Source organism: Lampris incognitus, chromosome 5, assembly GCF_029633865.1.
Source record: "Lampris incognitus isolate fLamInc1 chromosome 5, fLamInc1.hap2, whole genome shotgun sequence".
In the NCBI taxonomy this organism is placed as follows: domain Eukaryota; kingdom Metazoa; phylum Chordata; class Actinopteri; order Lampriformes; family Lampridae; genus Lampris; species Lampris incognitus.
The window spans coordinates 16,743,728-16,884,072 of record NC_079215.1 but is presented as its reverse complement, the minus strand read 5'-3'; the positions used below and the strand labels follow the sequence as shown (position 1 = coordinate 16,884,072).

Sequence of the window (140,345 nt, the reverse complement as noted above, 5' to 3'; positions counted from 1 at the left end):
AACAGTATTAGAAGTTGTTAAAATGTTAATTTTGGTGTCAGTTTCATAACAGACATACCAACATATGTAATGCATTAATATCTCAATTGGGTATTTACCTTGACAGATTAAAGAGTTTAAAAACTGTGGCAGTCAAAATGACCGCCTACGGTCATTCTAGTAGTTTAAGTTCCGGTCATTGTTTGGAACTGTTTTAATATTTATTGTCAGTTCTTTTTTTTACAGTTCACGTTTTATAGGCCTTGTTACGTTTGTTAGATTAGCAATATGTGTTTTCCATTTTGTTTTTCAGGTAATATTTTCACTTTTTCATTTTTGCCATTCAAGTTTTACCATGTCTCTCTGAAGTTTAAATTGTTTAAAAATAGTATTATAGTTGTTAAAATGTTAATTTTGGTGTCAGTTAGTTTCATAACAGACATACTAACAACATATGTAATGCATTAATATCTCAATTGGGTATTTATCTTGACAGACTATAGAGTTTTAAAACCATGGGTGGCCATTTTGACCGCCCATGGTCGTTTTAGGTAGGAGTGAAATCCCGGTCGTTCTAGTGTTAATAAATAATTGCAGTCCTTATCTGCATATGAGTATTTACTCAACTGTATTGTTTGTAATACCGTGTTTGTATCACTGTTACAGGCCACAGCCTATATTAAAGCAGCATAACTGGGAAAGTCCGTTTCTGTGTTCTTTAATCGGGACACATCTGTACCTTGAGCCAACTCTAACCACCAGATTCCCTGGAGACTCCATCTCCTTTTTAAAGGCACATATACTATAGCAATCAAGAAACACCATAACATCATAAGACTACATACAGTGCATCCGGAAAGTATTCACATCCCTTGACTTTCCCAACATTTTGTTATGTTACAGCCTTATTCCAAAATGGATTAAATTCCTTTTTTTCTCATCAATCTACACACAATACCCCATAATGACAAAGTGAAAAAGGTTTTGTAGAAATTTTTTCAAATTTATTAAAAATAAAAAACTGAAATATTGCACATGCATAAGTATTCACACCCTTTGCTATGACACTCAAAATTGAGCTCAGGTCAATCCTGTTTCCACTGATCATCCTTGAGATGTTTCTACATCTTGATTTGAGTCCACCTGTAGTAAATTCAATTGATCGGACATGATTTGGAAAGGCAAACACCTGTCCATATAAGGTCCCACTGTTGACAGTGCATGTCAGAGCAGAAACCAAGCCATGAAGTCAAAGGATTGTCTATGGACCTCCGAGACAAGATTGTATTGAGGCACAGATCTGGGGAAGGGTACAAAAAAAAAATCTGCAGCTTTGAACGTCCCGAACAGTACAGTGGTCTCCATCATTCGTAAATGGAAGAAGTTTGGATCCACCAGGATTCTTCCTAGAGCTGGCCGCCCAGCCAAACTGGGCAATTGGGGGAGAAGGGCCTTGGTCAGGGGGGTGACCAAGAACCCGATGGTCACTCTGACAGAGCTCCAGTGTTCCTCTGTGGAGATGGGAGAACCTTCTAGAAGGACAACCATCTCTGCAGCACTCCACCAATCAGGCCTTTATGGTAGAGTGGCCAGACTAAAGCCTCTGCTCAGTAATAGACACATGACAGCCCACTTGGAGTTTGCCAGAAAGCACCTAAAGGACTCTCAGACCATGAGAAACAAGATTCTCTGGTCTGATGAAACCAAGATTGAACTCTTTGGCCTGAATGCCAAACGTCACGTCTGGATGAAACCAGGCACCTCTCATCACCTTGCTAATACCATCCCTTTAGTGAAGCATGGTGGTGGCAGCATCATGCTGTGGGGATGTTTTTCAGCGGCAGGAACTGGGAGACTAGTCAGGATCGAGGGAAAGATGAATGTAGCAAAGTACAGAGAGATCCTTGATGAAAACCTGCTCCACAGCGCTCAGGACCTCAGACTGGGGTGAAGGTTTACCTTTCAACACGACAACGACCCTAAGCACACAGCCAAGACAACGAAGGAGTGGCTTCGGGACAAGTCTGTGAATGTCCTTGAGTGGCCCAACCAGAGCCCAGACTTGAACCCCATTGAACATCTCTGGAAAGACCTGAAAATAGCTGTGCAGCGACGCTCCCCATCTAACATTACAGAGCTCGAGAGGATCTGCAGAGAAGAATGGGAGAAATACCCCAAATATAGGTGTGTCAAGCTTGTAGCTTCATACCCAAGAAGACTTGAGGCTGTAATCGCTGCCAAGGGTGCCTCAACCAACTACTGAATAAAGGGTGTGAATACTTATGTACATGCAATATTTCAGTTTTTTATTTTTAATACATTTGCAGAAATTTCTACAAAACCTTTTTCACTTTGATATTATGGGGTACTGTATGTAGATTGATGATAAAAAAAAGGAATTTAATCCATTTTGGAATAAGGCTGTAACATAACAAAATGTGGGGAAAGTGAAGGGGTGTGAATACTTTCCGGATGCACTGTACTTGTACATGGACACACCATATGAACTGTAATTACACTGCTTTACAAGCAGGCAAACATTTTTTCAACATCACAAACCTGATGGTCCAGTGCTTGTGGATGCACATGTATCCTCTTTCTGTGTCTCACACTCTGCTTGTGTGTCACCCTCACTCTTGGGATCTTCATTTGTCTCTCCTTCCTGCTCTGTGCCCCCACTTTGAAAACCAGTCTCTCCAACTAACAAGTCCTGTGGCTTTCTCTTTGTGGCACTCTCCACTTCCTGCTGTTTCTCTTCAGCTCTCTCAACACCTGGATCATCTGGCTCCATCTCAATGTCTGCCTCATCGTTGTGGTTTTTATTTTTGAGGGCAGCGAAATAGGACATGTCCATTTTTCTTTTCGTTTTGATAACTGTAGAGGAAAAACAATGGAGACGAATGCACAACACTTCAGCAACCCAGAATATTAATATACTGTTGCTACCTTGCCTTAATTAATTTGTGTTGTGGTAGCCTTTGCGCTTAGATTTCACAACTATATAGCAAAACCGATGGAGATGAACGTATAGCATGCCATCAATTCAGGCTAACCATTCATTGAGAGACATTTCCTTCCAAACACTAATCCCAAAGTTTACAATAAATACTTACCCTTTCGCGTGTAACTTATTTATTATGCAATGTAGCGCGTGTTACGCTACATTGTTATGTTTTCATTAGCGTTATTAATCCATCCATTATCTGACCGCTTATCCTGCGCTCAGGGTCGCGGGGATGCTGGAGCCTATTCCAGCAGTCTTTGGGCGACAGGGAGGGAAACACCCTAGACATGACGCCAGTTAGCATTTGTTACATTTTTTTAATGTTATATCGCTGCTTCCTCAAAGCTAAAATTAGGTAGATTTTTTTAATCGCACCGTTTTTAGCATACGTACTAAACGGCTAATCACACCGGTGTGACCGTACGCGCGGAGAGGTTAACGCAAGCAAACTTAGCTATTTACGCTGGCTGCTATTAAGTTAACTATTCGATAACAACATGTAGCGAAGTCGGGGGGCAGTCCGAGATACCGTCGCCACAACCGGGACGCGAAACCGCATCTCCTGCACCGCAAGCGACAACGTTAACCAGTCAACTAAAGGGTCCGACCCGTTAATCAAGGACCAACGTGTCTACATATCCATGCACGTTACAAACATTTCCTGACAACAAGTCTTACCTTGAAACAATTGCACCATTAAAATCGTTTGCTCACCTTAGATTATTAGTGATAGTCTCGCTATTTTTACCTCTGAGTCTTGCTTTTGGTCAGCGCTAACAAGTGGCACGTAGTTGGTAATTCGTATTTCCCAGCCGCCTTGTTTTTTTCCGACCCGCATTCCGGGAACTCTGCCTCTGATTGGCTAGTACTAGTTGCCTCCGTTGATTAGGTTGGTTAAGGTTAGGGTGGGGTTAGGGATAGGGTTAGCCAATCAGAGATAGAGTAGGGGCGGGTCTTCCCGGAATCCAGGTGGGGAAAAATAATAACGCTTCCCAGCCAGTGGCGGTGTACCGCTCTGAGGGATCCGACTAGAATGTTGAGCCACATTTGTTCCGCTTTTCGCGTCAGCACCATATCGTTGCAAGAAATCGATCATTTTATTATGAATATTGAAGACTCTTCGTGCGGAAGGGGGGGGGGGCTCAGTGTTACAGGGGCACTGGCCCCTGTTGGCCGCTCCCCAAAACCGCCTATGCATAACAGTCATAGACTTCAATTAGAAGAAGGACCGATAAAGTGGAAAAGCTCTTACTGTAGCATCCCCGGCGGATTGATGGTCGTAGTGTTAAATTGATGGTTTTAAAGATTCGCCTTATTGATATATAGTCTTCTCAAACACACCATACACCAAGAAAATACAGCAGAAGGCTACCGAACTGACTATATTGTAACGTGCATGGATAAGTAGACACGCTGGCCGCTGGCTGGCGGGTCTGAGCCTTTAGTCTAGCGTTTAGCCATGTCTCCTGCGGTGCGGGCGATACGGGTTCGCTTCCCGGCCGCGGCAGTTCCTGTGGTTGCGTTGTCCCCCGAATTTGCAGCAATATTTTTGAAGAAATAAAGAATATACTGAAGACGTTACACAATGAGTTCGCTAAATTGTTTAGAGCAGTAATTCAAATTAAACTACACTGCTGTTTTTTAACAGGACCTGAAAAGCTGAACACAGAAAACAATTGATCGGTATCGTAGTTCAAAGTACGAAACACTTCATTCAAAACAGCCAAAATCAAACACAAATCCACTAACCTTGTGCCCCTATCAGCCAGGTGCTAAACAATAGAGAATACAATCGAATGTAGTACCTTCGAAAGACCTCCAACACTTTTGACAGTGATTATTTTCGTCCGCCGGTATTTTGCAAACCTTTTCCCCAGCGTAGGAGCCAATTAGCGCTCGATTGTATAAATAGGAACCATCTTTGTCTGATCAGGATTTCCGCCCGGAAGGTTAACAGTTTTTGACCGCACGCCCAGAAACACGTGCTGAGGCAGCTTGCTGCTGCAGTCGTTACTCGTGTTCTGGATATTGCTGTTTGTTTGGCATGGAAACACGTTCGAGTTTAATGGAGACTAACAACGAATGGACGGAGTGTTCAACTGGCAAGTTTGTCTCGGTGATTCATCAGACACGGTGGTACGTGCTCCAATTACGCTATCTGGCGCTGTCTCGGTGGCTTAAAGCCTCTACAACACAAGTCAAAAACTGTGCTTTGTTGGGGAGTTTTTGGAGACGAGTTTCTGCATGTTTCATGATTACGGCGGCGACGAGAGAGCCAGACGGGCGGCTGGGTGTTTGGAGCGCTTCAGCAGCCGCATCTCGTCTGCTCATCTGCTGCCCAGCACACGGTGAGCGGAGCAACGCTGTGGAGGACGCCGTGGAGCTTCTCGCCGCTTGAATCACGGAACAACGTTCATCTTAAGGAGGTATGTGTAGTGCTACCAGAGTTAAGATGGCCATCTAAGTTTGTGTGCACACATAAGGGCGTAATTCCAAATGCATTTGTTGCTGAAGAGAATGAACAATAAGCTTTGTATCGATTGATTTGTTGCAGTCCGTTGACTGTCAGACTGTTAAATACGGAAGAGTCCGTTGTGGACATGGACATACCATCAGGTGCGAGTGTGCCTACACTTGTGTTCCACTACTGCTAGCCAGCAGTAGTGGAACACAAACGAGCAAGCTGGTGGTCAAACTTTCTGCTAAAGCACTTGCTGATAGGCTGGACAGACTGCAAAGTGTTAGAAAAGCTACGCTAAGTAAGGCTAGCAATTTAAGAAAAATTATACTGTGGGAGTGCAGGAATGAGGAGACGGAGGGGTCGAGTCAATTCCGTTTACTCACCACACAATACGACACCGACACAGCACAATCTCTCGTGGCAACCAGCTAACCGCTAGGCTGCTGCAAACGTGGCTCACCCCGGAAACCCTAAGCAGTGCCTACGTCAGCACTCTGAATGTCTGCCTTAAAGGAGCAGCAGCCCCTGGTGAATCTGCCCTCAAATGTGTATCGCCACAATCCAAGGTTTAATGCAAAATCGTAAAAATCCAGCGGTACAAGATGCTGTTGATGGTTACGTTGAATTGTGTGATGAAATAAGGTGTATGCATGATTCCATAATGGGTTTATTGTCACATGAGGAAAAACAAAGACATGAAACATGGTTTAAAGCAAAAATGATGTTCAATGATGAATTTATTGCAAATACACGAGTGAGTGTTAAGCAATGAAAAGCATGTGTCTGAAAATGAAGGCACTGGTGATTTTAATATTGATGGTGGTAATTATGATATTAATCCCAATGGCAGTGTTTCCAATGTGGGTAAACATTCAAACAAAAGTGACACCAGTAATAAGTCAAGTACCACTTCTTCCACACAAGTTAAAGCAGCGGTAGAATGAGCTGCACTTGTTGCTCGTATGGCAGCTTTAAAAGAACGGTATACATTGGAGGAACAGTAACAACAAATGAGGAGAAAAGAACAGCTTGACTTGGAAACTGAGCTAGCTGCATCTACTGCTAAGTTGGTGTACTGCTGCCATTCTTGGCCAGGTCTCTCTTGTAAAATAGATTTTAATATCAATGGGCCTAACCTGGTTAAATAAAGGTGAATGAAATGAAAATGTTGGCAGTTTTGCAGGCTTCGGATGGACAATGTTCCTCTCATGCAGTGACAAATGACATGAACTCTTGTTTTGAAAACGAAAAGAGGAGACTGGCACAATTCAACACTCTTAACCCTATGGCAAAAGAATATGAGCCTGCATCGTGAAAAACACAGCAAAGGGAGTGGTCATTGCCACAGAGCAAACGGCAATGGACGTCAAAGCAAACTGAAAGGCAGGTTTCAAGTGCATCAAAGCAAGAGGTTGATACACATGATCAACAGCATTGGGGAAACATCACAAATTCTGCAACCTGGTGCAACGACTGCTTGGGCAAATCAAAGTAATAGGCAACATATAAATCATGAACAAAATGATCAAATTCCGTCTGGAGACGTTGTCACTATCATGCACAAGCAAAATGAGATAACAGCTGCCCTTGTTCACCAGCAGTGCTTACTGTCTTTGCCAACACAAGACATTCCTATATTTGAAAGAGATCAGTTTCAATATAAAGCTTTCATTAAAGCATTTGAACAACGAGTGGAGGACAAAGCTAGCAGAGCTGGCTGCTTGTACTACTTGGAACAGTTCACCAGAGGACAGCCAAAGGAATTGGCTCATAGCTGCCAGCACATGGCTCCTGAATGTGGCTATGTTGTGGCAAAAGGTCTTCTACAAGAACATTTTGGAAACGAGTACGAGATTGCTACTGCATACATAGAAAAGGCATTAGCTTGGCCAACAATGAAGTCTGAGGATGTCAAAGCCTTACAAGCCTATGCTTCATTCTTGCATGGATGTTGTAATGCAATGGAAGAGCTTCATTACATGCAGGAGTTGGATGTACCAACCAATATGAGAATGGTTGTTTCTACATTGCCATTAAAACTCAGGGAACGATGGAGGGCTAAAGCTCATGACATTATGGAAGCCTCCAACGACAGGGTTCATTTCATTGACGTGGTTGTATTTCTTGAGAAGCATGTGAGAATCCTTTTGACTCGATCTTTAGAAATATTGAGGAGAGTTCCATGGATTGCAGTACAGATGACAGAGAGCAGGTGGAGGCCCTGCAGAGAGACCCCCGTCCTGAAGGCGCAGGACTTTCAAACTACTGCCATGGAGAAAACAAAGCCTCTGGTGGAATGCCTCACTGATGATGCCGAGCTTTGGGCACAGAGCACAGAAAAGATGGCTGCTGCCCTCCTCCAGACTGAGGAGGGCTTAAAAAGACACCTCCAGCGGTGGCAGGAGGAGAAAGAGCGTCTCCTTATTTGTCAAGAGAATCTCCTCTGTCAGAATGAGATCCTACAGTGCGAGTGGATCCTCAAATCTGAAGAGGTGCAGGCTGCTCTTTCTGCCAAGCAGGCCATGGAACGAGGAAAGGAGTCGATCCAATTAGACCAAGTCGTGCTCCTGCAGCAGGTGCAGGCCCTGCAGAGAGATGTTGCCCTGAAAGATGAGGCGTTACTTTGAACTGCTAACATGGTGATTGGTGACAGCTTGGACCTGGTGCAATGCCTTTCTGAGGAGCTTTACCGAGGGGACCCGAGAAAGGAAAAGATAGCAGCTGCCCTCCCTGCAGGCAGAGGAGGCGTTACATCTCCAGCAGTGCCATGGGGAGAAGTTGTCTCCTCCTGAAGAATGAGGAAAGCCCCATGGATAGCAGAGCAGATGACGGAGACAGGTATGATCACTGTGTATCTAGTGGTAGATGGAAGAGACGATGCACATTATAGACAAATATACTACTTTGCCATTGCGTCTCAGTGAAATTGGTCAAATATGTTTGCAGTAATGTCAGAAAATCAGTGTACAGCAATAGGATGTATTAAAGTGTATTAGTTTTGTACTTTACAGAGCTTCATCTAAGGGGGAAACATCCTCACCTGATGAATAGGAGGTGGAGGCCAGGGCAGGGGCACCCTTCCCTGTTTTAAAGGAGGAGGGAAAGAATCTAACAATCCAGACCCAATGGAAGAATACTGTTTAAGAAGTTTATGCCCCACTGAAACATCCTTGCGTGATGAAAATGAGACGGAGGCCAAGGGAGAACATAAGGTCAAGTTCAAGAATGGCCGTTTCTGGTGCTTCTTTGGGAGGCCGAGGAGGGTTTTTTTTTGTTTTTGTTTTTTTGCCGCTGTTGTTCCTCCATTGACAAAGATCTGTCATGAGGGAGCCCTTCTCTCTTCAACCCTGCTGCCCAATGGCCAACAATTGCCTTAAAATAAAATAACCTCTCTCATTCATTTTTTGTTATGTCATTTATGATACTTAAAACGGAGGATAGACTGACATTACGGGGGAATTAGCATATCAAGTGTATCTTGTATAACTTGTATGAATTCTGTGTGTACAGTCATATATACTTTGATTAAATATGTAGTATACGTTTAAAATGTTACTGATGGAAATACTCAACAAATACAGTCGATGCGAGTATCTTCAGGATTATAGCTTCGATTTTAATTTATGGCATTAGTCAGCTACTATCTTCACTGCTAAATGCCTTCCAGAGCATTTTAAAATGCTGAAATCAAGTAAATGATGAGATATTCTTGGCTTGGTGGTCCTGTATTTCTAAGGACACCCTTTTTAAACAGTGCGAGTATTCACCCTTCGCTAAGCCACACCCCGAAACGCAGACTGGCCAGTCACAGCGCAGCATAGGACAGGCTGTCCGACACTTTCATGGCGGCGCTCCGTTGACTCCGATGCAAAAGGTTCAGATTTTCTTCATTTTCGAGCTGGTTTTGTGGACTTGTAGCTAGTTATGGTTAAATGTTGTGCCTGGGGCACTTGTAACAGTGACACTCGTTATCCGGAGAGGTTGGAAGGAGATGTAAATTTTTTTCCCTTTCCAAAACCAAAATCAAACCCTGAAAAGTTTAGGCTGTGGATAAAGCTATGTGGACGTCCTCAAATCCAGTTGAACCCCCCCAAAGATCAACAAGCACAGCTTTGTCTGCTCCAAGGTAAGTAATTACTTTTATTAACCGTAAAATAATGTTAAAGCTTGACGGACTTGTTAACGGTAACTAAGGGGGGGCGGGCCTTAGCGAAGGGTGATTGTGCCCCTTGCAAGGCTCTACAGAGGGTGGTGAAAGCAGCAAAACACATCATCAGGACTGAGCTACCAGCCATACTGGACCTCTACACCCAGAAGTGCAGAAGAAACCCCAGGGGATAATTGGGGATCACAGCCACCCCAGCCACAAACTGTTCACTCTGTTGCCATTTGGAAAACGGTACCGGAGCGTCCGGGCCCGAAACTACAGGCTTAAGGGCAGCTTTTACCCACAAGCCGTAAGGCTCGTGTCCAAAATCTCTCACTACTCACTTGTAGTGCTGTCTGAATGTACAGGGAGAATCGTTGTAGCCTAGTCACATAAGCATTAGAGAAATATCAATTGTAAATTTATTTTAATCTCTTCAGGGGCCGACAATGATGTGGCAAATTTTTTCCCTCTGAGAAGAGAGAGACCACCTCTCTGCAGCTGGATGGGAGTGAATTATGTCAAATTCTTGTGAAGAAGTATCTCATTTTGATGTGTAGTCATAAAATTAAACTATTTTATGACTAAATTGCCGTCTATCATTGTTAATGATATTGATAGATTCGTTTGTTTTTCAATATACTTATCCCGTTTTGTAGAGCTGTGTTGAAAGAGAAGAACCTTGCTAAGAAGTGGGAGAACTTCAATATAAGATTTGGATTTACTGTATTTAACTAGAGCCCTAAATAATGAAAGTGTAACCTACTCAAACACATAGCTTGTTCATAACAGATGAATTCTATGCATACCTCCATGAGGGGATATCAACAATATATCTGCAATCAACAAGAAACAAAGATCTATACAGGCTAAAAAGATGACTGCCCCCAAGTTTCTTATCAAACATATAGCTGAAGGTTTTCATACACACCCAATTGCATATTGTGGTGGCCAGTGATACAGAGAAATCGCAAAAAAAAGTCAATGAGATGAGGATCCTTCAAAATAAGACTTTTATTGACGTATCAACAAAGTCTGAGTCAGGTCTGCAGAGTGACTGAAAATCAGACAAAAGCCTCCCTGTCTTTATACCATTTACAAATCTAGTGAACAATCTACTGGCATCAGTCAATGTTCTGCCTTTAATCCGGGACCTTGTTGATCAGGACACGTTGGCAGAGCAGGAGCCTCTCTGTCAACACGGATGACGTTAGGATGTCTTCAGTCCTCTCCCTTTGACAGTCTAATGGTTGTCTTGATATGCTGCTGCGACTGTTTTCTGCATAATAGTGGTTACACTTACATGATGGAATGTCACTTGTCCTACTTTTGGGCATAAACAAGTTTATCTTCTACTAACGTTCTGTCCTAGTTATATGGCCTTGTGCTACTTGCCACAATTGCTTGTCACTCTAATCACTTGAAATGACAGATACCCATATTTGCCCTTACGTAATACCATAATATAAATATCACAATTAATTGGATGTAGGGGTAGGCCTGCTGTTCTGTTGCAGCTCAAAAGCAAGCTTTAGTAAAGTAATTTTTATGAGAAAAATCGAGGTCCCGTCTCTATCCATTTCTGCTAACTGGCGATGATGACAGTGATTTGATTGGTGAGAAGCCAGGTTCAACCTAGACACTTTTTTTTTTTAAACAATGAAAAGACCATTCAATGTTGAGCTCGGTCAAGCCTGGCCTCAATCTGATTGGCTGGATTTTTTTTACTTCCTCTAAGGGAAGCTGTGGTATAATCTGGTAAAATATAAATTGGCTTTTAGTTTCAGCAAAACATTTAAAGGTCAGTCTTTTCTGCACGCTGCATGGGCCGGTGCTCAGTGGTACCATCTTTCTTCTCTTTGACTTTGTCTGTCACTGGAGACTTCTTTCTCTGTGTCTCTCTTTTCCTTGTTGTGTGTTCGCTGCATTGTCATATGAGTTACTGTGTCCGTGTCAGTCCAGGACCCAACTGCACTGCAGAATATAGAGAGCAGGTTGTTAGTTTGACACGCCTAAGGCAGACCATTAATTAGCTTCGATATGTCTGCTACTCCGTACCCCACGTCCCCCCTCTCTCCACTTTCAACCGAGGTTAAACCACGCCCCACTACCGCACAGCCGAAAAGACAAATGAATTTATATTTGGGAATATAAATACATAAATTTTGCCTCCGTGTGCCCCTCTTGCGCTGGTCATTTGGCATCTTAATGATTTGAAATGTCAACATTGGGCGAGTTGAATTTTAACTTTTGGGAACAGAGGTCATAACATTGTACAGCCAAAGTGATCCCATTCACAACAACATCCGTTCTATAACCCAGACCCAGCCTGAATTGATGCAAATCCTTCCTGCAGTGTAACATCTAGATCTTCTCCGGCTATGTCACAGACATTCAAATGTCTCCTGGCAGCGTCCAGCAGCATCTTCATTCTTTCGGACTTCCCCTTTATTTCGGAGGAGCAATTTATGACCAATGCAATGAACGCCAAAAATCTTTTCTTGTTCATGCAGATATTCTGATCAGCTCCATTCCTTTTCTTCTCTGCTTCTTTTTGCACTGCCACCATCTAGTCATTTCTCGCCATTCTCTTAGTAGCTTTGTCATACGTCTTCCATTTCTGCTCCCACCTTATTCACTCTTTTCCTTAATTCTTTTTGGACAGTGCGTTCAAAGTTCCCTTGCAGTGCATGGAGGTATGCACTGCAAGGGAAATCACGTATTATGATTTCCCTTGCGGTGAAGGAATGGGCATCAGCAGGTCGGTGTGGGTGGGTGGTCGGCCAGGGAGTGGCCAAGAGGTCCCCTTGCCCAGGTGGATTGCTCTGTCTATGGTGCTGGTTGGTGTCCTTACTGCTGTGTTCCAGCAGGGTTGCAGTGAGTGCTGTGCTTTCCGGGGCCCCTGGGTGGCAGCTTGTCGTTGTGTGTGGGGCGCAGCTGTCGGATTTGTTGACCTTTCTGTGATGGGCACCGTGAGACCGCATGTCTGGTTATCTGTGGGCACTGGTGGAATCCACTAAATATGTCCATTTTGTTAACCTGAGTTTGTTTTAGGAATAATTTGTCATTTGTGTAAACTTGGGGCTTTCAGGGGCGGCACGGTGGTGCAGTGGTTAGCACGGCCACCTCACAGCAAGAAGGTCTTGGGTTCAAGCCCCGGGGTAGTCCAACCTTGGGGGTCATCCCAGGCCATTCTCTGTGTGGAGTTTGCATGTTTTCCCCATGTTTGCATAGGTTTCCTCCGGGTGCTCCGGTTTCCTCCCACAGTCCAAAGACATGTAGATCAGGTGAATCGGCCGTACTAAATTGTCCCTAGGTGTGAATGTGTGTGCATGTATGATGGCTTGGCGGCCTGTCCAGGATGTCTCCCCGCCTGCCACCCAATGACTGCTGGGATAGGCTCCAGCATCCCCGCAACCCTGAGAGCAGGATAAGCGGTTTGGATGATGGATGGAACTTTCAGAGCACAAGGGGTTGAATACTTATGCAAGCGCTATATTTTAGTTTTGAATTCAGCAAAACTTATTTTGGCTTTGGATTCACCAAAATGATATTGTTCAGGAACAGATGCCTGAGTATCTTTTATAGTCCAGAAATTAGTGATGACTGTCAAGGGGGTTGAATACTTTTGCAAGGCACTGTAAATGTATAACGAAAACGCTGTGCTCTTGTCATCACACAGATCATCAAAAGGATGGCGTTATTGTAAGAGGTTCTTGATAATTAATAAAGATTGCCTTTGCAGGTGGAGAATCTGAACTCCACTTGCAGATTGGCATACAAATTCCCTGTTGTATGCCGAGCCTGCCGACGGCACCAGTTAGAAAAAACAATATGATGACACAGATCATCGACTTACCCTCCAAAGGTCAACGAGAGCCAAATCTTTGTCAAATGCTGCCATGAAAACAGGGGATTAGGTCTAACATGAATAACAGGACTCTGTCAATAGAAAACATTAGCCATATTCCCATATCAAAAAAACGGCAACAATATCACAGATTTGCCACATCAAAAATGTGTGATTACCCACCAAGTTAGCCCACATGGAAATGTGTTTGAGGAAAACGGACAGAAAGCAAATCGGTTTACACAACTTTGATGTATAGATTTGGGGTAGGCGAGAGCAGGGGTGTTTTCAGGATTTGAGGACATTTGGGGCTTAGCCTGGACTTCTGTAGGGGGGTCCGGGGGGGATCCTCCCCCAGAATTATTTTTTTTTTGATAAACGAGCTCTATTTTGATGCTTTTTTTTATGCACTCTGGCACCTTATTTACGTTCAAAGAACATGTCGTAACCCTGCTGGTGTCTACGGGTCAAAATAAGCCGTAACAGCAGAGAAAAGACTCTACGTGATCTTTTTTTCAACCTGAAATTTGATGAGTGACCCCAACATCAGAAAAAGTGAGACGTTGTTTTTGTTCACATTTCCATGAAAGCTGCACACCACTAGGGTACTGAGATTGTCTTAGGGTCAAATATGACCCTAAGACAAAAACTTTCTGCACATTTCTGCTACTTTCTTGGGCTATACAAGTGCTATCTCTTGCTGAAAAGTTAATTTTTACACCTATGCAGTACCTTAAGCAATAATAACAATAATAACAATAATGATAATAATGATGATCATCATCATCATCATGATAATGATAATAATAATGAGGATGATGGTAATAATGATAATAATAATGATGATGATGGTAATAATGATGATGATGATAATAATGATAAACTTCTACTTTAGTAAAGAAACAGATATGACAGGTGTGTTGTAATAAAAATGAGGGTTGTCCACCAGTTAAATGCAGTCTTTCTGCACAGTGGAGAGGGAAAACCCAGATAGTCACACAGTGTGTGATGAATGACAGGTTGTTTCTTTGTGCAAAATAGATTTGGGGTTGAAAATTAAATGAATTTCTTTTAATTTAGGGGTTTAATGAAGGTGGGTCATAAATAATCCTTAAGATGAGGGCAGTATACACAATGTGTGGACAACACGAGGTTAATCATTGAAAAATTGAAATGTGTACCTCAAAAACTGTTGTTTACGCCTACTCTGGTAGGAATTTTCATGTAACTTGTGATACACATTACAATGAAGTCACCACAAAAGAGTTATATTTTTATATATTTTTCAGGAAGTCAAAATAATGTGATCGTGTGTGTGTGTGTGTGTGTGTGTGTGTGTGTATATATATATATATATATATATATATGTAGGGAAAAAGTTTTAATACAGAGCAACATTTATTTATTTATTTTTACTTTTTTGATATAAAATGTCAAAGTGGTGTATGGCATGATAAAATAAGCCAAAATGAAAACATTTGTTATTTCAGTGTAACTTTAAAAGGTACACCATGACATTGAACTGTCTATACTGACATTTGCAATTGACAAAATTCATTTCAATGTACAGGCATGAGTAGCATTAGCATTTTAGTTCATTTTAGTTAATCAAAATTGCTTCACTCTTTGACTCTGATACACAAACACACCAAAGTAACACCAAATTGTTGCCAGTTTCCACGCCTGATTCTGACTCAGCTGCTGCTGCTGCTCTTCAGTCTGGAGCTCGTCTTTGCCACCCTCTGCAAAACCATGAAATCAACTTAAATTAAACTCATAATTGGATTCATAATTGGATTCTAATTACATGATCTAACTGTAGTAGTGTCTAAACAATATCCCAAAACATAATCGCATAAAGTTAATTGTTTATTTACTTGAAGTTCATTTAGATTTAAATCAATATGATGATTAACTTTTGTTTCTGCCTGTAGTAAAATGAATGAGTCGTTACCGTTTTAGTTCGTTTTATGGAAATTTGATTTATTTATGAGAAAACCCCTGCTAAAGGACAATAAAAGCATGCTGTGGGATCAGACCAGTACGGCCCGCTAGCTAAACGGCACCTACAATCATGATGAAGAGTAATTCTCTTCATCATGATTGCAGGTGCTGAATCCAGTTCATAGCATAAATCAACAAGCAATTTCAACCATTATTGAAAAGTTACTCCATAGGCTAAATTCTTACCCTTCCTTCTCTTTTGGAAAAAGCCAAAAGTGAGTTGTTGTTTTTTTTCCTGCATCGAGATTTTGTTCTCCCCCCCACCCCGCACACTCTGCCATTTCTCCTCTACTAGTCTCTCTGGGCGTTAACTTGTGTCGTCACGTCACTCAGCGCTGACCATCAGACCCTCCCACACATGTGCGGTGTGCACACATGGAGTTAGTTTAGAGACCTGCATTTATTTTGACAGGCTGTTATGTTACTAAGACTATCGGACATTCACACACGTTACGTTTTTTGTCGGGCTTCACATAGGCTTAGATTTAAAATTATATCTGGGGCTACACCCAACACGTTCAGGGCTTTAAGCTCCGGCAAAATGACCTGGCGACGCCGATGGACGACAGAAGAATCATGTCGACCTGTTCAGTATAAGCAACAAAGACTGTAGTAGTGGGATATGTCATTAAAAACCCATGTTTTGACAATATGTTTTTGCTCCAGAAGAGGTTTAGCCCACCCCAGAATTTTAAAGTGGCCACAAAAACAAAATGATCAGGGCGTTCGGGTGGCGTGGCGGTGTACTCCATTGCCCACCGACACAGGGATCACCAGTTTGAATCCCCGCGTTACCTCCGGCTTGATCGGGCGTCCCTACAGACACAGCCGTGTCTGTGGGTGGGGAGCCGGATGTGGGTATGTGTCCTGGTCACTGCACTATCGCCTCCTCTGGTCGGTCAGAACACCTGTTCAGGGGGGAGGGGGAGCTGGGGAGAATAGCTTGATCCTCCCACGCACTGTGTCCCCCTGGTGAAACTCCTCACTGTCAGGTGAAAAGAAGCGGCTGGCGACTCCACATGTATTGGAGGAGGCATGTGGTAGTCTGCAGCCCTCCCCGGATCGGCAGAGGGGGTGGAGCAGCGACCGGGACAGCTCAGAAGAGTGGGGTAATTGGCCCAAGAAAAAAAAAGGGGGGGGGGGTCCAAATGAGCAGCGCAAACATACGTAAACTTTCACTGCCAGCTTAATGAGAAAGCCGCATTTTAGACTTTGTCTGACGTATGGAAGGAACTTGCAACACATGAAGGGCTGAATGAGCATAAGGACTAATTATCATTCAGTAAAATTAACAAGGACCAAATCCTGTTTATCCTGTTCATGAGATGTTGGATACCATTGTGTCAAGAGTCAAATCTACGCACAGGTATTTGATTAGGAAGCAACAAACACAAAATAGTGGATGGTGGCAGGTTTGTTTGTAATGAGGCCTCCAGACTGCAAGAGGGCAGGTCTTCAAGGGTTGTTTGTGGCACTGTCAGTAAGGGCCTGGCTGTTTTACAGAAGGGAAAAATCAATAAATCAAAAACTCACTGGACCCACTGCAGGCTATGTGGACTAGACTTGCGTTTTGATTGATTATTGCGTAAAACGGCAGCATATAGCCTAGGCCAGGGGTTCCCACTCCTTTTCATGCCGTGACCCATCTGCGGAGATACTTTTTGGCCCAGGACCAACCAAATATTTCTTTGCAGTAGGGTTGGCAATAAATTCTCATTACCTGTCAAATAGCAAACTAAATAATCTTCTCTATATTGTTCTTCTGTAGAGTATTCCCCTTTTTAGTGGTCAATTATAGTCTACGAATGATCAACTGAAATAGACGAGGCGTCTCAACATTAAACATTAGTGATATTTTGGAGTACAGTTAAATCGTTGCTAACAAACATGAAAATAAATATTTTTTCCTTCTTTTTTAGAAAAACAGTGCACCCTTTTTTGTCTGCCTCTAAACAGAATGTCTTTATTATTGTGAGCATCCTGTGACCCACTTGGCCCGCTGCTGCACCTACTTGTGGGTCCCGAACCATAATTGGAAAACCAATGGCTTTGGCTGTGTTTAAGTCTATGCTGCTATAAATGAAAACCATGTTAAACAAAAAAAAGAGACACTCGCACTGCTGAAATGCGTGCCAAAGGATTACACATTTTGAAGGACTGCGGTAGATTCATCTAACCATTTTTCACTCCACTATTCTTCATTCTGAGGATACAGTTTGTCATCCAGTAGAGTCAGAGGATTTCAAACTTTTGAGTCACACCGTTCTTTTTCCTGAGTGTGAACTCTTCCCGTTTCATATGCCTTTTAAGGCAAGGCAGCTTTATTGATGGAGCGCATTTCATACACGTGAACTTCAATGTGCTTTACATAAAAATGGGATACAATAACAAGATTAAAAGAGCAAAGAATTAAATAAGGCAAAAAAAATTAGCAGAAAACAAAAGTAACTGAATAAAAGCAATAAGAGATGAGACTAAAGTTGCACAGATGACGAAAAGAACATAAAAACATTGGTACTACAACTCGCAGTTGAGACAGGTACGCCTTTGTTGGGCTACTCTACATGCAGCAAGTCCGTGTTCATAAGCCCAACAAAACATGAAACTTTTGAGCCTGGATGTAAAAGTTGCCACGTTTGGGGCGTATCGAAATGTTTCTGGGAGTTTGTTCCAGGTGTGAGAAGCTTAATCTGAGCGATGCTTCACCGTGTTTTGTCTTGGGTCTATGAACAGGGGCTATTGTGTGCGTTAACCTTGTTTTTAAGGGAGACTCGGAGGAAGGCTGAGTGAAGATATGTCCCCCTGTAGAAAGCCAAGAGATTAATCGGCATCCAGTCAGTCTGACACACCGGTGCTCTGCTGGCTCCCGTCCAAAGACAGATACGCACCATATTTCATGGCCTGTGCCTCTGAATAGAATAGCCTGCTGTGCTGGAGAAAAACACTGCCTTCAGAAACACTGGATCCATGGCTGTGGAGTCAGTGAGGCAGCTACCTGGTTTTTGCATTAGAAAGGTTCTGGGGGTAAACGGTTTTCTTTCCCCACTAGACATTGTTCCTTCTTTGAAATGTGATCTGGGACAGGCTGGTAAGAAGGGCCTCAGTGCTTTTAGGCCCAGTGGATCATACAGCTATGTCAGATGCTGTTCTCTAATCTCGCCAATCAATCACTGTCTGCTTAGATGTGCCAGAGAGCCTTCAGGGTACGAACAGCAGCATGTTCCCTGATCCACAAGCCGATGTAATCAAACTCTAACTCAGGATTCACGAAGCAAGAACTGGAAACACGTGCCCCTGTGCACCGGCTAGCATTTTAATGTGAGGCAAGAATATATCTCTAACTACTGACTAACGGCCTAGCTCAATCCAACCATTTATTCAACCATCCATCTGTCCTTAATCCATGTCAGTGTCACAAAGACTGGAGCTTATCACAGCAGATACTGGACGAAAGGCAGGGAGAGGCCCTGGACAAGTCGACAGGCCATTGTAGGGCCCAGTGGTGTTTTTTTTTAAAGGGGCATTCCAATAGTTTGCATAAATGCTTTAACTCTGAACAAGAAAAGTTGCATAAGATTGATTTATTTAATCAGAATCAGAAATTCTTTTAATGCCATGAGCATGATGCGCACTAGGCATTTAGCTTGTTGTTTATATATATCCATCCATTATCCAAACCGCTTATCCTGCGCTCAGGGTCGCAGGGATGCTGGAGCCTATCTCAGTAGTCACTGGGCAGCAGGCGGGGAGACACCCTGGACAGGCCGCCATCACAGGGTGCACGCGCGCGCGCGCGCGCACACACACACACACACACACACACACACACACACACACATCAGTCCTGTGATGGCCTGGTGGCCTGTCCAGGGTGTCTCCCCACCTGCTGCCCAGTGACTGCTGAGATAGGCTCCAGCATCCCCACGACCCTGAGAGCAGTATAAGCAGTTTGGTTAATGGATGTGTGCGTGCGTGTGTGTGTGTGTGTGTGTGTGTGTGTATATATATATATATATATATATATATGGGAAAGGGAGCCTGTTGATTAGTCCGACTGCAGTTGTAGTTCTTCACCATCACTGTCTGTGGCAAGATGAATTTCTTCAGCTGCCGCAGGATGAGGGAACTGATGTTTAGCTCCCACCCAAGGTCCTGAGTGATGGTGATGCCCAGGAAATATAACGACTCCACAGTAGTAACTGGGGGGTCCAGAGGGTGGGGAGGGAGGTCACAGGACTGGGCTTCTCCTGAAGTCCACCACCATCTCCACTGTCTTCAGGGGGTTTAGATCCAGGTTGTTTTGGCTGCACCAGGAAACCAGGCGGTCAACAGCCAATCTGTGAGCAGACTCGTATTGCCCCTCTAGCTTCTTTCACAAAATACGGGGCACATGGACTTACACTTACAATCTGCAGTCCTTCACTTTTCACACCTCCAAGTGCCAGCATGTACGAAAAGACATTTGCAAATTCAACAAAAAAATCCCAGGATCAGCTTTAGCTTTTTGTAACTTTGCACATCCTTTTGGACAAAAGTGGCAATGTTTCGCAGAAGATCGGCTTTATTCTTAAGCATTGCCTCTCGTTGCAAAGGTCTCCATTCAGTCCAACTGGAGACAAGCATTTGGAATCATATAGAAAAATCTAATCTTTCCCCTGTTGGTCTCATTATGTCGATAACCGAGGCATCAAAATTGAATTGAGAATGATAAAGACTGATAATAAAAGTTGAACTTGCCCAACCAGACTTGAGGTGGCGATGATAGACTTGACCATCTCAAGTCTAATAGTGAACTATAGGCTCGCCGCTTACAGATTTTGCAAGATATGATTGCCTCATGAACCATTTTGTCCTATGAACGCTATTTAAAATATGTTACTTCTACGTGCATGGTTTCCCTTGTAAAATGAAGTTTAAAAGTCCCACACAGTGCCAATTCAGTGACTGTTTCCCAAAATCCCACAACTACACACGTGTTGGCTTGGTTGAGGTCCTGAGAACAGAAGTTAAAGGGGTGGCCAAAAGCAAGGCCTGGCTGAAAATAGATGAGCTACATACACTTCAAATGAAGGCATACAAAAACGATACAAGTATTTACTAGCTTACCTGTGTGTATTATTAAATGTATCCTCATAATAAAACGTATGTTTCATGTTAAGTCAATTTTATTTGTATAGCCAGTATCACAAATTTGCTTCAGTGGGCTATATGGCAAGACAACATCCTGTCCTTAGACCCTTGCATCAGATACGAAACAATTCCCTAAAAAATAAAAAAAAACTTTAACAGGGAAAATAAATGGGGAGAAACTTCAGGGGGCACAACAGAGGAGGGATCTCTCTCCGAAGATGGACAGACGTGCAATGGATGATGTGTGTACACAATTTACAGAATAAACATTGAAAGTGGATAACAGAATTATAAGATATATGAAGAATTTGATCAGGAGGATGCAAAGCAGTGTCCATATGCCACCAGAACAGGCTACGACCTGAGCCATGCAACCACTATCACCATGTAGAGTTGACAGGAGGACAGACTACACATGCACACAGGGGAGACTCGCATCACACCATTCACATACACGAGAGAAGAGACAGGATAAAACGGTCACACAGAGGAAGAGAAGAATATAACATTTAAACAGGATAAAATTATGGCTTTATAAGACATATATAATGTGATGAGGAGGATGCCAAGCAGCATCCAAGTGGTGTCCACCATCACCATGGAGACCTGGGAGGAGGACGGACTACAGGTGCATACAGGAGAGACTCGCATGACACCATTCACATAGATGGGAGAAGAGACAGTTGTGATCTTGTTGGCTGAACAGTGCTTCATAAATTCATTGAGACAAAAACCGACCCACAATGTAGTACAGGTCATAAAGTACTCAATTTAAAGGCAACTAATTGTAGGTTAAGGCAAAAAGATGATTTTTACGTTCAGATTTAAAGTACTAAACAGACTGATTGTCTGACGGGAGCAGACAGGTTATTCCATAAAAACGGGGCACCATAGGAACAGGTCCTGCCACCAGCTGGCTTTTTTTTAACTTTGGGTAACCACAGCAGCCCTGTATTTTGAGAGCTGAGAGCTTATGATGGACTATATCATGGGGCAAGCCCATTTAGTATAAGTCAGCAGAGGCACCTTGAAGTCTGATCTAACATGCATAGGAAGCCAATGAAGGGAGGCAAGAATTGATGAAATATGGTCAAATTTTCTAGTTTTAGTTAGGATTCTAGCTGCAGTATTTTGAACCATTTGAAGACTTTTAGTATGAGCACATGGCAGACCTGAAAACAGAAGATTGCAGTAATCAAGTCTGGATGAAACAAATGCATGCATTAGAGTTTCTGCATCAGTCTTGGTAATTAATGTGCTTATCAAAAAATGGCTGGGATCAAATGATGCCACACTTTGTGAAATCACAGAGTTGTTGAGCATTACCGTTACTTGATCAAATTGATATCTGTGGGTAACAGGGCCAACAGGAGCCCTGTAGGTGCTGTTGGCCTGCAGGGCCAATGACTAGCATCTTAGTTTTATTTGAATTTAAAAGCAGGGAATTTAGTGACATCCGATTTTTCACAGCAGCCAAGCAGGCCTCTAAATTAGTCCTTTGAGTACAATCATTAGCCCTTATAGGCACATAAAGCTGAGTATCATCTGCACAGCAATTGAAATTTATTCACGACTACGTATAATTTGGCCTAGAGGGGAAATATAAAGAGAAATGTAGAGGTCCAAGAACCAAGCCCTGAGATACACCATATTTATCAGAGAATTTCAAAGTAATATCATAAGACACAGTGTTCTTCCAGATAAGTGGGACTCAAGCCAAGAGAGCTAAACCAGAGACATCAAAATTACAATTTGTTCTATCTAATAGTATACAGTGATCAATGGTGTCAAAGGCTACAGTGAAGTCCAGTAATTGAAGCACAGAGGTAGAATCGGAGTCCATAGCAAGTAGAACGAGTGGCTAACCATGTGCCATGGAGAGCCATGTGTATGAAGGTTTTCATTCCAGCTGGACTCCACACCAGGTGATTTCACTGATTAGCAACCCTTCAACCAAAAAGGAAGAATGTATCGGTGAAATCACCTGGTGTGGAGTCGGGTTGGAATGAAAACTTGCATACACATGGCACTCCATGGCACATGGTTAGCCACCGCTGAAGTAGAAGATCATTTACCACTCTGGTTAGAACAGTTTCAGTGGAGTGACAGGCCCTGAAATCCGATTTAAAAGGTTCATATAGCTAGTTCTCTTCTATATAGGTTGGAAGTTGTTGATACATAACTCTCTCTAATACTTTAAAAAAAGAATAGAAGATTAGAGACGGGCTGATGGTTATCGAGAGACCCTGGATCAAGGTGCAGTTTCTTAAGTAGACGTTTGACCACAGCTGTCTTAAAACTGTTAGGAACAATGCCAGTAGTATTTAATAAATTAACAATATCCAGCATTGTAGGTCCCAGAAAAGGCCAGAGGTCTTTAAGAAAAAATTGCTGGTAAAGGGTCAAGTAGGCAGGTAGTTGGTTTAGAAGCTGACCCCAGCTTCGTCAAAGTATCAAGAGAGACAGTCTCAAAAGTTGTAATAACAGACTATCAGTGACTCATTGTATAGATATGAATTTGGTTAGACAGGATCTGCAGGAGTAGCTGGAGTTGAACAAATTTTGTTTATGATCTCGACCTTATTGCAGAAAAAGTCTAGAAACTTGTTGGCCATGAATGGGGACCCTCCAATAGACAGCTGCTTTTTAGTAAATTTAGCTACAATGCAAAGAAATCTAGGATTATGATTATTGATAATGATTAAGTGAGAGAGATATGCTGCTTACGTGGCAGATAAAGCATGCTTGTATTTCAATAAACACTCATGCCAAGAAAGGTAAAAAAAAAAAAAAACCTTCCAATTTTGATTTTCCCCATTTACGTTCCAGTCTCCTGCAGGCCCGCTGAAGAGCATGTATCTCATTGTTAAACCCGGGTGTAGGCCTCTTTAGAATTGAGGAGAAGAGAAAGGGCCACATTTAATTCACTTGTGAGATTTTCAACAGAATCTGTCTCTACAATGAAAGGAGCCAAGACTTCAGGCAGCTTTGGGCAAATGCAGTTACAGTGGACGGACCAATGTAGCAAGTACATCTGTGCCGACATAAACGGGACAGGCCAATGATACTTCAAATTTAATAAGATAACCTGACAGCAAATGTGGTTGGCAAGACAGATCAGAAACAATTATCCCTCTAGATAAAAGCAAATCAATGGTGTTACCATTGCAATGAGTCAACTCTTCAACAAACTGAGCAAACCTAAAAAGCGCCAGAAAGGCTTTACTTAGAGGATCACCAGCCTTATTCAGATTTATATTGAAATCACCAAGAATTCATTAGAATATCATCAGAACGAGTAACAAGACCTGAGATAAAAGTCTCCAATTCTTCAAAAATAGTAAGTCAGGGCTAGGAGGTCGATGGAGTATCGCAATGTGGACTGAGCAGAGTATGTTTGTGGCTGAGGTAGAGGAACTTAAAATAAGAGCCTCGAAAGATTTGAATTTAGTTTCAAGTTTATAACAAGTTAAATTGAAAATGGAGTTAAATATTAGGGCAACACCCCCACCTTGTTTATTTGCCTGAGCTGCATGGGCATAAGTATAATCAGGTGGGGAAGCTTCATTTATGGGAAGGGAAACATTTGGTTTCAGCCATGTTTCACATAACCCAATCATATCAAAACCATGTTCAAGAATCAGATCATTTATTAATAAGCTTTTGGTAGACAGTGATCTGATATTTATGAAACCAAGTTTTAAGCATCTTGTTGCAGTGATCAGTAGTAGGCAGAACTTTAGAACTATGACTAGATGAAATATTAATTAGAATTAGACACCTTGTATTATTAGTTGACAACATTGCCACAAATTTGACAGTTATGCTTTGGATGATGTGTGGTCACATGACCGATAACATCAGATGTTTGGTTCTGTAGATTATCAGATGCTTCATAGCACATTTCACTACCACCAGTGGTAGGAATGATTATAAGACTATTGTGATTCACACATTTAGGAGAGGAGAGGTTGGGAGCAATACAGCAGAGAAGGGAGACGATCTCAATGTTATTGACTAAGCTGTAAGTCTGAGAAATTCCCTGACTAAACATATTGTCGTGCTTGGACCTTCATGTGGCTGTGCGTGGGTGGAAATCACATAACCCCAACAAGGAATATCCCATTTATGAACTTTGGCAGGTGAACACAGAGCATACAGCCGTTTATGTTAGTGATGCCAGTTATGCTGGGTTGTGGACTCTAGCTCAGGCACAGAACAGCAAGCTAGCACTGTCCATGCAATAAGCTATGAGCACTGTTCAACCATAACTAACTACTATTACCATGGAATCTTATTATGCTCCCCATGCATGATCATGCCATGCTCACTTACCAATGAACATGCTACATTTGGCAACAAGCAACACTTTTTTTTGGGGGGGGGGGGGGCAAACTTCTCTATTGTGAACTGCCTTACCATATTAACTAAACCACATCTGCACTAGGTTTATAAACCTAGCAGGCTCTCCAATCACCTATGACCTGCTGAATGATAAGTCCCTTGTGTCAAACTAAACAGAGACAGCTATACATCTTGCTAGAAAAAAAAGAGCGGTGAGGGCGCCTTCCCTAGTAGGGTGAATGCCATCCGCTTTTAGCAAGTAAGGGCGGCCCCAGATAAAAGACATTTAACAAAACCGAATCCCTCCTCATTACAATAACAAGCCCGCCAGAGGTTCATTGAGGTTAAGCCTACTGTACATCTCATCATTATTCCTCATGGGTAAGTGACCAGAAACAACTAATTGATACCGACATCTATCTGGTCAACTCAAGCATCGTGACTAGGCTAGCTTTTGTGATCTCTGATGGCTTGATCCTTGCATTATTGGTGCTGACATGAAAATGCTGCTGAAAGTAGTGGTGCCACGTGCCTGGGTTCCCCGTTTCTCCCTCCGTGATGCCAGCACCCTAAGATTATCTTCTATATCAGAGACTCTGGCCCCAGGTAAACAGTGAACTAAGGCTGGTGAAGCTAATCTAATCTTGCAGGTTATGGAGACTCCTATCACAAGAAAGTGTTACCTTACTTGAGAGAGGCATGCTTGCCGGTAGGACTACCAACAGGGCTGGTGAGGGGCGAAAACTAGTTTGCAGTCAGGAGCGGTGACTGCAGACCAGGCCACATGACCGGTGGCTTGCTCTTGCAAGCTTTCCTACGCTAGCAAACAGCGACAAACTCTGTCACATCTGCTGGTGAGGCTGAGCTAGTGCTAACAATAGCAGCTCTGCTGTCAGGCCCAGGACTATCTGGAGTGCCCGTCATGTCTGAAGTAATCCTAGCCAAAAGTAGCCACTCACTGTCTCCCTAACCACTTCATCAAACCTTGGCCAATTCGAGCCTCATAACAGGAGCCATGACAGGCCAGAACTAACCACAGCCTGGATTTTTGGCACATCTTGACTTGGCAATATTTCCCCACTCTTGCTTGCAAAAACATTCTAGATCTATCAAATTGCAAGGGCATCTCCTGTGCACAGCCCTCTTCAGGTAACCCTACAGATTTTCAGTTGGATCCAGGCCTGGGCTCTGGCTGGGTCATTCTAAAACTTTGATCTTTTGGTGAAGCCATTCCTTTGTTGATTTGGATGAATGCGTTGGGTTGTTGTCATGCTGGAAGGTGAAATTTCTCTTCATATTTCTAGCAGACACCTGAAGGTTTTGCATCAAAATCAATTTGTGTTTGGAGCTATTCATTATTCCCTCCACCTTTACTAAAAGCAGCCCCAAAGCACAATGCTGCCACCACTATGCTTCACTGTTTATGTGGCTTTCTTTTGGTGATGTTCTGTGTTGTTTTTGCACCAAACACCTTTTGGAATAATGGCCAAAAATTTCAACCTTTGTCTCCAACCATAACACAACATTTTCTGCATGGTTTTGGGAGACTGGATATAGTAACTTTTTGCAAAATTTAGCCAGACTTGGAGGTTTTCTTCTGTGTGAAAAGGCATCCATTTTGCTACCCTAGTCAAGTCAAGTTATTTGTATAGCCCAAAATCACAAGGTAGTCCTGAAGTGTTTTACAATCAGTACAATACCCCATAGCCCAGACATATATGAAGAATACAGGAGATTGTTGTCCCATGAAGGGAACAACCAGTACTTGCCAGAAATTCCTGCAGCTCCTTGAATGTTGCCGTAGGCCTCTTAGCAGCCTCCCTGACCAGTTTTCTCCTTGTCTTCTCATCAATTTTGGAGGAACACCCTGTTCTTGGTGATGTCACTGTTGTGCCATATTTTCTCCACTTATTGATGATTATCTTCATTGTGTTCCATGGTATATCCTTGGAAATTCTTTTGTACCCCTCTCCTGATCGATACCTTTCAACAATGAGATCCCGTTCATACTTTGTAAGCTCTTCGTGGACCATAGCTTTTGCAGTTGGATGCAACCTAGAAGATGTCAGGACAATCTTACAGGAACAGCTGAACTTTATTTGAGGTTAATCCCAGTCACTTTAATTGTTGGCAGGTGTATGATAACTTCTATTTGACATGAGTTTGAATGTGATTGGTTAATTCTGAACACAGCCACTTACCCAGTTATAAAACAGTGTGCACACTTATGCAACCAGGTTATTCTAAGTTTTGTATTTTTATTTTTTTCCCTAAAATATTTCTGATGGTTTTTCACTTTATTTTTATTGGTTGCAACTTCACATTAAAGTTGGAAAAAGTTCTGACATGATTTATCTTGGTTTCATGTTTTTACATAACAAAAACCTGCCCTTTTAACAGGGGTGTGTAAACGTTTTATATCCACTGTATGTAACATGAGTCCATGCTCCAGATGAATAAAATAACAATTTATTAATGGAGATAAACTGTGGATTTAAGGTTTAACATACACTGTGAGACATGTTGGAGATGACGTTTTCTCTCCCATCCTCATAGCCATCATGCTCCTCACCGTTCCTTCAGGTCTGTTGACAGAAGCCTCCTCAACCCCTCAGCATCAGAGTTGAACCATGAACCTGAGAGAGTCACTTTTTATTGTGGCCCTGTTACTGTAAAACTCGATATTTAGACATAGTAAAGACTTGGATTCACTCACCAAATCTAAATCACTAAAGCATGTCTTTTCAGTCTTTCAATCTATTCAACCTTTTGGCAAAGAAGACCGTCTGTCAGTTTGTTCCCTGCTTCTGTTTCTTTGTGTTACACATTTTTTTTCATACCTCGTTCTTCGGATGTCTTTATTTTTCTTTTATTATCCTGAAGCGTCTTTGAATATCTCGAAAAATGCTAGATAACACGAAGGCGTTATTATTAACGTTTGACTTGTCTTTTTGTCTTCTTATTATCATTAATATGATTTATTCTAAATGGCTGCATACAGTTTATTGTTATATTCTCTTGAATGTTTTTTTTCTTTCCAACCCAAGCCCTCAAAAACTCAGATGACCACAAAAATTGTGGTAATTTATAAAAATAAAAAAAAATTGTGGTCATTTGTGTGAGGAAGAATGGGAAGGAAAAAAAAAACATTAGAAAAAAATAAAAAAACACAAAAAACTTAGAGTAAACAATAATGATGATAGTGTCATTATATCAGTATACACTATACTGATAATGATAATATAGCTGTATAGTATCAGATAACAATAGTAACGCCTTTGTTTTATATAAAATTTTTCAAGATAATTAAACAGGTGCGTGGATTAAAAACTCTGCAGTTTTGGGGCGTCCGGGTAGCATAGCAGTCTATTCCGTTGCCTTCCAACATGGGGATCGCTGGTTCAAATTCCCATCTTACCTCCTGCTTGGTCGGACGTCCCTACGGACACAATTGGCTGTGTCTGCGGGTGGAAGCCAGATGTGGGCATGTGTCCTGGTCGCACTGCACTAGCGCTTCCTCTGGTCAGTCAGGGGGCCTATTCCGGGGGGGGGGGGGTAGCATGATCCTCCCACGCGCTACGTCCCCCTGGTGAAACTCCTCACTGTCAGGTGAAAAGAAGCGGCTGGCGACTCCACATGTATCGGAGGAGGCACGTGGTAGTCTGCAGCCCTCCCCAGATTGACAGAGGGGATGGAGCAGCGACCGGGACAGCTCGGAAAATAGGGTAATTGGCCAAGTACAATTCGGGAGAAAAAGAGGGGGGGGGGAGCCGCAACAACAACAAAATTTTTTTTTTTTAAATCTGCAGTTTTTGTGGCTTCTAAATTTGAGTCCATTGGAATTTCTCAAAAACAGGAAAATATCTGCTTTGTGACATTTATATGGAAACATTTTTCCTTAACTGGTGTCAACCAGGAAAAGAAACTGGGGCTCACATTGACAGAGCACCAAGTTATCTAATTGGAAACAGAGGAGACACTACTTGGCGACTAAAAGGGGAGTTTTGGGGTCATTATTTTTCATTGGAGTGTGAAACGGTTTTCATAGAGCGTAAAACGTAAGTGGATGGAACGTTGTTTTGAGAAGAGGCCACATGGAGAAAACAGACTAGTATGCAGGAATGATGTCATGCGTCTTCCTTCCGACTATCAATCACTCCTAACAGAGAGACAGACAAAACAAATCTGACCTACTATCAAACCCTCTCTTCCAGACTCGCAAACATCTCACGCTGATGTGTCCGTTAAGTCTTCCTAAGCTGTGTGGAGTGTGGACTGTACACAGTTTACAGTACGGCACACTTCAATTCAAATGTTCCTCCAATTCGCCCTTCTGATTTCCACTTCTTCACCCACTCCATTGCACCCAAACCACTCCGATTACCGTTTCATCATCAGCTTCTCATAAATTCTACGAAAAGTGGCTCCGCCGCGTCAAATCCTTCCCAAAGCCGTCCAACAAGTCCCACGCGAAGTGCCCACTTAACACCGCCTCAGTGCACGACACGCATGCATGTGTTTGGGTTGATTCTGCATTCACGGGCCCTGACTGGCCCTGCTGTAATGTGTGTATGTCAGCTGGCTTTCAAGCATCTTCCTAAACACGAGAAGGACTAAAGATGGGGAGCACTTGGCTGGGTCAAAACAAGTGAAAATTGTGTCGTGGTAAAGAAATCGGCGGCTTTTCAAAATCGATGACCGTCCTGTTTACTGAGAGGGAAGTCTGTCTGGAAAGGATCTGAGTCACTCTGATTACATTTTCAAAATCCTTTATTAAACCAGGGACAGGTGACCAACGCATTTTGACTCTGGAAGGGTCTTCGTCAGGGTACACCACAGTCTTAATCGCTTGGTTTGCCTTGACGAAGACTCTCTCAAGACCTCGAAACACATTGGTCACCTGTCCATAATCTTAAAAGGGATTTTTCTTTCTTTCTGTCTTTCTTTGTCTTTCTTTCTTTCGTTCTTTTTTACCCCTGCTTTCCCCCCCAATTGTACCTGGCCAATTACCCAACTCTCTGAGCTGCCCCAGTCGCTGCTGCACCCCCTCTGTCGATCCGGGGAGGGCTACAGACTACCACATGCCTCCTCTGATATATGTGGAGTCACCAGCCGCTTCTTTTCACCTGACACTGAGGCGTTTCACCAGGGGGACGTAGTGCATGGGAGGATCGCGCTATTCCCCCCAGTTCCCCCTCCCCCCTAAGTGCAGCGACCAGGACACATACCCACATCCGGCTTCCCACCCGCAGACAAGGCCAATTGTGTCTGTAGAGATGCCCGACCAAACCGGGGGTAACACGGGGATTCGAGCCGGCATTCCCCGTGTTGGTAGACAATAGAATAGACCGCTATGCCGGACGCCCCATCTTATAAGGGATTTCCACACGTAGTCTGAGGGCCTCGGATCCCTTCCAGACTGCCTATTACCACGGAGCAAGCTGGGCTGTCATCTGTGTTTTTTATTCCCCTCTTCTAAACATCTTGTTCTGTGTAGTTAGTAGGCTTAACATAGCGGAGACCTTCACATCTGAAGTGCAACCAAACCCTAAAAACCATTTTGAAACAAGGCTTAGGGCAACTTTGCATGCTCAGGAATTCCATTATTGTGGTGAGCTATCGAGTTTCAAATGAACCAGCCCATAACATCTTAATGCCTCCCCAAAGACTGGGAGACTGAACACTAGAGAAGATACATGATATCATGAAACGTTAAGGAACAGAGAAACATTTCAGTGAGAATTCTCCAGCTCCCAAAAGTTCCTTTTGTATTTTTCCTAGAAGAACAAAGGAGTATGATTGCATACAGTTCAACACGGGCGTAATGTCTTTTAATTCTGTGGCTGCTTGTCTTCATGAGCGCGTTCTCCTTTCGGTTATGAATGGTGCAGTCTTGGCCTCCTTTACATCAAAGGTGTATCCAACAGAATTTGAACATATCTGAGCTCATAAAAGAATTCAGCAGCCCAAATGGTTAACTTTTCATAAAACTTGCCTCCCAGGGTGGCCAATACTATTTGGCTTGTGTCAGTTGAGTCTTTTCTGAGCAGATGTTGGCCAAAACTTTTCTTCGGAGATTGCGAGAAGCATTGTGTCTGTTTAATGACACTGTTTTCTTCCAAGTCTAATTTCCCTTCTTGTTCCCTCGATGCGTCTCATATAGTCGGGACGAGTTTAGCCGCTCTTCCAACGGCTGCTCCCAACGCTCTTTGGATTTATAGAGAGGCTTAACTGGGCTGTTGGGAGAGCCGCGTGCAGTCGCCGCACTGCAGTGAAATCTTGAAATTGCTCTTCTTTGGCTAGGACCGGCTTTATTGTGCCTGAGATTGTACGTAATGACTCAAGATATTAAAAAACAGGTTGGGGAAATTTTTTTCTTTTTTCTTTTCTTTTTTTTTTACTCCTCACATGTCAAAGATGCTGGTACCTTTTGTCTCCATGAAGTTTTAATGGCCTGACTTACTCAGAGCCTTTATAAGAGGTGGGGATAAAGAGTGTGACCGCAGAGAGATGTAAAACGTTAATGGAAGTGAACTTCATGCAGACGCTGGACAGACACAGGACGGTGTTCATTCAACAGGTGTAGGCTCCTTCCACATCAGCTTTTTAGATCGGCTTCGCTGTCGTGAATATCGAGGGGGCTTGTTTGGGGTGTGTTCGCTGGTACACAGCCGAGGTGGAAAAGTAATAAATTACAGGTCTTGTTACAGGGTTTGAGTAAAATGTTCCCCTGTAACTTTACTTTTTTGAGTATAATAAAATCACAGTACTTTCATTTTAAGTTGATTTGTATCAGAGCTCTTTCATTTCAGTAACCATTGCAGTGTAATAAGGTGACTTGAACCCTACTAATAGAGGGAGGAATTTGTCTGATGAAGTCTTAAGTGGTACAGATTCTGGGTGTTTTTGGAGCTTTACATTGCCAAAGTGAATGTGGTTTGTGCATACGGTGGTTTACCCAGGTTGCGTCCTACTGTACTGGCTGTCAAACAAAGAATATTTCCATATTCACAGAAAGGTGAAGCAGTTCATCCCGACTCCACGTTTATTGACAGATGTATGTTTCATCACTCATCTAAGTGACCTCTTCAGTCTCAGTCTCAACTGACTGCAGTATCCCCACCCTTATAAGCAATACAGTGGCATAATGATTCAACTTTCTGTGATTGCCTTACCTGATTATTGACCATGCATAAAGACAAATAAGTCAATATTGTGTGAGCCAAAGCTGTATTTGTCTGAAGAAATGGAAAAAAACAAAAACAAAAGTAACTCACATAGTAATTACTCAAGAGGTTTTTCAGTAAGAAACTCATTTACGGGGTGTCCGGATGGCGTGGTGGGGCGGTCTATTCCGTTGCCTACCAACACGGGGATTGCTAGTTCGAATCCCCGTGTTACCTCCAGCTTGGCCGGCATCCCTACAGACACAACTGGTCGTGTCTGCGGGTGGGAAGCCGGATGTGGGTATGTGTCCTGGTCGCTGAGCTGCTTCCTGGGATCGGTCGGGGTGTCTGTTTAGGGGAGGGGGAACTGGAGGGAATAGCGTGATCCTCCCACACGCTACGTCCCCCTGGCGAAACGTCTCACTGTCAGGTGAAATGAAGTGGCTGTTGACTCCTCATGTATGGGAGGAGGCATGTGGTAGTCTGCAGCCCTCCCCGGATCAGCAGAGGGGGTGGAGCAGTCACCGGGGCGGCTCGGAAGAGTGGGGTAATTGGCCGGATACAATTTGGGAGGGGGGGGGTCACAAAAAAGAAAGAAACTCGTTTATTCTTACTTGAGTAATTTAATTTTCTCAATCAATACTTTGGGTACAACTACTCAAGTAAATCACTAAAGTAGTAGTGCTTTTACTTAAATAGTTTTCAGTACTCTTTACGCTTCTGGTACTCGGGATTGGATTCAGCCTAAATTACAAGATCTTGCTGTTGACCTTTGAGGCTCTAAATGGTTTGTCTCCATCGCACATTGCTGATCTATTGCACATGGACAGCACAACCTGGCCTGCTGTCTTCGCTCCTCCCAGACCCGTCCTATTCTTACCATCCAAAGAAACGACAACCGCTCAGTGATGCTCATGCGGTGCCACCCCTAGACTGTCCAGAACCTCACCGTTTTTAAATTACTACTAAAAGCCATTTTAATCTGCCTTTCTCCTATTGTTTCGTCATCTATTTTGTGTTGCAACGTTATTCCAGATGTTTTTGAAGTAACTGGGTTAAATTGGACTTGTTGAAACATGTCTGATGCTCGTGTTCCCTTGCCCCGCAAGACGCCTTTGTAAACTGTGTCCGGCAGTGGTCCCCTATTCAAAATCGCTCAAATGAAGCCGGTGAGTAAAACGATATTATAGTAGGTGATATACACAATGGCAAAAACTATGAAAATGGGACCCAGGTTGTAAAAAAACCCAAAACAAAACAGATTATCCTTTCAGAGTGAACTCGCCTCCTCCAGACTGGACTATCAGTGACTTTTTATGTGTGCTCCCTGACTGACCTGGCTCATGTGTCTCCACACGCTCCCTCCATGATGGACGACCACGAGGAGGCAGCCGATAGGAAACATGCTTGATTTACAGAAGTGTGTGTGTGTGTGTGTGTGTGTGTGTGTGTGTGTGTGTGTGTGTGTGTGTGTGTGAGCTCTGTCAACCGCCCCCTTATCCTTACACATGGAGACGTCATCCAGCGAGGTCAGGGGTTTAACTCAGTCTAATGCATGCACACACACACACACACAGTGACACGTATACTTCATACTTCACATCAACACATTTCTTTTACGTTCACGTCCACTAATGTCTGATCACTCAAACCCCTTCTCATGTAATTAACTTGTGTTTGTTTTTATTTGAAGCATTTTCACTACACAGTCTGTGTGTCTGGCACCAGGAGCCCTCAAACTTGTTTTTTTTTTTTCCTTCTCAAGACTATATACATGTGTGCCTGTTTCCTAGGACGTGTGTGACAGCCGCTTGGTCTGTTTAAGGGCATGAAATAGTAGCTATTTGCTCTAAACCCCTTCCTTCAAGATAAAAAATGGATAAATTCAAATCCAGACAAGCAGGCTGTGAATCAAACATATTTATGCAGCACCTTGAAATGCAGCGTAATGCAATTCGCATTACACAGGCGTGTGAAAACGACAAATCAAAATAGATCTTAATGCGTATCTCTTTAACCCGAGCCATAGTACCGACAGATCTCTGTGTGATTACGTGTGTTTGTTTAACGGGGACTTTTTTTTTGTTTTTTCAGCTATTTTAACAAACAGCTGGAATTTTAAGCTCCGCCCACCACTAAGCGCGCTGAGCTCATTTCGATGGTAAACTAGCTCCCGAAGGTAAATTAGCTGCCCTCGGGCTAATGCTCTCGCTCTCATTAACCTGATTGATTAAAACCTCCCCCCCGTGCTACTTCCCCACAAGCTACAGATTACTTGTCATTCTGTGTCGTTAAGCGTTCTGCAAAACAGGAAAAATGAACACGGCCTCGTACAGGTTAGGAAAACAAATGAGAAATCGTTAGCAGAATCGGATGCCGATGGCCTCGTCGAGCTACTCGGCGCGGGTACGAATCCGGTCAAACTGCTGTTAGGGTGAAAACGCCGTGGATGTCAGTGTTTGTTCAACATTTCGATCTCCCTTCGTGGTTGTTATTTCATAATGGAGGACTGCCAATAACAAGGCTAACGCTCTCAACGCAAGGCTTTAAGAGTGCCCTGCTGAAATAACGGGGTCTTTTAATATACACCTTAATACATACTTTTTAAACTTTTTAAAATGTTTTACAGACCACTTTGGCCCATTTTATTAGCCTTGTTTATACTTAAGATGCCCCCTTTTTAGTTCCTGTCTTTAAAATTGTTTTCCTTACCCATCGTTTTCATTATCTCTAATGTTATCGTTGTTAGCATAACCGCTGAACTCTTCGGAGACCAGCCCCTGGTTGCTGAACATACGACTGCTAAACAGACGGGGATTGTTCCGTTAAACCGTGCTGACTTCCTGTGCAGCGGCTCGATGTCTCCTGTTGGGGTAAACTGACCCCTCTGGATCCTCTGTCCGACACCAAATACCTTCCCTCTCCGCGCTGCTCAAGGAGAAACACATTTAATCTGTCTTGGAACAAGCATTTAATTAAAGCCAATAAATTATCCAACTTTCATTTGAGGTTCGTCTGGAATTGGAGGTTCGTCTGGATCCCATGGCCGTGACACCCCATCCACCCCCCCACCCCAGACGAGTCAGATGCCGGAGCGAAGGGAGTTTTGGATGGATTTCAGGGGGAGGTTGGTGAGCTCATCGCTGATGATGTTTTTAAGCAAGACAATTGATGGACTGGGTCATGGGCCCAAGACCTGGAGGAGGACTGATGGGGATGGGGGGAGAAACCCAGGTTGGGCAGATTAATGCCTCCTGGAATTCAGGCCCAGCACTGACTAACGTTCATTACGCAAGTCCAAATTAGGAGCTGCTTTGTTTAGTTAAACCTTTTACCTCTCTGGGCTCCCTGCCTGAAGCCGGAGAGAGTGGTTCCCTGGACGCCGGCTCCCATCGCTTCTACGGCGGATTTATCACCATCTGTATCGGTCGCATTCCTTCCTGCTGAGCAAATACCGAGAGCGCCGCATCACAACGGCGGGATGCGTTCCAGTACACACCCCAAAATGCTGAAAATCGAGGTCCCGTAAGGATGTATTCAATAGAAATTTCCCACAAAAGCACAGACGAGCTGAGACTGTCCCAGTGCTGGGCGATATGGAAAATATTATTATCATGATGACCAGAGGGAATTTTATGCTACATTGATATATCACAATATCTGCTTACATATGCAAAAATACCGTGTCATATTCAAGAATCCGACTGAGGTTCTTCGCGTTGTTATGTGAAGTGTAATATCAAACCGAAGTTAGGGTTCAGATGATACTCGCTAACATATTTCAGACCTCATTTCATGAGAAATTCTAGGTACTGGATTCTCTTGATCATTAATTTAGACAACAAAATTCTCAATCCAAACAATATCCAAATTTCTCCCTGATACAGTGTCATTTAATGATGGTAAACAATGATATTTAATTATTGCCCACCCCTACCTGAGACACACACTCACAGTCTAAAAGTTCTTTTTTCAATTGATAACACTGTGTGAACACACACACACACACACACACACACATGCAGAAGGAAACAACCTCCCTTTAGGAAGTCACTGTCAGGGAGAATGAACAAGGAGAAGATCAGACACAGAGATCTCTAGGATCCATCTCGGCTTCTTTAACCACCCCTGTCCAGACCAAACACCTTCAACACATAGGCTTCAACCTTGAACTTCCCACCAAAACAACAACAAAAAAAGTCTCTAAAGCTACAATCCAGAAGATTTTCATGCAAACGGATGTAGTTTCTGACATAGTTAAAACAACAGTTAAGCCACAAATATCCAGATCTTGAACATGTTTGTTGTAGTTGATTTCAATCGTTACTGCCTGGTGGGACTTCCCCAGGAAGAGTGGTAGGATGGATGCACAGTGTTTTGTGTCTTCAGCAGCCGAGTGAGGAAGGAGGCAGGTAGAGGTGAGCTTGAACAAGAAGCAAAGTCGTTGTGGCTTAACAATCAGATATGGCCGAGCAAGCTGGTACCTACATATGGTACAATGTTGTCAAGATTCAGTTTTGTTTGGCAATGGGGAAGGAGCTGACACGACAGCACCGCTGTCTGCTTCATCTTGAATGGATCTCTGGGATTTTGAACGCTCGAACAAGTCACTTTACTAGCATCTACACAGGAGTCATTAATACCAGATAAAAATGACAATCTCCAAGACTGAGACTTTAAAAGGTCCTTCAGTGCCTTTAAACTGATTCGTTTATCTGCCCACAGAGTAAATCCCCGGGACCACGAGCACATGACCAATACGCACAAATCACAAATAAACATCCCGTCTTACAACAGAGACATTAATCAGTTCACTAGTAAACACACACTCACACACAGGGACACGCTACACAGACATAAATTGCGTGGCGGCTGCAATTTCCACTACACCACTACACTTCACAAGCTTCTCACTTCAACATTGGCAGCACGGTTTGTATTATATCAGCTGATGCTGACGAGAAACAGAACGTAAATTTTCCTCCTGCCTCCCCCAACCGAAAGCAAAGTGTCCCTGAAATCAGGACACTTTGCTTTTTAGATGCATCCTGTCAATATGAAGTATCTTCTTACTCCTTGACCCTTAAGCCTATCTGAAAATCAACCAGAGACTCAGCAGTGGAGACATAGCCGCCTGTCGCCGTCGCTGCCCACATCTCCACCGCTCCAGCTCAAAGGGCCCGTCAAGGAGGAACCGGGAATATTTGTAAATTATTTTGACTTTGGTGCCATGACGATTAATGGACATGAAGAGGAGTCATGTGTTGTGTATGGCAGGTCTGAGCGGTGAACTGGCTCTTCGTGTCAGTTCCAGTGGTGAAGACATTCCTTCCAACGCTTCGTTTAACAGACCGATCGAAAAAAGAAGCCGACACCTGATTTTTCAAAAATACCCAAACAAAATGTATAAAAAATTTGGATTTTTTTTTTACTTAACATTTTTTGCCAGACGAAAAGGTAACACTTATTCTCTTTTTTAGACTAGATGTTTTAGAAACTTTGAAAGATAATCTTCATAAGATAATATCCCCCCCAAATCGTATGCGGCCAATTACCCCACTCCTCCGAGCCGTCCTGGTCGCTGCTCCACCCCCTCTGCCGATCCAGGGAGGGCTGCAGACTATCACATGCCTCCTCCGATACATGTGGACTCGCCAGCTGCTTCTTTTCACCTGACAGTGAGGAGTTTCACCAGGGGGACATAGCACACGGGAGGATCACGCTTCCCCCCCCAAACAGGCGCCCCGACCTACCAGAGGAGGCGCTAGTGCAGTGACCAGGACACATACCCACATCCGGCTTCCCTCCCGCAGACAAAGCCACTTGTGTCTATAGGGACGCCCGACCAAGCCAGATGTATCGCGGGGATTCGAACCGGTGATCCACGTGTTGGTAGGCAACGGAATAGGCCACCACGCCACCCCATCTTCCTTTTCTTTTAAAATTGATAATGGAAAGTTCGAGCCAAACAGAGAATGAAGCAGAACAGCAAAATGTCTGTCAGACAAACTGCTGCAGCTGCTTTACTGTGTTCTTGCTTGTGACTTGGTAAGCCACCGTGAGGCTGGGTATGATGGCTTGTTCATGGTTTTGTTTTTGTGCAGATTTGAAAGTGAAAACTTTATCAGATTTTTTTTACAGAGGAGCTCAAAGCTGCAGGCAGACTGAGTTTCCTCAAGAAAACCAAGACTTGTACCTCTGGTTTGCCGACAGTAGTCTGTGTTGTGTAAGAATATGCAAATGAGATGTGAGCGAAAGCTTTTATTATAGTACAAGTCAGTTTGTTGGTAAACCAGGAAGTAACTTTTCACATTGACAGATTGAGCACCAGCGACGTCACCAGCAGACATCATTTCAGAGACACATAGGAGACTGCTAATGGGGCGTTTCCTCTACTATATATATAGATATGTATATGTAAAGATGGTGTTTTTCGGGGAAAACCCCCAAAGTTATGCAGTCGGAGCTTAGTTACAGCCTATGAACATTACAGCAGCAATAGGTCAACACTTGGTTCATGGGAACCTACTGCTGATGTGGAGACTCACAAGTCCGATACTGTGATGATGTAAAAGAAACAGGAAGCAATCTGGGATGTGTCCGCTGCAAACGCGGGACATGTGAACATAGTTGAGGAAAATCAATGGTTTGACATACGCGATCTTTTTTCTTTCTAATAACTGCCTGCATATGCTGTCGCAAGATGGCGGATGACAAGAAAGTGTCATTTTTATCCGCACTAAAGTTTTTTTTGGTCAGCTATTTCATGTCCTAGAAATGTACGTGTAATGCACTTTAATAGAGCTCTTGCTCAATTTAAGCGCTTGTCCGGTGTTGGTCCCTGAGTAGAATACTTCTCAACTCTCGTTGGTCCGAATCGGTTCTGGGGAGGGACGACGACCTTTGACCCCAGTCGAAACACACTGATGGATTCAGCAATCTGAGTTCCTGGCAGATAAATGAACCCGTTGTCTCCCACAAATAATCATTTATCTCAACTTGGTTACCTTTGTTCACTGGATTTGTGTGTGTGTGTGTGTGTGTGTGTGTGTGTGTGTGTGTGTGTGTGTGTGTACGAACTGACTTTCAAAGTAACACGGATAAAATTTCCAGCAATAAGTGAAATACAAATCCAAATAATTTCTAAAGTATCTCTATTGTTAATTGCTTTTAAATGCTGTTTAGGAGGGGTTTTTTGCTCTCGCAGCTCTGATCTCCTCGCCCTCTCTGGCGGTCTGGCATTATGGGAGATGACAGCAGTTGGAGATAGTTTGAACTAGCCGGCAGATTCCCTGCTTCAGTTTATGACCCCGCAGCTGCTTTGGGCAGCTTCTCCCCTCTCACATACAAACCTCTGCAGGGCTGTTTTGGTTTTTTCCCCCCATTTTTTTTCCCTCTTCTTTTTTTTGAACCACGACAGTTTATTATCAGTTGAAATGCGAGGTAAACTTGACTTCAAATAATATACTCAGTGTGACTTTTTAAATTGAGCAACATTGTGTTTTACTCTTTCCAAGCCCGCCGCGAGTTGAGGAACGAGTGGGTTTTCTCAGCGCTGCCTTGATTAAGGTCAAATTAAAACGAATTTCACTGAAATCAAAGGAGGTGCGATAAATTCACTCCAAACTAACAGATAATGCTGTGTAATTCCCCCCATCGCTTTCATTTACGGGACCAGTGTTCCCTGTGTGTGTGTGTGGTGTGGTCACAGACCTCTTCAGGCTGCCTGGTTTGCTGACCCTCCCGGGGGGGGGATCATCCATCATTGTGTGTGTCGGCCCCCGAGGGCCCCGTGGGGTCAAAACACACTGATTCCACACATTGTTTCGCGATGACCACTTCTCCACCAACCGCACAATATGAAGTTACAAAACAAATCTGTTTACGCGTGTCGAAATGTCACCGCTGGAAGGTTGTGGGAGCGAAATGGTTTTTCTAGAATAGCGGCAGAGGAACGGCATCGGCTATGTCCTTTTGAGATTTTTTTTTGGCCGTGTTTCTCATTTTGAGGGCAAGTGAGCGGAGGACCTCTCCCCCAGTCTCCGCGTGTTGTCAGAGAGCGAGGCGTCCCATCACCCCGCGGAAGTTTCTCGTCTTCAGTATTTTGACGGCACGTCCCCTTTATGCATTTTTAAGCGCGTTCTCCATCCCCCTCGATGGGGGACACGCCGGCTTCTGAATAGTAATCACATGTAGTGGTGGTGGTGGTGGGGGAAACGGAGATGAAGGCAGTTTTTCAGAATCCCCTAAAGGGGGCAGTCAAAGCCGGACGCTGACGCTCGGCTCTGTGAATGCGGCCCGCCGGGAGCAGGAGCAGGCAGGAACTGAAGAGCCGAGGCCCATGGATATGTAAAGACATGTCATGTTTTTCTGACTAATAAATAAGCAAATCGATAAAAAGAAAGTAAAAAAAAAAAAATTCCGGGGGGGGGGGGTCACGTGTCCTACATCCTCCGCTTCACACTTAAACTCAACAACCAGCCAATTTCATGTGTGTGCGTGTGTATACACAATCTCCCCATCCTCCATTGCACCAAATTACTAATTGATTTTAAGAGGAAGATGACTAATCTCTTTTGTGGCTGCTGGCTTTGAAATGAGGTGTATCTAGGAAACTCCCAGCGGATTGGGAGAGCGGAGCCATTGAGGAGGCCAACTGGAGCGTGAGGGGGAACTAATCTCTCCATTTAGGTTTTTTTTTTTTTTTTGGGGGGGGGGGGGAGATTTCCCCAAATCACTTTTTTTTTTCTTCCTCCTCCCAGATTCCAGACTTCAGGCAAAGCTGCATTTGTGTCTGTTACTCTGGTCTCTGACGCCAGCTCTCTGTACACCATCCACCCACTGAGTCCCGTCTTATCACCTCGAACTGACTCCTTGCTTTTCTTGGACGATAATGAGAGTCTGAATTATGTTGTTTTATTTTTTTCTTCTTCAAATACACACACACAACTAAAACTGTCCTCAAACAGATTTGGAGGAAAGAAGGGGATTCGTATTAAATTAGCTTCTACTGAACGGACTTGCTGTGTGTACACAGAAGGGGTTTTGAGAGGGAGCGTCTCAGACACAGCAGATGTGAGGAGGTGGTCTCAGAAGGTCAACATATCCTCACCGCTACGCTCAGCATTAGCGCACACACATCAAGCTCGAGTGGATTTCAAAATGCTTCACGATGAGTTCTTATCAGTAATGACGCAGGATTTCAGATTCATTCTACATTTAAGCTGTCGAGACTTTTTTTTAAAACAAAAAAACCTAATAGAGCACATCGTTATCTATATTTATTACACATACGCATATCTATGATCAAAAATACCTTGATTAAAAACACCTCGCCTTACTCGTGTTTCCAACTGTACATTTTACGCCTCCTTATCATTTATTTGGACCCGCCGTGTCCCAACAAGTCCAAATTTAGGCCTCATTTAACGATATTCTGTTTGGTTTACAACCCCTTCTGAAGTGTCCGGCAGTGTAATTTGCCGAGGCAACGTGAAAAACCTTCTGGTCCCAAAACTCATTTGCACCTTCGGATAACAGCTGACCGACCAAGACATCACAGCTCCTCAGTCACAGCCTTGGAATTCAACTTATCTGGGGACATGTGGTCAAAGAAGTCGCATTGTTTGTCATTTCAGTTATCTGAAGGCCGTTGAAGTTTGAACATATTTCACTGTGTGTGGTTTTGTGTTACCGTTTTAGAAATCGGCATAGCAATTTGGAAATAAATCTTTTTTGGCAAGCAAAAAAAAAAAATATATATATATATAATAGCTGGTCTGTCAAACACAGTTTCTCTACCTAAAGAACATTAGCATAACATTATATAACTGCTGGTAGATATAAACACTGAGTAGTTTGAATTCCAGTCCAACTGTGAGACCTTTATCCACCCAGTGCTCAAATGAATGAGGCGATCTCTAGCTAACCCGCTAACAGGGGCTAGCTAATAGCGACTAGCATGTGAAACGCCAAGTTAATCCACTTTGTCTTGTTTTCCACCGCTGTCCTGGCCTGATAAATGTTCCTCTGATGTGCCTCTTTGTACATTCCCGCCTCTGGGTAGCTTTACAGCACGCTGTAAAATAATTACACAGACTCTAAGAAAAGGTCAACAGACTGAGGAGCCAAAAATATTCCCTTCCAGTGTTCAAACAAGGAGCACAGACAAAATAGTTTCACTTTTAATTCTTTCTTCTTTTTTTTAACATTTTGAACACAAAGAGATCCAATAAGGGTTAAGCGAAGATAAACGTCTTTGAAAAAGAGAAAAACACACACAGTGTGAAAAGTGTAACAAGACCAGTCCTTTTCTTTTTACAAAACAGTTATAGTATGCAAAAGGCAATACCAGAGCACTTGTAGTAAATAGTATCTCCTATGTCTTGTCCTTCCTGGTCACACAGTAAATAGTACTGCACGACCTTCCCTCAAGTTTCAAATCTCAGAGCTATTATCAATGTCACTCTCTTATAACAACAGTCCCTCGTTTCAAAACACAGACGCCAGCTTCTTGTCACCGCAGGTACACCGCCTTTTGAATTTCACCTCCTATGTTGTCCTCTGCATAACCATTCAAACTGAATGCAGCTCAAGAGAGAAGACGGAGAGGACACAAGCTATTAAACTTTAATAAAACCTTTAAACTGTCCACTGCAGGCTCAGGTAATTGTAGTCCATAAAAAAGGACAAAAAAGGGAAGTCTGTAGTAAATCCATCCTCACAAATCCGTTGTGTGGTGTGCAGAGGCCTGCAACATCGTCCTCTGTGGAAGTCTGTCTTACTGACAATCATTGAAGGTAAAAGAGAGTGAAGGAGCTGGTTCGGGTACCAATGTCTCCACTGACAGGGCCCAGTCCATACAGGACACATGGTGTTGAATGAAAAAGCACCACCAGCCGGTCAGGTGTATGCTCGCCAGATGGTCTGGGAGCTCAGAGAATTTGAGCCCGAAAGCGTAGGTTTGGGGTCTTTCTCCAAGCTGGACCCGGATCTCAAGGCTGTACACGGTCCTGCAGAGTAAGCATAAATCAAGGTTTTGATTAAACAGGAAGTAACTTGGTGAACTAAGACTTGAATAACATGACGTGTAGGTCAGTGGATCTGAAGGGTGTGCTATTAATGTCCTAAACTGAACATGCAGGTCCTTGTCCGTTGTCAGATGAGTCAAAAGTGAGGGGAAAACAAGACTAGGTCAAAACCTAGTATATGGCTGGGGGGAATAGCATGAGCCTCCCATGTGCTACACCCCCCTGGTGAAACTCCTCACTGTCAGGTGAAAAGAAGCGGCTGGCGACTCCACATGTATCGGAGGAGATGTGGTAGTCTGCAGCCCTCCCCGGAATGGCAGAGTGGGTGGAGCAGCGACCAGGACGGCTCGGAAGACTGTGGTAATTGGCAGGATACAATTGGGGAGGAAAGGGGGGGGGCAGACTTAGTATATGGCTGAACCATGTATGGTCAAGGTTCGGAATTGTGGCCAGTTTGTTGCAGGGATAGTCAGTGGTAGTGTCTATAATGTGAATTCCTGGGTATTAAATTGTTCATCTGCAATTTTCTGCAGTGGTCCCTGTAATATTTGTTAAAATGTACTGAAGTAGCATATCACATGACATGGTTATGCCATGTTCGAGTAATAAGAAAAAAAAAGTTTATATATGCAGTTGTAAGAACAATACTTTCCACTCAAATCTTGGGATGTTTGATTTGAAAGAGAACTAAATTTAATTGTAAGTATAACTATTCTAATTATCTGTTAACCCCCCCGCTCTTCCATCTGTTTCTATCTGCGGATGTCTCTCGTTTTTCCAGGACTCACGCTGTGTTGACGGACGAATTCACAAAGAATGGACTGCGGCCTCTGATAGAATCATGAATTGCTCATCACTTGCAACCACTATCTGCCCCGTCTCAAGGTTCGATTCACAAAAGACATTGCGCTAATGACATTACCGCGCAAACACAACCATAAAGTTTTGCAGCTGAGTGCAATTTGCCCTTGTTTTGCGTCTGATTGCAATTACCCATGTGGCAAAGTATAAATGGTGGCTTTGCGCCAAGAACACAGTAGACAGGCTCAATGTCATCCTTGATGTCATCAAGTATAGCAAGAACTGTTTGACCTGGCAACCTGTATCTGCGAATGATTTCGGTCTCAGTTAAATCAAAAAGTGATAAGTCTCCTTTGAAATATCCACTCATGAGCACGCCTGGCATGTTGACGCCTTCACCTGGCTACAATCACTGCTGCCATGATCCCTTGGAAAGTCTGGGCGTCAGTTACCACCAACTCTCTGAAGACGCTAATGATTTTCACTCTCACTGCATGTGGCTATTAGCACTGGTGTTTGTGAATTGGACTTTTTTTTTTTTTGCAATCAGGCTTATTTGCATAGAAAAGGGCCAGTTTTGCACCAAAAGTATGCATCTTACCTAATTTAAATAAGTGTTAATGGCACCAAAGCACACAATTTGCTTGGCAGCGCAGTTAGGAGTGCATTTCACCCTTCATGGGGTTTTTGAGAATTACACGGTTTCATTTCATCTTATTTGCGCAGATTTAGTGGCTGCGAAAAACCACGCAATCCTTTTGTGAATTCGCCAGTGAGGGTTTTGTGAGAGTGATTGTTATTCGAGGTGCTTTAACTGTGCGCTCTCCCTCATGCCTCTCCGCACTCAGCCGACCAATCGTGTAACTGCAGTGACGTTGTTGGTCACCTGACCCAGTGGCCCAATGGTGTCAAACAGGATCACTCAGTCAGTCACTCCAAACATGCTCACTCAGTCACGCTAACCACTCAGACGGTCATGCTAACATGGCCACTCAGTCAGTTAGGAACATGTGGGTCTGTAGGGCTGACCTGCCGGCTGGTCCAACCAACTAACATCTACTGAAACAGATAAAGTGTGATGTACATATGTATGTATATGCAGTCTTGGGAGGGTTACTTTTAAAATGTATTCTGCTACAGATTACAGAATACATGTCATGAAATGTAATTTGTAACATATTCCGTTAGATTACTCAATGTGAGTAATGTATTCTAAATACTTTGGATTACTTTAATATTTTCTTACATTTTGTGTAACAGTATATGTAGCATTCACACAATACTACTTACTTGAGTAGACTATTCTGTTTCTTCTATTGTATCAACTGGCTGAATGCACCTTAAATATATATATTAACAAAGGCTAGAAGAGTATGTAAACACAAAAGATTTATGATTTTTTTTATCTGGTAAAAAAGGAAAAAGAAAGAAGAGAACTTTCCATGTCCTTTTCTTTATTTCCATAGCTGTTAGAATGAAAAACCTTAGACAAAGATGAAAATATAGCGAGCTGTTTTACTGAATTTACTGTTGAACTAACATTTAGGTATCACTTTGACTGCATTTTGTGTCGCAATCCTCTTAAAATAAGAATGGCACCAAAGAAAAAAAATTAAGTAATCCATTAAATTCTGAATACCATAAATTTAAACTGTAACTGCATTTGAATACAGTTACATGTATTCCGTTACTCCCCAACACTGTGTATATGTGTGTATGTGGTATGATGGGCGGTTTTGGTTCAGGACACGATGTTGATTCAGGTTGAGGGACCGGGGATTGGGGTTGACCCCGCTTAGATAGGAGCTAGGGTGAACAGGTGTCTCACTTTACATTGTACTACGCAACATTTTTGACCCACATTCTATGTACTGAGATGATGCCCTGCATTTTGAAGCAAAATAACAAAATTACACATTTCTCCATTTAAACAAACAATCACCAGCACAGTTTGCTTGGCTGTGCACTTCAGCAGATAATCCAGTAGAATTGTGTTTTATGGAGAATGAAGACTGATCAGTGATGTCATGTGACATGGTAATATTGAACAACGTATCAATTAACCCTAATTTAACTCTGGATAATGTTTAGCTTCGTAATTTAATACCCATTGCTTTCTTTTGTGGCGGACTCGATCCATTTCCTGTGCAGGCACCATCACATTTGAACACTTGATGGGTGCCGATGGACCCACTGGCACCAATGAAAAACTGCATATAAAGAAGCAATTACAAAACGGGAATACACTGACTGGCTGTTGCTATGAAACTGTCAGTGGGAAAAGCTATCTAATATGGCATTTGCAATACAAGAAAAATAATGGATTTAATCTTTAAGTGAAAATAAAAATTGTCCTTTTTTTCTACCTGAGTCATTTCATAAAAACAGATGTCAATTTTTTTTTTTTAATTCTGGATCTTATATTTTTTGGAAACCAGACTTCACCTCTGGGATCCCATGGCCCCATCGTCTGTCCAAGGCCTGTGGGTGGTGGGGGGTTGTTTGGGCCGACTCGTCCTATTTTAAAGACACTGAGGGACCCAATCAACAGGCAGTATTTCCCAGAACGGAGATAAGCCCCTTCCCTCCCACTCCCTTTACAAGTCCCCTCGTCTCAGAAGATGGCAGCGCTGACCCAGCCCTGGAAAGAGGTTAGCAAACCACGGACCAATTATTGGTGGAGAGGCTCCTTTCAACAAAGATCCCCTGTGGTGTTAGGGCAACACACAGGGGTCACCGAGGAAGTTCACCGCCAAGCACACCCCGGGGGCTTCTGGGTAAAAAGGAAAATGAAGCAAATGGAGGAAAAGAGGGGAGAGGAAAAAGGCTGGACAAAAGAGGAAAAATAACCTGTAAAATTCTTTATTAATCAGCTGGAATCTGTTGTCTGGCGTGGGGGAAATAAATGGTTCTGACCATAATTCATTTTCCAGAAGACACAGGAAAGAAATGGGGGATGGAGTGTTTCTATGGGACAATCATTTCCTCACAATGAACGGGTCCAGTTTCTGTTCTGTGTGTGTGTGTGTGTTTAGGGAGAAGTTTACGCATCCACGGCTGGCTTGCCTATCACCACTGACAGGTGTTTTGTTTCCCACAAGCCATAAGCGCAATAATTACAGTGGGGGTGAGATGTCCTTAGGTGGGGTGGGGGTGCTTTGGTTCTCTGTGATGTTGCCCGAGTGATATAGGAAAAATCCTTGGCAGTACACTTTGTATGCCCCCCCACCCCAAACTCTTTTCGGCTATTAAAGTCTGCTTAATCTCTCTTACCACACTTTAATGAAAATCGCTTATGAATTAACTGGCCCTCGATCGTAATCAAATGAGCGAGAGAGAAATGCTCTATGTCCCTCCCTAATGACTGCTTCATCCAGCAGGACATTAAAGACTATGGAGCACATCTCTCTCAGTATTAATTGACCTGTGGATTGGTGTAAATTAGGGCTTAATAAGCAAGGCTGTGCCTTAATGTGCCATGTGCTGGTGAGGGATGGCATCGCCTGCACCAGAGAGCTATATTTCCAGAAGGGAGCTGTTAGCGCTTTGCTAAACCTTTGTCTTTCACGATATGTCATTTTTAATTTTCTCTCATTATTTAAAGCAGCACCAGGTAAGTTTTTTTGCTTTAACATATCACTGAATTAATTTTGGTGGCACAGTATGATGACTATGGGAAAATGACACTATCGCCATTCAGAACCGTTCCCTAAAAGCGTTGTTTTTGCTATGCTTTTTGTCCGCCACCAGGCACCAAACCTGCAAAATATAGAGACTGCTTTATGGCACACGTTCATCTATCTTTTTTGTTTCTCTCTCTTATCCTCATTCAATGGCACACTTTGCGTGTGACCTGAGGGAATATACAGTCACAAGTCTCTATTTCTGTCCATGGGAGTTCACCAGTAAATCAATTGGTCATACCACTTGCGTGGGAATATTTAATTTGGACAAAGTCAATGAGCTCTCGCCTGGCCGACTGGCCAGCCAGCCAGCATTTGGGAAGTCTGCAACGTTACCTCCACAGTCACAAGATAGAGAGAGAAGACAGCTCCGGGGATGAATGAAAGTCACTGTGGTTTATTTGTATGGAACAACTTCTGTGTACATCAATAGGAGTATTATGGCTTCTATTCCCTGTGTCTGTAAGTTGGTTTGTATGAGAGCATCCAAAAAGTGTCAGATGTTACACAGGATCTCTATTAGGATCTACACAAGTCAAAGTACAAATCAGCAACTGATGAGCAGTTGAGATCAAATCAACAAGCTACCTGATTAAAAACTATCTACCTGAATGGACAGCTTGCTTTTGGCTAAAGAACTTGTGGGGATATTATTTTGCTTTGCTCATCCAGATGGGTGCATGTTTTCCTCTCTCTAAATCTCTGAAAGTCCCCAACGAATGAAGTTGAGCAATAAACATTTGAAAGCAATGTTGCTTAGTTATGATAAAATACAAACATAGTACATGCAATAAAAAGTCACATTTCATACATTTTATTTTGGTAGAAAACATTAATTTTCCTGATTCTGAGTGAAACAGCAAGTGATGTATCTATTTGATCACCAGATACGACTACCTAAATACATAAAGGCACAGTCCATAATGACAGGCGACGCCATGGCTATATGGAGTACTGCGACAACACCGTCACTCTGATAACCAAGATATAGGACATATCTTGCCATTGTGTCCGCTTTGTGAATTTGTTTGAGGAAATGGAGACAACTGAAAGCCTAAAAAGGAACTGCAAGTGATGTGGCATCGGCAAGTAGTAAAACAAACATTTACAAAGTCTGACCAAAACAACGGCAGAAGTGGGTTGGACAGCCACCGACCGCATCAAGTGCGAACCATGCCTTTAAACCGCTTCCTAACCTTAACCCTAAACTTGGTGGTTGCCATTACATATGCTTGCATATGCTTTGTACAGCATTTTAAGGTCACGTTATTTGTATGCCACTTGCTGAGAATATGAATTGGCTGTCCTCGCCAGTCACAGGGTTTCTGAGACGTAAAATCTTTTTTTTTTTAATTGGTGTTTTCAGGTTACAAAGAAAAAAGAGAAAAGGACAAGGGTTGGTATGGGCCATACATTAGTCCAGAACATGGTTTTTCAATTACACAGACGGAGGCTTTTTTAGGGCATTGTTCCTTATCCGATGAGAGGGTCTAAGGACAGGATGTTGTGTTGCTGTAAAGCCCCCTGAGGCAAAATTGTAATTTGTGATATTGGGCTATACAAATAAATTTGATTGACTTGACAGTAGGTTACGTTCCATAGAGTTCTTTTTTCTTCTTTCAGCTTTTTCCCTGTTTTTCAGGGGTCGCCACAGCAGATTTTACAGTTTCCATCAGGACCCTGTGAGGGCACAGCACCAATGCTGACCGTTGTTCGATCCGGTATGGGCTTGTCAATCTGCATATTGATTTGGCAAAATTTTACGTCGGATGCCCTTCCTGACACAACCACTAACCCTATGGACGGGGGCACAGGTAAAGCGCTGGATGCCATTCCAGTATTCATGGACTTGCGCCCATGCCTGTCGCCATATTACGTTCCATAGAGTATGTACTCAAAAATTCCCACTATTGTTTATATTGTTCAGATTGTAGTCTCAAGGAAAACGTCCCTTTCTCCATACAGTTTATTTCGTTGACAATTGCGATCCAGTCATCCTTTGATGGCCTGCAGCAACTTCCGTGTGATGGCTTCCTTACTCGAAACCAAAAGTACTTTATAGAGATATTCATCCTGGGTCATGAGTTTGTCTGGGATTTTGCCCAGGTATAATGTGACAAAAGAGCAATCAACTTTTATTTCAAAAATTTTCCTTATTTCTTTAACAATCTCTTGCCAATATAAATGAATTAGAGGGCAGTCCCAAAATATATGACAATGGTCTGCCACTGATTTACCACACTGCCTCCGACATTCATGTTTTCCCTGAAAACCCTGCTGTATCAATTTAAATCTTGGGGGTCAGAAAATATCGTATTGTGTTCTTTCAGCAGAATTCTGTCCAGAATCCTGAGTTGGTAGTCCTAGCCTGACCTTTCCAAATATCATTCCAATCTTCTTCAGATATCTCCAGGCCCGATTCCCTTTCCCATTTCTGTTTGACCTGGACAGTAGAATAATTTTTGGAGCTTTGTAATCTATTATATACTCATGATACAATATGTTTGTTGTCTTTAGTCTTATACGCATCAGTGAATATATCGATCAAATTAAGTTCACTATCCTCCGTTTGTTTGATTTCTTTACTAAAATAGTCTGACCTGGAGATATCTGAAGACATCTTTTTTCCAAGGTTGTATGCATTTGAAAGGTAGCTAAAAAAAAACTCCAGGCCATTACCACTAGCTATAGCACAGTAAGCTGTTTCACCATTATGTACCCACTGCTTAACTCGCGTGTCTAGAGCAGATGGTTTAAACTCTGAATCGTATCATCCATTTTGGTATTCTTGCATGCTTCTCAAGGTGAAACCTTTTTTGCAGGTCTTAAACCATACCCTTAATGCTACCTTGGTCCATTGGATTGGTTTATCCAGATAAGAATCCTGGTGGTAGTTATTACCTTAATATAGACTGTGCCAGTAATTCAAATTGCTTTAATTCCAAATCTTTCCATTTGGCTGAGTAGCCTGGATTGCACCAGCATACCAGTAGTCTTAGCTGAACAGAGGTGAAATAGTCCTCAATGCATGGAAAGGAGAGTCCGCCCTTATCTTTAGCTAATTGTAGGGTCCTGTATTTAATCTGGGACCTCTTACTGTTCCACACAAATCTTGAAATCATCATATCCCTTTCACTGAAATCTTTAGGGGGAACTGCAACAGGCAGTGACTGGAAGTACAGAAACTGGGGAAGTATATCCATTTTTATCGTTTCAATCCAGTTTGACATGTCTGGTGGCAATACAGACCATCTGCCCAAGTCTGCTTTAATTGTCTTAGTAACAGGAACATAGTTACTTTAATATATTTTGGAGATTTTTTTGGGGATCCAAACTTCCAGATATTTAATAGCAGGGGAGTGGAAGTCAAATTTGCTTCGCAAATCAGCATGTGGTATAAAGTTATAGGAATTTTTGGGACTTATGTGTGTTCAATTTATATCTTGAGTATGAGCCAAACAGTTTTGGGAGAGACATCAATCTGGGTACACTTCCCTCTGGGTTTCTCAGAGTGAGCAAAATGTCATCCACAAATAAGTTTATCAGTATCCCCAATTAAAATCCCATTAATCTCTGGATCCTCCCTTATTACCTGAGCTAAGGGTTTTATAAATAATGTGAAAAGGGTGGGGCAACCTTGGCGACACTAGCTTGATGGGTTGGGATAGGTGCCCATTAATTCTTATCCTAGCTGTGAGGGATGAATAGGTTGATCTAATGTATTGTACTGATCTCTCATTGAAGCCAAATCACTCTAGTACTTGTAAAGATAACCCCACCCAACCGAATCAAACACCTTCTCTGCATCTAGACTGATTAGCATTGCACTGATATTTTCCTTAGTCACATAGGCCTTGTTCAGACTGTCAGCTCAAATCCATTTTTTGGCATATCCAGATTGTATCGAGATTGATTTTAGAAAGTCTGGATAGCCAAAAACCAAATGAAATGCGATTTTTGCAAATTGGTTCTAAACCAAATTTGGAGGTGGTTTTAAATCCGATTCCAATCGGATTTCTACAGATGCGTCTCAGTCTAGATGCTCTGGCCGCCCAGAGCAGATTTCAAACTGTCTTTTGTGTCACGCACAACGTGACACACAATGATGATGTCAAATTGAGTGAAGCTCGTCATGACTCCAGCACAGAACATCGCAATGTATACCAGCCTCCTCCGTTGCCGAGTCTGTCTGGTGCGAAGGAGGAGATCTGCACCATGATTTGACAGTGCATTTGTTTGGAGGGCAAGATGGATCTCCATTTCTCATGCTTCTGTGTCGGTTAACCATGTCCCCAGCGTACGTAGTTACTCACGCCTACATTGTTACCACAGCAACCCATGCAGATAGGCTGGTGATGTCTGGATACACAAATGCGATCTGATCACTTGCAAATAACAGTGCAGACAGTCTGTCTTAGAGATCTGATTTGAGAAACCAACCTGATTTGCCTGCAGTCTGAACAAGGCCATGGTCCATCACATGCAGTGTTAGCCTATATTATCCTGCGCTTGTCTTTCTGGGACAAACCCCATTTGGTCTGGGTCTTATTAGTTCACAGACAATATGTTTTGGAGATAATTGATGCAAATATTTTGTAGTCTGTATTCAAAATAGATACTGGCCTATATGAACTAATTCTCCCTTATCCTTGTCCTCTTCAGGGATTTTTGATATTACTGCCTCACTCCATGATTGGGGCATCTGTCTCTCTTTAAGGGTGTAGTTAAAGCAACTGAGGAGCATTGGCATCAACTCAGACTTGAAGGTTTTATATCATTCACAGATGAAACCATCAGATCCAAGTGTTTTGTTTGCCTTCAGTCGGGAGACAGCATTGTCCAGTTCGGTGATGGTTATCTCTGCAGTCAGTGCACTATTCTGGCAGTCTCCTATTGAGGGAAGATCTAGAGATTTCAAGAATTGATCAATTACTGAGATATCAGATTTATCAGGTTGGGTGTATAAGTCCTTATAGTAGGCCTCAAAGGATTGCTGAATTTCTTCTAGTTTGTGACACATTTTATCATTTCTTGGATTTCTTATTTGCAAATAGTCCTCTGTTTTTTTTTTATACATAGTCTCCATGACAGAAGCTTCATGGTATTTTTGTTTGGTGGACCTCTTTTTTTTCTCATTTGCTTCATCCTAGATCTTATTTATTTCTTGTTGGATATATTTTAGTTGGGCCAATATTTGTGGATCTCTAAGTAGAGTGTTGAGTTTTTAGGTTCTTCATTTTTGACTGCAGTTCTAATAAGTGTCTTTGTCATTCCTTTTTTTTCTTCTATGAACAGTGAAAGCTATGTTTACTTCTTAGTGCTGCCTTCCAGTGATCCACAGGACATTTGGTGATACTGTTCCATTATCATTATTTTGCAAATACTCTTTCAGTTCTTTCTTGACATATTCTATCCTTCTTTTATTATCTAGGTGCAGTGCAAGATACACTCCTGAGTGGTCTGAGACATCTCTAACACCTATCTTGCATTTGCTTATTCTGTGATCAAGATTTAAAAAAAAGAAATAACCCAATCTAGAGTATTCTGTCTGAAGAGGATAGTAGTAAGTAAATTGCTTTTCTGTGGGGTGTAGGTCCCTCCATAGATCTGTCATGGCAGATTCCTTCAACATGATCAATGAATTTTGGTTTCATTTGAATATTCCAATCTCCCCCACAGATTAAAATTCCTGATGACTCTTTGGGTTAATAAATTGAATTGTTTGTTGCTGTTTGTTTTGTGCTGCGGTAGTACAGTATAGATAGGGTGTTATGTGCACCATGCTTGTTGATATATTCTGTTCTTATTTCATCTTTTATTTCTATTTGTTTGTTTTCTTGTTATCTTGTATCTTCTTAGTTTTTTCTTACTAGAGCTTGAGTGTCTGTAATAGAACCCAATTTCCCCTCAGGGATGAATAAAGTATTCTGATTCTGAATATTTTTTTGATAATCTATCATGACCTGGTGGCATAGTATATACGTTTAATAAAGTTACTTCTTTGTAGTCTATAGCGACCTTCCTGATCTTTAATTTGAGCAGTAGGTTGAAACTTTACCTTTTTAGGGAGTAGTATGGCCACTCCCCTCTTATGCCCTGATTTTTCGGAGGAATAAAATGCATTCATAAACCCCATCTTTTTTAATATTTTATGCTCTGAGTCAGAGAGGTGTGTCTCTTGCAAAAAAACAAACCATCACTTGTATGTTTTCCCTTTTCATTTTGGCAATAATTTTGTTTCGTTTCACTGTAACCCATGCAAATTGATTGTTATTACCCAATATCCCTGACAGGTTCTTTCTGTCTCTGATGGCCCATTGCAGCCTGAAACATATTACCCTTCAACTTGGATATAAACAGCTACAAAAATATGAACCAAACAGAACACAATGATTGTAAAATAAACTGACTTCTACAACTGGAGAACCATTGTGCTCCTTAAATCTGAGGGGAAGACCTTGTTTAAGGTAACGGCCTCTCTTTGGAGCAAGTAGTAAGATTGCTCCTAAAACTGCAGCAAATAGCATTGTACTCTACTATGACAGTTTTTCCTACAGTTCTACTCTCCTAGTTCCATCATGCCATCTTATCTTGATGCAAAACGTAGTCAATATATCCATTCAAAAAGAGAGGAAGAGGATAAAAGCTACATTCGAACATTTCCAGATTATCGGACCACCACTTGTAGCTGAATGGAGTCAGCCCTGCTCTGTCATTGTTGTTGAGATCAGGTCTTCTAGAGGCTGTAGTGGAAAGCACGCAGCTTCTGTCGTATCTGCTCTGGATGGGATGCTTGCTGATGATATTTTTCCCCTATTTTCTCCCACATGTTCTTATCAGTGGCCAGACAGAATTGAATGTCCACACAATTGCAGACTGTGACTGTGTAGACAGACATTAAAGCAGCTGTTAGGTGTGTTGCGCCCCCCCCCAATTAAAAAAAAATTGTTAGCACCAGCCGCCACTGGTTCTTATGTGGTTTGGAGTTGGGCTGGGTTCTTTATCCTGGACGATGGGAAACCCTTTCATCTGCAGCCTCTCGCATCATTGTAGATCCTAGGTTCGCTATCCAGAAACACTTGAAGCTTGGCAGGTGGCAGAGTCTGAAACCACACACCTCTCTCTCCTTGAGTATTCTTCTTATCCTGGCATACTCTTCTTTTCCTCACTATTTCTGTAGTAGACTCTTTTGTCTTTGTAAAAAAAAAAACCTCCTCCTTTTTCCATGCGGTGGACAGAACCTGCTCTTTAGTTTAGTACTCCAGAAAGTTTATCACTATGGATCTCGGTGGAGCATCCCGGGGTGGACATGGGCCAAGAGCTCTGTGGCAGCGCTGTATTTTCAGTTTGGTCTCGTCCAGTGTAGTCAGCTCTGACTTCAGAAATTTGGCTACAAATTCCATCATGTTATTATCTTCCTCACCTTCAGGGATTTTGTAAATACAGATGTTATTTCACCAAGGTCATGATTCCAAGTCTGTCACTTTTGTTTGCATGGATTCCTATGCCTGTTTCGTTTGTCAGAGCGCCTCTTCAAGTTTGAGGTTGCACTCCTCTATTTCGGCAATACGCTGAACCGCTTCCTAGACTCGTGTTGTTGTGGTTTTTAAGTCTTCCCTGATATCTCCCAGGGCCTGGTTAAGCTCGTCTCTGAATTCAGGCAACTCCTTCTTCGTGTCCTCTCTCAGCGTATAATAAAAACAACTCATCTCACTCTTTACATCAGAATGGATTGCCTTAATCTCAGTGTGTATACTGGCCACTAAGCTAGGTTCGGTGTGCTCAAGTCTATCCGGGCTAGGCAAGTTGGCATTAGTCTGGTTGTCACACCCCATGGCTGATTCCTCTTTCTTTTCTTGATCTTGTGGTCATTCCACCTTTGGCTCTTCTGAGCTTGTCCCCTTTCATATTTCAACAGCAGTCCTATCATGTTAAAGTAGTTGAATCTGGGGAAACGATCCAAGTGGGTCGGAGAGTGTTCTGTGGGCCTGCTATTCTTTACAGTGTGCCAACCAGAAGTCCCCCAATGTCATTGAGCACAAACAAAAAAAAGAAGGTGTTTTGTGAAAGAAAATGTGGTGGGACAAGAGGACGTTTCCTGTTTATCTCTACTGTGGGTTAAAATTGCTAATGAATAAACAAACATGGTTCCCTGCAACCATGAATTTGGTTTAGCGGGTATAGATAATGGATGATAAAGTTTTGGAATGGATGCTTTTTGATCAATAGTGTGTGTTGTGTGTAGTCCAGAAGCGTTGTGGGTACTTACAGTGGCTCCCGTCGGGCACTGAGCTGGGTCCGCTGACTGGGGCGGGGGGGGGTTACATGTAGTGCCACTGCCCCTCCACACCCATCCCCACCCCACCCATAGGACCTGGAGGTGACACACGCAAACAGAAACCATGTCAGTGGTTTATTCCTACATTTGAACATATCTATTATGAGAAAAATATCTGAACATACAAGGATCTTTTTTTGAATCAATGTGCTCTTCCTACACTTTACCAACCGCCTTTTCAACAGTAACAGGCTTTGTTTTAATTTATCCTTAACAAGTAATGATTTTATTTCTATCCTTTTACATATTCAATCCATTCTTTAACAAGTAGACTTTTTTTTTTAAATCCCCTAAAAAGTAACATGTTTTATTTCAAATTTGCACCATTTAGGTCAAACAGGTGTCACTATTATTCAAAGGTGGATTAATATTTTTAGAAGCATATTATGTTCAGTTCAGTAGGAGTTATCAGCACAGTTTAAGTCAATACATTAGCCCAGAGACCAGTTGCACCGCCCATCCATTATCCGAACCACCCATCCTGCTCTCAGGGTCGCGGGGATGCTGGAGCCTATCATAGCAATCATTGGGTGGCAGACGGGAGACACCTTTGGACAGACCACCAGACCATCACACAGAGCTGACATATACACACACGTTCATACCTAGGGACAATTTAGTACGGCCGATTCACCTGACCTACATGTCTTTGGGCTGTGGGAGGAAACCCACACAGACATGGGGAGAACTTGCAAACTCCACACAGAGGACAATCCGGTACGACCCCCCCAAGGCTCGAACCCAGGACCTTCTTGCTGTGAGGCAATCACGCTAACCACTGTGCCGCCCCACCAGTTGCACAAGTTATGTAAAAGTCCTTACTAAGTCTAGTTTTCACATAAGTATTTACATCAGAATATTTAAGTCAGATTTTACCCACCACTAAATAAAAGTAAGTTGCACCATTCCTATTAGTTATTTAGTAAAAACCGAGTTGTTAAATTCTTACACACACAACCAACTAGGTGTAGTTTTTGAGTTAGCTAATGAAGAACTGTAACATTTTGTCAAATTAACTGCAATAAAACCAAGAGACCAAACTTAAACGACAACAAACAACAATGGCCGACTTCCATTTTGGAACTATTATTAGAAAATGGGGAAACAAAATAGTCATCAGCGTGTTTTACATGATAGGCTGTATCTTCTTGATATATATATATATATATAAATATATATAAATATATATATATATTTATATATACACTACCGTTCAAAAGTTTGGGATCACCCAAACAATTTCGTGTTTTCCATGAAAAGTCACACTTATTCACCACCATATGTTGTGAAATGAATAGAAAATAGAGTCAAGACATTGACAAGCTTAGAAATAATGATTTGTATTTGAAATAAGATTTTTTTTACATCAAACTTTGCTTTCGTTAAAGAATCCTCCATTTGCAGCAATTACAGCATTGCAGACCTTTGGCATTCTAGCTGTTAATTTGTTGAGGTAATCTGGAGAAATTGCACCCCACGCTTCCAGAAGCAGCTCCCACAAGTTGGATTGGTTGGATGGGCACTTCTTTGAGCAGATTGATTTTCTGGAGCATCACATTTGTGGGGTCAATTAAACGCTCAAAATGGCCAGAAAAAGAGAACTTTCATCTGAAACTCGACAGTCTATTCTTGTTCTTAGAAATGAAGGCTATTCCATGCGAGAAATTGCTAAGAAATTGAAGATTTCCTACACCGGTGTGTACTACTCCCTTCAGAGGACAGCACAAACAGGCTCTAACAGGTACTATTTAATGAAGATGCCAGTTGGGGACCTGTGAGGCGTCTGTTTCTCAAACTAGAGACTCTAATGTACTTATCTTCTTGCTCAGTTGTGCAACGCGGCCTCCCACTTCTTTTTCTACTCTGGTTAGAGCCTGTTTGTGCTGTCCTCTGAAGGGAGTAGTACACACCGGTGTAGGAAATCTTCAATTTCTTAGCAATTTCTCGCATGGAATAGCCTTCATTTCTAATAACAAGAATAGACTGTCGAGTTTCAGATGAAAGTTCTCTTTTTCTGGCCATTTTGAGCGTTTAATTGACCCCACAAATGTGATGCTCCAGAAACTCAATCTGCTCAAAGAAGTGCCCATCCAACCAATCCAACTTGTGGGAGCTGCTTCTGGAAGCGTGGGGTGCAATTTCTCCAGATTACCTCAACAAATTAACAGCTAGAATGCCAAAGGTCTGCAATGCTGTAATTGCTGCAAATGGAGGATTCTTTGACGAAAGCAAAGTTTGATGTAAAAAAAATCTTATTTCAAATACAAATCATTATTTCTAACCTTGTCAATGTCTTGACTCTATTTTCTATTCATTTCACAACATATGGTGGTGAATAAGTGTGACTTTTCATGGAAAACACAAAATTGTTTGGGTGATCCCAAACTTTTGAACGGTAGTGTATATATTTATATATATATATATATATAAATATATATATATATATATATATATATATATTTATATATATATATATATATATAATGTTGGGACATCTTTGTCTGGAGTCAGCCCGTGAGGCAGGTGTTCAGTTTCATATTTACGTGTGTGAACGTTTTTTGATTGGCTGGCTGCTGTGATGTTTGTACGGCACAACTCAAATGAGTAAATTACTAGAATAAAAACGTATTGATTAAAACTAACAACTTAGGAAGGACTTTACACATAAACTTAGTCACCTTCTCTGGACTTGTGTGTGAGCTGATCTGTGTGTGTGAATGAGTTGAAAATATGCATTTTCTATATATTTACATTATCTGTAATCTGTTTTATTGTTAATTTAACATTTGGACTCTTTGAAGGAGAGCTCAATAGGGCTAAAAGAAATCCAAATTTTAAAAAAAATCAAATTAAATCTAATAACTGCAGGAGAATATTACATATCAGCTAAAGCAGTGTCTGGACGGATGGCCAAGTCGAAAGAACTGACCACATTTGGACAGGACAGCACTATGGATCCAATCTAGGGTGTGTGTGTGTGTGTGTGTCTGTTAGCCTTCCTACCAGGTGGTCGGATTCCCATGTGTGTCTGGCCGTCCATGATGAAGCCTCCCATTGGCTGACCATCTGGCGTGTACGGCCCGCCCTGACTCACTGAGGACATGCACAGAAGGAAACGTTTACAAAAAACTGTTCCCCATCATCAATTTTAATTAACTTTGTCACTCTGCCCAGTGTCCTGATGATATGATTCCCTTCATAGATTATGACTGCTTCTTCATTAATATATTGTTCGTAATAAGTACACTTAGTACCTATCACAAAACTCTACATATTGCTCCATCATCCCTCTGTCTATCTCACACTGACCAGTGAGTTCAACTGTGGAACAAGCTTTGGTTCCCAGATGGCTGACATTACAGAAAGCAAAAGTTAGGTGGTGAAGAGTCAGAGGCAAAACATCCAGAAAATAGATGAACAAAAATTCCTGACTTTAGAATGATCTTGTATAACAGATAAGTGCAAGAAAAGAAAAAAAGTTAATCAGAAATGGTACATTTTTGATTATTATTTAGTAGCTCAAGACAAGAGGACAATGAGAGATGCAAGTGTGTGAGAAGAGGAAGTGAACTATCCAATTATGACTCCTCAGTGCTCGTCAGAAGTGTACCGAAAAAGACCAAAAGTCATTTCATAGACAAAGAATTTTATGTACAATTATGATGAGTAAATTTGTTTATTTGAGAATTTTTGGGATTTGGTGTTTTGGATGAGAACATCGAGGGAATTTATCTCAATTTGAAGAATTGTCACATTTCCCTCCAGTCATTTTCATCATCCTCATATCTTATTGCTCTATTTCCAACCTGACTGGACCGTGTTTTATGACTAAATAAACGATGAGCATTTATTACTTAGAATCAAGGCAAGATGGATTTTTAACTTGGAGACTATCTCTCCTGAGGGACTTGATGAGGACATGGAATTTGGGTCATGATTTCTTTGATTTATCAACCCTTGTTTTCAGTTTGTTTCTACTCTTGCGTCTGTATGTAAATGCATCTAGCATGCATTATGGCCGACATCCCAGTGGGGATGTTTGGATATTTCTCAGCAAAATGTGATTGTTGTCGTCAATTCTTTTTTTCGATCTCTAGGGACCAACTCAACAACGATAGTTTGATGCTGCCTGAAGAAAAGCAGTAGGTTGGAAATGGGTTGCCGCCTTGCTGCACGTCCATATTAGCCTTTTGTGCTCTTGTTCTGCTCTGTAGAGTGTATGTATGTACTTTTTTTAAAATTATTTTTATATACAATATTAATCCAGTGGGGGAATTCAGCTCTGCATTTAACCCATCCTAGCTGTGTAGCTAGGAGCAGTGGGCAGCCGCCATGCAGTGCCCGGGGACCAGCTCCAGTTCATCTTGCCATGCCTCGGTCAGGGGCACAGACAGGAGTATTAACCCTAACATGCTTGATGGTGGGGGAAACCGGAGCACCCGGAGAAAACCCACCGCAGACACGGGGAGAACATGCAACTCCACACAGAGGATGACCTGGGATGTTGGACAACCCCGGGGTTCGAACCCAGGACCTTCTTGTTGTGAGGTGACAGCGCTAACCACCTGGCCACCGTGCCGCCCAAAAAAAAATACATAAAAGCAAATGAATTATCACCATTTGGATTAAGTGGCTGAAACCTTTTTCATTATTACTATATTTGAAGGCCTCTTTGGAACCCCTATTTTCCATAGTTTGAGAAGTGGATGACTAAATAAATGTATCTACACTGGTCTGAAAGATTTTGCTTCTCTGAATTGTTGTAGTTGTTGGTAATCAGTCTCATTTGTTAGCCATCAATCCCTCAACCATCCAAATTGTCAGAGGTTGAGGCGAGATGAAGACTATGCTCTTCCTCAGCAGGTGAAAGCTCCTTTCAACTCGACCAAGTCCCCCTCAAGTGCAGCCCTTGACCTATGACCTCCATCACAGACTGTAGATTTTCCAGCAGCTCCACAATAAGGCATGCTCCCTGTGGCCAGCTTAGTCTGTAGCAGATATACGGTGGGATGCAGCGATGGTAAGAAGAGGAAAAATAAAGGCTGATGTAGATGGCGAGAGGGAGTTCAGACTCTGCAGATGAACTGTTTTTTATTGATAGAAATAAAACTTAATAACCGCTGCCTAAATCAAATTTTGGGCTGATATATAAAATACTTTGCATCCATGATGACTAGCTGTGATAGCTAACATTAGAAAAGAAAGTTGGGATTTCGGACTAACTCTACTTCAAATGTTGAACATCAAATTATCCGCCATACAGATGCAGTTTGTATTTTACATCACAGTTTTTAATAAACATATTTGTCTAATTTGTTTTGTCTGCCGCTTGCTAGTCTCTGGTCTACAAGTGGCAAGTTACTTATAATGTGTAATTAGCCAATGCTAGCATGCTCATTAAAAGTGCAACTAACTCCAACGTGGTGCGACACCTAACCATCATTTGACTTCAAAAGTGAGTGTAAACTAAATTTCCAAAAAGAAAATATGTGATACTATGCAGTGTTTCCACAGCATATATAGGATGCTTGTTTCTGGTCAATTTATACATCACTGGTCTGCTGTGAAAAAATACACACAGCCAAACTTCTCAAGAGCGTCGCTGCTTGTGCCGAGATCTTGGTGCATAAAACCAAAATATTGATCGGAAACACGGATTAAGTCTAAATTTATTGAGCATTAAAAACACTGGAATGGGCCCTTTAAAAGATACTGCTCACATTGGCTGTTGTTGCAATGAACTTATAAGCGTCACACTAACAGGAAAACCCACTTATTGTTCATTGTGATTGATCACAACACAAAGAGAAATGGCTGATTTCATGCACACCCCTCTAAAGAGTTGAACCTTTCCCCAGTTTAGTTAGAAAAAAGTCTAAACGGTGTAAAGACGACCCAACTCTGGAGACCTGGGAGCTGAGGTTTTCTTTCACATCAACGGTTTTAGTTCTTTATTCTTAATAAATGTCAGTTAACTGTGAATCCCTGCTTTTGTCCAGAAGTCAGTGCGGGGGTCACTAGTGAGAAAAACAAGTGGCCAAAAGGCTAGCAGCATTTTAGCCCCGACTTGGCCAGCTCTTATTTGTTTTAATCCCGGGTTAAAATGTTCAAGAGAGTGGCCAGTCGAAGCGATTAGCATCTTTGTCTGGGCTAATCCTCTGGCGTTTAGAGACCATTCACTGGGGGAATTAAGCCCCTCTGTTCACTTTAACACCATGAGGACCAGAGAGCCAAGTCAGAGCTCACCACGGGCAAGTTTGTATAGGGAGGGGCTGGGTTGAGTGGTTTGTATTGATGGAAGTTAGCCTGTTTTTAATTTTACTGATTCAGGAAAATGATGGGTATTGCACCTGCGAAATTTTTTTTCATGATATACGCTGGTAGCAACACACACTGAGTAAATACGTGCACTTGCCCCCATGATTGAAGAGCAAGACGGGTGCTCTGCCATGCTAGAGAGTATGCTGAAATTCACAGACCATTTTTCTCAGTGTAAAAGTTTTAAAGCAAGGAAAACATGGAGTCGAACTGAAACAAAGCTGAAAGAGTTGAAACTCAACACACAAAGTACCTCATATCCTGTCCTCATGTCCTCCCCTCCCTTCCATCCCATCTTCATCTCCTTCAACACATCATTTACTCTAATTTACTACCAAATACTATGGCTCTTGAAAAGAAAGCAAAACCGCTCTACCTCTCTGCTACTCATTCACATGACGCGTCTCTGAATGCAGGAGCCTTCTCAGGGCATAACAGCACTGACCTTTGACCTCTTTACATTTGACTGCTTGTAATACTGGTGAAGTCAAGCTCATCTCACTGTTGCATTCGTGTGAATGTGTCGGAGCTGAAGGGCTTAAAACATAAAGACAAAGGAAGACCTGCCTGCTCTGTTGGACTGGTCGATCATTGGCTGAACTATCCGTCGTCTTGCGTTGATGAACCTGAAAACAGGAGGAGGGGAGGAGACAGGAAAGGGGAGAAAATGGGAGGAGAGGGGAAGAAGGAGAGCACAGCAACACGTTATAACAGAGACACGGTGAGCAGCAAATGATTTTAAAAGTTCTGCATTTAGTGTCAACAACATGGAGCTAAGAAAAAAAACCAAAAACAAAACAAAATAAACCCAAAAATGATAGCCAGGCTGTCAGCTGTGGCTGCTTGACACTGTCCAGACAAGGTCTACGGGTTCACTGTTAAAGCGACAGAGAAACCTCTCAGCTTCCTCTCTGCTCACAGAATCGAAGCTCCTTTACATGATTCTCATCCCGTCCAAAAGCTCGGTTGGTTCGGGATGATCTGATGCCATTTGTACACCCGGAAGCTCACCTTGCACATTTACCAGGATAACAGAAAATACACCAGCCTGCCCCCACCCCACTGAAAATCAATCTTGTGTTTTCTCACTTTTTCAATCACAGGAAAAGTGAGAAAGAAAGAGGTGGGATTCAAACCACTGCTTGTCTCAACATGTGAGCCCAAAGGCAGCTCCTGGCTACACAAATTTCAATTTTCTGTTCACTTTATGAAACTCAGTCCAGTTTTCACAGCAGCAAGTTTGTATTAACGTCATCAGGGGTCTAACTTTGCTTTACAGAAACACGTTCATACCTCATTTTATATTCACAATGAAAATATTTTGAAGCACCTCGGCTAACAGTTTACAGCACCCTGTGTATTACTAACTTGTGCCATTTCTGTGTTATTATAGCCCTCTGCACAAAGTTTTACCAGAGTTGCACCAGATTTCCAATACTTCGAACACAGGTTTTAGGGCATTTCGTTTTTTCTTTTGTTTTTTGTTTTTTACAACCTGGGTCTTGTTTTTGTGGCTTTTGCCATCGTGCAGATTGGTTATGATATAATTTCCCTCACTTTGCTCTCTTTTATCATTTTACTCGTCTTCATTTTGGACATTTTTGATACAGGAAAACTGCTGGACACAGCTTTATAATGGCGTCTTATAAAGGGGCTGAACCGAAATGTCAGGCACGTTTCAAAGAGTCAAATTTAACCCAAATATGTAAACCACATATTCAGAACTAAATTATTACTTGAAATGTCCAGTGTTATCAACGGTCCATGGGATTGCTGAGCTACTTCCTGGTTCAACTTGCAGGAAGGACCAGCCTATACTTACTGCGGGAGTAGTATCCACTGATAAGGTACCTGGCCAGCTCAACTGAGAAGTCATAGATCATGGGAAAACGTGTACACAGTCAATATGAGACACTAGGGTTTTGTTGTTGTTGTTGAAAGGACAGGTTTAAGACTCGTGTTGAGTTGCCCTGTAGGAAGTCGTTGTAAAGCTGTGTCTAGCGGTTGTCCCGCATCCAAAATCTCCACAGTGAAGCTGGTGAGTAAAATGATATGACTAATACACACGATGGCAAAAACTGCAAAAATAAGATGCAGATTGTAAAAAAACTGGAATTCTCCTTTAATACGCTGGGATGAAAACATTATAAAGTGTGTAACCACACCTTAAATGCACAGAGCACTCTGCTCTGACGGCTAATGGAGTGGGGCTTCAGGGCAAAGCCGAGGTCTATCCGTACACGTCCCCTCTAAGTATACACTTGAAAGCCATCATCGTGGTATGTGTGACCTCTGACCTGGCACCCCTTTGACCTCCCCACCTGCCCCAACCTCCCCCTTCTCCAAGCCCCATGCCTTCTGCAGCGAAAGATTCTGCTCTCGCTCAGCGTGAACCCTCCCATCGTTGACCCCTTCTAACCTGCCCCTCGATCCCCCTCCCCACAACACCACCACCAGCCCCCAGTAAAAGCCCAGTGGTTCCCACTTGATTTATGTCCCCTGCTTTCTCACCCCCCAACAGGATGGTTCCACTTCAACTTAAAGAGAAGGTGGCGGTGAGGACAGGGGGGGTTTGGAGGGACCTGATTCCCTTTTCAGAAAACAAAAAGACTGAGCTCTCTTTTCATCAGGCGTAGAAAGAGGAGGAGGAGGGAGGTGGTTCAAATGCAGGGGGTGATGTAGAAGAAGATGTTTTAGAGGAACGAGAAGGGGAAGAACCGCTCGCGCTTTGGACAGAAAACAGAGAACTATGGAAAGAACCAAAGTGATCAGATCAGATCCAGGTGTCAGGGCAATCCCAAATATATCCATAGCTATTGTTTATTAGTTAGCTTAATTGTTTTTTTTTTCACTTGAATCAAGTGAGAAGGCCCCCGGGAACCTCTGTGAACAAAATCCCTGGTGACACTGTGACAAATGGAGGACGCCAGCAGGGGGAAAACTAAGAGGAAAGTAAAGGATAGAGTGTGAATGAGGTAGAGAGCAAGAGAGAGAAAGAAAGAAAGAAAGAAAGGGAGCCAGAACCAACAAAAGGAATAGCCACGGAGAGACAGCGAATGAGAGAGCTAGAGAGAAAGGAGAGGGAGACAGAATGTGAGAGGATGAGAGAGAGAGAGAAGGAGAGGGGTGGTGGTGGTGGGGGGGTCCTGTTGTCAGGGCCAGGCGCCACGCACCCCCGGCTCCGCCTGTTAAGCAGCCAATGAAAGGAGGAACAGAGCCCCATGCAGTGCGCTGAAGCTGCACGCCTCCATTAGGGAGTTAAAAAGTTCACCCCTGGGCGACCCCTTCGCACCATGGGACTGCCTTTACCCCCCCCCCCCCCCACACACACACACACCTCTGCACCCATCGCACAAACAGCACAACCATCCAACCAATGCAATGAAGCATCATTCTTATACTAGTAGACAAACCAGAAACGCACCAGCAGCAACACTGGTTTTCATGGATCAAACTTTTTTTTTGTTTTTATCTCTAAGTCTGTGCAGAACACACTTACATATTTGTCGGTCTTACTGTATATTATATACGGCTGTAAAAACAGCCCCTTATTGCGCTACTGACATTACCTTCACTGGATTTTTTGGAAAAAAAAATTACATTTGATGCGTCCAGTTGACTGTCCTACAGCCAGCGAGTGTTTGTCATCTTGTTTGAGGGCACATCACAAAACACAACGCGTGCTCATCTCGTAGCACCAATTATCAGTGCTGCCTCCGCGACAGATCCCTGCACGCCTGATTCGATCTCACATGCATGTGACATGAAGTCAATGGGGCACCAAAGTGTAGTGTGGCTGCCCCTTAAGTTTAAGGTTAATATTTAGTAGCGCTCCAGTTTGGAGTGTAGTAATGGTTAGGGGGTAGGTAGCGGCGAAATTTAGGTAGGGGTTAACCCAGCGTGTGTCATGCAAATGCTAAGGGGTACCTTGCATGTCATACATCAACACAACACCGTGAGATGAGAAAGGGCCCGAGTGGGTAATGGGGTGGGGGGGGGCGTACTCATGAGCCTTTCTTTACAGGATAGCCAGTCCAAATCAGAAACAGCGAGTCCCACCCCACCCTCCTTGTGACAAAGTGTTTCCTTTTGGAGGACTGCTGGGAGGCGGGTTGGGTGGGATGGAGGGTAAGAAGGCGTACAGTGACACACCTCTCCTGAGGTTTAAAACAAACGAGAGCGCCATGAAATCTGTCTTACACGCACGGATGCACACACACACATTTGTTTTTCTATTTTTATGAGGACCTTCTTTGACTACATTCATTTTCTAATCCCCAACTCTAAACTTAACCATCAGAACTACTGGCCTAACTTTAACCCTAACCCTAACCTCAACCTAAACTCCTGTCCTAACCCGAACCCTAATCTTAACCTCATCCTAATTCTAGCCTCAACCTAAACTCCTGTCCTAACCCGAACCCTAATCCTAACCTCATCCTAATTCGAACCTCAACCTAAACTCCTGTCCTAACCCTAAAATAGGACCCTGAAAAAGTGAGGAGTGGCACAAATGGCCTTACTTTGCAAATATATCCTCACTTTTATTGTTAAAATTCAAATTGTTCCTCACAAATAGCTCAACACACACACACACACTCGCCCCTACCTCCTGTTCATAAAGCAGCCCCTAAACCCCACCTCGCCTCTCTAACCCTCCTTCGGTCAATCTCAGGTCAGTGCCACCCCCCCCCCCCCCAACACACACACACAGACACACACACCCCTGGGTGTGTTTAAATAAACCAGGCCAGCTGTTTGCCGTGAAAACGCCATTTACACCCCTTACACACACACACACACACACACACACACACACATTCACAAACACACTTAACGAAATCCCCTTTAAGACGCACGCACATGCACGCACACACACACACAGACATATATATATATATACACACACACAAACACACACACACACACACTTAACGAAGTCCCTCTTCAGACACACACACAGACACACACATTTTATACAATCCCACTTTCCATACACACACACACACACACACACACACACAGACTTGCCCCTCCCTTTCTCTCACCTGCTCCGGTCAACACAGAACCAGACCAGTAGTAAAGCAGAGGAGCACCCTGTTAGCGTGCCGGCGGGGAGGATTTTAAGTGTTTGTTAAACTATGACCCGGCCGGCCCACAAAGAGTTAGCAGGCCTGTTTTCAGACAGCGTCCCACATGATGACCATACCAGCAGCTATTTCAGTGCATCTAGGTGAGTTTAGGCAGAGCCCAACTTCGGCTTCAGAGCTAAAAAAAGACCTGAAAAACTTGGATCACGGTATCTGTCAGATACTGTGAAAGGAGAGAGGAGGAGAAAATGAAGGACTGGAGAGTGGGGGAAAGACAGGAGGGGAAGTATGTGGTGAGAATGACAAAGAGAACAAAACGAAATTAAAGAAAGGAGAGGGATGAGCCAGGGTGAGAGTGGAGGACGTTTGATAACACACACAGAATATTTCTGATGTTCCATTATGATCTTTTGTGTGTGTGTGTAAAGCGGGATTTGTAAAATGTGTATGTGTGGGGTCGGGGGTGTAGGTGCTAAGTGTCGATGCTTTTAGCAAAAAGAAGCAGAGGTTGTCAACCCCAGGAGAAACCACTGGCCCCCTCCCACTGCCTGCTTTACCCACAATCCATCACCAAAAAAAAACAGCGCTTAGTTTCTCTCTTACACACACACGCTCCCACCGCCTGCTTTACCCACAATCCTTCATCACCAAAAAACCAGCTCTTACTGTTTCACACAAAACACACACACACACACCATATTAACTGCCCCTGACTATAAAAAAGTGGTTTGATTGAGGGTCACAAAATGCTAACAGCCCTGAAATTATGTTAGCCTTGGTTAGCCAGTTAGCATTTTGCAACCGTTTATCAAATCACTTTTTTTTGCAGTCGGGCAGTCATCTGACGAGAGAAACGTGAAAGACATTTTTATTTACAACACCTGTATCGAGTTATACGGTATGTTGACACACAACATAAGCGATCAGGCAGAATCGAAGGCCCCATAAAGTTGGCTTTTAAAAATCGCCAACGATGGTTAGAACAGAGACGAGGTGGAAGCACGTCGGCCATGTTTGCTAACACAGTCGATTATGATTACGATAGTTTGACACCATCGTTGAGTGTAGATTTGTCCGAGACAGCTCGGCCGCTCTGCTCTGCTGCCCCTTTACTTCTGTTTCCTTTACAAACTGCTCGTGTCGGCGTGGCCGCAGACTCGCTAATTCATTTCACATTTTGCAGAATAAGGGGAAACTGTAAGCGGCTCGGGAGGCGTTGCCACAGCAACAGCAAATATTCAGGGGGAACATGAGACTAATAGCTTTAATAGCCAGGGTTGAGCTTCACGGCTCTGGTGGGCTCTCTTTAGTATGGTACAAAAACATCTTTTACAAGGTACCGTCAGTGAAAATGTGGCGTTAGCGTAGCAAAAAAAAAAAAAGACAATAACGTATCAGTGGGTTGAAGAGCCTTGTTGCTCCTTACTGACTGCAACGCGATAGCTTTGTCAGGTGCGGAGAATTCCGGCCGTCAGAACCCGCGTTTCACCCGAAATCTTTGTTTTGGTAAACAAACCAGTGGAAGGCGCTGCACCCTTTCGAAATCTGGTGTCCAGCGACCACCGTCATCACACCGCGCGATTAAAGTCTCCAGCTGTCCAACACAACTCCATAGAAACCAAAAGGCCCTCTCCTCCGGCAAAAAAGAGGAAAAAAGGATAACTGCCCCTATAAAAGTAAATATAATTATTGCTTTTGTGAGGAGGTGAAAACTGAGTCACTATAAAGGCATAAATACTGATGCCGAGCTGGCTACGCTACTGCTGGACAGGTAAGTAGCATTTTCATTGAATATATAACCATGTGTGACAAGTTATAAATATTCTGATGTTTTACAACATGATTCCCTCTTCAATCTTCTGCGGGGTCTCTGCATGAAGTAACTTGCAAAATGGGGAAGTCTTGTTAGCAATCGTTGGGTTGGCTCACTTGCAGGTCACCGTTTCTCTCGCTTTGGCTGCTGATAGTGGTCATGACAGGAAACATTTGCTGATGCACGTTTCATAATATCCGATTATTATTATTCATGTTTTCTACCTGTGCAGAGTGTTAATCAGAAGGGATGAAATGTCTCAGTGGGCTCCTTTGAGACCAAACACGGCCTGTAACGCCTGGTGAGAATTTCTGTGTTTTAGGGCTGAACAAACGTGGTCTCTGAATCGACACGGCAATATAAATGCGCAATAGTGTCATTGCAAAGGATGCAATGTAATGCATATTGGGCCCATCGGTCATCCTTATCCAAACCGCTTATCCTGCTGTCAGGGTCACGGGGATGCTGGAGCCTATCCCAGCAGTCATTGGATGGCAGGCAGGGAGACAACCTGGACAGGCCATCACAGGGCTGTCAGGGTAAAACAGATAGAACACAAAATCTAGCAAGGCCGGCTTCTTCATGACTGCTCCTTGACAAATGATAATTTAGACCGATTTGACGACCTCTTGGATAACCGCCATATTTCCCAATTTAAAATCCCGCTCATCAGTGATTAACTCTTTACAAGTGGAACACTGAAAGTTAAAAGCTGCATATAGCTAGTGAAATATGCAAGTCCTTTTTATTCTTTTATATTGTAATACCTATCGCCAAAAAAACATCTCAATATCCTTTAGCCCTACTTTGTAGATAATAAACTGCTAAGTTAACGTAGTGGGTGTTTTTGGGATCCTTTGTGTCAAATTGTTATATAAATCAGGGAAATGGTCATTGTGGAGGAAATATGTAGGGAGGATGAACTTACAAGAACCACTGTCTATTTGATCCCTGACTTTTTTGTTTTTCCCTGAAATACAGCTGCCCCATTACTAATAATGATAATAACAACTCATTCAATCTGGGTACTGGCTTAATCCAATTCAGGGTCATGGGGGGCTGGAGTCTGTCCCAGCATGCATTTGGAGACACCATGGACAGATCACCAGTGTCTCTCTCACACACACACACACACACACACACACACACACACACACACACACACAATTTATACAACACATAAGTCTCCAATTCATCAACCACGCACCTCTTATGAACTGTGAGGGGAAAATGGAGCAGTTGGAGGAAACCCACACAAACTTAGGGAAAAGTCGCACATTCCACACACAAAAGCTAGGATCGAGCCCATGTGCCACCCTAATCACAAGAATAAGAACAACAATTCACCAACATTTAACAGCTACAGTCTGCTTCTCTCCTCTGGCCTCAGCAAGCCAAAGAGCAGCGAGCCACTGTCCTTGACGAAGGTGAAATGTGCAGCTGAATGTGCCATAGCCCACCGTGTGTGTGTCTCCGTCTCTCTGTGGCATCCATTATACCTCCACCCGGCATCAACGCTCTCGCTACCGCCACTCAGCAGTGACCGTGTGGTTCACAGAGAGGTTTTTAACATGTGAGGCCAGTTCATTTTCTTTAGCACGTTCTCTTCACTGAGAAGGAAAAGAGGGAGGCTCAGCGCACAGAAACACACACAAAATAAGAGAGTGCGGGTTTCTGTGAAGGATGAATATGAACTCTGGCTTTGGCCAGGGAGGAGTGAACACCAGTGTGTGTGTGAGTATTTATATAAAAGTGAATTGTTAAAGGTGGAGTTTAGAAAATTGAAGTTAAATGCTGCATATATCTGGTAATTTTGTGTTACTCATGCTTTCTCTTTAGTAATGCAATATATATATATATATATATATATATCACAAAAAAAAAATACTGAAATGTCAAATTTTATTTTCCAGTATCCCGTTCAGCTTTATATAAAAGTTGCCTTGTGGCATCAAACTGCTGCAGTTTGTCCATGTGTCTCACTATGGGTGGGGGTGTGTGTGGGGGGGTGCATGTGTATTTGGGGGTGGGATGAAAACACGGTGTGGCTCATGGTGTACGATGCTACCATCGTTTTCAGGCTGTGTCTTTTCAAACCTTTGTAAAACACATCTACAGGGGAGCACCTCGGCCTACGTTGTGTGGACGACAGGGTTTTGCTCTGTGCAACGGCGCTTGCTGCAACGCCCAACATGGCACATGCTGACGTTTCACATCCCCCAACCCTGCAAAACTCTATAGCCCCCCCCCCCGCCTCCTGTTCCAATTAACCCGGTCTGCCCAACTTTGGGGCAGACGGAGCGCTGGTGGCTTATTCTGAAATGGGGGCCAACCTCGGAGGAATTAATCATTCAATTCATTAGCCACAGATCACCTGGGGCGGGTTTAAAGCTGTTGTTGGTGGACCTGGAGAGACGCTCTTTAACTCACCAGTTGTTGACTTGTAGAATGGTAAGCCCCGTGTCCTGCGCTAGCTGCTTCTTCTGCTCCTCAGAAGGATAAGGGTGCTGTCGGGGAGAGAGAGAGAGAGAGAGAGAGAGAGAGGGAAAGTTAGTATCAAATGAGCAAACGAGGATAAGAAAGAGAAAAAAATAAACACGCCTGGCTCTGTGCTGCTGTTGATGTTGTTGCCATCAACGGCGTTGCTAGCGTGGACCCGCTCAGTAATTAGCGCCAGAGAGAGGAGGCAGGGCTCCAAGTCATTGGGGGAAAATGAAACGGAGCGAACGGTGAAATGAACGGAGAAGAGATGGTGGGCCAATTAGAGAGTTTAGTGGAGTGAAGAAAGAGAGATCCGTTAATTTGAGAGACGCCTCGGTAGCTCTGCACGACTCCGACAGCACGTGCGGGGCGGTTTGTTGTATGCGTATTGTTGCGAGTCAAACTCAGCGGGGACAAATAAAAATCCCTCTAGTTCAAATCAACTTCCTGTCTGGATTTGTGTTTCTTGAGTTTTCAGGAACTCGGGTGAGCGCGTTATTCCCCGCGGGTCCAACCTGCTTCACCAAACGCGTTCTGTCTCTCTGCTGATGTCTCACTTCCTCTACAAGCTCCTCCATCATACAGCCACTTCCTCTACAAGCTCCTCCATCATACAGTCAAACAAGGCTCACAGAAATACTTGCTGCATGTATGAACAGAGTGCTGTGGCTCTGACCTTTGACCCCATGCCGTTATTCATCTGTAATGTTGGGGATGAAGGATATGAGGCTTATTCTACTGTTGCTTTATCTCTGGATGACTTTACCAGCTGTTTATATGACAGGCCACATCATCCATTATTGCAAAGTCTTCTTTTCTCTCGTCCTCGCTTTCTTTCTTTCGTTGCTTGTTTTCCGTTCTAGTTTTCCTTGTTTGCACACACAGACTAATGTGGGAGACAAGAAATTAAACACCGTAGAGAAGTAGGCACTATGACCAGGACGGAAATCCCATGCAGCATACATACAGACACCGTTTCAGACCCTCATTCACTCACATCATCTAAAACTCGTTACCAAGTCCCAGTAACACAGAGGTAGACCTGGACACGCCTCAAACAGCCCAGCAGCCACACACTCAGTGCTGAACTACATGACGCACTGCTCGCCATGTCGGAAATATCTCAGCGCAACATTTCCCACTGCCTTTGACACCGACCCACCCTGACACACACACACACACACAAATAAACACATAGATGAACACACATACAAAAAATACACACAAACGGACGGTACAAACGCACAGACAAATACATAAACAGAAATAAACCTACATGCAAACAAACACACACACGCGCGCGAATATATACGTACATAGTGAAACAAACTTGCATACACAAACAAACACATGCACAAATCAGGAACATCCAGGAATCGTGAACAAATATATGTAGTACCTTGACTACATGAAACAAGCACACGCACAGGATTTGTTTACTTGTATATTGACGAAAACTTCGGGGGCACAACACAGCACGGCCATCTTGGCCCACAGCAGTGCAACACAAAGACAAAAACACATATTCAAACTACAAGAACACATATGTCCAAACTACAAAAACACCCAACGTATCCAAAATAAATAAATAATTTTCACTGTCCAAGAGAGCGAACGCCAGGATGACTGTCGGAACAGCCGGTCTGCATGGGCTAGCAGTTAGCTTAGCCTGCCCCGCTTCCGCATCCTGTCAGACCACCCTCGGTGCTTCTTCCTCGGGCGCAGCTCCAGGCTGGGCCGTGGTCCCTGAGCCCACCGGACGCATCAGACTCCCCCAGCTTATCCAATGCCAGCTCTTCTATCTAGACATCTTCGATACACCTCCCCAGGCTCCACACAATGACACCAAAAACACAGTCAACGCTAGGCGAGGCCGCCACCAGACCGCCCTCGGTGTTATCGGAACTGCCAGTCTGCATGGGCTAGCAGTTAGCTTAGCCTGCCCCGCTTCCGCATCCTGTCAGTAATAATAAATAACATACTCTGACAGACAAACACACTTATGTGCCAGTACTGTTAAGAGTCACTTGTATGGTCTTTTGCTGTCTGGCTTTTGCGTTCTCTCCCTTTCACGCTCTCCAAGTGAAACCATCTAGTCCACCACCTGTTTCCTGATTGGTCTACGCATCTGCAGACTCTCGGTCAAATCCCAGTCAACCACCTTAATCAGCTGTCCAATAACAGATTTGCCACCTCTCCTATAGAACAGCCACGCATGCAAGATCAGTGATGGCTGTTGTCTCATTGTGCTATTTTACGAACTTAGTTTGCCACATGCAACATACTCAACATTAGCATTAACAGTCACGTTATGATTCTTCTTCTCATTTTCCTCCCTGTCTAAGGGGAAAGTGCATAGGTAAGTCGGGGAACCCTTTACAGTGCTGCACATGGTTCAGCAGGAGTTTTATTAATTAGGCCACCTCGGTTTTGCAGAATCACCAGTCAAAATAAACACCACTCTTCTAGTAGTAACTGGGTTGTGTTGTCTCATGATCTCATCGCAGTTAAAGACGCTGGTTGTTGAGTTGGACTTTCCTTTTTCTTCCTCTAGTTAACCGATGGGGATCTAACACACACACATACGCGAACAAAAACGGACATACATACAAACGAACACACACACACAAACAAACATATATTTAAACAAACATGCATACACACACAAATATACACAGTACACAAACGCACATACAAAAACAAACATATACACAAACCAACACATGTACACAAAGAAAAGCGCAAACACATAAACATACACGCACAACCTGCCTCCACATGAGTCAGTCTGCAGTGGTTGTTGTGCTCTGTCATTTTCCAAGTGATCTGATTTAAGATAATTGGCCTAAACTGCATCTAATGTGCCACAGAGTGAAAATCACGATGTCGCATAATCGAATTCTCCGACTCCGCATATAGGGGTCCGCTCAGCCTTCTCTGGGAAAGTTTTTTTTTTAATGTTCCTCGGGTAAACCAGGACAGACGGTATTTTGTTGGTGTTTTTTTCCCCAATATATGTGTTAATCTGCTTTTGAGGATATTATTTGTTGAAGTGTTTTGGAAGCTTCGTTCAGAAAAAAAAACGTGATATTACGAATTCATTAATTCTTCGTCTTATCATATTGTTATTCTAAGATGAAAGCGAAGTAAGGGGGAGAAAAATTAAGAGAAAATTATTTTTTTCCATAACTCTGATAGTCCCGGTTAACTGTGATTGTTGGAAAATAACTTGTTTAATAGTTAAAAAAAACAAGCTGTGAGACAAGAGTTCATGCCAAAGCAGCACTCTTTGCAGTTCGACCATTTCATCGTGATAAAAAATTCATACTCGCATCATTCCGGATTTAGAAAGCCCCAACTGCTCCTCACTTAAAGCAATTGCCATCGCACGCAACATCACAAAACAAGCTCCACGGGTAGAAGCACATGGTGCAGGTGGGAACGCTCTGGCCTAATTTCAGAATTTCCTGTTGGGACTCTAATCTTAAACCACCTGCTCATTACAAGATTATAATCCAGTTATCAGGGACCAGTTGTTCTAACCAACCCACATCGGCAAAGTCCCAAAACCTGCTCTTGGTACTGAGATCAGGACTCCCGCAGCTGGGGAACAAGATTAACCCTTGCAGACTGACAGCATCAGTTTACTGAAGGCTTATGTAGTTCAGCTTCAGAAATGGAGATCTGATCCTAGACTGGAGTTTTAAACCAGCAGGAGTCTGAGCCAGGTCGCTCCGGTGTGATGAAAAGTCCAATTTAAAGCTTGTATGTGTAATACACATTTTGTATTTCTTGAAACATGAGTTGATGATCAGATTGGACAAGTTTAGGGGCAGTAAGAAGCACCTTTTCCTTACTGGTTTCAATGGGTTTTTTAATTGATTGTGGTTTATGCACCTTGGGCGGGCCTTCCGAACTGAACTATTCACACCAAAGATGGCGAAAGAGCTAAAAAAAAAAATTCTCTCCACCTCTTCATGTTTTAGAAAAATAAAGAGTAATATAGGTAATAAAAAGAGATACGTTGTTCAAGTGGTAGAAGTAATAAGTTGGATGGGTAATACTGTGCCGTTAATTCACTGATCGCTTATGCTGGCACACAAGTGATTGACAGGTGAATTTGGGGCTGCCTAGCAACAGCAAATACCTCGCACTATCGCGTCCAATGTGACCCGGGTCAAGGCTGTTGTAAGTAAAAAGCAGTATGCTGGGCGTCCGGGTAGCGTAGCGATCTATTCCTCTGCCCACCAACACGGGGATCGGCAGATCCAATCCCCGTGTTACCTCCGGCTTGGTCGGGCCTCCCTACAGACAAAACTGGCCATGTCTGCGGGCCGGATGTGGGTGTGTGTCCTGGTCACTGCACTAGTGTCTCCTCTGGTGCCTGGCGCCTATTCAGGGTGGGGGTGGTGGTGGGGGGCAGCGTGATCCTCCCATGCGCTACGTCCCCCTGGCAAAACTCCTCACTGTCAGGTGAAAAGAAGCAGCTGGCAACTCCACATGTATCGGAGGAGACGTGGTAGTCTGCAGCCCTCCCTGGATTGGCAGAGGGGGCGGAGCAGCAACCGGGACAGCTCGGAAGAGTAGGGTAATTGGCCGAATACAATTGGGGAGGGGGGGTCAACAACAAAAAAAATCAGTGTGCTGCACCCCGCATTAAAACAAATCCAATGTGTGTGCAGCATGACTATTAAATGCCAGTAGGGATGCTGAAAGGTATCAAGCAGAACTAAATGACTTGTGCTCCCCCACGCCCCAGATTTTAGGGATTCAAAACCAAAGCAGAACTTCTGAATGAGCGTTGTTGTTTGACTCAGTCCGCCAAAAGACTCGCACTCACAACTCTAAACAAAATACCGCAAATAATATCGACTATATGCATGTGACAATAGCAAAAGACGGCAAATGTGCTGCATATCAACTGCCTTTTAACTTTATATCTTGCTTGCCTTGATTTGTTGTCGTTCACATTGCTGAATGATAGAGGTCAGGGTTCAAGTAGAATTAAACCCTGGCTTGATTTCTCACTTGAACTGTGTGTTCACATGGTGGCACGAATTCACGTTTGCAGCAGCCTCACTCAGTCCCCGTGTGGGAAGATGGCAGCGCGAACCTAAGTTTGCAGCCTCACCCAGTACCCTCTATGCAGTGTGTTTGTCCACATCTGCGTCTAAGTTTATGTCTTCATTTGATGGCTGGCAGAGCTGGTGCTGGATCGGTTGGGAGAACTTGGTCTGCTGCATGCGGTGGGCCCAGGGACCATGTCCCTACCTGGAGCTGTGCCTGAGGAGGAAACACCGAGGCGGTCTGACAGAACGGGGAAGTGGGGCCGGCTAAGCTAACTGCTAGCCCATGCAGACCGGCAGTTCTGACAGTCATCCTGGTGTTCGCTCTCTTGGACAGTGATATGTTGGATGTGTTTTTGTAGGTTTTTTTTTTTTTTTGTAGTTCCAAGCAAAGCATTTATAAGAACCGAAGCGTCCTCAATTTTATTGCATTGCTTGTTTTTAGATTTGTCTTTTTGATTTTTAGAGAAGAGCGCCAGCTAAAATTTTGAATCGTAAGTGCATGGATGAATTCGGTCAGAATACGGATGAGGCGGCCTGAACTCAGATCCATTCTTTTGGGGTTAACATCTGCTCAGATTCAGTTGTCAGAGAGGGACTGGTCTCTCTCTCTCTCTAAGCATGCTGTGACAACACCCCGCCAACTGCCCCCGGGGGGAAATGGCTGTTTGACTCCACCTAAACGCCTCAGATCTCCTCAGAGATGATTCAAGAATGGCACCAGACAGGATCAACACAAACAGACCTCATGGAAACAGTAGAAAATTAATGACAAGAGTCTTCTTCAATCCCCGAATCTCCCTGGCAGGCACTTACCTGTCAAGTGTGCGTGTGTGTGAGAGAGAGAGAGAGAGAGAGAGAGAGAGAGAGAGAGAGAGAGAGAGAGAGAGAGAGAGAGAGAGAGAAAATGAAAATGCCAAGCGCATGCAGGCGTGTGTGTGAGAGAGATAGTGTTTGTGTGTTTAGTGCGTGTAGGTGTTTGTGTGGGAGAGATTGTGTGTGTGTGTGTGTGAGAGAGAGAGAGAGAGAGAGGGAGAGATTGTGTGCATGTGTTTAGGTGTGTGTGAGAGAAACAGACTGCAGACAGTTGGCAACGCTGGTTGTCATGGCTTTTGTTTAAATGAACAAATGAACACAAGTGACAAGTGTGAAAGCCAGCCTGTAACTTGTGTTAAAACATTTCCATGCCACTTAGAAATTGCATCAGCAGCCTAAACCTCAAGTCATCAACAACCTGACAGGAGGATGAGTACAGCAAGGGGCACAGAATACACAAACATTAGAATTATTCACTTTGAAATAATAGAATAGAATACTCTGTATTATTCATTTTGTACATACATACAAATGAAATTTACTCTGCATTTAACCCATCCTAGCGGTGTAGCTAGCAGCGGGCAGCCGTCATGCAGCACCCAGGGACCAACTCCAGTTATTTCTTCCTGTTGCCTTGGTCAGGGGCACAGACAGGTGTATTAACCCCAACATGCATGGCTTTTTTTTTCTTTTTCTTTTTTTTGATGGTGGGAGGAAACCCACGCAGACATGGGGAGAACATGCAAACTCCACACAGAAAGGACCTGGGATGGCCTGGGGTTCAAACCCAGGACCTTCTTGCTGTGAGACAACAGTGCTAACGACTGAGCCACCGTGCTGCCCTATGTAAGATAACGGTGCGCTGTCCTGGATTTTCAGCCAGTTAAAGCTAAAATCCTGAAGATTTCTCATGCAAAACAAATGTTCTTCTTTTACACTTTCTATTGCAGGTGTACTTAAGACAATAGCTAATCCCTGAATATCTTATGAAGGTTACTGGTTACTGTTAGGTAGGACTTTCACTGGAATAAGGACCTGACACAGCTTTTTATCTCTCTACCACAGCATCTTGACATGGAAGAACAAGGTAAATAGCTGCAAATTCAAAACAAAAGCAAAATTATTGTGGCTATACTGAAGATATGGCAAACAAGGTCATCGTTTTAGAAACTTCATTATTTTTCTCATTCATCTTATTGAAATAATGTGCTCAATTGTTCAAATTTCATTCTTTTAATTTGACTTTTTACATATATTTTTTCTGCTTCTGATTGTCTTAATTTGCTTCTTTCTAATAAAAAGCACTTTGAAGGGCATTTCATGTATGAAAAGTGAGATACAAAGTTTTTAATTATCTTCATTATTATCATTATAAAACAAGAAAATCTTTACCGGCAAATACCGCAACATCAATAGCTACATCAAAGAAGGTTGAATCGGTTCATCTGGATACAACATTTATTAACAGAACATTTATTGTCAATAAACGTTGTATTCAGGTGAGCTGATTCAACCTTCTTTGATTTTCTTACCTGGATTATTGAGCATGCATCAAGACATCAATAGCTAAAACCCAGTTTTTTTGTTGTTGATTTTGTCTACTTTTTTATCCTTATATCCTTACAATGTCAAAATTGGGGTTCTGTCTAGATGGTAACCCTCAATTTGCGAAACTCACAGGATTTTTAACCTAACGCTTGTCAAGCACTACTGTGCTGAATCAAGTGCACATGTGCGAGAGCTTCGCAAATCTAGAGTTACCATCTAGACACGAGTCAAACTTGGGATGTGATGTCTCAGGGCCCCACTGTTGCACAACTCCTACATGGGTGACGACTTCTACGTACATCATTAGGTATAAGTGTGGGCAGAAAACCATTTCTCTCCCGTCCACCTGCAGCAGTACTGGCTCCCCACCACCTGTGGGAGTCACTATTTGCAATGGTGAAAAACACATCAGCGACCTGCGCACAACCCAGGAGCCACTGCAAAACCCATAGCTAACTGCAACGCCCAGCAAAACACAGCGGGACTAAAACCCAGATTATGTTTTCTTTTTCTTTTTTCTTCTTCATTGTTTTGCGGTACAGAAGGTCCCGCCTGCCTCCTGTTGACTGCTGGGATAGGCTCCAGCATCCCGCAACCCAAATTAGGATAAGCAGCTTGGATAATGGATGGATGGATGGTACAGAGGGTGCTGACACAACAGCAATAGTGACTGCTCGGCTTCCAAGGGATCTCTGAGATTTGGAGGATTTGGAGTGGTCAAATCGAATCACCAGTATCACCACTGACGGTTTCAGTGGTGAAGAAGTAATGATTTTCAGTATTACAACTTTAAGTGCACACCCAGCTGGCTCAGGCCTGTGAGCAACGTCCTGGGTTCAGATCCAGTGCAGAAGCCTTGCTGCATGTCTCTCTTTTTCTCTATGTCTCTGTCCACTTTCAAGTCCAACAAAGGCAAAAATCACTTAAAAGGATAATAAATGTCATATCAGCTATCAAACATCGGATGCCAAATGCTGATTATCGAATGGTTCAAGGACATTTGGTTTCAATGGGTCTCTGTGTTCAGTGGTATCCGTCTCCGTCTCCGCTCACACCTAGGGGCTAAATTGTCCCTAGGTATGAATGTGTGTGTGTGTGTGTGTGGGGGGGGGGCTGTGATGGTCTGGCGGCCTGTCCAGGGTGTCTCCCCACCTGCTGCCCAATGACTGCTGGGATAGGCTCCAGCATCCCCACAACCCTGAGTAAGGGTAAGCGGTTTGGATGGATGGATAAAATATATCCTGGGTTGGTTACTTGTGATATCAAGAGGCCGTAAGAGGAGTTTCAAGCACATTTCGGTGTTTATGAAAAAGCTTTGCGCGATTTTGTACCGCTGCTTTACTGAGACTAGGGGGTGCCATGTCATTCTCTGCATGCTGTCACATAGGCTCAATGCCGCGGGGAACTCCATCGGTGTTTGTTAAAGTAGAGAAGACAAAACCCCTAAACTGAAATCAACTTCTATAGGACATGATGGTGGAAAGTGACTGGGAAGACAGCGAGTAACAGTGCTCAGCACAGGAAGATGGGGAACGAATGGCTGATTTAATGGCCTGCGATCACTTTACTTGAAGTCCTATTCGCTGTGTGCTGAGTCGACTGGGTAGTGCAGCATTCATGTGGTTGAAGCGGTTAAAAAAAGTTTTAATGGCAGCGTCCATTAAATCATCAATTCTGCTTAAAACCGGACTTTTGGAGACATATCTTATTTGTTTGAGCTCTTTATTCTCAATCATTCATATGAATCGTTAACTGATAGTTAATTCTGTTATCTGTGTTTTCAACATGGGTTATGTTTTCCTTTAGGAATGAATCTCAAAAACAAATTTAAAAAAAATGGCTCATGGCTCCGGCCCAGAATTTGCCAATGTTTCCACAGCAGGTAAAGGAGGTGAGTCTGTTTTTCCTTGAACCCCCACCACCCACCCACCCACCCACCGCCTTTCATCGGCACATTAACAGTATTGGGCTTGCAGGTCTGAACATGTCCACACCTTCCTCCCCTCAGTGCAAACACACACACACGCACATGTGCACACAGCCGTGTGCGTGCTCACACAGATTCATGCGAACACGTGTGGAACATCGACAAACACCCCACGTGCTGCAACAGGCTCTTCCGCACTGTTACACACATAGACACACAGTGACAAAAAAACAAAACCTGCATCTATACACCTGCATACACACACTCGCACACTCAGAAATAAACCTCTCCTCGCTGTTTAGCGCCTCTCAGGACATTAGCTCCTCATTTCCCCTCACTTCTCTCCCCTGAAACAGGGCTCTAAATAAGTATTGCCCTGACATTACGTGTCCCCCATTACCATGCCTCTGTGGATAAGTATGTGGTTTTGTATGACTGGGGAAGGTTTAAGGTGTGAGTGTGAGTGTGTGTGTGTGTGTGTGTGGGGGGGGGGGGGCTGGGCCCCTGTGCAGGGGGTGGATGGGGCCAGTTCACTGTGGTTTGCAAGTAGAGAGCGGGAGAGAGACAGAGACAGAGCGAGAGACAGAGATAGAGACACAAAGAGAGATAGAGAGAGAGCTTCAACCCAAGGTTCACCACTGAGAGAAATGAAAGTTGGCTTTTTTGTTGTTTTTTTTTTAAAGAGGGGTGATTATGTTGTTTAGTGGCCCAGTAAACCTGTTACAGGGTGTAATTTGCTCTCATTTGGAGTGTGTGGAAGAGAGCCAAGGCGAAAATGTGTGTGTGTGTGTGTGTGTGTGTGGGCAGCCAGATACTGACAAAGCAAATGATGTGTGTGTGAACCTCTTCCCAAAACGTAAATTAACTTCCATCAGCTGTACTTCTGGCAACAATATAAAGCGCTGATCTATCGTGTTCATAGCATGGAGGAAACGCTAGCCCTGAAAATGTTCAATGTGGATTTTCAAAAGTTTTTTGCTTCAAGTTGACATTGTTTTTTCCCCCCGTCACTGCAGGGACGAGATGGGGTGGGAGCAAACTTCTAAACAGAAAAATCCACAGATGCAGAAGCAGGACCTGTGTCCAGGTTATAAAAATATTATATTGTAGTGGTTATGGGGCTACATAATTCCCCTTATTGAGCTAGTAGGAACGTTAGTTTACAGCTGCCGTTTCCTCGGTTCGGGTTCACAGTGACACACTTCCGCTGCGCGGGTTTGTTGTTGTTGTAATGGTGGAAGGAATAAATGGTGCACGTTGTGTAGCCGAAAGAGAAAGTTGTCTCGACTCCTGCTTGAGCTCCTCTACACTGGTGACCCTGACGTTTGTCTCTTGGTAGTTATCAGAGACAATCTTTCGAACGAACATGGTTGACGAAATCAACGCGGTTTCTCTCAAATTGCCAGAGTTCTGGGAGTCATCGGCAACGACATGGTTCGCCCAGGCGGAAGCACAGTTTGCTATCCGCAAAATAACGGATGGCGCTACTAAATACTACTACGTGGTATCGGCGCTCGGATGTTCGACTGCAACTAGAGTGGTGAGTCTCCTTACAAATCCTCCGGCGGCAGACAAATACAAGGGGCTCAAAGACCACCTCTTGAAGATTTTTGAACTTTCCGACGCCGAGAGGGCCCACCGTCTCTTTTCTCTGAGTGTAGAGGAGCTCACGCAGGAGTCGTGACAACTTTCTCTTTCGGCTACACAACGTGCACCATTTATTCCTTCCACCATTACAACAGCAACAAACCTGCACAGCGGAAGTGTGTCACTGTAAACCCGAACCGAGGAAACAGCAGCTGTAAACTAACATTCCTACTAGCACAATAAGGGGAATTATGTAGCCCCATAACCACTACAATATATGCTACAGAGCGACATGCTAGGAATCAGAGAGTGGGCCTTTTTGTTTCTTAGGTTATAAAAATACTATATATGCTACAGAGCTATTCTAGATAGCATTTACATACTAGGAATCCGAGAGTGAGCCTTTTTACTTCTTAGGTTATAAAAATATTATATATGCTACATAGCTACATGCTAGATAGCATTTACATGCTAGGAAGCAGAGAGTGGGCCTTTTTGCTTCTTAAAGAAAGCCTCACAATTCACTTCCTCCTCCTCTGGTCTGCTGAATGATCTGAATACTCCCAGCGGGGAAAAAGTGTGCAGTTTCATGGTGTGCGATTATTTTTTCTCGCTGGTATACTGGTTGATATTGGGGTTAAATTATGGCGCCGAAGAAAAGAGCGTTTCTAAATAAGGACGGATACACTTTTATTACAATAAATGACCACCTTCAATAATAAGGACAAGTCGGGTTATTGCTACTCCACCACATGTGCTGTCCCTTTAAAGTGGCGAAGACTGAGTCCGGATCCCATCATGCCACGAGTTCCCGCCGTCGCGGATAAACAACCTGGATCAACGTTCTCTGTCGTGCCATCTGCTGTGTCTCTGCTACACGCCAGTCCTCTAAACAACTCTCATTTACCTTGTCAAGGAGGAAAGGGGTCTGCCATGATGTATGAGGCCACATGCTGGACTTTTTTTTTGGGGAAAGGGGCAGAAGGTCAGTAAAGGCAAACCCCACTGAGGACCAGAGCCCCGGGTCCCGGAGGGGAGGGGTTGGGTTTGCCTGTCAGAAAGGTAATGGATGGTGTTTTTATTGCAGGGTGAGACAGAACGCCAATGGGGGTAAATGTACTCAGATGCCTCCTGTTGACCCCCCTCCCCAAAAAAATCTGCACCCCCCTCTCTCTCTCTCTCTCTCTCACGCACGCACACACACACACATATACACACTTCGGCTTGTTCAGCTCTCTTTGTTACGAACAAATTGAGTTTTTAACCATAAATGCATTTACACAACAAATCCAAATTTTTCATATGCGTTTTTTCATCGGTGATCCTGGACCAACAACTCTAAAAAAAAAAAATCTTAAGAAAAAGCAAAAAAAAAAAAAAAATCGAAACTTCAGAAAACATTTTTTCAAAGTTGATGTGTAAACCTAATGGGAAAAAAATGAGGTCATATAAATTTTTTAACATGCAAATTTTAGTTCAAAAAAATTCAGATTCGCAAAGCCCTTAAGAGTGGGGACATTTTTGCAAGTCAGGACATTTTGGTTGCTCCTCACTTTGGTCGGCTGTAATGCTTGTGAAATGGTTAATCGTAATTCTTCAGTTTTTTGCCTGGTTAGTTCATTTTCATACAGAAGATCCCAGAGTTCCATGTGAAACAGACATGATCCTCAACGTGCAGCATGTTCTTGTGCAGGTCGTAACTTTCGACAGCGGCAGATTTTGGTGTAACACCAGTGCAGTGCACTATTGCAGCAGGAACGCACTGAGGAAATAATCCAACCGTAGTGTGCGTATTTGGGAGAAAGAAGACTGAGCAATAATGTCATCCAACACGGTAATACTGAGCAACATATCAAGCCCACATCAAACAACAGGGAGCTTGGTCTGCTGCATCCTGTGGGCCCAAGGACCACGGCCCTGACCGGAGCTGCGCCCGAAGAGGAAACACTGAGGGCGGTCTGTTTCGTTTCGTTTCATGTGTGCAAGTGCATGAAATTAAATGACAAATTGAGTGTTTCTGACTTGCCATCCATCCATCCATTATCTGAACCGCTTATCCTGCTCTCAGGGTCACGGGGATGCTGGAGCCTATTCCAGCAGTCATTCGGCGGCAGGCGGGGAGACACCCTGGACAGGCCGCCCAATGACAGGGCTAAACCTAATTTGAATTTAGATAATTTTAGCTTTGGATTACAACACCCGTTGCTAGCTCCTCTGCATTTCAGGAATCAGGAACACTTTATTTGTCATTTCATCTCATGTACTTGCGCACATGAAGTGAAATGAAAAGCCGTTCCCCACAGCAGTGCAACACACAGACAAAAACACATTTAAGAACTACAAGAACACACATATTCAAACTAACACATATATCCAAACAAAAAAAAAATAAAAAATCACAGTTCAAGGGAACAAACGCCAGCCAGGATGACTGTCGGAACTGCCAGTCTGCATGGGCTAGCAGTTAGCTTAGCCTGCCCCGCTTCCGCGTTCTGTCAGCCCACCCTCGGTGTTACCTCCTCGGGTGCAGCTCCGGGCAAGGCCGCGGTCCCTGGGCCCTCAGCGCAGCAGATCAAGCTCTCGCAGCCCATCCAGCGCCAGCTCTCCCAGCCAACAAACGAAGCACAAAAATGTAGACGCAGACATGGACAAAGACACTGCATCGTCGGTACTGGATGAGGCCGCCACAAATGTGAATTCACACCGCCACCTTCCCACACTGGTACTGGGCGAGGCCGCTGCGAACGTGAATTCGCGCCACCATCTTCCCACACCGGACATGCAATTCCCTGGTCCCTTGTTGGAGGAAGCACCGAGGGTGATCTGACAGGACACGGAAGTGGGGCAGGCAAAGCTAACGGCTAGCCAATGCAAACCGACAGTTCCAACAGTCATCGGGCTGGTGTTCGTTCCCTTGGACAGTGATTTTTTTTTAGTTTGGAGATATATATATATATTAGTTTGGATATGTGTGTTCTTGTAGATTTTGGATGTGTTTTTTTGTCTTTTTGTTGCACTGCTGTGGACTGGGGGGAAGGATATTTCGTTAGTGTTCCTGATTCCTGATCGTTTCTCTTCTTCTTCTTTTACTTTTGTGGCAGAATCGACGGATTTCCTGTGTAAGCACCATTACATTTTAAACTTGGCGGGAACGGCGGACCCCACAATGCAATGCAACGACAAACGGCATATAGAGGAGCGATTACAGCACACTAATGCATTGTATGGCAGTTGCCATTCAACAAGCTATCGAACATGGAACCGAGGGTCCTTTTACGTGAGGTTATAACCAGGGATATTTCCGACACATCCAAAGATGTCAACCGCTGCACAGAGCAGTGAGACGAATTTAGTGCTTGATAGATATTAAAATTACAATTTATGAGCTCAAATGTCGAGATTATAACCTGAATCGATGGTTCGGTTTGCATCCGCAACGAAGTTCAGACACCAGTTAATGTCTCAAAAAGCGGGCACATCATGGCCTACCTATAACACACGTTTATTATGATACACCTCAAATATTGCTCATACCTGGATCGGCACTCACACAATGTCCTTATTTTTCTTTCATCATATTTTTTTCCCCCATCATGTCTGTTTTTAGCATATCTTTATTTTTCATGATTCTGCTCCAGCATCCCCACGACCCCGAGAGCAGGATAAGCGGTCTGGATAACGGATGGATGGTATATGTGTGTGACTGAGAACGACGTATTTAGTCAAATTCCTCGCATACCCCGGCCATTAAAACCGACTTTGAAACTAAAGTTTTGGTCCGTTGTTGCTCTTTAATCACCCTCCCTTTCCTTCTACCTCTCCACGTTCATCTCACTTTCCCTCCCTCTCAACCTCTGTATCTCCTTCTTTGGCTCTCACTCCCCCTCTTTGCCATTGAGTCATATAATTAAGCACTCATTACTTCCAAATGTGTGTGTGTGTGAGTGAGCGAGTGAGTGACAGAGTGTGTGTGTGTGTGTGTGTGTGTGTGTGTGTGTGTGTGTGTGTGTGGTGAACTAAAGCAGTAGAGAGCAGATCATACTGCGCTCACACATCACGTCTCAACAAAGAGCCATATTCAACCAGGAGGAGCGGAAGCCACCGAGGCTCGTATTTTTAGCCTGGAAGTTTGGAGGCCGAGGGCGCAAATGTGATAAAAAAAAAAGAAAGAAAAAAAGAAAGGAAAAAAAGGAAAACATGTTAAACACTCTTCACTCTTTTAATTTGGTGGCGCCAGTGATTCTGACTCCTCGTCGGGAGAGAATTAAGTAGTAAGCAGGAAGCGCCAGTAGGCCAAATTGAATTTACAAATATGATCATGGCACAATTCTTCATACACAGAGGGACAGATAAATGAAATGAGAGCTGGTTAAGTTTTCTCCTTTTTTTTTTTTTTTAATTGGGGAAAAATAAATTGATGCACGTGGATGTTTTTTAAATCCATAGTGTTTCACATTTTGAGGTCTCATGACATCATTACAGCGAGGCTTCCCTTATTAATGTGGCTCGGGGGGGGGGGGGGGGGTGGCTGGCAAAACAGGGCCTGGTGCACCGGACCGGAGAATCCCTGCAAAGCCTCTGGTCATCTCAGCCTGCGGGTCACCCGGGCTCACCCGGGGAGACTGTTTCACCGACATCTGCGGCTCTCTGACCATAAACAACCCCGTGATGGATGGAAATGTCCTTGTGCACTCTGACCTCTGACGGTTCCAGGGCAAGGGGGGGGTGGGCTTCGAGGTCACCACAAGGGCTTCCTGCTAAAAAGACCACCGCGCTCATCCATCCTGCTTCTTTGAAGTTAGCGGGCTGTTCTGTCCGGCCCCTCGACCCGGCGGATGAGCGTTGGTATCTCCGTCAGGGCCGGCCTCACCACGATGCTCCCTGTGCAAAGTCTCCCCAGCTGTTTTCCACTGAGCAACACGTGTAATTTGTAAACCGAGGCTTGTGTTTTAACGAGCGGGGGAAACCGTAAACAAACGGTGACGTACAACCAGCGCCGCAGAAACCCGTGCTCTCGCACACCTGTTTCTTTCTTTTCTTTTCTTTTCTTTTTCTGAGGTTTGTAAGAATGCTGCTACCAGAGTTTTAAGGGTGCAGTATTACAAGCACATCTGTGAGCGCCGGGGTGGCAAATTACACACTAATTACGCTAACAGGGAATATGCCTTCCAGTTGATCTCCTCGCTTTTATATGAAACACTTTGTTAAAAAGAAAAAATGTTTGGCAGGTGGAGCGTGCAGGGAAAAACGGCGCACGCGATTGAAGTTTGGGTTTTTATGAGCTGTGGCGCCCTCGTGCTCCAGGGAATGTGTGATATCTGTTGCCCAACTTCGGGCAAGCCAACTTATATATGCCCCACTGTACACCCCACCCCCAATTCCCCCGAGCCGGGGGTAACGAGTAACCATCCCCGGTGGAATCCGCACGATGCGAGCGATGGTGACAATCCGAGGGCCCGGGTCCCCCCGCTGTTTCCTGATCACATGACCATCTTCGCATGGGGAAAAGCACACCGCAACACATAAACACACACACGAGCTCGAGTCGGCAGCTTTACCTGCGGTCACATAACAATCACACGCTGATGCTCTCGAAAAGCTCCGATGTTGCCGTCCAGACATGGCCCTGCAAGACCGGCGTTTTCAAATGAATCCACTTTGGAGAGTGTGTGGTTGGAAATACCGGCACAGTGCGGATGGAAGGCCAAAACGGATAGAAAAAGAGGAGTTTTTGAACTGGATGCGACATCATGTACACAAACTGCCTATCAGCTGTGCGCTCGAGGTCAGGCTGGGGACGTTCCTCGTCCAGGATGCCGCAGCACTTTTCAATGCAAGCCATGGGAGGTTCATAGAAACTGGGCGCCCAACAGAAGTTCAGCTCAAAATGGCGCGCCGCCACATCGCTCGCGGCCAGTTGGGACACTCCAATAGAAAATAAAGCAATAAAACTGACTTCGTCTCTGACGCTCGCTCACTTCGCATTCAGTTAGGACACACAGTGTTGGTGTGGACAGACTCTCGAAATCCGTGAACGACTGGTGCAACCGTGTCCAAGAGACCGAACACACCGCCCTGTTTCCAAGTTCACCTCTCTCTTTCTCCCTTCCTGTCTTTGTCAGTCTCCCACCACCTCTCTCTCTCTCACTCTCTCTCTCTCTCTCTCTGCTGCAGTTTCTCTTCTCTTGACGCTCCTCTCACCGCCCATCTGCTGTGGAGCTCTGTCTCCTCATGGTTCACAGGAGGGTCCTGGAAGTGGCCCTGAACCCCATAGAGGAGGCCTAATTTAGCCTGTCCGTGTACAGAGGCGAGCGGGGAGGGGGGAAGGAGGAGGCGGGGTGGGATAGGGTTGAGGGTGAGGAGCCAAGAGTCGGACACCTCCTACCTTCATATGCTCATTTCACCTCATCTTTACTCAGATTAAAAAAAATAAAAGCCTCAGCTCCTACAGCCAGAATTTAGAGAGGTTTGTGTAATATTGTGGCTTTCCTGAAGCAAAATATGATTTGTAGATATCAGTGGGGGGGGGGGGGGTGCTGAATGATGATTCAGACTTTATTGTCCCCAAGGGGAAATTCCTTTCCACAGTACTGTACACATCACACAACAGTACATGCAACAGCACACAATAACAACAATGACGGACAACAGCACACACTCAGACCTGTTCAGCAAGGCCCATTGTTTCAGGTGACTATGCCTGCTGGGATCAGGCTTCCCAAAGTGAGCCCTTCTGCATCTCAGCATGTGCAGTAGGGTAAGGTGGTACTCACACTGACTGAAACAAAGTAAATGACTTACTACACACACACACAAACACACACAAACCAGATTTATGCATTCACAGGAGCCTGGCAGGCTGACTGTTATTGTTGGTTTTGATGCCTTGGCTCGCGGTCCTCGGCAAACTGCTGCGATCAAAGCAAAAAAGAATCTATCAAAGATGTTAGAAAATGGCAGATGTCGACAAACACGCTGCGTATCCAACACTTTTATATGTGAACTTGGACTAATGGACGAGGACTTAGCTGGACTTCTGACAACAGGGAAATATCTGACAGAGAAAAAGGCAGAAGACGGCCAAACCGAACCAGGAATGCCGCGAGCGGGGAAACAAGAACGTGCTATTAATAACTATTTACAATTAGTACAGGGCAATATGGAAAATATTATCATGAGCATCACAGGGGTATTTACTCTATATGTGTGTGTGTGTTCAAATATGTCATTTTATTTTGTGCAAAATTTTAGGTATTAAGAGTTTCATTATCACTAATTTACACAACAAAACTGTGTCACGCGATGACAATGTCCCAATACAATACCACTGAAAGACAACAAAAGATCATGGTGAGTTATTGCCCAACCCTACTTACAAAATATACACATCACCATCGAGAACCAGGCTAACCACAAAATCTCCCTCCGATGCCCATCGACACCTCTATTGACCAACAATGGAAAATCACCTAAATTGGAAATGGGTGGGTAAGGGGGTCTGACAAGGCTCCTCTAACACTGGTTTTATATATGTGGTTGGTGCAGTCTTGGATACAGATGCAGGCAAGCTGCACAGACATGCAAGCCGATGGGCTGATCAAGTTTTTCTTGAAGTCATAGTCTTGTAATTTGTTATTTACGACCGACTCTCTTTATGAGTCACACATTGCTTGCATTCATAATTTCCATGATACTATTTTTTTTCTTAATATCAAAAAGTGTCAGATGGGTGGTTTGCAGTGCAAGTCCTGAACAGCTTCAAAGAGGAAAAGAGAGGAATAGGGTAGAGAGAAACCATCTCATGACTTGGAAATAAATCCAAATTTTGATGTCCCTCAACAGACGGGCATCCTGACCGAGTATGTTTTGAACAAGGCATTGAGCCTCGTACCTGCTCGGTCCCTGGATGCATGCATCAGCTGAACGGCACGACATGTGAGCCGGTAGGAGGATGACGGACTTACCGTCAGGTGCTGGAAGAGCCACGCCCTCATGATGTTGGTTGCTACTTTAGGGAAGATGCCTCTTTTCTTGTTGTGCCTTTTGTCTTTGTCCGTGTCATCGTCGTCCCCCGTGCTGGGTGACGCCACTCCGTTGTCCAGACAGTCACCTATCCAAACACACAAAGAGACTGTAGGTGGGTGGGGGCACACAGAGTGGGTGGAGTCAGACTCACTGAAACATTTTAGTTTATCTTTACGACATTGGTTGCAACTTTATGTTTACTAGAATAAAATGTTTTGAAAACACTGTATTGCACTTTTTTCTTTTTTAGGACCCCCCCCCCCTTTTCCTCCCCAATTGTATCCGGCCAATTACCCCACTCTTCCAAGCCATCCCCAGTCGCTGCTCCAACCCCTTTGCCGATCCGGGGAGGGCTGCAGACTACCACATGCCCCCTTCCGATACACGTGGAGTCGCCACCGCTTCTTTTCACCTGACAGTGAGGAGTTTCACCAGGGGGATGCAGCACGTGGGTGGATCACGTTATTCCCCCCAGTCCCTCCCCACCCCACCCCGAACAGGCACCCCAACCAACCAGAGGAGGCAGTAGGGCAGCAACCAGGACACATACTGACATCCGGCTTCCCTCCCGCAGACACAGCCAATTGTGTCTGTAGGGATGCCTGACCAAGCCGGAGGTAACACGGGGAATCGAACCGCCGATCCTTGTGTTGGTAGTCAATGGAATAGACCACCAAGCTAGCTGGACGCCATATTGCACTTCTTTTTTTTTGCATGTTGTACACTCCCTATATTGCACTATAGTAAACTAATAAAATTGCTCATCTCATCTACTGATGGACGTAGATAAGTGGTTCACAATCAAATCCTCAGGGACAACCAGCACCACTGGTTTTCTACAGTCACCTGTTATTAGACGGCTGAAATACCTGACACCACAGGGGAATGTAATGAACAGAAGACGAGCAGTACTGGTGCTACCTGAGGACCTGATTGAGAACCATTGATGTAGATGATATAACCAGGATAATAACAAACGTTATTTTAGTGAACAGATGAGCTGTTTTGAATCTTTTTTTCAGCACAGCTCATAGTGGCACACAGTCAGCAGTTATTCTTCTGCAGCTTACATCCAGCATTTTTCACAGCTTTGAATAAATGCACACCGACTGAACATCTTTTGTCTGCGATGTAAAATAATTTCAAACAGCAAGGCAAAAATACCCGGACCATCAAAACCATCAGGATCTGATTCACACAGTTCCTCTGAATTCTTCCAACTGATGGAAACATTTAAATTGTCCTCCCAAATAATCACTACTAACTGAACAGTCTTGCAAACAGGAGAGGACGACTGTAAAGCATACTCAGTATTGTTGTGATGCTATTTCAGTGAGCAGACATATTTCCATTCAAATGCTGAACTATTTTAAGCAAACGTTTGTCAGGTCAAATTAAATTAAAATGCAAATCGAGTGGATTCTGATTAGCTGGTAGTAGGCATATAAATAATCTCCTAGTGCACAGGACTATGTTTTCAAAAACATCGGCGTTAAAAACAGAGAAGGGTTAACAAAAATAATTTGCCATTAGAGAAAGTCTAGAAATCCATTTTCATTTCCACATTTTAAAAAAAACTTCATAAACTCACTTATTTTTTCAACCTCAGGAAAGCACAACATCTGATATACTTAATCAAGCAAGCGTTAAAACTTGTGATATTTAGACGTTACTTCCATATTTTGCAGTTTCTCTTACTTGCACCTTCAAAATTCTCAAAGAATAACTTCAATACAGGTGCCGCAAATGTTGACTGTAATTTACACTGGTTTTCTCCAGCGTGTCTCCCAAAAGTCCACCCAGGATCCAGGGGGCCCGTTTCAGAAAGCAGGTTTAACAAACTCTGAGTTTAAACCTGAACTCGGGATTGACTAAGTCTGAGCTGCCAAACTCAGAGGTTTCGGTTTCAGAACAGCTGATCTGATCCGTTAGCTCAGTTAACTCCGACTACGTTCACTCTGAGTTAAGCACACGACCACGACAAAAAGTCATCGTTAATGGAGCGCCGATACTGCGATTCACCATGGCAACCAGCAAGAAAAAAGATCGTCCTACTTCACCCCACTGGAGTTAAAAATGAGTATATATATTTAAGAAAAAAAAGCAATACAGGAGCAGCAGCAAAAGAACATGAGCGGGTGGCAGAAAATTGCTTAACTGAGTCAATGCGTATTAATTGAAAAAAAAAGTTTCGTCTCGAGTGTTTTCCACTTATTAAACACGCGCGTGTGTGTGTGTGTATATATACACACTATATGTACAAAAGTATTGGGACACACCTCTTAATCATTGAATTCAGGTGTTTCATTCAGACCCATTGCCACAGGTGTGTAAAATCAAGCAGCTAGCCATGCAGTCTGCATTTACAAACATTTGTGAAAGAATGGGTCGTTCTGAAGAGCTCAGTGAATTCAAGCGTGGTACTGTCACAGGATGCCACCTTTGCAATAAGTCAGTTCGTGAAATTTCTTCCCTGCTAGATATTCCACGGTCAACTGTAAGTGGTTTTACCGAAAAGTGGAAGCGTTTGGAACAACAGCAACTCATCCACGAAGTGGCAGACCACTTAAGGTCACACAGCGGGGTCAACGAGTGCTGAGGCGCATAGTGCGTAAAAGTCGCCAACGCTCTGTTGACTCAATAACTGCAGAGCTCCAAACTCCCTCTGGCATTAACATCAGCACAAAAACTGCGCCGGGAGCTTCATGGGATGGGTTTCCATGGCCGAGCAGCTGCATGCAAGCCTTACCTCACCAAGCACAATGCGAAGCGTTGGATGGAGTGGTGTAAAGCATGCTGCCACTGGACCCTGGAGCAGTGGAAACGTGTTCTGTGGAGTGATGAATCACGCTTCTCTGCCTGGCAGTCTGATGAACAAGTCTGGGTTTGGCGGATGCCAGGAGAACGTTACCTGCCTGACTGCACTGTGCCAACTGTAAAGTTTGGTGGAGGAGGGATAATAGTATAGGGTTGTTTTTCAATGGCTGGGCCCCTTAGTACCAGTGATGGGATATCTTGATGCTTCAGCATACCATGATATTTTGGACAATGCTATGCTTCCAACTTTGTGATAACAGTTTGGGGAGGGCCCTTTTCTGTTCCAGCATGACTGCGCCCCAGTGCACAAAGCAAGGTCCATTAAGACATGGTTGGGTGAGTTTGGTGTGGAAGAACTTGACTGGCCCACACAGAGCGCTGACCTCAACCCCATCAAACACCTTTGGGATGAACTAGAACGGAGATTGTGCGCCATGTCTTCTCGTCCAACATCAGTGCCTGACCTCACAAATGCTCTTCTGAATGAACAGGCAAAAATTCCCACAGACACACTCCAAAATCTTGTGGAAAGCCTTCCCAGAAGAATGGAAACTGTTATAGCTGCAAAGGGGGGACCAACTCCATATTAATGCCGATGGATTTAGAATGGGATGTCATAAAAGCTCCTGTAGGAGTAATGGCCAGGTGTCCCAATACTTTTGTACATATAGTGTGTGTGTGTGTGTGTGTGTGTGTGTGTGTGTGTGTGTATATATATATATATATATATATATGTATAAACTTAGCACAGAAAGTAAGGAAATTTGTGTTTGGTAGATTATTTCTTTGTTGTAACAATGCTTCTTGGCAATAAATCTTATATCAGGCACCTGATTTGGAGCACCAGAAGCTCAAAACAAGAGTCAATAGCAACAGCAAAATAAGCTGTTTGGCATTGGCAGAGAAGATTTGGCAAATTTTTCATGGGCGCAACCCACATACTCAGCTCTGCTGCTCATCCCGTAAATGCATGTTCCTTACAAATGTGGCACCATTTAAAAGGGAAATAAACAGGCTTTCCAACGGTATAAGATTTATTACCGAGAAGCATTGTTACACCTTACTTTTTGTGCTTAGTATATATATAGAGCGTTTGTTTTTTTTTTTTCAGGAAACTGTCAATGGTGTTGATAAAAGTGCTCAACTAATGAGGAGCGGAATATCTATGTAGATGTAGGAAAAAAACTTTTAATACACAGCAGTTTAGCAGTTCAAGCTTGTTTAGTGCGTCGTGCACTCATCAGCTGCTAATGTGAGTCAACAAAGAAAACACGTGCGACGCACGAAACAAGCTTGAACTGCTATGTATTGAAAGTTTTTTTCCTACATCCATATATATATGTATATATATATATACTACTTTTGGCTGCTCCCGTTAGGGATCGCCAAAGCGGATCATCCGTTTCCATTTCTTCCTGTCAGCTGTCAATCATCAGCTGCTGATTGACAGCTGATGATTGCTTATGGCATGAAACAGGCTTGTACTGACATGATCACTGGCCAGAGGGTCAGCAGCCAACAGGTGTGACACCTCCCTGTCGGCCAGTATGAGTGGCACCTGCCCTTGATTGGCCTGTGATTAGGTGCACCTGTGCTGGGGACTATTTGACCCGGTGCTTTGCAGACATTCCTCGTGGAGTCTTGGAAAAGCTTAGCTTCGCTCTGCGGATGCCCGTGTCTCCTGAACCCTCGCCTGCCTCCTCTGTGTGAGAGAGTGTTTCCCGTGTTTGGTATTTCGTGTTAATTCGTGTTTGCATTTTTGCCTGCCCTGTTTGGCAGTGGTTTTTGGTTATTATATGTTTTCCGGAGTCCAGTAAAGTGACTTAATACTTGACAACTGCCTCTTCTCTGCGATTGGGTCTGACCGCACGGCGTTACATGTACTGTCTCAAAGAATTTACTTGACTCACTGGATTTTATATATATATATATATATATATATATATATATACACTCACTGGCCACTTTATTAGGTACACCTTGCTAGTACTGGGTTGGACCCCCTTTTGCCTTCAGAACTGCCTTAATCCCTCGTGGCATAGATTCAACAAGGTACTGGAAACATTCCTCAGAGAGTTTGGTCCATATTGACATGATAGCATCACGCAGTTGCTGCAGATTTGTCGGCTGCATATCCATGATGCGAATCTCCCGGTCCACCACATCCCAAAGGTGCTCTATTGGATTGAGATCTGGTGACTGTGGAGGCCATTTGAGTACAGTGAACTCATTGTCATGTTCAAGAAACCAGTCTGAGATGATTCGAGCTTTATGACATGGCGCGTCATCCTGCTGGAAGTAGCCATCAGAAGATGGGAACACTGTGGTCATAAAGGGATGGACATGGTCAGCAACAATACTCAGGTAGGCTGTGGCGTTGACACGATGCTCAATTGGTACTAAGGGGCCCAAAGTGTGCCAAGAAAATATCCCCCAAACCATTACACTACCACCACCAGCCTGAACCGTTGATACAAGGCAGGATGGATCCATGCTTTCATGTTGTTGACGCCAAATTCTGACCCTACCATCTGAATGTCGCAGCAGAAATCGAGACTCATCAGACCAGGCAACGTTTTTCCAATCTTCTATTGTCCAATTTTGGTGAGCCTGTGCGAATTGCAGCCTCAGTTTCCTGTTCTTAGCTGACAGGAGTGGCACCCGGTGTGGTCTTCTGCTGCTGTAGCCCATCTGCCTCAAGGTTAGACGTGTTGTGCGTTCAGAGATGCTCTTCTGCATACCTCGGTTGTAATGAGTGGTTATTTGAGTTACTGTTGCCTTTCTATCAGCTCGAAGCAGTCTGGCCATTCTCCTCTGACCTCTGGCATCAACAAGGCATTTTCGCCCACAGAACTGCCGCTCACTGGATATTTTCTCTTTTTCGGACCATTCTCTGTAAACCCTAGAGATGGTTGTGCGTGAAAATCCCAGTAGATCAGCAGTTTCTGAAATACTCAGACCAGCCCGTCTAGCACCAACAACCATGCCACGTTCAAAGTCACTTAAATCACCTTTCTTCCCCATTCTGATGCTCGGTTTGAACTGCAGCAGATCGTCTTGACCATGTCTACATGCCTAAATGCATTGAGTTGCTGCCATGTGATTGGCTGATTAGAAAATTTGCGTTAACGAGCAGTTGGACAGGTGTGCCTAATAAAGTGGCCGGTGAGTGTATATACACACACACACACACACACACACACACACATATAATACACACACACACACAACACACACACACACACACACACACACACATATATATAATGCGCCCACCCAATGTCAGCTGGGACAGGCTCCAGCATCTCTGCAACCCTGAGAGCAGAGAGCAGAATAAAGTGCAACACAACATTGGCACAAAACGTACTTCTTGAAAGCAACTGAAGATGAAATATAAAAATATAGTTCAGCTGAGGTATAATTTCATTACAAGCAGCTGTCATTTTGTTTAGCCTATCCTAACTAATTAAACAGCATTCAGTGGCTATATTTAATATGTCACATTTAAGTCCATCCATCCATCCATTATCCAAACCGCTTATCCTGCTCTCAGGGTTGCGGGGATGCTGCAGCCTATCCCAGCAGTCATTGGGTGGCAGGCGGGGAGACACTCTGGACAGGCTGCCAGGCCATCACAGGGCCCCGCCCCACCACACCACACCACACACACATTCATACCTAGGGACAATTTTAGTACGGGTGATTCGCCTGACTTACATGTCTTTGGACTGTGGGAGGAAACCGGAGCCCCCAGAGGAAACCCATGCAGACATGGGGGGAACATGCAAACGCCACACAGAGGATGACCCGGGACGACCCCCAAGGTTGGACTACCCCGGGGCTCGAACCCAGGACCTTCTTGCTGTGAGGCAACTGCGCTAACCACTGCACCACCGTGCCACCCGACATTTAAGTCATTAGTGAACATTTCTAAGCAAAATTTTTTAATTTAATTAATGTTTTTAGCTATCCTAGCATTGCCAGTATTTATTATTTTCCATTCAAAATCAACACCCAAATGCCTTTATCCATACAAGTCTCCAAATTTGTGCTTACTGGGACATGTTCAATCAATCAATCAATCAAGTTGCATTTTATATAGCGCTTTTCCAGCTGCAACAGCCACTCAAAGCGCTTTACATTGTGTTCAAATTTGACCTCCATTATAGCCAACAGAGAAAAGGCTGAGGCCCGAAAAACAGGTGGGGGTCCACCACCACCACTCACAGAGGCTGAGGAGATGGCCCTCAGTCAATAAAGTGGGTAACCTGTTGCTGAAGGCACCTCTGATTACTGATGGTGTAACCTGTCTGGTGGAGTCTTCTGCCATAACAGACCTCCATGCCGATCTAACTACTCAGTACTCCATAGATTTGTTTTTTTCCATAATGGGTTAGAGTAGAACACAAAAAAATTTACTTTTCATTACAGAAGGATGATGCAGACACCTTGTCAGCTGCCACAAAGAGGGACGATAGAGAGGCCTATTGAGGTTTACACCTTAAAAATAACATCTAACAGTTGATGATAGTGTTGTACTACAATAAAACTTGCACCTTCTTTTTCTCTACCAGAGCCATCCTGGAAATTACAATGAGGAAGACAGTCCATCCACCTCCACAGCACAACTCATCTCAGTAAGATGTTGTTCAGCATTGGCCCATGACTTACAATGAAACTAAGTACATCTGGCACTGTGAAATTCAACGTCAATTTTGTGTTCCTATAGCTCCCCGTGAAACAGCTGTACGAGAGTCTACTTAGAGAAACAAACTGAAAAATATCATTTAGAAATGGACCACAGCAAGCTGCAGATGCAAAAGACAAAAATAGAAGTACAACTGCTGGAAGGTCAGTTAAAGGTGGGTGAGGTGCCCACGGCTGGATGATTTTACACGTTTGAACAACATAAAAAATATTAACTACTGTACTGCATGTTTGTTTGTGTGAAATAAAGAAGACTTCATAAAAAAGAAAGGCACATCGTCTTTGACACTGGGGAGGTGATGGGTCAATCATAAATGATGGTAGCATATTGTGTCTCTGACTGCTCTTCCATCTCGTGCGTCAGCGGGGTGGTCTGGATCGTTCACTGGTTGAGTAGGACATTGTCCTCCTCTAATTGTGGCAATGTTGTGGAGAATCATCTATGCCACAATAATGTCACATGCCCTTTCACGGGTGACCCTGAGCCTACTAAGGCACTGGAATCAGGCCTCGAGCATCCCAATGGTCATCTCTACCCTGGCTCATGTCCAGCAGTAAGCCAAGTTATAACGCTGCTGCGGGCCAGGCTCAGGATCAGGGTTAGGGGTCAGCAAATAGAGCTAGCAAGGGTAACCTCTGTCACCGAGCAGGTAACCGTCGAATTCACTTATGGTAATACAAGGATACAGTTTAAATTTTCAGTTGAAATAGGAGGGGAAAAATATTGATTATAATATGATATGGCTATATAATTTGATATGGCTATATAAACTATAATATGATATGGCTATATAAACTCACTACGGACAAATCTAGCACTCTGTGTACAATAATGAAAAAGTTGCGAGTCATGCACAGACCCAGGCCACTTTGCTTCCACGTTCCTGATGGTGTGGGTTGCATCACATATGATCTTCACAGCGCAGAACAGTAATTAGCTACAGTAGCTGTATTGTGAAGTGGAATGCTAAAGGATATAATTTAGGCCTACCTGCACATTAATACTGTGGAAAGACTCCCTATTCACATAATCTCCATTTACTGAAGGAGCTGTGATAGGAATATGAGTGCCATCTCTGCAGCCAATCACACCTGGAAACCCTAAAATATATCAAATTAACTGATTAGTGCTTCAAGTCTCAAAGCGTCATACTGAATAAATTAACTATTGCTTAGACTGATACTTGCAATTCTGTGGAATTCTTCTTTGATGAGTCTTGTGGGTCATGACTTAGGAACACCACAAAAGTGTACAGTAAACGTTTCAGTGCAAGAGTCACAAACGGACAGATGGTTGCTGTGGAAATATGCTCAGCATCACCAATGTTATATAGAAAACTCCCACTGGGAAAAAAAAACGAAGTGTGACACAAAGAATTTGTTCCAAACTGAGAGCATGTCCACGATGTGTCATATGAACGATATGAGGGCTAAGAATATTGTTCAGATGTTCAGATAAATGACCCATTGTGCAGAAAAATGGCAAAACTCAAACAGATAATGATAAAACATCCAAGCGGGGTCTGATCACCCTCTCCCAATGGCGATTTCTGCAGAGTATTTGTGTTTCAATATCAGCTGGTTCTTCAAGAAAAGGACATGCCATGTCTGACACTTCTTTCAATCTGCAGGCTTCAACTAAAGAGGAGAAACTGAGGGTCCGTTGAAGAAAACCTGCCAGCGAGCAGGTTAGCCGCATGGAGTATGTTGCCATAGTAGCTGACACAGAGTTAAGCTGAATTGGCTTTGTGAAACCGAAAACCCAGAGTTTCCTTCAACACATAGTCAACTGAGTTTTCACTAAACCTGCTTTCTGAAACAGGGCCCCGGACTGTCTGTAAACCACAGGTCATACTAAACCCCAAAGCATTTCATCTGGAATTAAACTAAAAAGCAAAGTTTTAATGGCTTCACTGAGCCACCCACAAGTCGACCCGAGGATTCAGACTAGCGGCCCTGTAGACACATGTCCAACTCTCTTAATGTTGCCCTTGTTTGATAGCTTCCCCTCCCCTCCCCTCCCTCCCCCCTTATCCCTACAGGTGATGGATGGTACTATGTGTAGCCATAACCTGTATAAAAAAATAGACATAGCATCTGTGACATCACTGGTGTTTCTGAAGAGCCTTTTTAAAGCCATGAGTTTATGTTATGCTTGCTGCCACCTTGTCAGATTTTGGAGTTGAAACATCTAAATTTGAGCAACGAGGTAGAGTTGAGGTGGGATTCAGACAAAGTGAATCAAGACAACCACCTGTCAATCAAGACAACCATACCCCCACACATATCAATATTTAAGCCTTTGTTTTTTCTTAATGGAACAATAATTTTCAAAATCCAAACCAAACACACATTAGAAGAAGTGAAATTAACTGTTGAGACCCAAACTTCATGTGGAAAAAAAAAAGACTTTGTATTTCTTTTTTACGATTATTTTTTTCTGGCATTTTCCAGCTTTATTGGCTAGTGATAGTAGAGAGAGAGAGACAGGAAAGGCAAGGGAGAGAGAGGAGATGACAGAGCAAAAAGCCCGGGCTGGATTCGAACCTAGGCCGCTGCGGTAAGGACTCAGCCTTATGTGCTATGCGCTCCTACTTTGTATTTCTAAAGAGAAGTTGGGAGATTTTCCCACTGACTTCCATACAACAAGTCTTTTTGAATCAGAATCGCATTTATTTCCAAGTACAAGAACGTACAAGGAATTTGTCTATGTTGGTGCAAGAGGGAAAGATTAACAGCAAATAGTAAAGATGAAAGTTAAGAGTAGGATAAGCAGTTTGGATAATTGGATAATAGATGGATATATATATACATAAGATAAAATTTAAAAAAAAGTAAGGTGCAATCCCCACAGGTTCAGAGTTGAAACACGAGAGACCACGTGACAGCCCCTGATGCCCACTACTGGGTGGCAGGAAGCTGTATTTACAAAAAGTTAAATGTGAGTTTTAAGACGTTATTTGCAGAATAAGAGTTATTTACAGGGTAGTGCAGGATTAATGAAAGGTGTCCATATACAGAGAGCACAGTAGGCAAGATAGAAGGAGGGTGGCAGTGTCAGGATCTGTTGGTGTCTGGGGACTTGTTAGAAAGGCCCTACGCCTGTAGGGAAGAAACTGTTCTTGTGGCGTGAGGTTCTGGTTTGTAAAGACCTTAGCCTCTTGCCAGAGGGGAGTGTTTTGAAGAGACCATGGCCTGGATGGGAAGGGTCGGCCATGATCTTTCCTGCTTGCCTAAGTGTCCTGGAGGCATACAGGTCATGGAGGGATGGCAGGTTGCAGCCAATCACCCTCTCAGCAGAACGAATGATACACTGCAGTCGGCCCTTGTCCTTGGCAGCAGCATACCAGATAGTGATGGAGGAGGTGAGGATGGACTCAATGATGGCATTGTTAAAGCGCATAATTTTTGGCTTTGACAGATTGAACTTTTTCAGCTGCCGCAGGAAGTACATCCTCTGTTGTGCCTTCTTGATGAGGAAGCTGATGTTCAGCTCCTACTTGAGATCCTGGGTGATGATTGTGTCCAGGAAGTGGAAGGATTCCACAGTGTCGACTGGGGACCCACACAGAGTGATGAGGGCAGGTGGGGCTGGGTACTTTCTGAACTCTATGACAATCTCAACTGTCTTTAGAGCACTGAGCTCCAAGTTGTTTTGGCCGCACCCGGACACCAGATGGTCAATCTCCCACCTGTAGGCGAACTCATCCCCACCAGAGACGAGCCTAATAAGGGTGGTGTTGTCAGCAAACTTCAGGAACTTCACTGATTGGTGAGTGGAGGTGCAGCTGCTCGTATACAGGGAGAAGAGTAGAGGGGAAGACATAGCCTTGAGGAGAACTGGTGCTGGTGGTCCAGGAGTTAGAGGTCTGTTTCCCCAGCTTCTCTGAGTCTTGGAACTCTTGGAAACAGCACCTGGCGGCTGTTAGTAAAAATGTATCTTACATGAATAATAAATATAAAATAAATACATGCATGGGTTGGTAGTCTGAATACAGACTGTATGAAAAGTTTCAGGCATATTTGACTATTTATAAGAAAGTTGTGTGCTTTTGAATGGCTGTTCTACGCAGTTAAAAAGTGAATGCAGTCTGCTGGAAGAGCAATGCATGTCGTCACAAATTCAATGCTGAGCAACTCCACCAGTGTCCCTCTTCAATACAGAAGAGACAAAACATGTAAGATGAAATCAGCTTCAGCAGACAAGACGGATAGTGAGTGGGATGCATTCGTGAAATCATCCATGATGAAATTGTTTAAAAACGGACTTTCAGAGAGGGATAACTTAGCTGTATGAGCTCTTTATTTTCAAACACTGGCATAAATCATAATTTATATCAAGTTAATTCTTCCAACTATGTTTTTACCAAGGTAAAAACATAGTTAGAAGTCAGCTAAACATAGAAGTGTAAACATAGTTAGAAGTCAGACACAAGTCAGCTAACTAAACATAGTTAGCTGACTTGTGTCGTTTGACACTTTCTGTCTATCACGTTTTCTTTAAGGCACTTCCGCATTGGCTTCCAAAGTCAACCATGGATTTTGGGGTATTTTCACTAAAATCCCTGAAGAAAACCCCAAAATGCCAGGCCACATGGTTTTACAGGCGATATTCTGTCTGTTTAATAAGGCTCATTTTCTCCTCTGTGCTTTCAGCAGCAGAGACTCCGGGGCCCGGGTCTCCTCCTCTCCCCCGTCACCGGCGGGAGGAAAGGCCTTTTGCTATTGTTGCTTGGCTGAAGCAAAGGTTTGTGCCGCGTGGCAGCGCCTGAAAAGGTGGAAATAATCATAAAAATGATGCTTAACTCCATAAACAAGCTCTCAGCCTCATTAGAGCTGAACCCCTCACACCCCGAGGCTGATTTGTACTCTGCGCTCTGTCTCTCTCTCCCCCTCCGTCTCTCTTTTCTTCTCTTTCTATACCCCCAATCTTTCGCTTTTTCTCTAGCTCTTTTTCTGATCTCTCTATCACTTTCTTCCCCACCCTCTTTTTTCTTTCTCATCTCTTCCCCCTTCTCTCTCTGTCTCTCTCTTTCTTGCCCCATCTCTACCTCTCTCTCCCTCTTGCCATCCCGTCTCATTCAACCACCATGCCCCCCCACTCTCTAGTTTTCTCTCTCTCTCTCTCTCTCTCTCTCTCTCTCTCTCTCTCTCTCTCTCTGTGCGTACTAAAAGTAGAGCCTGGGAGGGTGACCTTGGTCCAACCTGCTAATGGCTTGTGACAGCTCAGCTTCACAGCAACACCATGGATCCACAGTGAGGGCGGTTAGGAGGAGGAAGAATGGAGGGAGAGGAGGAGGTGAAGAGGTTTGTGTGTGCGGAGTGGGGGGGGGGGTGTCACAGGATCGTACAGTCACATGTGAAGGGAGCAGGTCAGACAGCCAGCGAATGAACCTTCATTCCTTCCGTCCTTCCTTTCATCTCTCCCTCTTGGCCGGCCTTAGTACTGCAGCCCAGGGGGGGCGCTGTGGGGCTGGTTTCATCAGACAGCCCCATATACACACACTTACACATGCACATAAACGTACTCATACACTTTGTTGACATGGCTCTAGCAATGTACAGTCTCTCTTCCTCCTTGACTCTTTGTGTCTGTCTCTCTCTCCCTGTCTATATCTGCCTTTTTCTTTCTCTCTGTCTGTTTGTTGCTGAGTCCATCTCCATCTTTCCATCTCTATATTGCTCTTTCTCTTCGAATGTGTCTCTATCAGTCTCTGATCCTCTGTCTCTTTGTTGGATTCAGAATAAACTCCAGAATCGCCAGATGGACCGGGAAAACAACCACAGGTATTCATTAAGAGCATAAAATTGAACAATTTACTGTTTACAGGTGCATTTAAACAGAAAAGTTTGAAAATGATTCAAAGTGGAAAAACAACACAGAAAAACCTTTAGGTTTTCTGAGTGATGTTGTGTTTGTGTTCTGGTTAATATTCATCTGGGTTACTCTTGTTCATTTTGGCATAAATGCAGAATTAATAGCAACGTTAATGAATATATTTTCTACCCTACTTAATCTATAAATTCTCTTTGAAGCCGATGGTGCCGTTTTAAAACGTTGAGAGCCGCAAATCTCAGATGGAGTGATGAAGGAAAACGCTTTTCGCCTTCATTAAGGCATTCTGACTGCATTTGTAACGGGTAAACTGTACTCGTATAGTGAGTGGGGTGTTGCATTTTGTGTGCTGGTAGAGGCCCAAGTGAATGTGTAGCCACCTCACAGCTTCTCACTCCTTTCTCTCACTAGCAGACAGAATTGGTGGAATGGTGAACAGGAACAATAACAAATTTATTTAAACTTAACCCAGCAGTTAGTTTCCAGGGGGGGGGGGGCGAAAAATTAACCTTCACTGTGTCTCTAAACACCTTGATACAGTATAAACTCAGATCAATAACTGCACTCTTTTCTCTCTTTTCCCACACCGGTGGAGTTTCTTCAAAGGGTCCCGGGACAATAAAATAACCTTATTCCTATTTCCAGTTTGACATTCCTTCCTACACTGCTTTACTCTGCTACTGAGGAAAAAAGGTTAAGGATGTAACCCTGATTACCCCTGAAAACCAGACTTTGAATGTTACATCAAACCCGGGCTCCAACCTCACTCAGTCTGCTCCTCCAGCAATAAAACAAACATTTCACAACAATACACTTCACCACGGTATTGCAGCCATCGTACATTCCGTTGCACAGTTCGTCTAAAGTTCGTACGTTTCCACTCGTTTAAGCCGCCAACGGTTCCGCTGGATGAGGAACGACAGCGCCTCGCCGCACAACAGCCGAAAACCTTGTTTTAAAAACAAATTCCTCCTTAAGCCCAGTGCTAAAGTGGACGAAGTCAAGCGGCAGGGAATACTCACAGGAGAGAGGTGGGAGAAACGGGAAGGAGAAACATCCAAACTTGCCGAGCAGGTTCGCTGACGATGCCGCTCCTACTGCAGCACGGTCCGTTCACCTCAAAACCCGGCAGCCGCCGTCCATTTCCTTGTGTCTCGGCAGCCTACCCGAACTCGCACAACTCCGTTTTGCAGCTACTAACCTTTTGGTTACGTTATCACAATCAAACATCAACTTCTCATCCACACTTTCACCGTCTTCCTTAGTTAGCCGCCATGTTCCCGTAGTCACAGAAGTCCCGCCCTCTGCCACCGTTCCCTCGCCTTCCAATAGGCCCACAGTTCCTGACAGTCACTGATCGGCCAATGAAGCGCCCACCCATCACCAGAGGCAATTCAACCCTCTACAAAGCCAGTCAGTCCCATGTGGCTCGCCACACATTGTATAGTGGGACGTTTCCCGCCTTTTTTAAATTTTGAAATGAATCTTCGTGACAACGCTTTCTCAATTAGCAAGTGGCGGTATCTACGAATTCCTAGCTTGTATTTTTCTGTTTCACTAAAACCTTGCATGTTGCTTTCTAAAGCCGAACTCCACAAATTTTCTCAATTAATAACAGGGAACAAGCCGAAAGAAGAAGAATAGATAGTTATTTCATCCATCTGGACCAATACAGTCAGATTGCATAATGCTAACCAGCATCTTTACCGTGGTTGAAGACATTTTCAAGTCTGTGTATGCATTTATTCATTCATTCGTTCATCTTCAGCCGCTTCTCCGTGGTCTGGTCGCGGTGGCAGCAAGCTAAGTAGGGAACCCAGGCGTCCCTCTCCCCAGCAACGCCCTCCAGCATCTCCTGGGGCACCCCAAGGCGTTCCCAGGTCAGATTGGCCATGTAGTCCCCCCAGCGAGTTCTGGGTCTACCCCGGGGTCTCCTCCCAGTTGGCCGTAACCGGAAAACTTCCAAAGGCGCCCAGGAGGCATCCTAATCAGATGCCCGAACCACCTCAACTGGCTCCTTCCGACGCGAAGGAGCAGCGGCTCTACTCCCTCCGCTCTCTGTCTCTAAGGCTGAGCCCAGACACCCTACGGAGGAAAGTCATTTCAGCCGTTTGTATCCGCGATCTCATCCTTTCGGTCACTACCCAAAGCTCGTAACCATAGGTGAGGGTTGGAACGAAGATTGACTGGTAAACTGAGAGCTTCGTCCTTCTTCACCACAACGGTCCGGTACAACGTCCGCATTACTGCTGATGCTGTACCAATCCGCCTGTCAAGCTCCCGCGGGGGGGGGGGGGGTCTCTGTGTATCTGTCCAACGGAATCTCCACATTATCGCGATATTTCAAACGGACGCGATAACGACTTACTGGTGGAGAAAAGTCACCGACTGCAGCTTTAGTCGCGTCTCCAGAGGTTCATCGGCGCTAAGCGTAGTGTTGATGTCTGTTGTTCTTGTTCTCGCTGTGAACTCGTTTGTGAAGCGCTTTGGCTGTTTGTTTCTCTGAGTCCTATACGTAATGACAAGTTGTTCTATAGGGCCTCAGTGTAGTGTTCCCTAAACTTTACAGCTTTTTTTTCTTTCTTATTAAAACAGCCTTTGGAAAATGGTGCAGCTCGGCTCTGGAATTATAGCTTTGGCAGACGTCAACGGACATGTAATATTTATTTACAAAGATCTTTATGTGACGTTTAACTTGGGAGTTTTGTGTCTGAGCAGTTTGTTCTGGTCACGGCTGCGGAGCGAAACTCCACTGCCAACGTTTTGCGAAATCGCTATGCAATGATCAAACTCTCCCAGTTTTATTATGAGGAACCCGCATTTCTAAGTTTAATGGGGCATCTAGCAGCAGTATTTAAGGGAGGCGTCCTCGGTTGTTGGCAGGCGCCGAGTAATGCCGCTGTACACCTGTCTGCTCGATCTCTCTGTCGCTCGCGTTCCCGCAGCCTCCATTCTTTTCGCTCTTCTTCGTCACAAACGTTACATGACGGACTCGCTCGCTCGCTCGCTCGCGCGCTCTTCCTCCCACAGCTCCGCAGTGGAAAACGTGAAACTGTCAAACAGTCTGCACGCCGAGAGAAGGACGCTGCGAGAAGAGCAGCCAGAGCAGCTGGCTGCCTCCTCCATCGCCATGCTTTTAAGAAGTGTTTGTACAAAATTTTATTAGCCATGATCTGGGGGGGGGGGAGACTTTATTTTCCATCACATCTCCGTCCCAGCCCATTTCTCCGTTCTGCTGATGGAAGTGGAAGTGATTGAGTGACTTGTTTTTTTTTTCCTGAAAGATTAATTTCTTTGACAACGGGGTTACGTTTTTGTAAAACAGCCACTATTTTTTTTACCCATTTGATGAGTACTAAATGTTGCATTTTAAATTAACGTTGGTAAAATATTTGCAAAGCAAAACTTTTGCAACACAGTATTGCCTCAAATGAATGAGATCTGATTCCAGCTGCAGAGACCTGTTAGACCTGTTGAGCTGTTGCAACGGATTATTAAAGACCTCCTAAAAGAGCTTAAAATAGAGATATCGACCAATCAGAGTGCCGCATAACATCAATCTGACTCACAGCTATTGTTCATTCTCTTTTTTCCCCTGTTTTCTAATAGCTGTACTCTCTCTCTCTGTCTTCTCTCTCTCTCGCTGTCTTCTCTCGCTCGCTCTGTTTTCTCTCTGTTTTGTCTCTCTCTCCCCCTCCCTCCCTCCCTTCCTCTCTCTCTATCGCTCTCTCTGAGATAGTACTCTGTCCCTTATTTAAAAAAAATCCCTTATCTACCAAAAAAGGGTGGAGGATTAACATTCTTGTCTTCATTTATTTATTCACATGTATCACTGATACCAAACAATCCGAGTCAGATTTCAAGGATCCTAATGTAACGCTCTTTGAAAACAAACACACACACACGCACAATTGATTCTATTCACAGAGGGTAAATGGAAATACCAATACAGCAGAAGGTAGTTTTTTTTCCCGACAGCAGTTTAAATGGTGCTGAGCTTCACGTCCATTATTCATTGTCAGATGAAAACAACACTTCCTGGTCCTCTTTTGCAAGCAACAAAGCATGAGCATACAGGATAGAGGGATTTTGCCGGCATCCTGACATGCAAAGGTGATATCATGACCTTTATCATTCAGGGTCGGCCCTTCTCTCTCTCTCTCTCTCTCTCTCTCTCTCTCTCGCTCTGTCCATCTCTTGCCCCTCACTGTGCTGTGTGCAGCTAAAAACAACCTCGCAGTAAATGCAAAACCACTTACTGCCACAACAGGAGCTTTGAAATAACTTTGGCAGAGAAAGGCAACTCAGGAGGGCACTGTCAGGTTTTGTTTTGTGTTTCAACCCGGGCCCATGTGAGTTAGCACACATTTTACAGGATGGGATAGTCGCCCCCCGCCACCTTTCACATGCTGGAAGGTTAGTCTACTCGAGCAGCTAATATGGCAGGGAACCAACCATAATTTGAAAGCTTCTTTTTTTTCTAAACCGTTCTAAATATCACATTTGGCTGGTGAAACAGTTAAGGTGGCGGGTGAATGTTGGAAGAAGTCAACTTTAAGGTGGCCGGTGAATGCTGGATGAAGAAGCAAGCTTTCTAACCCGGTTTTGGAAGGCCGAACATGCAGATATCCCCAAAGCGGTCCACCCTTGGCAGTGCTAAACTGCAAATGTATGCAGGAGACAGCAAAACCATGCAGAGTTTGTTTGACTTGGCACCGAAACAACCTCTAATCGCACTGGGAACAGGCAGCTCACATCTGAATGGAAATGTTTGGGATGAGACCAGAAGTCCACAAACCCAAAGAAATCTTCTGGTCTGTTCACAATGACAGAACATGTCAGCCAACGTGCAAACTCGTACGTTCACTGCTAGAAAAGAGGCTAGAGATGTGTGTGTGTGTGTGTGTGTGTGTGTGTGTGTGTGTGTGTGTGTGTGGAGCTGTGAGTGAGAGTGAGCATGACAGTGTAAATGTGGAGAGAGAGAGAGAGAGAGAGAGTAAGCTTGTATTTAAGTGTGTGTGTGGCTGTGAGTGAGAGTGAGCGTGAGAGTGTAAATGTGGAGAGAGAGGGAGACAGCAAGCTTGTGTTTAAGTGTGTGTATATGTATGTGTGTGTGTCTGTGCACGTGTGAGAGAAAAACAAAAAAAGAGTAACTGTGTGAGAGGGATATTTCAGTGTGTGTGTGTGTGTGTGTGTGTGTGTGTGTGAGTTTACTGGGTGTGTAAATGTGTGCATGTATGTGTTTATTTCTGTCTGTGTGTGCATGAGAACTCCGTGTGCATGTGTGTGACTGTGTGTGTATGCATGTCTGCATGTGTGTGCACGCCTACATGCACGTGTGTGCATGTGTTTATTTCAGCGAGTGTGTGTATGCGTGCAGGTGTGTGTGTGTGTGTGTGTGCGTGCATGTCAGAGACTGTACGTGCATACGTGTGGTTCAGCAGGTGTGTCCATGTGAGTGGTTGTGTGTGTTGCAGTGAACTCGTACAAGTGTGTGTGTATGGATGTGTATCTTTTTTCAGTGTACAAGTGTGTTTCAGCAGGTGTGTGTACCTGAGTATGTGTGCGGGTTTCAGCATGTGTATGTCTGTGTGTGTATCAGTGTGTGGGGATATGCTCGTGTGTGTTACAGGGTGTGAGTGTACATGTGTGTGTTTGTATATGTGTGTGTGTTCCAGTGTGTGTGTTTACAGTATTGCAGCGTTATTACTCTTTCCCCATGTCCAAATAGAAGCACGGAGAGTCTGACATATGTATCCTGTTTCTGGGGTATAACGCGCTCTTTCTTTTACCTTCCTTACTCACAGGGTCCTCTGCGTTCAAGTTTTCTCTCAGCCCTCATCACTCTCTCCCTCTCCCCCTCCCTCCCTCTCTCTTTTCATCATCTCTTCCAACCTTGAGGAGCACAAACGACTTCATCATATTGACAGGTAAATTTGCGCCCCAACATGAGTGCAACAGTTGAATAAACTGCAGCCCCCTAGGCCGCAGGCCCTACTGGCGATGGGATTGATGGTGTGGAGGTCAAAGGTCAGAGACACAGCCTCCTAGAAAACAGATGCAGTGAACAATCCCATTTCTCTACAGTGACCCAGTATGACAGAAACGTGCTCCGGCTGAAGCTCTTGGAAAGCCCTGTGCATCATGTTGGCAGGTCTGCGAGGGGGCCTACCTTGATCGCTGCTGTTGTCCCCGCTGTGAGAGGTGTGTCCCCCACTGGCAGGCCCGGGTGTCCCCCCTGAACGGATGGACACGGCGTCGTCATGGTCTCTGCTCCACGTGATCTGGGGGAGGGGATCAACAACCAGCCGATGAAATATTAATACAGGAACTACTTTTACTACCACTACTACACAATGACGAAGGGCTTAAAGCTACACACCCTAAGATTTACATGCAAACAAATTTCCTTTTTGACCCTTTCTGTCTATCACTGGCATGCTTACCATGTTAGCTCATGCGGGAATGTACAAATCATAGACCCTGTTGCATTCCCTCATTTCAATGGTTACTCTATGGTAGGACTTTCCCAGGAAAAAAATATACAGTACTTAGCTCTATATCTTCACAACATCAGCCAAATGTGGAAGAACTGTGATATGATATGATATGAAATTATATGATATGATAGATATTTTTTCAAGGCATGAAGGGGTTTTGTGATTTTGTGTCACTGGCTGACTGAGAGAGAAAAACAGTTTGCATGAGATGCAGTTATCAACACAGTGGCAATTATTGGTCAGTTGTTCTGCAAAATATTGTGATCTACAGGTTAAGTCAAGGCCCTCCAAGTTCTGTCGATAAATCTTATTATCACTACAATTATTATTAGAATAATTATTATTATTATCCTTTATCTGTAATCACTAACTGAATAATAAATGAAAAATATTATTTGCACTAAAAACAGTGTGTATATATATTTATATACAGTATATGCTATATATATATAAATACATACATGCACCCACATGTATACATATACATATACATACACGCATATACACACACACACACACACACACACATATATATATATATATATATATATATATATATATATATCTTTGCTTATGGCATTAAACAGGCTTGTATTGTCTCATAAAGAATTTACTTGACTCATTGGATTATTTTACTCCTTATTTGTTGAACACTTTCCCTACCGTTAAGTGTTTCTTTTAACAAAGTTGTATATATACATACATACACACACATACATACACACACACATACATACATACATACATACATACATACATACAGTATATGCCGTATTACTGCATACCAAACGAATGGGGTAATGGGGTGGGGTGGGGGGGTAATGTGGAACACATGCTTCAGAATTATAACGGTCGAAGTGGTGATGGCCGACTTCAAACCGCAGGATATCCCAAAAAAACAGAGGGCACCGGAGTAGAGGGGGCTCAAAGAGATTTGTCAAATCAAACTGGAACCACACTAAGACCGAGGGAGAGACAGACAGACAGATAGACAGACAGAGAGAGAGAGAGAGAGAGAGGGAGAGGGAGAGAGAGAGACAGGCCAGACTCTCTTCAGAGAAACACACCTCCCTCCACCTCTCTCCTGCATTCTCACCCTTTAACACCACCCCACTTGAGGGAGAAATTAAGTGTGGAATTAAGTGTGAAAGCTACGCGCCTCCGGGGTACAGCTGTCTGGAGAGGTATACTAAAACCTACTGACCAGCTCTCTACAAGACACTGAGGATCCTCTCATCAATATTCACACCACACTGGCTGGCATCACCAGTTCCCTCATACGGTCCCATACATTTACATGCAGCCGGCCCTCAGGACGACTCCAGCAGAGCACAGCAAGACCCTCACAAGCTCACAATGACGAGCTCCAGCTCCCGAAATCACCAACAGGTTGCACAAATATCAACAAGCCACTCAGACAGTTTGCTAAATTTTACAAACAGCAGCCAAAGCAAGGCACCTTGCATATTTAGCGGAGGGAAAAAATTTCAGCCAGCAGGGGAGTCACATGCGGTTTAATCATAAAAAGATAATGAAATCACAGAGCCTTACTGTACTTCAAAAGAATACAAAAAAAATTTGGGCCCACGTCAACTTTAGCTTACATGCACACCAACTTTTCGACGTTTAGTTCGGCAATTAAGTCTTGGTCATGGATTTTATGCATTCAGAGACTTGCCGGGGCTCTGCAGAGAGTCAAGCGAATAAATAGAGCCTAATATACAGATCTGACTCCTGCAGAAATGCCACTTTGAGTTTGTCTTTCACTCGCCAAGCCTCAAATATAGATTTAACATATATATAGGCTCACTTTGAAGAAAATGTGAAATTACCTGCTGTAAACCTCTTACCCTCTGCTAGATATGGGATAGCCTACGACATGAAACCAAAACCCAAAGCTTTGGACTTGGTATGCCATTTGACACGAAAAGCTACTTGAATCCACACTTGTTGCCTATTGGCGGTGCAGAAAGGGTTAAGCGGGGTAACAAGTCGGGCTGACATGGCCCTGAAGGAGAGCAGAGGTATTCACAAAGCCTCTAGACGGTCGATGTTAAAACTGGCAAGGCTAGTAACGGAAAACTAGAAGACGACCTGCCTTCATAAACCTACACCATCAGCCTCTGCAAGATCAGAAACTGGGCCTACATAGTGAGTAACATGTACACATGGTACGTACACATACGGCTCATTCTTACACAAATGGACATACGAGAAGAAAGTATAATAAACATGTTTAAACACATCCGCCTTGTGTCGATGAGCCAGTATGTTAAGCGATGACTGCAGACTGATGAGAGCTGAGCATTCTCAACAAAGCCTCTAGTATAATAAAATGCAATAAACAGGGTGATTTAAAAAAATCAAAAATAAATCTAATGTTACACAAGTTGCTACAAATTGCGCAGCCGCCATAACCAAAAAAATCACGTGATTTTATAAAGTTGGCAACTTCCATCCATGTCTTTGTGCGCGGCGTCTTACATGTGTTTACACTAATGAGAAAACCATGAGAGACAGTAAAAAGTATTTTACATATGTGTGCGTGTGCGCGCGCGCGCGAAAATCTGAAATTTTCAGTCAAACAAGGTCAGAGCCCATTTTCGTTCAAAACGGCCTAAATCGTAGCTGTGATTTTAAACAAGGCTATGATCACGTGATCCAGCACCCCCCCCCCCGCGTCGCTTACCTGGTCCAGAGCTCCGGACGACCTGCTGAACTCCTCGTTGTCGGATTTGTTACCGTCTCTGTCCTCTATAACAAGATCGATGGGCATTTTGCCTTTCAAGCAGCTGATGTAGCGGTGGCAGAAATTATCGCAAAGTTCGTGAACCTGCAAAAAAAAGAAAAGAAAAAAGAAAGGGTAAGAAAAAATTAAATCTTAACGCTGTCTGCAGAACTGGGCAGCGTATAAAAGCTTTCAGTGAGAAACACCAAGACTGAGAGAATAGTAAACCTCTCGCCCTGAACACAGCTACAAACCCTTTTTTGTTTTGCAGCATCATCATCATTTTTATCTGACTATTGTTGTTATCATCATCGTTATTAGTAGTATTTATTAGTATTGTTATAACAACATCCACTGGAATAACTTTGCTGCATTGCTGGGGATGAACAAATGTGTCTATATAAACATATGGCTACCCCCCCCCCCGCCATTTCACTGACGTGGTACAAACTAATCCTCAAAGTTTCTGACAACAGAGAAGAAGAAGAAGAAGAAGAAGAAGAAGAAGAAGAAGAAGAAGAAGAAGAAGAAGAAGAAGAAGAAGCTCTGCGCATCTATTTCCCACTAAGGAAATTAAAACAGCCTTTCTAAGCCTACAGCGGCAGTAAAAAAAGGAAATCCTCCAGGCCTTCTTACAGCAAGCAGATAGGCGATACGGAGGGGCTCGCTAAGCCTATTGCAGCCTGATTACAGCCATGTCAATAGGTTATTAGTCCTGCACCAACTGTATTTCCTCATCCGCGCCGCCCGCGGACCGGCCGCATCACATGTAAGCGCATTAGGTCAGCGTGGACATGTGCTACGGCTATTAGCGAAGGTCAAATTAGAGAGCTCCGCAAAGAGGCTTTACGCTGCTTTTGCCAAAACCGGTCTTTCAGTTTAAGCCTACCTTTTCAAGCTCCAGGAGGTGGAATCGTAATACTTGTATCGCCTGAATCATCTGAAAAATACAAAATAAAATAAATAAGAACGAAATGCACTTTGGAGTTTTTCACAAACAAAAACAAAAAAAATTGTGCGCATTTGTTGTGCGTTAGGCTAAGTGCGCACGTGTGCGCGTGAGAACGAGCCAACGTAAGCACACACAGAACAGATATTGTAAAGCTCAGAACAACAAACTCCAGATGAATACTTGTCCGCCTGTAACAGAGGGGCCCACTATGCTCTTACCAAGTTGTCCAACTCGGGGTTTGATGAAAACAAAGGTTTCTCAGATCGAATCTGGAAAATATTGTAAAGCGTGTTATGAGGGCATAAATCACATGGCTGAATCCGTCTAGGCTACGAATCAGATGCGTTATGGATTTTTTAAATAAATAAATACATAAATAAATAAGGCCATTACATCGGCGCGTGTTGCTGGAGTGTGTGAGTGGCGTGCGGCGGAGCGGCACTGTACCTGTTTGGAGAACACCGCTATGTCCTCGTTGAAGGACTCGGACGAACACACGTCGCCTCCAGCGACCCCGCTCTCTCTGGGCGTGCAAGTGGCTAATTCACATTTTTCAAAAATCAGTGCTAGGAGTGGGAAGAGAGGATGTCTGGAAAAGGGGGGAGGGGAGGGGGGAAATCGGGCAATAATGATAATAAATAATAACGATTAGTCACCGGGCAGGATGTATACAGCCCCTCTACATTTGCACACACGCCATGTTACACAGACAGACAGACATGGCAGGCAGACAGGCAGGGCCGCCAAGGACGGCGCGCCGGTCGAGGCCAGGGCACAACGTGAGAGGTGTCAGGGCCTCCGTCTAGCGCGTGGCCGCGTCAGCCAAATCTTAGCGTGTGGGGGCTGAGGGACTATGGAAGGTGCGCACGTTCCGAATCGCCTCCGAAATCGGGACACGTTCAACTTCCAAAGTGGGGAAAGCGGTAAATATACACAGCTTGAACCACGACATCGACTTGTACGAGTGGGCTGCTTTGCAAAATACACGAAATGAAACAAAAAAAGGGGGGAAAAGCTTACATAGATAGATAGATAGATAGATAGATAGATAGATAGATAGATAGATAGATAGATAGATAGATAGATAGATAGATAGATAGATAGATAGATACTAGGTTATTATAGTATTCATGGTTAGGCCAGCCTGTCTAGAAGGAGGCTTGCAGACATCCGGAGGCTTTAATGAATCAACTCAACACAAGTGAAACAACAGCAGCCGTCTGACGCCGCCAGATGCAAAGTTTTCACAGGAAAATAAAAAAGTACGTTAGTTGTTAGCGAAGCCCAGAGAAGCCGATCTGTAATGCGCTATAAAACCCAGTCTACCAGCTGAGCACCCCGTTCCCCCCAAAACCTCCCCCCCCCCATCTGCGCTCTTTATTGTTCCCGGTGGCCATTGAGTTTACGCTAGCTGTAAAGTAAACGTACCCGTAAATGGCATCTTTGTCTCTTTTTATGGCGTCGTTGACAGTGGAGCCCATGCTGGGCGGTACCGGGTGCGGGTACTGGTGGTACTGGGCTCCGTGGCTCAGGTGGACGGCCTGCACGGAGCGGGCCGCGTGCGGGTCTCCGTACACGGCCGAGGGGATCCCGAGTCCGTCCATTCCGTAATGGGACAGCTCTTCATACTGGGACACAAACAGGGCATGCGGTCAGCAGCCTCACCACTTTTCATTTCACCTCTCAGCGGAGCTAACAGCCCCGGCGGCGGCGGCGGGAGCGCTAGATTTATTTTCAAATAAAAACTTTAATTCTGCTGAATTTACCCCGCAGTCGTAAGTCGGGCGCTTTAAAGGCACAATCCCTAATTCACACGTAAACAAACGCTTCGCCCCGCGACCCGCTAAACAAAACACGAGCCTCGGGAACGTGCTGCCGCTGCCGGCTTGATTGACAGGTCTGTTGTGAAAGCGTTTCTGAAGTTTTCTGAAGCTGTAAAGTAAAAGTTTGCGCTGTAAAGACCGGAGCAAAACGGGCCCACGTTACAATCACGGCCAGCTGTGATCGGCTCACAAAGACACTACGTGCATTTGGTTTTAATCTATAGCTCAAACTCCTCATTATTTATTTTATTTGAATTATTTTTTTGATCAAATAAATCCCAGTTTGGGCCTTTACGCGTAAAGTGAAAACGCGTTGCCTGTATTGTAATTTTACACAAGGTTATGTATCGAGAGATGTGACGTCCAAGTGAGCCCGGGCGGGGGGGGCCTAACGCAGCACAGAAAGTCAGTCTAGTGGGCCTCACATTAAAATGTCAATAGTGAATCTAGGCTGTTAAAACGCGACTGCAGAAGGCGTCTATAAATATGTGCAAATTACGTGTTTACGATAAATTGCAGCCAATGTACACTGCATTATAAAGTGCATATAATTACAGGGCAGCGCTGAGCAAATATTGCTGGGTTAGTCTTGCGGGGCTAAGCCACATTAAAATTAGATCTCACACACTTTTGTCCAACAATCACCGAAGACCGATAGCATGTAAAGTTATTCAGATTTTTTTTAAATATTATTTAATATGTAATGTAAAAATGTGGAGGTTTATTACAGGCAAAGAGTTAAGATTAGGCTACAGAATAGTTGGTATAAAAAAGGACCGCATTCAGGATAAGTAATGTGATTACATACACACGACTCGTTAATTCGCTTATTACATGTCAGTTGGCTGTTGCATATTACAGAAATGCCCCCAATCAAACCGTCACAACTCCCGTCAGTTTTTATCCTGAAAATCACAGACTTAAAAAAAGAAAAGAAAAAAAAGTTTGAGGCATGATGGGTTTATTTTTAGAAACTCGCCCTGATATTTACTGCCGGCAGGAATTTTCTCAAAAGCCTTTCAGCGAGTTAAAGTGCCCACGGTGATCACACACAAAAGCCCCTAAACTTGAGACTTGTCTTCAGCTCAAGTGTTGGGGAATGGACATGACTTGACGTGTAAGTTTGGAGGTGCTTTGTTAAAGCTGTGTCGTTGGTGTGAACTCTGCGAGCAGGGTGGCAGCGTTTGCAGGATAACTGAACAGCCTGCTGCTGCTGCACGGTGCTGCACGGTGCTGCACGGTGCTGCTGCTGCACGGTGCTCCGGTGCTCCGGTGCATTCACTGGACGTGTTGCAACGCCAGGATAAATGCGCTGCACGCAACGTGAAAGTGTAATATCGTGTTACTTGCACGCAGATCGGTGAGACCGGGCTCCGTTTCTCGTGTATTTATTTATTTATTTTAAAACACCGATGAAAGTCGGAGCGTGCAGCAACAAAGCCCCGGTATCCTACAACTTCTGCACCCAAACGTGCGACGCCGGAGAAGGGCAGCTGCCGAGCCGCGCATAAACCTACGAACGGAGACCCCATGCTCCGCATTCGCAGCCTTCGTCTCATGTCATGGAGTCTACACTCGCTCTATTACTCCCGGTAAAGTTGAGTCAATACGCACCCGTTGCGCCATCGGCCTGTCACTACAACCCCGACTCCCACCGGCTCCTATACCGAGGCCAGGACCGAAGCGAAATGGACATCAAACTCCAAAATTGCGAGATTTAAACAATCCCGTCTGTCTCTCGGCGGGGTGGACGTGGGCCAGAAACCATCCGCGTAAAATCCACCGACGCTCGCAGCCGAGTCCCACGCACCGTATGCACGGCAACACAGCGCGACGGCTTCTTCCGAGGGAGACGAATCGACCGCGCGGGGCGACAGTTCACGCCGTCCACCGTGTCTCCCCCCTCCCCCCCTCCTCCTCCTCCCCCTCCTCCTCCTCCTCCTCCTCCTCCTCACGACAAGACGGGTCTCCCTTCAGATCAGCTCCGGCCGTCAATCAACATCCAGCTTGTCAAAACGGAGGCTTTAGCCTAAATACCCGGTGAATCGCCTCGCGCGCAAAAAGAAAGAAAGAAAAACAACAAACAAACAAACAAACAAACAAACAAACAAACAAACAAACAAAACCCGTCAGTTTTTCTGCACGCGGAGACCACTCGACAAGCGGCCCCAATCGCGATCACTCACAACTCCATCGGAGCTTTTCTTTTGATGCGATACCATCCCGATGACAGAGAGAGAGAGAGGGGGGGGGGGGGATCAGAGGAAGGAGGAGATATGTGATGCGCCCCCTGCTCTTTAGTTTCTCTTAAAGGAGCCGTACGCGCGCCTGCGTTACTCCCCGATAAACATGCATGTGCAATGTTTACCCCTTTCTTTTTGTTTTGTGGGGGTTTTTTTGTCTTTTTTTTTGCAGGGTCGATTATGAGCGCTTTAGTGGTTACCCGGAAGTAGTGGGGCCCATAACTGGCGCTATTCCAACGGGTCCACATCACACGGAGAGCCAGGTGGTGGTGGTGGTGGTGGTAGACTATTTCTTGTTGGGAGCTTCACGGCAGCGCTGATGTGACGAGAACGCTTGGGTAACACGTCCAGTCCTCACTTCATTATGGGTTTCTGTGCTAAGTGGCTAATTTGCATGCAAGAGATGGTCACTTTCCTATAGAAATTGAGACATTAATTAAAAAAAAAAAAGAAAAAAAGAAGAGGAGCATACTTTACAAATTACAGTCCACGCACAGGACCAGTTTAAAGACTTAAGTAGCTACGGGCTGAGCCCACGGACTCAAGAGGGCGCTGTTGAGCTCTGACTTGGGTTATTTGTTCGTCTCAAACCCCAGTCTGGTCTGTCGTGTCTCTGAAGAGATTTGTGCCGAGTGGTAAGCAGCTACTGAAATTGCATTTCTGTCAGGGTGCCTTGCTCTGTGGACGCACGGAACTCTGATACAGCGAGAGAAGAAAACATTAAACAATCCTCAAAAAAGCCTTTTCCCTGTACGGGAAAACATGTTCTGAAATTCTTCGGTAGCTCATAGCATGCTAACACATTCCAACCAAGTTAATGACAAAGAAATTGTCATTAACTTACAAAGAACTTTTGAAGAATAAATCTGTCAAAGTTGGCCCTTTCAGCTCTCTCTACTAAACAACATTAAACTGAATTAAAGACAGAAATAAAACGATAATTAGAGATACCAAAATAAAAGTGACGGGTATAGGATGAAAACGACAACTGGTAACACAGTCGAATTAAAATGAAAATGAATAAAGCTATTGCACTGTTACACACATGAGGTGCAATGATGAATAGAGGAACACGTTGCTGGTGAGTCACTGCGCAGCATGAGGACGCGCACATTTCGGCCTCCGCATGACAAGCTTTCTGCACTTCACTCCCCACGAGGAAGCGCGAGAGCACAGCCAAGAAAAGAAAAGAAAAGAACAAATACAGAAAGAGCAGAGCCAGTTGGCTTCTACGTAATCCCATTTTATTTAATTTCTTTCATATTGGCCTCCGGTTTTTTTTTTTTTTGGTTGTCATTTCTATCCAATATCTGTCATTTTTTACTTAGGTATCACTTTGTCTTTTTTGTTCCGTCTGTTTTTGTTTTATTTCTGCATTTAATCAAGTTTCATTTTTAGTAGAGAAAGACGTTGAGTTGGAACGGCAATTTCTGACAGCTTTATTCTTCAAAAATCGTCTTTAAGCTAATGTCCATTTTTTATATGTCCACATTTGTACAGACACACGTGTAAAACCAAGTATTTAATACAATATACACGTTTCGCAGCATATTAGAACTACTGTGGTGGACACGTATTGGGGACAGAATTCAACCCAGGAACTAAGGGTTAAGTCATGGTTGCCCTGGCAGGTTAACGCAGGGTTAAGTTATGGTTGTCCAGCCAGTTTTCTGGTTATTCTTGCCACCTCCGCTCAGTCGAGCTGTGGGTTTTGTTTGTCTCGCTGATTTACCGTGGATTAAAGAAAGTTGCCTACACGGCTAAAGTGTGAACCTACGGTCTTCTCCGTTACTTCGGCTCTACACTGGTGACCCCGACGTCGGTTTTCGGATAAGTTTTCTGAAACCACACACATTATGGCTACGAACGCCGTTGCAATTAAACTGCCGGAGTTTTGGGAGTCTTCCGCGGCTACGTGGTTCGCGCAGGCTGAGGCACAGTTCGCGCCGCTCAGAGACATAACAGCAGACGAGACCAGGTACTACTACGTAGTGGCGGCGCTGGGGTGCGCTACGGCTTCCAGGATAAGCGGTTTCATAACCAACCCACCGGCCGATGGTAAATACGCCGCACTTAAAAATCTCCTCCTTGAAACTTTTGAACTGTCAGCAACGGAGAGAGCACGTCGCCTCTTCGCAATTCAGGGCTTGGGAGATGGCAAACCATCGGAGCTAATGAGCAGGATGTTAAACCTACTGGGTCAAGAAAAGCCATGTTTCCTGTTTATGGAGCTGTTTCTGCGCAACATGCCGCCCCACGTCCAGACTGCGCTCGCTAACTCCACCATCACTGATCCCCGTGAGCTGGCAAAGGAGGCTGACCGATTCTTCGTCGCTACACAACGTTCCTCCCATGCCGGGGTGCTGGCTCCTACCTTCACTGGCCCCCCGCCGACATCGCGGGCGTGGCCCGACGGTGGCGCCACAGCATCAGACCGCTACAAGCCCTCTGGACTCTGTATGTACCACGCTCGATTTGGTGCGAAAGCTAAACGGTGCCGTTCCCCCTGCAACTACAGGCCGACGGGAAACGAGAGGGCCAACACTCAGTAGTGGCCATGAGTGTTGGCGATACGAGCAGGCTACTCTTCATCCTCGACACCATCTCCGGTCGGCGATTTCTTTGTGACACGGGCGCACAGAGAAGCGTGCTCCCTGCTACTGACGTCGACATCATGGGCGGGGAGCGGGGCCCCCAGTTGGCGACGGCTGACGGCAGCCCTATCCACACCTACGGCGTGCGGTCTGTAGAACTGTGTTTTGGTGGACAACGTTTCACGTGGGAGTTCGTCATGGCCAATGTAACGCTTCCCCTCCTCGGAGCTGATTTTTTGTGCGCTTACGGTTTGCTAGTGGACATTCAGAACAGCCGTCTGGTCGATGCCTTAACCTTCTCCTCCTTCGCATGTACGCGGAGGGAAGCGGCCTATGCAGGTCTAGCCAACTCTCTCTCAGAGGCAGACAAGTTCACCCGCCTCCTCGCTGAGTTCCCTGACCTCACCCAGCCTACCTTATCTGCACCCACCGCTAAGCATGGGGTGGAGCATCACATTGCTACGAAGGGGCCCCCGGTCTACGCCAGAGCCAGGCGTCTCGACCCCGCCAAACTCGCCATTGCCAAGTCTGAGTTCGAGCACCTGGAACGCATGGGGATCATCCGCCGCTCTGACAGCCCGTGGGCGTCCCCACTCCACATCGTCGCTAAGCCTGATGGAGGTTGGCGCCCATGCGGGGACTACCGCCGACTAAATGACGCCACCACGCCTGACCGCTATCCTGTCCCGCATATCCAGGACTTTTCTGCAAACCTGTCTGGCAAATGCGTCTTCTCAAAAGTCGACCTGGTCCGTGGTTATCATCAAGTTCCCGTGCACCCCTCAGACATCCCCAAGACAGCGGTGACAACCCCATTCGGCCTATTTGAATTCCTACGAATGCCATTTGGACTCAAAAACGCGGCCCAGTCCTTTCAGCGGCTGATGGATTCAGTGCTCCGTGGCCTTCCTTTCATCTTCGTCTATTTGGACGACATACTCATCGCCAGCGCCTCCGAGGAAGAACACCTGTCCCATCTTCATGCCCTCTTCACACGCCTCAGCCAGCATGGGCTGATCGTCAACCCGGCGAAGTGCCGGTTCGGGCTGACAGCCATTGATTTCCTCGGGCACCGCATCACTGGGGACGGGGCAGTCCCCCTGCCCTCAAAGGTGGAAGCGGTGGCGGCCTTTCCGCGCCCCCAAACAGCTCGTGCGCTCAGGGAGTTCATCGGGATGGTGACATTCTACCACCGCTTCATTCCTCGAGCCGCCTTTATCATCCGGCCACTGTACGAGGCGCTGAAAGGCATGTCCCCCAACCAGGCGGTCGACTGGACAGCAGAGCGGGACCGTGCGTTCACCGAGACTAAAGCTGCGCTCTCCCAGGCTACCCTGCTAGCGCATCCTTCACCTACAGCGCCTATTTCCATAACCACGGATGCATCGGACTATGCTGTTGGTGCGGTTCACGAACAGTGGGTGGGGGGGGCTTGGCAGCCTTTGGCCTTTTTCAGTCGCCAGCTTACACCCCGAGAGCGCAAGTATAGTACTTTTGACAGGGAACTCCTCGGTCTCTGGCTCGCCGTCCGGCATTTCCGTTTCCTGCTAGAGGGCCGCGAGTTTACTGCGTACGTGGACCACAAGCCCCTCACGTTTGCCATGTCCAAGACGGCCGAGCCATGGTCCGCTCGCCAGCAGCGACAACTCTCCTACATTTCAGAATTCACTACCGACATCCAGTACGTCGCTGGTAAGTCTAACCAGGTAGCTGACTGCCTCTCTAGGGCAGTGATTGGAGCGGTCCACCTAGGCCTGGACTATGCACAGATGGCCGCTGACCAGGCCACGGACCCGAGCATCCTCCGTCTCCGGACCTCCGACACGGGGCTCCGCCTGCAGGACGTTCCTTTCAGCGACACAGGTGTCACCCTCCTGTGTGACGTCTCCACAGGACAGCCCAGGCCCATCGTCCCGCACAGCTGGAGACGCCCCGTATTTGAAGCTGTACACGGCCTCTCTCATCCAGGCGGTAAGCCATCCGTGCGCCTGACCTCTGCTAAGTTTGTGTGGGAGGGACTTAAGAGAGACGTGAAAGCGTGGGCCGACTCGTGTGTTGCCTGTCAGCGGGCTAAGATACACCGCCACATTAAGGCGCCCCTGGAACGCTTCGCAGTGCCGGAGAGACGATTTGACCATGTCCACGTCGACCTGGTTGGTCCCCTACCCCCCTCCCATGGGTTCACCTACCTCTTCACTGTGGTGGACAGGACTACGCGCTGGCCTGAAGCTGTTCCCCTGGCATCCACGATGTCTGCTGATGTGGCCCGGGCTTTTATTGGGTCGTGGGTCTCACGTTTCGGTACGCCTTCCGACCTTTCATCTGACCGTGGGCCACAGTTTACCTCAGAGCTATGGAATGCTGTGGGTGAGGCTCTGGGCGTCAAGCTTCATCGCACTACCGCCTACCACCCTCAGGCGAACGGCCTATGTGAGCGCTTCCACCGGTCCATGAAGGCTGCGCTTCGGGCTACTCTCAAGGACTGCAACTGGGTTGACAAGCTCCCATGGGTCATGCTGGGCCTGCGGACCGCCCCGAAGGAAGACCTACAAGCCTCCTCTGCGGAGCTGGTGTACGGCACGCCGCTGCGAGTCCCAGGCGATTTCATGCCCAATGCAACGCGTCCCTGGTCAGCTGTGGACCAACGAGCCTCCTTGCTGGACGGGGTAAGAGCTTTCACACCCGTCCCTACCGCCCAACACGGCGCTCCGGTGTCCCAGGTGCCCCCAGGTCTGCAGTCAGCGGACTACGTGTTCATCCGTCACGACGCACACTGCCCCCCTCTGCAACCCCCTTATGACGGCCCCTTCCGCGTCCTGGAACGGGGAACTAAGCACCTGGTGGTGGATTTTGGGGGCACGGCCGAGCATGTTTCAGTGGACCGAGTTAAACCCGCACACCTGGACTTGACGCAGCCGTTCGAGTTAGCCCAACCTCCTCGTCGCGGTCGTCCCCCGGCTCCGCCTCCTCCCCCCGTGGAGGCCCGAGCTGCCTCTTCTGCTCCTCAGGCCGACCTCCACAGGCCCGCGTCAATGCCTCCCACAGACACTCCGGCCCCTGTTATCCGGAGCCGCCGCGGACGGCCTGTCGTCCACCCGCGCCTGCCTGACTTCGATTACTAGGGCGAATTCTGGGGGGGCTCATGTGGTGGACACGTATTGGGGACAGAATTCAACCCAGGAACTAAGGGTTAAGTCATGGTTGCCCTGGCAGGTTAACGCAGGGTTAAGTTATGGTTGTCCAGCCAGTTTTCTGGTTATTCTTGCCACCTCCGCTCAGTCGAGCTGTGGTTTTGTTGTCTCTCTGATTTACCGTGGATTAAAGAAAGTTGCCTACACGGCTAAAGTGTGAACCTACGGTCTTCTCCGTTACTTCGGCTCTACACTACAACCTATACATGTGAGTGCAGGGCATGTGGACGAGTTGTGCTCGCGAAGCGCATCTTGAGTAAACAGGCAGTGTGTTAGCATGCCAGGAAGCTACCGAAGGATTTCAAAATCTTTTTTCTACACTTTTCGAGGATTGTTTTCTGGATCTATCAAGGGTTTCGTATACCCCCAGAGCTCGACATCTTATCAGACTTGTAGTTTAAGCAGCCGATTCTTGCCACTTTTTACATGCCTTTTCGTAGGATGAGGAAATCCAGCGGGCCGGGCTGGGACCGGAGATGAAGCAGTAGCGCTACGTCGTCACGTTGGGGCTGAAGGGCTAGCACGGCACATGCGCAGTAACGTCACGATAACGAAGCGATTGACTGACGCCCAGCTGAAAACCAGCGAGGTTATGGCACAGCCATTGTGCGAAACGGCCCAAAAACAACCGCAGAAATTTGAAGCGATTTAGAACCGAGACGGAAATGAAACAAACATTTTTTGCATGAACACAAAATTTTCTCGCTCGTGTTTTCAGTCTAAAATTACGACTATAATCCATGCTTTACGTTAGACTAACCTATAATAGTGGGGGAAAAATTGAGTGTGTGTGTGTGTGTGATGCTTGAGGTGCATATTCAATATCTTGGGAAACTGTGTTATGACGTCATCCATGATATGCGTCGTGAAAATCTATGAGATTTTTTTTTTTAGTTAGGTCATTCTTTCTTTTCTTCGTTTTTTTTAAAAGTTATAACAGTGTTTACTGCCAATGGGCCCTAAAACACGTCCAAAAACACGTTAACTAAGTTGAGGTCTTCTGATTCAGGATTCAAACATTACAGGTAACTCACAAGAAATTTCTCGGCAGCCAATTCGGTCACTTAGTGAATTAAGCTATCCAATTTAAACTATTAAACTATTCAAAATACAGCTATTAGTGTGGCTAAATAGCAGACTACTCATCAATCATATCCTAATGATGAAATGATTTTATAACACTGTTAATTTCCGATTGGTCTACCTCTGGGTCATGCCAGACAGACTGACATTTTTTCCTGTTGCTTTCATTGTTTTCTCTAAACCTCAGCCCATTCTGGTGAAGCACAGGCTGATAAAGAGTCCAATAGCCAGACTTAATGCAGAAAGTATGTAGATCAGTACCTTACAGTCTACATCAGTGTTTCTGAATCAAGTCCTTAGGTACCACCAGTACTGCTGGTTTTCTCTTCTGCCAGGTAAGTTAACTATATTCACCTGGCTGTGGTTCCAGGTCTAATACCTCACTGACTGGAGGATGGAATAACTGCAAAAACAAGTGAACGGAATTATCTACTTGGCAAAATAGAAAACCAGCAGTACTGGGGTATCTGCGGACCTGACTGAGATCCACTGGTCTCGACAACCTTATGTTCCCACGCCCTAGTGCGTCCGTCCAAAATAAGGAACTGAAACGCTTTGGAATTCAAAAGTAAATAGAAATAGAAAGTCAGAAAGATCAGCTTCATCCGGAACCGTTCGATACTCTGTCGGCAACTTCAAACAACGAATGGATTTTGAAAACTTCTCTTTAAAGTGGGTGGTGGTTACTTGGACTGTGACGCCATCTAGTGGCATATGTTCTTTGTTGCGACCGAGTCGCCCACACCATGGGTCCGCAATGTTAATCGCGTCAGATGACCAACATCAGACGGGTGTTTAGGTTGAATACAAAATGAGTTTTTGAGAGCTGTAACAGTCACCCAGCGTGTCTCAGAATCAGAATCAGAATCAGAATACTCATCCTGACTTTGCCCCTCAGGATCTCAGCAACGCATTTCCAAGAACTCTACCTGGAGGGAAATCAAACAAATAGCAGGCCTGTAAATAAAAGAGTAGGCCAGCAGACAGTAGTCTAGATAGCAGTGTTTTGTTTTGTTTTGTTTTGTTTTTTTCTCTCAGTGGTTTTCAAAATCTGGATCACAAAATCTGGACAGGTGGGTTGTGGGACGTCCACACGTTTTGTTCCGAGACGGAGAAAAAAAAAGTGCAACCTGCAACACCTTTCCCCTAGAGGGCGCTCTTTGTAAAAGAAAGCGGTTAGCGTCTGCATAGCCCCTTCGTCTCCTAGCTTGCTTTTCACTGTCTTGGTGAGGCTAGCGACAAGATGGGAACATTTCTGGAAAAACCCTAAACCGAGTGATGAACAGAGGGAAGATCTCACCGTTGGAAAAGAAAATGACGCTTCATAAGAAATGCATAAAAGAAAGCCCAACACAAACAGAACCGAGCAGAGCAGCGTCTAAGTGCCTTACAATGCAGAGAGCAGAGCAGAGCAAAACAAAGAAGCTATATTAAAATAAAATGATAGACAAGTTGGCTCATACATAGTTCAGCCTCATTGTGAAACTATTTCCTACAAGCTGGGTAGCCACATGTTAGCGGCCAATTGTCATTACGCTGTGCGGTCTGGTATTCATGAATGACTATTTACACTCCACACAGCCGCCCAGGCTAGTCCCATTGGTACTGATAAAAATATCTCCAGTTCATCATCACTTGTTGACCTTTGTAATCCAGCCCTTCTAAAGGTGAGTCCTCTCTCATCCCATGGCTCTTATAATATTCCTGTTGGGATTAGGCCACGATTTATTACCCACTACCCTTTGCATTATGTGTCTTCAACTGTCAGGCCAGATAATTTGTTTACAGCCCGCTGTAGTGATTCCAGCCCAACTAAGCCCCTTGCTCCAATTGTTTTTGCTCTTTCACATGCCCAGTCCATGTCAAATAAGTCTTTTATTCTCGGTGATTTAATTACTTCCCTCAACCTTGACTTTCTATTTCTTACTGAGACCTGGCTAAAACCTGGGGAGCACTCCCCTCTAGTGGAGCTCTGCCCACCCAGCTCTGATTTTCTGAATGCACCCAGGTTAACAGGTCGTGGTGGGAGTATAGTAGCTGCCTTTAAGAACCATTACACTCATGTTCCTTTTACTTTTGGTTCCTTTGATAGTTTTGAAGTCTTAACTTTTAAAATTGTGTGTGACAACCCAATCTGCTGTATCATTATTTATCGACCCCCCAATTCATCTACATGTTTTCTTACTAATGAATTCTCTGAGGTATTGTCCTCTCTTTTTCTTAAATCTCATAGAGCCACTATGGTTGGTGACTTTAACATGCATATTGATAATCCTTTTAACTCATTTGTCACAGATTTTTTTAAACACTTCTAAATCTTTTAACCTTGTGCAGCATGTCACCGGCCCCACACATAACCGTGGGCACACCCTTGATTTAGTTTTCACCCTGAATATGTCTCTTAATTCCCTGAATAAAATCGATTTTGTCTCTGACCATAAATATATTACATTTGATACTTCTTTACTACCTACTACACTACCCCAGAAACTATAATTAACTCTGGCATCTTTAATAAGCAGTCAGCAGCCATGTTTCTAGTTATTTTTCCAGTCTGGCTGCTCTCCTCTCGTCGACAACATCAATGACCAAGTTAGTTGGTTTAATGATTTGTGTACATCTGCCCTTGATTTCTCCGCTCCACATACTTCGAGGGCTGTCCAGGTTATTAACACAACCCCTTGGATCAATGAAAACATCCGTCAAAAAAGAAGGGACTATAGGAAGGCCGAACGCAGATGGGAAAAATCTGGTCTTGAAGTTCATCAACTCCAGAAGAAGGAGTTATTATCTGAATTGAATCAAACTATTAAAGATGTGAGAGCTGCTTACTTCTCTGACTTGATTGAGAGTAATAAACATAACCCTAGGTTTCTGTTTAGCACTATCAATCAGCTTGAGAATCCCTCTCTTCCTACCATTTCTGCCTGTTCTGCTAATGGCTGTGAAAATTTCTTGTCTTTCTTTGTTGACAAGATGGATGGTCTAAGGTCCAATTTTACCCCCACTGCCCCCCCCCGCCCCTTTCAGCCGTCCGATCTTGATGTCGGAATTTAGCTCCCATATCTCTTCAGTTCCTTGTTAATACTGTAGACCCAGTGTTGTAGTCGAGTCACTAAACCTCGAGTCCGAGTCGAGTCTCGAGTCCCCAGTGTTCGAGTCCAAGTCCAAGTCCGAGTCACCAAAGAAAAGTCGAGTCGAGTCCGAGTCGAGTCCCCATTACCTGAGTCCGAGTCAAGTCCCTATTACTCGAGTCCGAGTCCGAGTCATCAAGGTTGAGTCTGAGTCGAGTTCCAAGATGGCTCCAGTGATCCACTCGGGCACAGTCAAAGATCTGACATACAAATAAAAAAGGTCTACATTAAACAAAAATGACACAGCTGTCACCATTTCAAAGGGAGTTTATTTACTTTGTGACACGATAGCCAAACAAATGCACACCCACACACTCGCACACATGCACGCGCAAGCATGCGCGCACACACACATTTTTAGAACAGTCTGAATTTCTTTGACATTCTGAACACTGGATGTGCTTCAAAACACATTTGATAGCTGTGAATAGCATGCTATTAGCAAATGGTGGAAACAGTATACAGAAGTAAGTTCCACAGCATACAATACATTCATAAAAACTAGTCAAAAGACATTGTCTCTCAGGAATAGTTAGGAACAAAAGGCTGGTAGCACTAGTTTTAAGCATACACGTTGCATTTCAAAAACATAAGATCTGACAGCATGGAACTACTCAACCTTGCATGGTGAGGCCTCATCAAAATGCCTCCATGACTAAATACCCTTTCAATGGGCGCACTGGAGGTAGGGATAGAGAATACCTGTGTGGCAATCTGATAGAGGGTAGGGAATTTGGATGTGTTTTGCTGCCAAAACCTGAGGCACGGGACTGAGTCAGAGTCCTGCTCAGCGATCAAGTTGAGGTATGCAGTCAACTGAGCCTGGCCAGACGGCTTCTTCTCGGTGGAGGAGGGAGTCCTCCTATAGTGGGAGAACATTCTCAACTGCTTCTCAGGAGGAGACTCTAAAAGTTCACCTTCCCCTGGTCCTGTTGCTTCCGCTGCATCTGCTGTTGATACCGCTTGCTTGTCACCCTCTGCCTTTATATACTCTGAAATGAGAGGGGGCATGGGGGACTCATTACAAATATGTTATTGACTAGGCCTACATGACAAATGACACGTCTATGTGCTTTATTGTAACACCTTCAATGATATAAACATCACAACAATCAAATAGTTAATCACTTAACTAACATTAATCAAAACATTTCTCACCTTTGATCTCAGTCTTCAGCACATCTTTGACGTCACTGTCCAGCTGCACATCATGTTCTAGCCGCTGGAAGCCAAATGCTGGGTCCAACACAGATGCTATGAAGTAGGCATTGGTGAAAGGAAATTTGGTGGGGCCTCTTCCTTCAGCCGGCTCACATCCTGGTATCTTGACTGCACTGAAAACGTCTGCAAACCTTGTTTTCAAGGAGCTCTCCAGAGCTCTCACCAGAGGCCCACAGTATCTGGCTTTTCCTCTTATTTCCTGCAGGTAACAGCGCAGAGTGAGGACACAGGGCACAATCACACTGACGGTGACAGTAGTCTCACCCTGAGTTAGGTTGGTTGCCTCTAAGAACGGATCAAGAACTTCGATCAGTTCTTTAAGCTGAGCATACTCTCGCGGGGATAAGATAAGGCTTTTGTGCCCCACTGATTCCAACACACTGGACAGCTTTTGCATGTCTAAATGCACATAAGCCTTCACCTGCTTCAGAGTGGAATTCCATCGTGTGGCATTCGCTGTTGGAATTGTTGCATCACCAGAACACGCTTCAAAGCAGTCTTTAAACGAGGTGCCACTGTGGAGGAGGTTGGCTGCACGGGATAGCTTTGCTAGGGTGCTTGACAGCCCACTGGTGTCTTTCAGACCATCTTTTATGACAAACTGCAGTGAATGTGTGAAGCATGATAGTCTCTGCATCTTACAGTTCTCAGCCAAAGTGTCATTGACTGTCTGTTGATCTTCTGGCATCAGGTCTTGCCATATTTCATCATCCTCCTCAAATGTGCTGGGATCATGAGCTTCAGCATCACAAGGATCCTCTAGGGGAAAGCTGGCCTGGAAAGCTTTTCTCATGTTGGATGCATTGTCAGTTATGACAAAGTTGATCTTGTCCTTAATCAGGTATTCTTCAGCACAGCATTCAAACATCATTGCAATCTTCTCTCCTGAGTGTTTCCCATGCACTCTTTTGCAGGAAAGAAGATATGACTGAAGGCTGAGTTCCTGTTTTTTTTATCCATTGCCACTGTGTGTGCTGTCACTCCAAGGAATGACTGCATCTTTCGATCACTCCAAATGTCTGTGGTAACAGCAACACTCGATGCTTCTGCCAGCTGGCTCTTTATCTGTTCTTTCTTGACTTCCACCATTCCTGGAATGGTCACAGAGGAAATTGTGGATCTTGCTATGGGCCGGTACTGAGGGTCCAGGACATGCAGGAAGTGCTTGAAGTCCTCGTTGTCAACGATGGAGAGTGGCAAGCAGCACTTAATGATTAGATCTTTTACAAGGGCATCACTTATAGCCTTCTGACGTGGATGTTTGAGGTCGTACATCCTTTGCTGTCCATCATTTAAAAATGATGTGATAGTCTTCTGACCTGGAGCAGCTGGCATCACATCTGAAGCAGTGGAGGCACGGTATTCTTGGAACCTAGGGGAAGATAGGATACACACTTTAGCTTGCTGATGCCAAACTGTTTCAAGTAATCTTTCTCACAGCAAAAAATGTGTAACGTTATAGCTATAACAATATGCAATAACAATACAAATGTTACACATTATACACATAGTGGTTTGAACCATAACCAGTTAAGTTACATATTTAGTTATCTATATAACTAACATTACCATATTAGTAGATTAACTAATGTAAGCAAGCTGGATAAATGAAAAGTATGAGAAAAGATACATAATTTATGAGACTAACAGGACAGGGATTAATTAGCAAAACCCAGTCATTTAATTATTGATTTAAGTATGTTACATGCTACCTAGCTGAGCTTTAACTCTCTATCCTCCGTGAGTCTGTATGTTTATTCTGTATGGGTCAGGGAGGGTGTGATTTTGTTAGAAGATAGAGCCAGTTCATAGTACTGTTCAAAAGCTACGTCGCGCGTGTCTATTTTTAGAATTTGGCACAGCCAATGCTGCATATATGCAAAGAAAAATATCCCCATATTTACAGTAGCCTATGCGGTGTCACGAATCACGATACGGTTCGGTAGTTTTCGGTACATCGGGGGGAAAATGCCACATCCGTCAAATCTTGTACCGTCTCCAGCTCTCAAGAAAACCAGTGGCGGCATCCACATTAGCTTTCTTCAATTAGTCCATTTAGCGAGTGATAGCCTACAATTATTTTTATTTGCATTGTAAAGTTGTGCACATTTTATCAACATTATTTGTGGATGCATATTGGCTAGACTTCTTCCTTCTCCGCACTTGGAGAATATTCATGGCGGAGATCTGCAATGTGCGGATTTGTTATTGCTAGTTAAGATAAATGCTAACACGGTAGTTCAGAGTGGTGTGTTTTTTCCGTTAAGTGTATGCTACTTGGTAATTAGCTAAATGATAAATAGGAAAAATCAGTTTTAATCTCCCTATAACACGAAGACGCTGCGTGTTACTTACCAATTCATCATTAGTGAGATGGATGGCACGCTCGTACCGAAAGCGAACCGTACTGTGACTTTTCTGTGCAATGCTGCATTAGCATGCTAACAGTAACGTTACTTAACTTACCTATACAATCTCACTTGGTTCTAGTGATATGATATACCCGCCACACGACCTAACCCAACGGTTCTAGTGATATGATATACCCGCCACACGACCTGACCCAACATCTTGGACCAGTGGTTGAGTTACTTCAGAGGCTATTGTTACTGTAGCTAGATAGCTAGCTAGCTAACGTTAACTGATCACCAACCATATCGTCAACTGACTGCATATCACTTACTTTTCTGGGTGCGTCCTTGACAGATGTCTGTTGAAGTTTGAGGTTGTCCCGGTCTTCTCCTCAATAGTTCGTTTACATATCGAACATCTAGCAGTGATCTTGCTGGAATTTGTTGTAAAATCTGTGCAAGCAAAGCGCACAATTCGGGGCGTCTCTTTAGGCATCTTCGCGCTACTGAACATGACGGTATGCACGCCACGTGAATCCGCATGTAGGTGGAACACACGTGCCTGCCCTTACACGAAATTGAATAATGTTACAGTATTAATATAGCTATCAATATATTTTAATAGGGCCTATTATTTAAAAAAAATCTAACAAAAACAGTCTTTATCAATTAAAAAGTCACGAGTCCGGGTCTCCAACTTCCGAGTCCGAATGCAGTAAATTCGCGAGTCCGAGTCCAAGTCCGAGTCATCAGTGCTCAAGTCCAAGTCGAGTCACGAGTCATGAAAATCAGGACTCGAGTCGGACTCGAGTCCGAGTCCTGGACTCGAGTACTACAACACTGTGTAGACCTCATGCAACCCTCCTCCAGTCCCTATGATATAGTTCCAACAAAAATGTTAAAATCCATCCTCCATGGCTTAGGTCCCAGCCTGCTCTCTATCATCAACTGCTCACTCACATCTGGGTCTGTAGCTGACTACTTTAAAAATTGCCTGTGTCAGCCCCTCCTAAAAAAAACACAAAAAAAACAAAAACAAAAACCCTCCCTTGATCCGGCAAGGGTAGAGAATTACAGACCTATTTCCAAACGTTCTTTCTTATCCAAAATCCTTGAAAAAAAATTGTTGCAGACCAAATCCTGCAGCTGACTGAGGGTCATAACATTTTTTATAAATTTCAATCCGGCTTTCGTCACAAGCATAATACTGAGACTGCATTACTAAGAGTATCCAATGACATTCTTATGCACGCTGATAAAGGTGAACACACTATTCTTATTCTCCTAGATTTAACTGCTGCCTTTGATACCATCAATCATGCCATCTTACTTGATAGGTTGGAGAACTGGGTTGGTATTTCTGGTACAGTGTTAAATTGGTTTCACCCTTATCTGACAAATAGATATGACATATACTTTGTGTATGAGCTCATCTTGTTCCTAAGGTAACTGCTATGAAGCGACCCCTCAGGGGTCTGTCCTTGGGCCAATTTTCTTCTCTCTATACATGCTTCCTCTGGGTCATTTGTTTAGTCACTTTCAAGACATGTCATATTATTGTTATGCCGATGATACTCAGATCTATTTCTCTGCCACACCCAATAACCTGAATCAACTGTCCTCCCTCCAAGATTGCTTAGCTGCCACCAAAGACTGGATGTCCCTAAAATTCCTCCATCTAAACCCTGACAAAACTGAAGTTCTCTTAATTGGTCCTGAGAACTTTGTCACTGCAGTTGATCAGTTTATTGGTCCACTTCATTCAAACATCAAACCTACCGCTAAAAATCATGGTATCATCTTTGACCAGAAAATGTCTTTCGATCACCATGTTACTAAACTTGTCCCATCCTGTTTTCTCCAGCTACGAAATATTGCAAAATTCAGAAATATTTTGTCTTTTAATGATATCGAAAAATTAATTCACAGGTTCATTTTCTCCCCTCTTGATTACTGCAACTCCCTCTACTCTGGCCTCAACCAAGCTACTTTAAATAGTCTACAGTTGGATTAGAATGCAGCTGCTAGGCTACTAACTAGAACTAGCCATAGGCCCTATATTACCCTTATTCTTGTATCCCTCCATTGGCTGCCCGTAAAATTCAGAATAATCTATAAACTCTTATTGATTACATCCAAAGCACTGCATGACCTTGCCCCCAGTTATATTTCTGATCATTCCTCATTCCACTTCCTGACCACGCCGATCCTCAAACTTCAGTCTTTTATCCATTCCTCATTCCCAACGGTAAAACAAAAAGTGACCGCGTCTTTGCAATTTTAGCCCCGAGCCTCTGGAATAATCTCCCCCAATCCATTAGATTCGCTGAATCTTTGGACTGTTTTAAGCGGCTTCTAAAAAACCCATCTTTTGAGGCAAGCCTTTTTACAGATTCCCGCCCCTGACTTCTGTTTTGTTTCATCTTTAGCCGGGTCTGTTACTCCCGATGCCATGTTTTTTATATTCATTCAATTTATTTTATGTATTTATTCGTATTTTCTGTGTATGGAGTGTAAAGCACTTTGTAACTGTATGTTTTTAAAAGTGCTATATAAATAAAATTTTGCTTGCTTGCTTACAAAGCATTAAATATCAACTTCTGAGAGCAGAAATACAAGTAGTAATGTATATGTGTGTTCATCATATATGTAGGCCTATCTAAATGGTACAGATCTATCAAACATACCAACTACGATATCTGTTACACTCGGGCTATGGATACACATCGCAAGTGGAATTGTCCTGGTATGCTTAGATCACTGTTTAAAAAAAGTCACAAATGTAAAACTGGCCATGTAAACATAAGTTGCAGTTACTTAACATAACCACAGGGTGTCACTAAATGATCAAAATTACATCTACCATCCACTATTCACGCTCTGGCGTCACACGTTCAAGGACAAAAGCCATCCTTATGCAGAGCTAAGACATTGGAAAATACAAATTCATGGAAACTGTTTTTGTACATGTGTAGATATAATAGGTCGTTGATTGTGCACTGACAGAAGATAATAGTCGTAGATGATTGGAGAGACTACCCCTAATTCAGTCCTGGCACATGTACCCTTGAGCAAGATACTGAGCTCTTCTCTGTTCCATCATTGTAATACCAGAATAAGAGTCAGCTAAATGTGCCTAATATGAATTGTATTAAATAAACGTATCTACATTTCATTCAATTTGTTTCGCTTGTGCATCGTCTATTGTGTTTGTTTGCTTTTAAATAGCCTAACTAATCAAACATGTGCACTTTAAAAAGCAAAAGGTCTTCAAAGAACCATATGGGGCTTCTTTTGGAGTACAACCATAGGGGAACCCCACAATGTTCCTCTCAGAATCCTTTTGTAAATGGATCAGAAATCTCGTTAATTGCAAACAGAGATGTTTGTGAAATCTTTTAGGATTATCTAGCCCACATGATGATTGATGAAAGCAATAAATCAGGCCTATATACGGGTACCCACTGGGGCTTTAAATGACACGCAAGTTTTACAGCACTTCTCAATGGAGGCTGGACAGAGACGCATTTGTTTTGTGTATTCTTATTCATAATTAACCTACTGTGTTGACAATATTTTTCACATTGTTTTTCTGAAACTAGGCCTATATTTGCTAGTGACAGTACAATTCCCTTTGCCAGGTCTCCCTTTCTTAATCTCAAGGTGACTTTCTGGTTGCATGGGCGTAGTCAAGGGGAGGGTTGGGGGGTAAATTGATGCCCCCCCCTCATAAAAAAAAAAAACAACAAAACGTCCACCTAAAGTGTATTCAATGAAACCAAGTAGCAGTTACCTTAGGAACAAGATGAGCTCATAATAACCGACATATGATGTTTTTAAGCCTGAAATATCAATTATTTCATGATCCTTCTGCTAAATGACGAGTTTTAGTACACTATAAAGTATAGCGTATTCATGGCCATAGCAGGTCAAAGGCCAGCTTATATAAGGTATCCTGTGTTGGGAATAAACAGGTCTAGGTATTTTAGTAGGGTGAATACAGCCATGGTTAAGTGTCTAGTGCTAAATGTTATTGTTGTGGCATATAGGGGCACCACACAGACTACTTTAACAGTGTTTAGAGACAAAGCAGAGGTGTAGATGACTTGGTTCAGGGTATACACTCAGACAAAGCAACCCCAGTATAAAAGAAAACAACTAATGTTCTGATCAGGTTACATCCTCTGGTCTATAAGTCAGGCTTGACCACCACCGACAGACAGGACATTTATTGGCTGGATCATCACCATGGATACGCCAGCAATGTGCAATATATTTACAATATTCAGTCATACCAGTTCAGTTGGCTAAACCCAAAACATCAAAAAAGATAAATAAAAACGAGACTATCCCTGGGTCAATGTGATCGACATATGGTAGGCTATATCCTTTGCTAATTGGTGAACAGATCATGATGCTTAAGAGACTTAGAATAACAATCAGTTTCAATTAGAAACAATTTAGAAGGTGGACTGGTGGTAAGATTATTCTTCCTTATGACCATAAAATTTTCCTAATAAAATAAACAGAGGATTTTTTTTGTGGAATCAATTTCAAATATGAAAGTTTTCAAATATGCAAAGTAGGTAGCTAGCTAGTTAGGTTAGCCAAACTAACCAGTGAGTTATCAGACAACTTTAGTCAGACAAAAAAGAACTTACTTCAAGATGCTTCTTCAAGTTCAAAGTCGAGTCTTTCGACGCTGACGGCAACTTGGTTGCATGCAAGCATAGGTTGCACTGCACAGTGATGTTGCGTGTGTCATCTTTTTCTTTTTTCTTAGTATAAATTTCTTTTTAACTTCCACAATTGAAAGGTATTCTTCTCTTGGCTATCTGCCAACTCCATCTCGTTTACTTGGTACGTGCATGCATTCCGTCAGAGACTGATTCCGTTCATGTAGTTGCACTAACCCGAGGGCTTCTGGGAAATCCATTGCATTACTGTTATTTAATTTCAGAGCGAATAAACATGTAAACCAAGAAACAAATCCTTTCAAGTAATCCATTAATTTCAAGAATTTAACTGCATTCTGAATACCATAAATTTAAATTGTAACTGTATTTGAATACAGTTACTCATATTTTGTATTCTAAATACATAACGCCGTTACATGTATTCCGTTACTCCCCAACACTGTTGAGTGTTAATTAATGGCTTGATGTACGTCTTTTGTGAATAGATTTGCAAGCTATGGCCACCTGATGGTGTTTTGGTTTTTGATTAAGCCTAATATTTGACATTCGTTACCATTAGCTAGCTAGTTACTCACTCATTAATCATTGTTTTCTTACCTTCATAATTGTGAATGTAAGATGCAGCATACAACCTAAAGCCCTTCTCCAATTTGCTGGTTGGTGTTGGTGTTGTCTGCTGGCAAATTCAGTGGACGTCTGTTAGTTTGAGCTTTGGGGGCTCCTGCAAAGAACGGGTGTAAAACAGCGCCATCGATAGACCGGAAACACACAAGCAGTATTAGGCTGAATGCGGAAATTGTTGTGCAAACAGCCCATTGAAAGAGAGCAGAAGGACGTTCCCATTCAACTAGCAGGAGCGCGGCGGCCATTTTTATTTGAACCGCTGCATTTGCAAAGAACTGTGACCGTTGAAGCGGGCTAACTTCCATGTAAAACCGACTTGCGGTAAATCGCAGATTTTTTTTTAAGCCACGGACTCACTGAAGTGAGGTTTTGCAGTAACGACCAAACCAACAGTAGAGTAGTACAAAACTTTACGGCTTCGCTGACGTTGGTTGTCACCATGACAACTAACGATCGCCATTTTCTTTTGAACTACGTAAATGACCACTGCAAACAGTTCAATGTCCCTTCTACTCTCATTCAATTTCTATGGCTTGGACACGGGTTTACACCAGCGGTGCAACGGAATACAATCCATAAACTTTTACCTTCAGCAACAAAAACCTCTAGGGCCTCAGCTAAACGATGTGCTTGGTTTCCCATTAGACTTTTCAATTGCACTGGCCTTACCTACGTTAAGTAGCCCATGGCTGGTCGTTCCTGCACATTGAACCAGGAAGTGGCTCAGCCATTTCTTTTCTTTTTTTTTTATCAAGGTAACCAATCAAATCTGACTTTATTCAGACGCATGTCCAGGGTGTCTCCCCGCCTGCCGCCCAATGACTGCTGGGATAGGCAGCATCCCTGAGAGCAGGATAAGCGGTTTGGATAATGGATGGATGGAGGTAGGTCCATATTAAAGAGAAAAATACAACACAGGACAACAACACAAAATATAGCTAACAGCAGTTCAGAAGTCCACAATGATTAAAACCTATACAGACATTTGTTCCAATGTTTCCAGAAAGAAGGGGAGTACCTTGTGTCACTTTGTGTAGACTCAGTTACGAGCATTATATTTATATTCTTGGAATCAGTTAACCGACACATATATTTGTACATAAAATTCCTCTACACAGCATGACAAGTGGGAACATTACTAGTCACCAGGGGCGTAACTACCACATATGTAGGGTATGCTGCTGCATAGGGGCCCGCGACGATTTTGGGCCAAGGCAGGCAGCGCGGCTGCACTGGGCCCCGGGCCCCGCCCACGGAAGTTGATGGGCCCGTGGAGCGAGCCAATACCCGCAAAAAGGCATTCTCCGTTATGTTTTTTACATAAAGTAGTCTGTAGCAATCTATAAACTATGAAACACGATAAATAAACTACAACGATTCAATTAAATTAATGAGTGCTTCTTATTTTGGTATATTTGTCCTAATTTTACACATAATATGCAATGATTGCTGGGTAATACTGCATGCATGTTGTTGTTGTCCAATGTCAAGTCTCCATTCGATCATGTGACGAGACTATACGATAGCCTACAGCTAGTTTAAATTAGACCAGTAACGTTAACTAAACTGATAGCAAGCAGCATGGAGTACAAACACAAAAGCGGGTTTCAAAAAAGAAAATTAAAAGAAGCAGCAGAGAAGGAAAAAGCTAAGCTCCCAAAAATAGCGTCTTGTCAGTCTTTTTTAAAAAATAAAGACGAGGCGGTAGAAAGCAGGACTAATTCAGCTGAGCAAGAGCCAACTGCACCTACTGCAGCAGCATCAACGACAGCGCGCCATCAGAAATCACAGGAGATGGTGAGTGTGAGAGCGGGGACCATGTGCAGGACACCCCGGAGCCGGAGCCTAGCACTCCTACCACTGCATCTCTGCATGAGTATCCCACGGACAGGGGACATTTTCCTAGATGCAAATGTGAAACGTTATGTTATGTCTAAGGGGTCATGCAAACCCCTGGGCCCTGATCCCACACAGGGCAACCACTGTTTTTCCTCTACCTACTACACAAGCAAAATCTTAATGGTTTAATTGACGACTTCACGCAGCAAAAAGCCAGGAGAGTGCACCTATGATGTAAGTAGAACTTATTTATTATTTGACTTGACAATGTGCGGTGCTTATATACGTGCTGATACGCTGTCACCATCATGTTTATGTAGGCCTATGTGTTGGTGCGCTCTCACCATTATGTTTTCATCTGTGTTTTGGTGCGCGTTATGGTGAGCCGACCTATTACTATAGGGCCCGCTTCGACCATCTTGCATTAGGGCCCAGTGCTGATTCGTTACACCCCTGCTAGTCACAAACATATGACTTGCACTTGTCCATCTTGGAAGCTTGAACAAGATTCAGAATGCATCATTATACGCTACCTGCAGCTTTTTCTTTTTTGCTTTGCTATAATTGCGCCACAAGTGGGCTGTATAGAGTGGAATACAGTAGGCCCTGAAAAGAGCAGTTTTAACCACATCTGTACACATGAAATTTGTGTGCCAGCATATTGGCTTGTCCATACGATGAGTGCAACACTGGTACTGCACATCATCGTCATCACATAAATCATTCCTGATGATGTGACCCAGATATTTTACTTTCTTCACCACATTTAGTGCTTGGTCTGCCAAGAAGAATGAAGGAAAATTTTGCGTCTGATCCTCCTTGGTTTTAGCAATCATGACAACACTCTTTTGATTGATAATATTGGACATTTTAGGTTGTAACTTTTAACTTACACCTTTGTTTTGACTTACAAAGCATCTGTTTTTGGACGTTTTTCAACAGTTGACGCTAGATTAGGGCTGGGTATCGCCACCGAGTTTTCCAAATCGATTCGATTCCGATTCACAAGATCCCAAATCGATTTGATTCGATTCAATATCGATTCAGTTAGGGATATTTCAGTTACAATACAAATTTTGCTTGGATATGAAAGAGATTCTCTGAGAACTAATGCTTTAAATTGTACAAGGAACCCTCTAACCTGGTGCATTAGTAACAATGTTCATGTTTACATTAAGAATTGACCCCAAAGCAGTTTCCGGTCTGTAATTTCTATAGGTATGTAATTTCTGTTACACGTCAACGACGGAAAAAACATTTAAAGATCGTTTCAGGGATTAAATGAACCGATAATCAGATCGTTATCAATCAAGTTGCATTATATTTAGCGCTTTTCTAGCTGCAACAGCCACTCAAAGTGCTTTACAATTAATTAATTCACACGCGCGCGCGCATCA

General features: G+C 44.0%; 1 protein-coding gene across 1 annotated transcript; it reads right to left on the bottom strand.

The window, feature by feature from the left end:
* Positions 1-42,231: 42,231 nt before the first annotated feature.
* meis1a (Meis homeobox 1 a) lies at positions 42,232-117,849 on the bottom strand. Its single transcript, XM_056279657.1, has 13 exons — positions 117,586-117,849; positions 115,577-115,776; positions 114,596-114,737; positions 114,367-114,417; positions 114,086-114,136; positions 113,158-113,301; positions 110,141-110,252; positions 90,548-90,693; positions 71,589-71,665; positions 62,823-62,881; positions 58,941-59,030; positions 55,869-55,973; positions 42,232-43,097 (listed from the first exon to the last, which is right to left on the bottom strand). Exons 1-12 carry the CDS (start codon positions 117,595-117,597, stop codon positions 55,921-55,923), a joined length of 1,137 nt encoding a protein of 378 aa, XP_056135632.1. The 5' UTR covers positions 117,598-117,849; the 3' UTR covers positions 42,232-43,097; positions 55,869-55,920.
* Positions 117,850-140,345: the final 22,496 nt, after the last annotated feature.

Bases quoted from the DNA above. Each gene is read 5' to 3' on its own strand.
- meis1a (XM_056279657.1), bottom strand. The intron at 113,302-114,085 runs GTAGGCTTAAAC...TTTTTTTTGCAG, and splicing joins ACCTCCTGGAGCTTGAAAAG to GTTCACGAACTTTGCGATAA. The intron at 71,666-90,547 runs GTAAGTCCGTCA...TCTCCCCGACAG, and splicing joins GGCTCTTCCAGCACCTGACG to CACCCTTATCCTTCTGAGGA.